The sequence below is a fragment of the Engraulis encrasicolus genome, chromosome 21 (genome assembly GCF_034702125.1).
Source record: "Engraulis encrasicolus isolate BLACKSEA-1 chromosome 21, IST_EnEncr_1.0, whole genome shotgun sequence".
Classification (NCBI taxonomy): Eukaryota; Metazoa; Chordata; class Actinopteri; order Clupeiformes; family Engraulidae; genus Engraulis; species Engraulis encrasicolus.
Window position 1 is genome coordinate 4,269,746 of NC_085877.1, and position 144,179 is coordinate 4,413,924.

Genomic DNA, 144,179 nt, shown 5'->3' on the forward strand with positions numbered 1-144,179 from the left:
CTCTTGAACAGATACATGTTAGTCTGCCACTCTATTCCAATAGGGTCACTTGTCTGTGTGTCTGCCACTCTATTCCATTAGGGTCACTTGTCTGTGATGTCATTATGGAGATGGTTCTAAAACCTCACCTGAGTATACAGACACTCATTTAGCAGCAGGACACTGAAGAGTACAGTTGGATCATTGTTTCCTCCTGGACATTTACACACGCCTCACATAGTATGGGACTCAGATGGACAGCAAAAGTCAGGGGTGCAGGCCAATCATCATACTGTAAGTACATGATCATATCAGTAAGCATAGGTTTTATAGCTCAACTTCAACATGAAGACACACACACACACACACACACAAACACAAACAGAGAGAGAGAGAGAGACAGACAGACAGAGACAGGGGGAGACAATGTTCCAGAGCTCCTACAACTTTCTACTACCCTACAAGTGGTATAAGCTCTGCAAAGGATTCAAACCAGATTCACTTTAGGATGATAGGCTCTTGAACAGATACATGTTAGTCTGCCACTCTATTCCAATAGGGTCACTTGTCTGTGATGTCTGCCACTCTATTCCATTAGGGTCACTTGTCTGTGATGTCATTATGGAGATGGTTCTAAAACCTCACCTGAGTATATAGACACTCATTTAGCAGCAGGACACTGAAGAGTACAGTTGGATTATTGATTCCTACTGGATATTTACACACACCTCACATGGTATGGGGGGACTCAGATGGACAGCAAAAGTCAGGGGTGCAGGCCAATCATCATACTGTAAGTACATGGACATCAACACAATACTATCATATCAGTAAGCATAGGTTTTATAGCTCAACTTCAAAATAAAGACACACACACACACACACACACACACACAGAGAGAGAGAGAGACAGAGAGAGAATGTTCCAGAGCTCCTACAACTTTCGGTAACACTTTACTTAAAGCCAACATTATAAGCGCATTTATAACAAATTATAACACACATTATAATTACTTACAACCAGGGCTCTAAATTAACTTTTTCCACCACCAGCCAATTTGGCTAGTAGACATTTTTTCTTACTAGCCAAATGGAAGGTCAACTAGCCATTTTTTTTCTCACCAAAATAAACCATGCGTTAATTATGTTGCTTTTAATTATTTTATTAAACTAGGCTATGTCCTCAACACAGATAAACAATATAAATATTATACTCAATATAATTCAGTCTATTCTATAATTATTTAGTAATTATATTTTTATTACCTGCATTTCATTATTTTTCATTGCATTTCCATATACTGCACAGACAGCCAAACACTAGCCTATTACCTCACACACCATCACCCAAACCTCATACAGTATAGGCCTACAACTCAATACAACACTAATGTCACACACATACCAGACTTTCAACATACACTAGCCAAACACACACACAACCAAACACTGCAAAACCTCTTATCCCCTACACAGCATTACTTTACACACAGTGGGCCAAATACCATGGACAATGCACAGAAGACAGACAGGTGAAGGGGAGAAGAGATGAAGGGAGGAGAAGGAGACGAGAGGAGAAGGACAGGAGACACCCGCGCGCACACACACACACACACACACACACACACACACACACACACACACACACACACACACACACACACACACACACACACACACAGTGCGTGAATGGTGTCTGCATTGTGTGTTTATGCTGCTGCTGCGTGACACCTTCAAGTTCCTCCAGGTCAAATTAATATTAGGTTTACTTACGATGCGCTTGGAATGACAATTACCGTTACGCTATGTCAACTAGATATCCAATAACACCACGGACACCACGCTTAGGCTACTTTGTTACGTTCGTCGCTAGTTTTTGTTATCTTTTTTTTCACTTACTCGTATATCCATGTCAAACGCGTGCAGGGTCTTTGCGATGGCGTGGGCGTTATTAGGAAACGACAACTCCATCGTTTGTAGTTGCGAGGACCTCGCAAATATCAGACGACTTCTGACGGCAACGACACTGTTTTGACAGACAGCTGTCCTGTCCCTTCACTCACCCACGCCGTTTTCGCTCCACCAATACTCTATTTCACCGTCACAACAGTTACGCTGCTATTACTTGCATTCATCGACACATAACCGTGCTTTAACCACTGCCACATTATTTTTCATCTGACAAACCTACAAAACCAAAGTAATCGGCGCTAGTCCGCTCATTGAACATATTTTATTAACACTAGTTCGAGCGGCGCGCGGGTATCAAACACGCAGCCAATGGATGTGAGGCTGCCTTATTGCGATTAACGGTCAGCCAATGGGTGTGGGCTACATCATGACGGTAGGACTAATGTTCATGGGTAATGTAGGCGACGTTTTAACGTTCATCAGACGGCAGCTACAGATCCGTGCGGGCAGCTGTTTAACGTTCAGTCGGCGCGCGCTACCGGCCAATTTGGCTAGTGGATGATTTTTTCTACCAGCCAAAATGATTTTTCACCCGCATTTGGCGTGTTGGCGTGCGTTAATTTAGAGCCCTGCTTACAACGTATTATGACTACACTCATAATGCTTCATGATGCTTTATATTAACAGTTATGAATAACTATGAATCTAGCTTATAATGCTTTATAAATCCAAGGGTGGCATGAGTGCTCATGACTGGCTATAAACAACAGGCTGCCTGATGGGGCTTATAGTACATTATGAGTACCTATACCCCTCTATGCACAGACCTGGATGATGAACTGTCATAAGGGCTCATACGATGCTATAATGTTTCATGTGAGATCATAAGTCGTCAATGTGTGCTCTAAGTAAAGTGAAGTTCATATGGATGCATCTATAATGCACTGTATAATGCACATGTATAATGCATCATAATGTACTGTAAGCCCCATCAGGCCGCCTGTAGTTTATATCCAGTCATGAGCACTCATAATACCCTTGGATTTATAACGTGTTATAAGCTAGATTCATGGTTATTCATTACTGTTAACATAAAGCATCATGAAACATCATCGGTGTAGTCGTAATGCGTTGTAAGTAATTATAATGTGCATTATAATTTGTTATAAATGCGCTCATAATGCGCTATAGATATGGGCTTCATAGAAAGTGTTACCCAACTTTCTACTACCCTACAAGTGGTATAAGCTCTGCAAAGGATTCAAACCAGATTCACCTTAAGATGATAGTCTCTTGAACAGATACGTGTTAGTCTGCCACTCTATTCCATTAAGGTCGCTTGTCTGTGATGAGTACAGTTGGATTATTGTTTCCTCCTGGACATTTACACACGCCTCACATAGCATGGGACTCAGATGGACAGCAAAAGTCAGGGGTGCAGGCCAATCATCATACTGTAAGTACATGAACATCAACACGGCACTATCACATCAGTAAGCATAGGTTTTATAGCTCAACTTCAACATGAAGACACACACACACACACACACACACACACACACACACACACACACACACACACACACACAAACACAAACACAAACACACACACACACATACAGAGAGAGAGACAGAGAGAGAATGTTCCAGAGCTCCTACAACTTTCTACTACCCTACAAATGGTATAAGCTCTGCAAAGGATTCAAAACAGATTCACCTTAGGATGATAGTCTCTTGAACAGATACGTGTTAGGGCTTCCGCACACCGGCTCCGACAAAGTGCTGAGCACTGCTCAGCTAAAATTTGATTCCATTGTTTTCAATAGAACCACACACACTGGCGCCGATGTCCGCGGACATTCTCCGATGTCGGATAGCAATTAGAGACGAGTTCTATTTTGTCGGCGCCGCCCATTGACTATCAATGCAATATTTGGGTGAAATTGGGTTTGGGGGTCCGAATTCTGTCGGAAGCAAAAGTGCGCCGCACTTTGTCGGAGCCGGTGTGCAGAGGCCCTTAGTCTGCCACTCTGTTCCAATAGGGTCACTTGTCTGTGTGTCTGCCCCTCTATTCCATTAGAGTCACTTGTCTGTGATGTCATTATGCAGATGGTTCTAAAACCTCACCTGAGTATACAGACACTCATTTAAAGGGACACTGTGTGAGATTTTTTGTTGTTTATTTCCAGAATTCATACTGCCCAATCAATAATGTTACCTTTTTCATGAATACTTACCACCACCATCAAATTCTAAGTATTCATTATGACTGGAAAAATAGCACTTTTCATACATGAAAAGGGGGATCTTCTCCATGGTCCACCATTTTGAATTTACGAAAATAGCCATTTTTAGCTGCAAAAATGACTCTACTTGGACCATACTAGAAAATATTTGCTTATTACTTAGTAAACGTTCATGTAAATATCAAATTTGGTGATAGCCAACCCAGTTTCAATGAGTGGAACAGTTGCAGTACCTTTTTTGACCATTTCCTGCACAGTGTCCCTTTAACAGCAGGACACTGAAGAGTACAGTTGGATCATTGTTTCGTCCTGGACATTTACACACGCCTCACATAGTAAGGGACTCAGATGGACAGCAACAGTCAGGGGTGCAGGCCAATCATCATACTGTAAGTACATGAACATCAACACAGCACTATAATATCAGTAAGCATAGGTTTTATATCTCAACTTCAACATGAAGACATTAGACACACACACACACACAAACACAAACAGAGAGAGAGAGACAGACAGACAGACAGACAGAGACAGGGGGAGACAATGTTCCAGAGCTCCTACAACTTTCTACTACCCTACAAGTGGTATAAGATCTGCAAAGGATTCAAAACAGATTCACCTTAGGATGATAGTCTCTTGAACAGATACATGTTAGTCTGCCACTCTATTCCAATAGGGTCACTTGTCTGTGATGTCTGCCACTCTATTCCATTAGAGTCACTTGTCTGTGATGTCATTATGGAGATGGTTCTAAAACCTCACCTGAGTATACAGACACTCATTTAGCAGCAGGACACTGAAGAGTACAGTTGGATCATTGTTTCCTCCTGGACATTTACACACGCCTCACATAGCATGGGACTCAGATGGACAGCAACAGTCAGGGGTGCAGGCCAATCATCATACTGTAAGTACATGAACATCAACACAGCACTATAATATCAGTAAGCATAGGTTTTATATCTCAACTTCAACATGAAGACACTACACACACACACACACACACACACACACACACAAACAGAGAGAGAGAGAGAAAGACAGACAGAGACAGAGACAGGGGGAGACAATGTTCCAGAGCTCCTACAACTTTCTACTACCCTACAAGTGGTATAAGCTCTGCAAAGGATTCAAACCAGATTCACCTTAAGATGATAGTCTCTTGAACAGATACGTGTTAGTCTGCCACTCTATTCCAATAGGGTCACTTGTCTGTGATGTCATTATGGAGATGGTTCTAAAGCCTCACCTGAGTATACAGACACTCATTTAGCAGCAGGACACTGACGAGTACAGTTGGATTATTGTTTCCTCCTGGACATTTACACATGCCTCACATAGCATGGAACTCAGATGGACAGCAACAGTCAGGGGTGCAGGCCAATCATCATACTGTAAGTACATGAACATCAACACAGCAGCACTATCATATCAGTAAGCATAGGTTTTATAGCTCAATTTCAACATGAAGACACACACACACACACAAACACAAACAGAGAGAGAGAGAGACAGACAGACAGAGACAGGGGGAGACAATGTTCCAGAGCTCCTACAACTTTCTACTACCCTACAAGTGGTATAAGCTCTGCAAAGGATTCAAACCAGATTCACCTTAGGATGATAGGCTCTTGAACAGATACATGTTAGTCTGCCACTCTATTCCAATAGGGTCACTTGTCTGTGATGTCATTATGGAGATGGTTCTAAAACCTCACCTGAGTATACAGACATTCATTTAGCAGCAGGACACTGTTGGATTATTGTTTGCTCCTGGACATTTACACACGCCTCACATAGCATGGGACTCAGATGGACAACAAAAGTCAGGGGTGCAGGCCAATCATCATACTATAAGTACATGAACATCAACACGGTACTATCATATCAGTAAGCATAGGTTTTATAGCTCAACTTCAACATGAAGACACACACACACACACACACACACACACACACACACACACACACACACACACACACACACACACACACACACACACACACACACACACAGACAATTTTCCAGAGCTCATACAACTTTCTACTACCATACAAATGGTATAAGCTCTGCAAAGGATTCAAAACAGATTCACCTTAGGATGATAGTCTCTTGAACAGATACGTGTAAGTCTGCCACTCTATTCCAATAGGGTCACTTGTCTGTGATGTTTGCCACCCTATCAGGGTCATTTGTCTGCAATGTCATTATGGAGATTGTTCTAAAACCTCACCTCACCTGAGTATATAGACACTCATTTAGCAGCAGGGCACCGAAGAGTACAGTTGGATTATTGTTTCCTCCTGGTCATTTACACACACCTCACATAGTATGGGACTCAGATGGACAGCAAAAGTCAAGGGTGCAGGCCAATCATCATACTGTAAGTACATGAATATCAACACAGTACTATTATATCAGTAAGCATAGGTTTTCTAGCTCAACTTCAACATGAAGGCACAGAGACAGAGAGAGAGAGAGAGAGAGAGAGAGAGAGAGAGAGACAATGTTCCAGAGCTCCTACAATGTTCTACTACCCTACAAGTGGTATAAGCTCTGCAAAGGATTCAAACCAGATTCACCTTAGGATGATAGTCCCTTGAACAGATACATGTTAGTCTGCCACTCTATTCCAATAGGGTCACTTGTCTGTGATGTCATCATGGAGATGGTTCTAAAACCTCACCTGAATAGCCTACGCTATTTAAATCCCCGAAACGCGGTGTGCCGGGGATGTAGTGGTTTTTCTTGCGCCGCCGCCGTGTTGCGTGGAGAAATGCTAGAACCATGCATTCAGAGAATTGCATATTCCCTATATATCATGCACATTACAAACCGTTGGCTATATTTCTCTAGTAGCCTACTGCTGATGGAGCGATGGAGGCTCGTGTCCGTCCTGAGGGCGACAGGCGACATAAAGCAGTAGCCTACTCATGACTCGTTTGGATTGAAGACATGGTGGATTTTTAACTGTGCTCACACCTGCCCACTGTCACCAGGTTTATTTTAGTGACAGTGTCATTGTTGACTGGATAAATGCTAGAATGTCTTGAAAAAAATAGTAAAACAGGCCTAATACACCAAGCAGGTAAATATTGTTTTTTGGCAAACCTAGGTCTGTAGCTTATCTGCACTACCCACGTCGTCAGCAAACAAATTGCACTGCCGATGTGCTAGCCTACCCACTAGAGGCAATGTCTTCTTGCGGAACAATGTCGGAGACGGGACATTTGAAACACACGCAGTGCGCACCTTGCCTTCAATCTGCGATGCGTGTCCAGCTGATTTATCTGTAGTATGTATGTAGCATGGGTGCATGTACCTTTAAGCACAGCCAGGTCAGGGTTGTCAGGTGGTCTGACGCACACTAATTGTCTGCACTTTTGTTTCCTTATAAAAGGCATTTTGCCGAGTACAGCAGGGCGGCACTTTTAATTCTTAGTGGCCATATTCGCCAGGTGTTGGTGTGGAGTCTGTGCATGTAGATCTGCACTCCACTGAATATGCCAGTTTGTGTGGGGTAATCTGTGACTGGGGCGCATCTCCTGGCTGTGAACCTGATTGAGTTGCTTACTGGCGTCTTGTGCCACATGGTGCTTGGGTATGTAGCACAATTTCTCGCTAAAGTAAATAATGTTGTAAAATACGTGCAGCATATCTCACTAGCTCATTACCTCGCCAGGTACCGTAATTGCGGTGTGCGTGTCCTTCCCTTCCTTGTTGCTGCTTGAGATGATGGTGCCACGCTTCCCTTGGTATGTTGCCACCCGTTTGTCCTATTATCTCCTGAATTATACAGCGACAAGTGTCTCATGTGTTTTCTGTACTTCTGCCTGTAGGTAGCCTGGCCATCTCCCGTACCCGCGGCTGTCAAGCCAGCTGGTTGCTGTTTTATTCAGGCTATTGACCGTGTGCGTAATTGTGGTTTGAGTGTGTGCGAGTGCAAGTGTGTGTGTTTGTGTGTGTTTTCGCATTTGTGTTTATCTGAGAAAGTGAGAGTTCTCTGTTTTGTTTTATTTTCTTGTGTGTGTATTTTTTTTGGTGTCAGTGCGCACCACACTTGTAAGTGGGCCAGTCCAACGCCTGCCACCTCATGCCCAGTAGTTTCATAGACGTTTGCTGTGTTACGGAGTCAGGGCCGCTGACAGGTTTGGCTGGGCCCGGGACCAAAAAAATATCAATGGGCCCCCCTTCCTCCTACCCCCCGCCCCCAACAACAAAAAAACACCAACAAAAAACAAACCTAACCACCACATTTTTTTCAAGACAGACCAGGCGCACCACTCTCACATGATATGCTATGTAATATTAGTCTTACCCATTATAAAAGAAATGACATTTCATAAGTGCGCTATCTGAAATTAGAATTCAGTAGCCTATGTATGCATACATCTTCGTTCTTGCTGGAGAACGGGCTTCTCGTGATCGTCCGCGCGGCGAAGCGATCATGAAAGTGCTTAACGGGGTCGCTGGACCACTGCACTCGAGAAGTCGTGAAAAGTGCTTTACGGGGTCGCTGGACCACTGCACTCGAGAAGTCGTGAAAAGTGCTTTACGGGGTCGCTGGACCACTGCACTTCGAGGAACATGAGTTAAAAGCGTATAGCAAAATTAGCGTGTTGGACAAGGTCGCTGGCCGTGGTGCTGAAATTACTGCCGAGCCCGAAACCAGATATAGATAAAATCTGATGCATGGGCTCGGGAGTATGGGGCTCCAACTGAGAGCTCGGACAATACCCACGCCCGCGAAATATGTGCGAGGTCTGAGCGGACACCCCCTGGCCGGTTATTGGGAGAGCGAACGGAACCGAGGAGGCGCGAGGGCGGACTCCCGGATAAAACGGTCGAGAAGATGGAGACGGGGGGGCGACAGGGGTGGATGGAGGGTACGAGCGAGAAGCGAGTTTCTGACTAGGAGCAGGTGAGTGGGGAATAAATACAGCGTTGATAATTGAGGGAATGAGATTCAGGTGGATAGGTAGGCGTGCCTGTACTAGCGCGCAAGGAACTGGACAAATAACAGACGAGCAGGAAATACAGAGAAGGTGTTAATTTAGACCTGTCAAATTTCATTATGCTTCTCCCGAACTTTCGTTTCGTAAACGGAACGACATTTCATAAGTGCGCTATCTGAAATTAGAATTCAGTAGCCTATGTATGCATACATCTTCGTTCTCGCTGGAGAACGGGCTTCTCGTGATCGTCCGCGCGGCGAAGCAATCATGAAAGTGCTTAACGGGGTCGCTGGACCACTGCACTCGAGAAGTTGTGAAAAGTGCTTTACGGGGTCGCTGGACCACTGCACTCGAGAAGTCGTGAAAAGTGCTTTACGGGGTCGCTGGACCACTGCACTTCGAGGAACATGAGTTAAAAGCGTATAGCAAAATTAGCGTGTTGGGCAAGGTCGCTGGCCGTGGTGCTGAAATTACTCCCGAGCCCGAAACCAGATATAGATAAAATCTGATGCGTGGGCTCGGGAGTATGGGGCTCCAACTGAGAGCTCGGACAATACCCGCGCCCGCGAAATATGTGCGAGGTCTGAGCGGACACCCCAAAAAAGCCAATTAATGAAAATAGAAAAGAGAGGAACTAAGCACCCCAAACACAGCAACCAAAGCCAGGACCCGGCGAGCGAATTCACGAGCAGAGCGCCATCTGAGCCTTTCTCAGCTCGGAGGGATGAGAACGGAAGTATAGCTGGTAGGCATCCGAGGACCAACGGCCAAGTGTCTTGATTGTCAGCTCCGGGAGGCCGTTGGAGGCGGCGGTAGTAGCGGCGCCTATGCGAAACGAGTGAGAGGAATAGCGGCCCGCAGGGATGCCCAACAGCGAGATGACGGACTTGAGGTAGATATCGAATAGATGTCCGGTAATCGGCCTCCCGTCGTCTGAAACGAACAGAGGGTCACGGGAGGCGGCGGAGGATGAACGATAAGCGATGTACCGGGACAGGATCTGATAGGGCTGGAGATGGGAAGCCACGTTGTAAATGAGAACAGCGTGGCCTTTACCCAGCTGGTCGGTTTTGCTAAATTTGACGATGTATCGGATAGAGTCGGCGTCAATAACGCGGAGGTCGCAGACTCGAGGATGGACGAGTGGGTTAAATGAGGCGCTGCCAGTGGTGAATTCGCTGCGTCTGAGTAGCCAAAAATACGCTAGGACGAACATGGCGGCCAAAGTGAAGTCCAGGTGAGGGGACAGAAAGCCGCGTCTCAGGACTGCCAGGCAGGCCGCGAGCAACCCGGCCGTGATGGGGAGCCGTTTGTCTGGGGCAGACGGTTCCGCCTTATGCATGCCCTTAAGCAAAAGGGCAATGTGCGGGTGTGAACATGACTCGCAGGGTAAGAGGTGCCGCCGGTCGGGGAGATCATCTCTGCCATAAACAGGCCCTTTACGGGAGAGTGATGTGGAGACTCAAGCAAGATTCGCAGGGCGGCCCAAAAGCAACCCATGGAAGGAAATGCGTTGATCGTGGAGCACCATCCGTCCGGATGGCGTTGGCGTGCGTAATGAAGATGGAAACAACTTGGGTGGAAAAGAGGGAATGGAGTGGCACAACTAGGATGAAGTATCCTGAAGCAGCACCTGACTGTCCGGAATGTAGCGTCCATAGCGCTACGGCGTCCAGAGTCATGCAGGGGCATGAGTCTGGAGGCAATGTGGCGGTTGAGTTAATGGAAATCGCATCTGAGGATGGAGCATCAGGCACGAATGTTATGCCACGGTGGCGACCATGAGCATGGGCTGCGGCGAGTGGGAACATTGGCCTGCGGCCATCCAGAATAAGCGGTGGAGGAATCGGGATAGGAGTGGTGCATTAGCTGCACTCCATGTCGAAGATGGTGGCCTTGATTCTTTACTTCGGTATCTGATGCCGTCTGGGCCCAAGTAGAGGTAATGAATGCATGGGCAGCAAGAGGCCATCCGAGGAGGGCAACGCAGAGATCAGCAGACGTAGGCAAGAGAAATGCAGCTGCAGGTTAAAAGGAGGCAGCGACATTGGGTGGACTGGAGAGAGCAGCAGCCGGCGAAGAGGCGGCAGTTGCGAGTGGGTTAGAGGGCGGCAGCAGTGAGTGTGGTGCGGCCGATGGTGGCACGTAGAGCAGGAGCACAAGCGGAGGCATGAAGAGCGAACAGTAGTATACAGCAGTAGCAGAGCATGAGCATGTAGAGCAGGCGGTGGCCTGTAGAGCAAGTGGTAGCAGAACCGCGCAGAGCGGGGGAGTGCATGGACCCACGGGGAGGAATCTCAGCGAGATGGAAGGCGGCGGTCAGAGCGGCCGGAACCGTGGGGCCGGCAGCCTCAGCGGTCAGGCGTAGGCGAACGGCTTTCACGGCCTGGCGGAACCCTGGGCACTCGAGTAGATCGAGGGCGGCGGCTGGGATCTGGAGAGTGTCCGGGTTGGTGCTGGCGCCTCGGCGGAGATGAGTGGAGATGAGAGGAGTGAGCCAGCAACCGTCGCCATCAACGCGGAGCAGGCTACCGAGGCAGTCTATCCCGCAGGGGAGAATCAAGTGGCAAAGAGAGTAGCAGCGGCGATTGAGGGGGTTTGCAGCTGCCTGCGGCATGCAGAGTGCTGGAGCTAGCAGCAGTGGACTGGAAGATCCAATGAAGGGGATGGCGGCGCCGGTAGTCGGACCACGGTCAATCGGAGGATCCATGGTCAGAGGTGCGGCAAACGTTGCAGGTGGGGGGACAGAAGATCAGGAAACCTCATCGTGTAGGGAGATCCAAGGCATCACTAGAAGAGCATTGGGTCCGGGTACGGACGAGGCGGAGCGTTCGGCTGAGAATGCTGGCGAGTGGCAATGCTGCTCGCTGGCGTGGTAGCCGTTGCCGCGGGAGCAAACTGCTTAAGTCAGGGAGAGGGAGAGGAGGCGTCGACTCTGCGCCTGTGAGGTGAGGAGCCAGCAGACAGATGGAGAGCAAGGAAAGGCACCCGAGGTATAGGCACATCGAACGCTGCCGTGGAAGTGGGAGGCAGAGGCCCGCCTCGCGCAATGAGCAGGAGGGGGGTGCGGCCAGCGTAGAGGCTCCCGGAGGCAGGGAGACCAGAGCAAATCCGACACGGCTTCTGAGGAGTGGAACAGCAGTGGCAGCGAAGAGGTTTACCTTCCTAGCAGCAGCCACCAGAGCTGACTGACGGCTTTGGCGGCGTAAGACCACAAGGCAGGGCAACGGGCAACCACGGGGAGTGGGGGAGCAGATATAAGAAGCAGGACAAAAACCCGCTCACTGTCATCGGCATGGTGCGATCAGCTGATGAATAAAGTTAAACCCTTTTGGGTTGTTAGCATGGTGCTAATCTGCAGATGAGGGAGACCATGAAAATTAAGTGGAGTCAAACCACGGAAATGGCGTAAGGCCACAAAATGTAGAAAATAACGAATACATGCAAATAAAGAAATAGCAAAGAGGGCATAAGTAACTAGCGGGCAAAAACCTTAACAAAGCACGCCAAATAAAATTAGCATAGCATGCCTCGGTAGCAAGGTGCTCCATCACGAATTTATAGATCGTTTCCGTGACGGCACTACGAATGGCGTGAGACAGAGTTGGCCGGAGAGGAAACCGCGTGCGGTGAGGAACCAATATAGGTGAAGCACCGGGTGCTGAATAAACAAGTAGCATGCTCAGGAAACAAGTTGTGAGCTGGCGAATACACTATGGAGGTGATGGGGAGACGAGTGGCTCCACTCGAATTCAGCTCCTGAACCAAAGGAGAAACATGCACGCCAGGAGGAGAGGCAGGCTGCGTGTCATGACAAGCGAAGACGACCAGCCGCCATGACGGTTGATGATACGCAAGTGAAGAAACAAGTTATCGAGACAAAACAGCAAATGTGCGTGAGCGAGCAGAGAAGCACGAGAAACGCCTGGTTCCAATTCCGAGTGAAAGCAGTAATGGCTCGGAGATAAAGGGGCTGGCGGCGCATGGAAAGTTAGGCTATGCTTCCAACGTAAACTTCAGAGAGAAGGTCGACGAAACAAAGGAGCAGACAGCCCATCTGGGGAAAAAGCAGCGCACGTCGGCGATTAAAGCGTTGACAGTAGGCGATATAGACAGGCAGAGGGGATATCCATCCAGCGAGAGAGAAGTGGAACATCGTTGACATTGGTGAGGCGGCCTGGCCAGAGGGCGCGTCAGAACAAGGCGGCAGAAACCGAGAGAGAAGTGTGGCGTCCTCCTTGCATGGAGAAGGTCCACGATCCGGCGTGGAACACTGGCGGTCTTCAAGCGATGGAGGCGGGCGACGGAGGAGGCACCGAAACGGAGTTGCTGCATGGAGCAGAAACCGGCGTCGGGCCCGCTCAACAGGTGGAGAACTGGAGAGGCGGAGGTCGTGAAGAGACGTCGGCTCTCGCTGAGAAGGCGAGAGGGAGAACCGCATAGGGAACCGACCGAGAGCTCGGGCAACGTCTGCGCCGGCAGAAATGCGCGAGGTCTGGGGTATGAAAGTCTTCCGTGGAAATGGCGACTAGGAGACCGGTTGGAAAGGAGGGATGCAGTGCTGGAGGTCGGAACCCGAAGCGTGGAGACCAACCTGGCGGCGGCTTTGGCGAGAGAAAGAAAATTCCTGTGAGCGAGAAGCGAGTTTCTGACTAGGAGCAGGTGAGTGGGGAAGAAATACAGCGTTGATCATTGAGGGAATGAGATTCAGGTGGATAGGTAGGCGTGCCTGTACTAGCGCGCAAGGAACTGGACAAAGAACAGACGAGCAGGAAATACAGAGAAGGTGTTAATTTAGACCTGTCAAATTTCATTACGCTTCTCCCGAACTTTCGTTTCGTAAACGGAACGACATTATTAACAAAGTAGCCTCACAATGATGCATATCCATAGTAGTAAATGATCTATCCATCCAATTACTACTATCCATGCATTCTTGCCAACATTTATTTAGAAATTAAACAAAATAAATAGGATTCACATTGTCATTAGTAACACAAGTGTAAGTGTAATTTACTTTGGCAATTTGAAGGCTTGCACATCAAAACGTGCCTGACTGAATCAGCTCCCGTTTGCTAAGCTGACTTCAAGTGACGTGTGATGACAGTGAACAAGTGAGCAGCACACCAAAGACGTCAGTGGAACACAGATCTTGTGCTGTGCTCCCTCATCAAAGTCTTCCCACACCAGGAATAACCAAACACAGGAACAAGTCAAGTTGCAGAAATGTATATGCAAAACGAATCTACACTGCATTTCTCCCCACAAAGTTAACAGGTTGATAATGTGTTAGCATTTGCACTAAGCCGGGATATATATTGTGGTGTCCCCCCTGGTTGCGTTAATGGAGGAACAAGTCAGAGAGGCTGGAAAACTGGGTCTAACGGCAATGGAATTGGGAAGGAATCCTTTAGGGACGTTGCCAGCTGGTCTTCGGTAGCCCCGAGTCGTGGCTGAAGGACAAATGACTGACCATGCTATCCTCATACCTCTACCAGAAGAACCTACTGGGCATCGTTGTCGATGAGGTTCGATGAGCCATGACCTAACGATAAATGGATGGTTGTTCTAGCTTTCCTGAAAGAACTCGGAAGTCAACGAGGAGCACGTCACGTTTAATGGTGAGTTTTACAGACTACCATACTGTTGATGTAGCCTACATAGGCCTACTGGTAAACATGATGCAAAACTTTCGCTGATAATTATATCACAAGTGCTTGCTTTACATCGTAAACAGTTGGCATTCTGGTTAGTTTACTCATCATAATCTTAGCACCGAGAGGGATCTGAATAAATGTCGCAATCTTGGTCAGATAATGTTATGTCCGTGTAGGTTAGCCTAATCAGTGTGTCTTGCCTGTGTGTGAGCTTCAACGCAACAGCTTTACAAAGGGCCTATCCTTGTCCTCCGGAATGACCATCAAGTTCAACAAGTAGTAGACCAAACGAATCTTACTTGAAAGATGACTCAGCAAACGTGTGAAATGCTTGATATCGTTTGCTGCCGTCTTTCATTGTGTTTCGTGGTGTGTGAAACTGACATCCAAAGGGTCTCACTATGCTACAAGCTAACCAGTAGAATGTGTTGACCGCTTTGTGTGAACTGCTTATGTTACACGGACTCATAACACGTTACAGCCCATGTCAATGATTTCATATGCACCTTTTTCAATATCTGCTGTATTGTTTAAACTAAGCTCTTCTCTGACCACCAGGAATGAAAGGCCTTCCTGCTCAGTTGGGAGAACAACTACAGCAAAGAAGGTGAGTCACTCTTGTAGTAGGCCTGCACCGATTGTCATTAGGAGGCAAGGTGTGGCTGTCTATTAGTATACCTGTTAACATCATGCACCATGTCTTTCAGACATGCATGTCATGGCTTAAAGGGACACTCCACCCATTTTGCATTAGCCTTTCCATTGATTGACACCCAGTCATACTTTTGAATGGTCTTTCAAAAATCTCTCAATTCCCCCTGAGATTGGAGAAATCCACATTCATCTCTTAACACTTCCTATGTCAATGATGTAAAAATGGTCATTTTGCATCATCGACATAGGAAGTGTAAGAGAGGTGGATTTCTGTTGAGACTACAAGCCTTTTTCCCACCTTTTCAACCCCGCCCATAGGGGGTTGGACCTAATGCTCTAACAGACCTATCACAGATCAGTGTCCCAGTGCTTTTGAAATCACTGGCATTGAGGCTCCAGTAAGCAGTGTTGCCAGATTGGGCTGTTTCCCACCCAATTGGGCTGCTTGGGATGGCCGTCTGCGGGTAAAAATGACATTTTACAGGAAAACTCGCCCAATCTTTCCCATCGACATCAATAGAATTGGGCGGGATTTAGTGCTTCCAGGCGGGTTTTGAGCATTTTTTGGGCTGGAAATCATCAGCCTCATCTGGCAACACTGCCAGTAAGTCACTGGCATAGCTGGAAAGGAGAAGCTGGAGCACACTGCAGCTTAGTTTTCAAGACTTTATTTTGTGCACACACCCGACCAACGTTTCGGTGTTGCTACACCTTCTTCAGAGTCAAATGATAGCAAGAGAGAGACACACATTTCAGGACTTGACATGCACAGGTGATCCCACTTGGTTTGGTTAAATTGGTCTCATCTCATTGCAGGTAATTGACCCCACCCCCCAACACCAGGACAAGATTGCAGACTCTTGCAGGACAAGATTGCAAATTCTTGAAAACTAAGCTGCAGTGTGCTCCAGCTTCTCCTTTCCAGTGATGTCTGTCCCACTGTGATGCACCTGCAAGCAGGGTTGCCAGATGAGGCTGATGATTTCCAGCCCAAAAAATGCTCAAAACCAGCCTAGAAGCTCAAAATCCCGCCCAATTCTATTGATTTCTATGGCTAAAATTGGGCGGGTTTTTCTGCTAAATGCCATTTTTACCCGCACACGACCATCCTAAGCAGCCCAAATGGGCGGGAAACAGCCCAATCTGGCAACACTGCCTGCAAGATGAGGGAGGGATGATGCATAGAGTCCCAAATAACTGGGTGTGGCCTGTGGAACTTGAGCATTGCAGTGCATTATGGGGATTGTTGTCACAAATCCACAAGCACTAAAAAGACATTTTCTGCCTTTTCTTGGCCAAGAAGGCACCAAATTAGAAATGTATGTTACTATTCTACTATACATATGACCCACTTTCAGTAACATATTCATGTCTCCACCGGTGGAATGCCCCTTTAAATGCCATCTGCAGTCACAGAAGATGGGACACAGAGAGCTGCTACATATGGAGAGAGTGCCATTCAACAGTCAGCCCACCCAACAGGACAGTTTGCACTAGGTTGGATCACAGCTTATTGAAGCAGCAGTGGAGCCCTAGTCCCTTTTATCTTTGATCTAACATATAGTACATAACCAACAACCTTCCTGTTTTCAAAGTGTTGCATGTGCAGGAAATCCCAGGTTATGTTGATTAAAAGGATGAGTAATTTTGACAGTGAAACACCACAGCGTAGTAGCTGGCAGTGCTTTGGCAGTGCTTGGCAGCAACCACGTACATGCTGTTGTACAAATGTGTATGAATGACTGTTTTTGTATAGAAGAACTGTAAATAAATTTACACATTTGAAAAAACTGTTGCCATGTTTTTTTTCTTTGAACAGCAATTATCAAAAAAATGTAAAGAAGGAAGAAATATTGTAGACTGTTTAGTGTTGAACGTACTGTTTAATTTACTTCAAGTGACACAACATACCTTAAGCTTTTTTTAAGCATTCACAGAAAGACAACAGAATCTTGTAAAAAGTTGCACTGGGTTATTTTATATACACTAGTTAAATTACACAATTAAATTATTTACATACATTATTACAGTACATGCATTTACTCCACCAATTTTATAATAGTCTTGGCGCTCTTTCAATTTAGCTTTGATCCTGCGCCACAGGTTACTGCTTTTGCAATTTATCAGAATGTCATGATTATAGGCCGGGAGCCACGTATACCCCTCAGGATGTTTTTTGCTTACTTTTTCTTACTATGATTTCCTGTTAGTCTATACCCTGGGCCATAACGGGTTGATAGGGTGCACTCCCAACTCGGCCTTGTTTGGTCTCAGGGCTCAAAAAAACATCTTTTAAGGAAAAGCTGCAGGCGAAATTATATACTTGTAAATAATAAGGTACTGTAACTGCAAAAATGGTCCTAGAATCCTGTAAATTGTCATGGGTCACCCTATCACATAGGGGAACCAACCTGAAAAAATGTCAGGGCTTGGGGCTTTTCTTCTGTCAAATATCATCTTCAACATACCCAAAAAGCCCCAAAAATACTTGTCCGCCTGACAAATGGCCTTCAAATTTGATCCTTTTCAAGTCTGCTATGATGTGCATTAGTCCCTGAAATGTAAATGAAAAACTACCCACGTTCATGAGCTTCAATTTAAGTCCAAGAGGACCTTTCTAGCTAGAGTACAACAGCTGCTATGTCCAAAGTTATTCACAATAGCCTATCCGAAAATAGTAGCCTACTGGCAGGCATTCAGTCACTTTCAGGCATTACCAATTTAGACTAGAAGCATTTCCAGAAAAAGGCCCTTTATAAGAGTGTTAGAAGCATTTTTTAGTAAAAGTTGGGAACCTTGCTTTCTAAGACAATTAAGTACCCTGATTTCAGCTAGCCAGGTTTCCAAGCTGAATTTTGAAATTTTGACCATGAAATGGGCAAAAAACAAAATGGCCGCCGAAATTCTTGATTTTGGGCAGAATATGTATTCCTGCACTTACACAAAGGTAAAATGTCATGGCAAAAAGATAAAAAAAACTATAATTATGCATTTTTAATAATGTGATATTCTCGTAAACTGGCATTCAATAGCAATAGTCTCTGTAAAAGCACATCATCATACACGATTGTCATTCAATAAGATTTGGAAAGAAGAAGAGAGAGAAAGAAGATAGTAACACTAAAAGACTAAATATTAGGATATGAATGTCCATCTCTATGGGAGCACACACTCAGCTGTACGATTAGCTGAAGACCTTTGCAATCACGCCAAAGGTCCAATCAACTGTGTCGTGGGCGGGATGTCCTCCACTTTGTCAAAACCGAATGGTTGCACGCGAATAAGCCACTTTGATGCCAAACCTCTCTTCAGCTGTCGGCAACAAGGATGTCTTGAGAGATGGCTCACTCATCTCCTTCAGAGAACCGGGGACATATTCATGTCCTAATGTTCTCTTTCAGTCGAACCGTTCGCATATATGGGAGAGTTACAATCACTCCCGATTGCAATTTGCTGGTCCAAACTAGGCAGAACTCCAAGAGCCTCCTGTCATGCCGCGATCACACCGCCGGCGTTGAAAGAGCTAAAATGCTGCTAACTCCTGCCTGGAAAGCACAGGTCAAGGGCGTTGAACGCGGCAAATGATTCAACCTGAAGCGTTCGGCCAGGAATCTTGATCAACCGAAGCTTGTGTTTAGAAAAATGTGAACATTCAGCTGCCGCCGAGCTCATTACATATTTTTAGATGAAGTTCAACTTTTGACGCCCTCTGCTTTTTACACTTTCAACGTCCTCGCCTCTAGAAACGCGCTTGCTGCTTTCCAAGCTTCTCCTGCCTCTTCTCCCATACTAAGTCTTTACTTCCGCATCTTTCCACACGTTCATCGCCCGCGGTGTGTTCGCACGGTAAGAATAGCATTCCCATCACCCTACAGACAATCAGTGGTCGTGCCCAGAACCCTATGTTCCCCTGGCAACGTGGTCACATCTAGCGGGTAGAACCGGACAAAGGTGGCGGGGTTGGCCCAACCAGCCGCTCTGCACACCGCGCTGGTAAAGTAAGCCCTAATCTGAGCCGGGGGTTGGTGACCCTTGGACATTGGCAATGGTTTGAACAAACCATTTGGAGACCTCTATTTCAAAACTGTGAGCTCTGTAGAGGGCTTGATGAAGCACACAACAGTGTTCCTAAAAGAGTGAGTCCTGTTCATGTAGATGCGTAAAGCGTGCACAGGGCACAAGTTGTGTTGTCACCTCTCTTCCACGGATCTGAAAGGTGGTGTGCAAAAGCAGTTTGTAGGGGCCCCCCTTGGAGGGGCTCAAAAGGGGCCCCACACATAGCCTCCAGTACTAGAGAGATATCCCAGGGGATAATCCTTTGACGTAGCACGGGCCGCAAGTATCTAGTGGATGGGAACCGAATCCTACATGGCACGATGAAATCGTTGTTAAGTAGACTTGAATGGTAAAGCCTTGTCTCCCCCCGATAAGTCTTGTAGAAAGGACAACAGCGTCGATGCTGAACACTGAAAAGTTGTCTTGTCGCATTGGTCACACTAGCATTCGAAGACGGACCACTTCAGTTTCATACAGTGTCCCAGTAGATTAGGCCCTGGCCCCTTGAATTGTCCTGATAACGTTATCCAGAAAACCGGTTAGGTTCAAACGTTCCCTTGCCAGACCCATAGGTTCAGGTGGCCCCTGGGCTGGGGGATGTCCTCCTCCTGGTCCGGAGCCAGACTCAAATCTACAGGCGGGGATAAAGTAGCAGGAGGAGGCGAAGCCCCTACGCTCTCAACTGAGGCCCCTGAGCCCCGTGGGCTAAGGGGGGACAAACCTTGAGAGATCTCGCCTCCTTGCAGGAGGAGAAAAAGGGAGGCGTCAGGCGAAGGCGCTCGTGGTCCATTATGCAGGACTTTTAGAGTCTACAAGCGCGCCGTGTGTGGTGACAGGGTGCGCTTTCGTGCCAAGCGCAGTGGCCTGTGGTTGCCCAAGGGGCTCTGAGGCAGCTGCTCAAGCTGAGGAAGCCACTAGGGTGGTGGTCAGTCCCTGCTGTATGAGATTATCTTTGGTGGCAGGGAGTTGGGATAACGAGTCGTTCATCGTAGGCGGGAGATCGGAGCACTTTGCCAGAGGGGAGTCAGAGTCTGACTCCACTGAAATGCGTTGCCAGCAGTCGACCGTAGTCAAGAGAACAAAGGGACAGAGCGGGCTAGAACTAGTCAAGCTTTCGTAACTCGTGTCGTTCAGGGTACTCGTGACTTCAGGAGACGTGAGTCCAAGGAACCGGGTACGCACAAATGTGTGTAAAGAACTTTTACTCCGTATTGTCTAATCTGCCGTGAGTAGATTCCGTCATTGTGAAGTTTCTTGCTACCATGGAGGACACTGTACATTCCAAATGTTTGATCTGCAATGTGTGATCTCAGGTTAAAAGAGAGTGTCCACCTACACAAAGCTGAGGCTGCCTTGGTGATCACAATGATGCTCTTTTATTGCCTGTGGCATTAACCCATTTCATAGCCTGATCAGAATCTACCTGGCTAAACTTGTGAGCCGATCTCTTGACCACAAAGTGGCCTTTTTGGAATTCAGACCCCATTGTGCATAATTAAGATGGTCATACCGCTTAAAGTAGGGCAACATCAGACTGAAAGAGTGAAAATGAAGATCACAGGTAGCTTCACATTGTGCTCTTGTGTATTGCAGCAGAACAGTAACCATATACTGCCATCAGTTCACATCATCCGATTGACTCTCAACAATATCATGTAGAAGATTTCTGTCCTTTTCCTGATCCTGGAATGAAATCAGTTCACTAATTGTCTGCGGATCATCACCATTAACCATCCTAGAAAGACAGGTAGAGAAGACTTGGCATGAGAAGACCCTAAAGGGATTGCAGAGTCAACTTGTGTGCCATGGATTTGTTGTATGCCTTTCCTGCCAGAACAAGTTCAACAGGGCCTTATCCAAGCAATCCACCATCCATACATTGGTCAGTCCAGAACCATTCATATGTTCTCCTATGGCCTTAGGAAAGTTCATTGGCACGTGAAGTCCACAGGCGAGGTATTCATTTGTTGTTCTATTCTGGAATTGCCCACTTTAACTCTTTAAGTCTGCAGTACAATGCTTGGTCAACTGTGATAACGCTGTTCCTGTCCAAAATGTGAAGATATGACAATGCATCTGTGTCCAAAGTATCAAAATCGTGTGCAGTAGCGAGGACTATTGGCAAATACCCCGCAGCAGTCTGTTGTTCCTTTGATGACAGTGACTGATTGAACACTAACCAAGAAGTCTTCATGTCTAAGTTTTGACGGTGCAAGAAGAAAGCTAGACCCGTAGCCTTTGCTTGTCTAGCATACTTGTGCTCCTTTACAGATTTGCCAAAGCATAATTCAGCAATGGGTGCTGAAAAAGTTGGTTTGAATGTCCTAGGAGTAATCCTAGCTCCATCAGGGCATTTGGCACATTTAATGTATGTCTAGTGGACAACTCTATATCTTTAACAGAATCATCAATTGGTTGGCCTCTCGTCCTCCTAATTGTGTTGCATGGGAAGTATTCTTCCCATCAAGTGTTTTATCCAGGATATCAATGTTATCACATGTGTAGTGGATGAATGTATCTGCCACAATGTTTGTTGGAATAATGGCACCACTGTCTTGGTTCAGTGTTTTTATAGTCCTCTCAGCTAAGGAGGTCCTGGACTTGGAGGACCTGGTCGTAACTCAGACAATAACCTGCCTGGTTGAATAGTCGTATTGGGTCTTTTACCCAATAGCTTGATAAGGAGTCCATTTTTTGCCATCACTGACACTATAAACAAGGGCTTCAGTCTCACTTAGAACTCTGCTTTGAGCAAATTTGTCCTTGCTACCAATTCCATCATCTTCAAGAGATGTCTGGCCACTAACAACCAGGCTGAGGAGCATGTATAGACTATCTGGAATGTATGCAATAGCATCTGATAGAATATTTAATTTATGTCTGAACACTTTTCAAAATGGCACAAAATAATAACTTGTGTTATATGTAACATTATGGTGTCATCTAGCGATTTCTGGACAGTTTTCAGAGAGCCAATACAAGTTCTAGTGATTTTTTGGAAACACTAAATACTTCACATTATGCTAAGTATTTCTAAAATACTTATGTAGCGGACGGGAGTTTACCGTCGCCTTTGTAGGGGTTAACTAACTCGTACCGTGGGGAGTATAGGACGGGACAGGATCTAGATCCCCCGCGCCCAATACTAATGGCCTCACTACTCCCAGACTGGCAGCAATGTTTGTCTTGGGTAGCTCCCTCGGGTTAGGTAGAGTGGGCTCCAGTAATGTCCGGTGCCTGCCTGAAGGTGTATGTGGTGGGGTGTGTCTCAGGCCACCCGTCACCACCCCACTACTATCCTAAACCAGCTACCCAAGTGAGGCGCCCCTACCCCCAGGATAGAGTAACTACTTATTATATAACACACACGTGACACTACTAATTAATAAGACCAGAAAACAGTAGTTATCATAACCAGCATGTAATAAAAATCATCACTCATCACATCCAACTCCCCTTCTCATAAATGGGATAACAGCCTAATGCCCGTCAGATAGGTAATGTTGAATCTGTTGAAATTATCAATTCCTATGAAGTTTCCCAAGCGATACAAAATCTATCAGCTAATAAAACCACAGGAATGGATCATATATCTGCTGAACATCTGAAATATGCCAGCTTTAGATTATACATACTCCTTGCCTTGTGCTTCACTGCTCTCATGTCCCATGGATTTCTTCCAGAATCCATGATGACAGTGCAGCTGGTTCCTGTGATCAAGGACAAAGCTGGAAAAGTGGGATCTTCTAATAACTACAGGCCCATTGCTCTAGCTAATATTTTATCTAAAGTAGTTGAGCAAATTATCCTGCAGAGAATTAATAACTTGATTAGCTCTACTGACCACCAATTTGGTTTTAAAGCTAAACATGGCACTGACATGTGCATATACATGTTAAAGGAACTGTTGAACAACTATAAAAGAAAGAATTCTTCAATTTTTATCTGTTTTTTAGATGCCTCCAAGGCTTTTGATCGATTAAATCATGATAAATTATTTAATAAACTTCGTACAGCTGGTGTCCCTAAGTACATAGTCAGAATACTGTCTTATTGGTATGCGCAGCAAACCATGCAGGTAAAATGGGACAACTGCTTGTCTGCTCCCTTTCATATAAGTAATGGGGTAAGACAGGGGAGTATTTTATCACCCATATTATTTAATTTTTACATGAACGACCTGTCTCATAAACTAAGATCATGTAAAACTGGCTGTATGGTGGGCAGTACAGTTATTAACCATCTTATGTATGCCGATGACTGTGTTATTTTTAGCCCTAGCTCAGCTGGTTTACAGCAGCTCCTCAATGAGTGTTCTATGTATGGGGAGCTGCAAGATATAAAATTCAATGAGCTTAAAAGTGTGATCATGATATGCAGGACTCTGGAAGACAAGCACATGACTTTCCCTGAATTCAGACTTTCAGGTAAGGTCCTAAACACCTGTAGGGAAGTGAAATATTTAGGACATGTTATCACTGACCAACTGACAGATGATGAAGATATTTATCGTCAGTGCCGTATGCTGTATGTGCAAGCAAACATATTGGCACGAAAATTTGGTAACTGCTCTGTAAATGTTAAGTTGACCCTCTTCAAGACATTCTGTTCTCCATTATACACTGCACATCTATGGTTAAACTATAAAAAAGCCAGCTTCCAGAGATTACAAGTGGCCTATAATGATGCTTTGAGGATACTTCTAAGAAGACCTAGATGGACTAGTGCAAGTGAGTTGTGTGTAAGCCATGGAGTCAATACACTGTCTGCATTATTGAGAAATATAATGTATAGATTCATCTGTAGGCTGAATGACTCTAAAAACCATAATGTTGTTGCAATGATAAACATTTCATACAGTGACACTCGCTGCACATCCCAGTTTTGGAAGCACTGGTATAAGTGTTTACTGTAAGAGAGTCAGTATGGTTGTTTTTTAAAGTTTATTTTTATATTGTTTGTATGCTCTTCTATATTTGTTATATGTCTGTATGTAGTCTTGTCCTGCTCTTGTATCTTATCTGTGTTCTTTGCCTGGATGGACCCAGAGTCTGTAATAAAGCAATCAATCAATCAATCAATCAATCAATAACTACTTCTCATCATAAACACTTCATGACCGATTGCCAGTGGTAAACAGTCCATTCACAGGTACACTCACATATTACCTTAAAACCTCTTATCACAAAAAAAAATAGCACACATCTGATCACAACATAACTCTTTCAGCGTTGGAAGTAAATACCGTGGCTGTGCAGTGTGTGTGTGTGTGTGTGTGTGTGTGTGTGTGTGTGTGTGTGTGTGTGTGTGTGTGTGTGTGTGTGTGTGTGTGTGTGTGTGTATCGCGGAGGCTTGCTCGGGGGCAGTGGTAGTCCAACAGTCTCTCCTCGTACCACCGAGTGTTTAGGTGTGTGTGTGTGTGTGTGTGTGTGTGTGTGAGTGTGCGCGCACGGGCTCAGCTCAAGTTCAGTTCAGTTCAGTTCAGTTCGATTAGCTGGCCGGCGTGTATGTTGGGTGATGTGTGTTATGGGGTGTAGTGCACCAAAGTTACCCACAACAACGTTACAACGTTGAGATCCCGTCAACGATGCTGAACTGGATGGCAGGGTAAAACACTGTTCACGCTCGAAAGGAAACCGGCTCTGCTCTTCACAGCTACTGGAGTACTTCTAGCTTTCAGAACGTTCATGGAAGAGGGAAGCGAAGCTAAAGATAGCTATCGATACCGCGAAGACAGTTTCACCAAAACAAAAATAACGACACTAAACGAGAAAGTATGGAATGGGTAAGTATAACGGGCCACACACCTTTACACGCTCCTGGTGTCACCGTGTTGTCCCTCGGAATACCACCGGTTTACATACACCCGTTCACTTTCAATTAGCCGGCATATAGTTGAGCTTCTTACTCAGGACCGTTACTCAACGAAATAACAAAACAAACGGATGTTAACAAAAGCGGCAATACACGACAGTAAAACTATTTCACATGTACTGCTCTTAAAACTCACTTTACTTCTAACAACATACGTCCGCGGTGCCCGGCCAAACTTCACTTCATCGTCTTCATCAACTTTACTTCATCTTCTTCCACTTCACATCTCTCCCGCGGCTCGCACACACCCCCTGGCTCGTGCCCCCCGCGCGTTCACGAGAGTCCCTGTCATTAAAGGCACAGGGCTACATCATCGCTACATCATCAATTTTCTTTACCATATAAACACACATAGGCTACAAATATCTTATTAGAAAAGCTAAATATTTGAAACGTTTTGGCTAACACCTACAATATTAGCATTATTAGCATTCTAGAAGCTATTTGATACTTTTTAAAATCCTCTATAGTAGATACATTCATCAAGAAACATTAATGGGACACAAAATGTTAGAAAAGAGCATTTATTTCCAAGTACAGCAATACTTGGTAAAAATGCCCTGTCAAAAATCGCATATTTTGGCAGCCATTTTGTTTTTCAAATTTAACTGTCAAAACCTCAAAATCCAGCTTGGGAACCAGTCTAGTTGAATTCAGCACACATAAATTATGTTAAGCACATAGGTTCCCAACTTTTACTAAAAAATGCTTCTAACATTCACAAATATGAAAAATGTGTCTAGACTAATTCGTATGGGACTTTGAACATCAATATTACATGAACCATATTATACAGTGTTTGGCCTAAAATGTGTAAAAATTCAATTTCTTTTCATTATTTCAAGTTTTTCTTTGTGCTTGTTCACCACTTGCTCTTCATTTCTTCAGTGAATTCTTCATCCTTCATTTCTTCAGTGAATTTGATTATTTTATTGGTTTGTTAGATGAAATAATACCCCAAATTAAAATTATTAACCCTTTAATGCCCTAGACTACAACCCGGAAAATGACTTAACTGTCAGAATGTGGGATAACGTTTGAAGTTAACGGCATAGAGCCACACATTAACACATTTCCCTATACAGTAATGACTCAATGAATGAGATTAAGTGTTGTTTTTTTTACACTTTTGACCACATTTAACCCTGTGAAACCTGAACCATGAAAGCAATGAGAGAAAATTCTAATTTTTTGGAATTTGCTTCAATATTGGTCCCTTATAAGAAATGTAAAAAAAAAATTCAAAATTTTGTTAAGGTCGCTGAGATATTTAATGCATCATATATGATGCATCAGGCTTTTAATGAATGAAAATTCCAATTTCATGACCATTGAAAAATGACTTTTAATGCATTTACAACTTTTTTTTAATTTAAAAAAGTTGTCAGACAATTTAATTTGAGGATTATCTTTAAATATTTAGTGAGATCCTGCCATTTTTTTAAGCCTATCCTTGTTTTAGCAGGACCATATTTTACATTTCCCACAGCCTGGTTGGGTAATTTTTTTAAAATCTATGTAAAAACATAGCTGATCGAATGCTCAACAACCTATTTATGAGTGTAATATAGATCATTATTCATTTTTGATGTGTAATTTGAATATATGGGTCCATTACTACAATTGGACCATTTCTCCATTCACTTCAATGCATTTTTTACGAGATCATAATTTCAACATTTTGCATTACATTTTCAAAATTGCAAGTAAAACCTGTTTCTTAAGGCAATATCTTTGTCTTGAAGTAAAACAAATTGTGTGTTTTGTTAAAGGATCGTCGTGATGTGTTTTGTAAGTTTCCCTATGGAGCAAATGCATTGATGGCTGACTTCCTGCCACCGCCGGATGGTGCTTATATGTCTCATCAGTTTTAGCACGATCTCTCTGCAACACGGTGTAAAAATATAAACTCTTCCTTGCTTAATTGCACAAAGCAAGTGTTCAAATTAAAGGATGTAGAGTTATATTTCGGAAATTTGTACACAAACCTTATGCAATTTGACGAAATCTCAGCGTTGGTCAGGGAAACCGCTTCTACCCCATTTTCCTGTTTTTCGCCGAGCTGTGGTCAACTTGTTGTCGACCGCTGCTCTCTTGTGGCGGTTTCCGCGTACTGCAGGACGTTTGGAAATGACACGCAGGATGTTTTTCAGATCGATTTTTTTTTGTGTCAGCGTGGAGAGGGCTTTGAATTTGATGAGACATATATGATGCATCCGGCGCGATAGGGTTAAACCACATTTCTGGACAAAATGCCTAATATGTCAAATCTTCTGTCTTTTCATTCTGTCAACTGTTGCTGTATTTTTTTCCCACCTCATTTTGCTGCTCATTTATCATTTACTGTATGAATTTTTAGTTATTATATTGGCATTAAGTGTAACCAAGTGGAACTTTAGATGTTAATTTTCCTAAAATAATAAATCATCAATATTGATAATTATAATTGCACGACTACGCCACTGGGGGAATTTCGCCACCCAGAGTAAACCTGGACTCCAATGATACCAAGGCACAACAGGTTCTGATAAACGTAGACAGAAATGTGTACTTCTTGTTTCAAAATAAAAATATTCTCTTTATTAACATATATTTAAAATAAGAAAATGAACATACATTAAAACTCCTGCACCGCCTAAAACAAAAAGGGGACGGGATTGTGCAGAGGGGGGAGGTCTGAGGTTCCTATGGTATAACTCAACCAGACGATCAGTGCAGGTAACCCGTGTCTACAATATTCCTATTTACACATATGCGCATAGGCATAGGCTACCACGGCAAGCAAGTGATTCAATCAGTAAGTCTTTCCACGTCAAGCAAGTGATTCAATCAGTAAGTCTTTCCACGTCAAGCAAGTGATTTAAACAACAAGTCTTTCCACTGCACGCAAGTGATTCAATCAGTAAGTCTTTACACAGCAAAGGTGATCTCAAACTGTGCACGTCACCCCTAAAGCTACAATAAGTGCGTAATGAGACACGGGGCCTGCACTGAAAGCGGTGGGAGAATAGAGCTTTAACAGGGTAAATATATTGCCTCGGTAGGCCTACGAACAGCAGCAATACTAGTCAGACCAGGAGAGGGGGGGGGGGGGGGGGGGGGGGAGGATAGGCGGCCGGGCGGAAATTAAACAAACAAAAACAAACATAACAGAAAAGCAAAACTAATTGGGCAGGGACAAAACAGCAGTAAGCAAGGTTGCCGACCCTCGACGGCACACTCTGAGGGGTGAGGCAAACAAACATTAGTGAGCGAAAGTCCATCATTAAATATATATATACATATAACAATGTTAACATGACACACCGGTACTCATACATACCTCAGCACAGGTGGACAGAGTGTGAGTTACCGATTGATACAGACAGGTCGCGCACCAAGGGAGAATCTCAGGCTCACCTAGAGATTAACACGGTAGTGAATACAGTGTTCTGAAGGTTTAGCAAACACAGATCACAAGTAGTTACATGAACACGTACCTCCACATTGACAAATATGTATTCACAACTGGGGCTGGTCATCCCAGGATCTGGCGCGCTCAGCCAGAGCGCAGCGTTCACCAGCACAAAAATCCCAAACACCGGGAGAGCTCCAGCTAAGCGCTCACTTTCAGCTGTTTTTATAAAACAATGGGCTAGCCGCCACTTACTGCGGAGCCACTCAGTAGCTAGCTGAGTCCATGACGTCAGACTAGTATGGGAGCTGGCAAGGGACAATGCTCACCTTGACCTTAAACAGGTCTACCCTGTTACATAAGCACCATCTCACTTTAGGCCTGACAACTCAAATAGAGTATGGAATGGCATTACTTTGATGTATACAAAAGGGGGCTTAGGCTACATATTTGTCTATACAACAGTGCTCAAGGTAATATTTGGCATCTGGACCATATAATAATAAAAATGGCAATAAAAGCTCATTTCCCCATTTAATTATTAAAGAATAGTAACCTATCTTGTAAAAGAAACACCACAAAAGTTTTGGAATGTTGGAATGTCAATTTTGGAATTTTGGCGCTGTGGCAGTTGGTGACCAACAGTTGTTACAAGCAGTGTTGCCCGATTGGGCGGGTGCCCGCCCACTTGGGCTACTTTTGACAAGCGTCTGCGGGTAAAAACGGGAAAAATTGGCCATTTGGCGTTTTTTTCTGCCGTTTTGGGCCCATAGAAGTCAATGTAATTTGTTGAATTTGGGCGGAATTTAGCGCATTTTGGCGGTTTTTGGGAGCATTTTGGGATTTGGTCAGACACATCTGGCAACACTGGATACAAGAAGAAATCTGACAGTTAGAACGTCTCTCTTTTGGGAAAAAGCAGTAAGTATTTGATTTGATATAATTACGTATTTGAAACTAAAATTATGATTACATTGGTGTTATGTATTTTACTCATACTTGAATTTAACTTTCAATTGGTTTTACTATACTATATAAGTTGTGAAGTTATTAGCAGCTTTGATGTTTCATAGCTAGCTTTTTTTTTCAGGCTCATTAAGCAGTTAACTAATGTGTATTATGAGGAAAAGTAAACATAACATGGCTAATGATTGTCTTACGATAGAGTTGGCTACCATCAAAACGTGGGAAATTAGATTGTTAACAGTTAACCTACAGTATGTCATGATTATGTAATGTAATACAAATGAGACAAGTGTCCATTTCATTCAGTCTAGTAATGCAGCTCTTTTTGGCGCATTACAGTTGCATATTTGAGAAAGGGGGAAAAAATCACCAAGCTGTTTTATCTTCTAGGGCAGTATGGAATCGGATATCGCCGATTGCCATGGTCTGAGGTGCTTCATCTGTGGTGGTTCTGGCACTGAGGTGCAAAAACTATCAATGGTCAGACAGAAAGGTTACGAGCAGCTATTATTCTATTGTAAGATCGTAGATGATGCAGTCTTGATTAACAGACTACATGAGGACTGGAGGAAGGGAGATGACCCAAATTAAGACGTTCAACAATGTAAATCATGTGTGCTTATAATGCAGATAAAGCCCGGAAGTTGTATCGTGCATGACAATCGCTTCCAGGGCATTTGTTGGAGACAGCTAAGAGACGAGGGGATGCCTGGGGAGTTGAAGTTGCTGGTCGCCTGTCCGGAATAATAGATTTGGTCGCTGAAGAGACATTGTATCATCTCAAGTGCCGGTCCTTGTTTGAGAACCCAGTAACCAACTCTGAGGTATTACTTTTCAAGACCATAACTCTCTGACTTTACAAAGGTACTGAACCAAATTATTTCAATTAAAAAATATTTTCCACCTTCAGGTTGGACGGCCCATCGATGAGGAGAGACAGCTGCTGTTTGAAAAAGTATGCACATGGTTGGATGAGGAAGTGGAGCATGGAGTAACAAGTCTCTCTGAAATCCACAAGAAGATGGAAGAGCTTGAAACCCACGGAGGACAAAAGTTTTACATATGTACGACAGTACTAAAAAAAAAAAGCTTCAGAGACATTATGAAGAATCACTCTGCTTCACATCAGATGAGAGAAGAGGGGACATTGTGTGGCTAAAAGACACTACCAAGCCAATACTACGAGATTACCGCCAACAGGTCATTGACCCCATGCAAACCACTGATGATGAAGCACTCAAAGAGGTCATCATTTCCACTGCCATTAACCTAATCTGTGGAGATTTGGCAAGAGTTCCACTGGATGAAAAGCAGTACCCATCAGTAAATAGCATGACCAATACACAGAGCCAACTGGAGTTGATTCCTGACAGCCTCAAACAGTTGTTGAAGGCAATTGTGAAAACTGATGAGAAGGTGGCAATCTGGGGACAGAACCTGCTGAAAGCATACCGCCCTCGATCTGGAGTGATGCCCTCCCAACTAGGACTCACAATTCAGCTTGACCACATGTTTGGATCCAAGTGGTTGATTGACCGTATTCATAACTTAGGATACTCTGAATCCTATGCTGAGCTTCATGATTACAAGTATTGTTACTTGAAAGTGAAAAATGGATGTGGTAGCTTTGATGAAGATACTATAATCACAGATGAGGATGGTAGGAATGCTGTGGAAGTTGAGGAAGCAGAGATGGATGCAGTCCTATCTACGGAACACTCAGAAGACCAAGAGGAGAGTGGTGAACAAACGCATGAGGAAAATCAGAAAACCCTCTCAGTCCCTGCAGAGAGCACTGTTCTTCAATTTGTTGGTGATAATATTGATCTCAACATTGCATCACTACAAGGAAACACATCATTCCATGCAATGGGATTCATCAGAGTAACATCTGCTCCAACAGTAAGACAACAAGAGCTTCACACAACCAAGGAGAAAAATGACAGTGCATGAAAAGGTGGCAGCTCTCAAAGTTACAGAGGTAAACATACAATCCTTTGTACCAAACAAGAAATCAGGATTGGCAGACATCCGGTTGATTCCCATCGCTGAACTCCACCAAGACCCTCCAGCACTGAAGTCTGGAGACATTACTTGGATGGCAGGATGGGCTATCCAGAACTGCAACACCACATTTGAACACCACAACTGGAATGGGACAAGACATGACAAGACTTGGAGGCTTTCATCTCCTAAGAAGTTTCCTCGGCTCCATTGGGGAAATCATGGCAGACACAGGACTGGAAGAGATGATACAGCTGGTCTACCCAGGCAGCAACACAGCAGAACACATTCTCTCAGGCAGGGCTTATGCCAAGTCCATCCAGTTTCACCTTCTTGCATCAGCAGCAATTGCCAAGTTTGTTCCGAAAGATGTTGCTTTCAGCGAGCAGGAGTATGAAGAAATGGAGAACTTCATCAGAACAGCAAAGGAGGTAATTTGCCCTTTCCATGATTATTCTTAGCGTTGCTAAAATTATTGAAATTATTATTCAATTTATTATTATAGTAATACAATGTAAACTCTCTACTACAGGTTCGATGGACAACCCAAGAATTGTGTCACTGTTCGAAGAGAGAATGGAAGAGAGATTGAAAACTCTGGCTGAGGGAGGAAGGACACCTGCACTCTGGGTCTGGTATTACGGCAGAGTGGACCTCATCAAGGTATTTATCAGCAGTGAGCATGCCCCAGACCACACAGGCCACCTCAACTGCATCATTGGGATGCTGAACACTTTTGCAGCAGCAGGGCACCATCTGTATGTAAAGGGAGTAAGGTTCTATGTTCAATTAATGCAGCAGCGACATGACAGCCCTGTGTTCCAGGAAACTCTATCGAAGTTCACTTTGTACGGCAATCATGTAGTCCGGTTCTCAGACCATGAATGGTCAGGTACATGGACTGACATAGCAATAGAAACCACACTCATGCGTGAGGCCAAATCCTCAGGTGGTTTAAGCAGAGGGCGTTTCCGCAACAAATCTGTGCACAAGTCTTGGATTCAGACCCTGGATCACTTCACCTACATTCACCAGGAGTTTGAAGAGATGATGAAGAAAAGTGGGGTACCTATCCACACAGATGTCACAAGAGCCCAGATGGAGAAGGACAATGATGCAGTTGATGCCATAGTTGGATGGTTAGAAGAAGTGAACCCCTTCGATTCCATAGGTGACAAGAACACCTTGGTATCTTTCTCGACAGGTTTCAGCAGCACTCGTATGGATTCAGTCAATGCTGACAATGCAGAGGAGGTTGGCAGAGCCATTCAAGCCAAGATGGATGCAAGATGCAAAACTCTTCTGGATACAATGAAAACCAAAGACAAGGTCAAGTCATTGGCAAGCCTCAGATCTGCACCCAAAATCAATGGAGAGAAGCTAATCACTGACTCACACACATTTTTCAACCGTCTCATCATCATTAGTGAGCGTGAAATCAAGACCAAAGAAGCATTGTGTTTTGAATTGACTCCAACACCATTGTCTCTATTTGACAAGCACCAGAAGTTGCAGAAGCCAGACAAGGCTGCCCTCGCAAGGTTCCTGAAGGAATGTGTGGAGCCTGTCAAGGCACCAATGTGCACAAGTCTGGTGGTTGATGGAGGTTGGCTCTTGCCAGTGTCAAATGGGAGACTAACCTCACGTTGATGGATATTGCAGAGAGTTACCTTCGGTTTGTGCTGTCAATGGGCAAACAGCACCTCCGGATTATTGTGGTCTTTGATGGTTACAACACCTCCACTAAAGATCATGACCATCTGAGAAGGATTTAAAAAAAGGCATGTTGTAATATTACGATTCGGAAAGGCCAAAAAAATCTGGTTCCACATGAAAAGTTCCTCGACAATCAGCAGAACAAAACACAGCTCATACTGCTCCTTGCTGAGACCTTTCAGCATGACAAAATACATGTTAAACAATGCTCAGGGGATGCTGACACGTCCATTGTTTCTATTGCTCTACATGAGGCAATAAGTTCCCCGGTTGAGGTCAGGTCTGAGGACACAGACATCATGGCTATGTTAGTTCATCATAAGTCAAACCACACAATTTTCCTCACAACTGCAAAATACACATCATACAGCATGGATGAGATGAGAAAAGCCCTTCCAGAGAGGTGTGTAAAGTACATAATATTTTTGCACAGCCTCTCTGGCTGTGACACAGTGTCCACCATTTCCGGCTTTAGTAAGCCAACTTTGCTAAAGAAGCTTTGCAAGAGCAATAAAACAGAAGAGGTCATGGATATTTTCCTTAACATCAGAGCCGAAAAAAAGGATATTATCAAAGCTGGCTGCGAACTGTTCGCATTCATTTTCTGCGGCAACATATCCAAAAATTTAGAAGACTTGCGTTTTGACATCTTCAGCAAGCGGGCTGCAGCCGGAAGGATCAGCCCAGAAAAACTGCCCCCAACAACTGGAGCTGCAGCCCAGCACTCACTCAGGGCATACCTTCAAACCCGAGACTGGTTAGTGCTGGAAAGTCCATCATTGGATGTCCTTAAATATGGATGGACAAAGGGGGAGCAAGGCTATGAGCCAGTAACGACCACTGACCCGATTGCACCACAGTATCTCCTGAAATTTGTAAGTTGCAGCTGTGCAGGGGAATGCGACACCCTCAGGTGCAGCTGCAAAAAGCAAGGGGTTAAGTGCTTTTCTGCATGTTCAAACTGTCATGGCACATCTTGCCAGAATATGAACCATCCTGACGTTAACAGCAGTGAGGGAGAGTTTAATGAGACTGGATGAGATGAGAACTGATGCTATGACAAACTGATTACAGATGTTCTATTTGTTATTTTTCAAAATAAACCCTCATCATCAAAAGTAAAAAATAAACACTTAATCTCATTCATTGCATCATTACTGGGAAATGTGTTAATGTGTGGCTGACGTTATCCCACATTCTGACAGTTAAGTCATTTTCCGGGTTGTAGTCTAGGGCATTAAAGGGTTAAAAATGTTAACTTTGGGGTATTATTTAATCTAACAACCCAGTAAAATAATCAAATTCACTGAAGAAATGAAGGAAGAAGAATTCAATGAAGAAATTAAGAGCAAGTTGTGAAAAAGCACAAAGAAAAACTTGAAATAATGAAAATAAATTTTACACATTTTAGGCCATTTTTTGATGTTTTTGACCAAAGAACACAGTTAAAATGTGGTCAAATGTCAAGAATAACCACTTATTTGTATTCACTGGGTCAGTGTTGTATGGGAAAATGTGTTAATTTGTCTCTGTATGCAGTTAACTTCAAAAGTTATGGCCCTTTCTGCATCCTTTCCCCCCAAACTGTCGGGTTCCAATTTTTACACAGGCCATCTGGGCACCTAAACTTTGATAGGAGATTCCCATGGGATTTGGCCGTGGATAAATTGTGTGGTGTCTCTAGACACCTGTAAGAATACATGGTAAAAAAATCTATTGGTAATAAATTAGTTCACAGATTTTCCAAAAAATCCATATCTTTCCCTAACTACATGGAGAAATACCAGAATGTTTTGAAAGAATACATAGACGTGTCAAGGTAGACGATCTCTTCTTGGTAAAGCCGTTTGTTTGTTTTTTTCTGGCTATGGCAATGGTGCATGGTAGGCTACAGTGCTGTGCCAATGTAGGCCTACTTGCCCCCTCATTGATTATTGTTTTTATTAGATGCGTCCCACGCATCTCTATAAGAGGCATTGGCGTCTGTCCGGTGGTCCGTCCGTCCGCCCGTGATGCGTTTCTGAATTGTGATTCACTTGTGTCCACAAGGTGGAAGAGTTCAGTTTTGGCCTGCAGCGCATGCATGCAAGCCAAAACATCTGTCATAATGGTTAGCAAACCGGCTAGGCTATGCTGCTGATTACACAAGTGCAGTGCAAGTGCAAGTGCAAGCACTGCACTCGGCCGCAGAAGCACAGAAGTCTGTATGCAGTCTCCTGAAAGTGTCAATATTCCCAGCGAGTCTGCAAACATTCTGCCGCTACATTTCAGTGAGTAGTCAGTGCTCAAACTAGTCAGTCCCACCAGGAAATCGCGGGCATTTTCTAAAAAAATCGTGGTCGGAATTGCCAGATGGTGCACGAGGATTTCCAGAAAATCGCAATAAAAGTTGCGGAGCTTCTTACTGTGTTGTTGCGATTTTGTTGCGGCATGAAGTAAAAGTTGCGATTTTTAATGTGTTTCCCCAGGCTTGAAAGTAAAGGACACTGCCACATTCCAGTCCTCTGGTGTTTTTATATTATTTCCATTTTTATATTATAATTTTGGTCCTTAAGCAAAGCAGGGAAGCGGCCAGGGCGAGTTTTTAGCCAGAATGTCGTCGTGAAAAGTTCCATCTCTTTCATGCTGCCATTACGACACCCTTCATTACAATGCTGTTTATGGCCGTTTGACTCTGTTTTAAATGTCATCACCGTTTCAAATTGTAAGCATACAAACTTCGTATCATATCGATATCCATTCCTTACTTAAACAGTGGATACATAATTAACTATAAGTAGGCGGGCGGAATTGGGCATGTCCACCCAGTTGAAGAGGGTGCGTGACATGAACTCTTGTGACTGAAATCCTGGTTAATGTGAGTCGTCTACACATAGCCTGCCTGTGTCGGCGTTTAATTTTCAAGCTTGTCAAAAGCAACACAAATAAAAGCAGAGGGAGTCGCTTTCGAAAGAAGGCATAGGCTTAGGTCTTTTTTTGTTGTTGTTCTCCCGCGCCGTCAGCCGGCTTTAAATTAACGGCTGATGATCATCATTCAATGTAACGAGGATGGAGTTCACAGATTTCCTGTTGTGAAGGGTGCTTGCTGAATAATGCTCAGAAATTATATTAATTTTGGTGCTCTTGTGAATATAAAAGACGACGAGATTGTTATCTATAAAACACCACGTCGCCTGCAGAACGGAGGTCTCAGCTGTCAATCAATACCGTCAATCGCGCAAGGAAGAGAGAAGGAGAGGGAGAGACAGAAAGTAGTTTTCCAACTTACTCCCACAGCTCCAACGTGTCTGTTCTGGTTTTATTCATGTTCAGTGTTCCTTGACCGTTTGACCGCGCCAGGTTAAACGAAAGTGATTTGACGACACGGTCACCACGGTCACCAGTGCTCGTATCCAGCCATAGCCCAATTTGCGCGAAAGAGATTACTATATCGGCCAGGCACGCACGCAGCATTCACGATGAAGGATGGAAATTACTCCTTTGTTGTGGACAAGGCATTTGCGCATCTCAATTCGGAGGGAAAATGTTGCCTTCTGTATGCGCACAAGTCAAACACCAAAGTGGTCCAGCAGGTGGACCGCTTTAGGACAAAAAAACACATCTTGTTGTAGGAGCCCTATACTTGGCGTAATGTAGATGACTGTCATGAAGTGTTAATTATATATTTATGTAGGCCTTTCCCTCCTGTGACCATGCAAGCAGACGCGCAATGAGAACATGGCGTTTCCTACATTCGTATTTATTAGTTTTTTCCCCCTCACCGACAACTTTGTACATGCATAGTAAAGTGCTGGGACTGATTGCTAGGTTACTTTTTTATTGTATTTTTTTTATTGTATTATCCTTTTTGAAAGGAAGTTTGTCGACGTCAGTGAAGTCAGCGCAACATGGATTGGTTCAAAGTGTTCAAAGTTGCGGGAAATCGCGGTGATTGGTTAAAGTTGCGCTCTCGCGCAGAATTCGCGGGAATTCATTGAAGTTGCGAAAAACGACGCGATCGCAACATCGCGATTTCCTGGAGGGACTGACTAGTACACAAAAGCGCCATTTGAGATGCATTCGCAATGAGAAACATCAACTTGCTCACATGAACCTCAACATATTATCAACAATTTATTGTGGTGGCTTATTTGAAGAAATTGTCATATTAATGGAGGGTCGTGCATTTACCCCCAGAATTAAAAGGGGGTCATTTACAAACACATTGCAAGGGAACGATCATTCATTTTCTGCAGCTGATTGCATTGTGAACGCGTGCAGCGCGAGTGCAATGCAGTGCTTGTACATTGAAGAAGAACCAGGATAATGCCCCGTGTACATCAAGCGCTACCAATGCCATCCAGGTAGCTGGGGTGGTTGAAGAAGTTTCGCCATAAATTCGTTTTATTCGCTCTGCACCAGGGCCGCGTTATCCTATGGTGCAACCGGTGCAGCAGCACCGGGCCCCGCCACTAGAGGGGGCCCCGGACGTCGTGAGATTGGAAAATATGAAACGATATTTTGAGACAATCAAATTGTATTTTTGATGCATTTCGCCATCCGTAGGCAAGCAGAGGCGCATATGCACATCTTGTCACCAGGCTAAACAGGCAGCTTGGCCCCCCCAAGACTGTAGCTGGGGAACAGAAGTGGCGATTTGTTACAAGTGTTCTTTCTTTTTAATTTTCACGTGGCCCCCCTACTGAGCCTAGAATCGCCTCTGCATGCACGCAGGAATCGGAGGTCTTCGGAATAATCACAGAGAGGGTTTATAGGTAGAAAGGCTATGATAATCATTTCAGTCAGATGCTTCTGGTTGTGTGCCACCAGTGAAAACAGTGGTCAATATTTTTTGAGTTTGATGATGGGATACTGTCTAAAAAAGATGTGAGAAACTCGGCGTCAGCACTTGCTTCAGATTGTACGGATAAACTTCAGCCCGGCATGGATTACCGCATTGAAGAGAAGGTTGGCAACGTTAGTCATTTTTGTAAGGTCAGTGTTATAATCGCTTTTTGTAATGGTTGCATAGCGATCATGGACTTGTGCAATCATGTAAGCTAAGCAAACAAGAGCACAGCACACCAACCTAACGGTGCCCATCCACTAGTCAGTTTTACGCAAGCCGTACCAACGCATTCAATTCATTTTCAATGAAATGCGGCATATCGTCGTTACCGGACTCGCAATGCATGTTGGGATTCCGGCACGGCGAGCGTGGCTCCGGTGGCACGTCAAAAAGTTGAGCTCTCCTGAAAGTTATGCAAATTAGCAGCGGCTGACGGACTGCGTTACCCAATGACTGTTGATTACATGAAGATGTCCCATGATACCTGTGGTCATCACGAAGGTGCATTTCCCTCGGTAAAAGCAGATTTTTGACATCTGTCGAACTTTTGGATGTACAAAATATAGACTACAAGCATGTATGTTGCATGTGCTTATGATGCCTGGGTTCAAATGATTATGTTCGATTTCGACCATAAGCATAACAACACGAGGCCAAGCTGTGTGTGAAAAAAACACATGTGCCGAGTTCGGTAAGAGCATTTTGAACTGTAATTTAGGGGCAGTTGGTTTGCTATATGGATAAAAACGGCTAGAAATGTAGATTGATATACTTCCTGTATATAACTCCCGGGCCACGCGAGCTGTAGTAGCAGTGCGTCGACACTGGGCCATCCAATACGTCGAGCTGAGATAACAAGACGCTATAATGGATCTCCGGCCTAACTTTATCTTATTCTATAGTCAAAACATGGGGAAATAAATCACGCACCCAACTGCGTTCGCGAAACTAAAGTCTTGCATGGCGCGGCGAGGATCACTTCTGAGGTGTTATTAAAAAAGTGTTCACAATAATGCTGCGTAAAGTGCACCAACCAGCACTCTTCTGACAGTCTGACAACAACAGGGCAAGCCAAGGATTTAGCAAACACTAAAATGATATAGTCGTATTTTCCAAAAGCACTGTTATGGCCATTTCCCTAAAGCACTGTAATAATGTCGATGCTCTGTCAGCGTAGCCTATCGTTGCGTTCGGGTTTGTGTTCAGTTAAAACATGCCTGGGTACCACTCGCAGATTGTTCAGTTAGCAAGTGGCTCTTATCTGGAAGAAAAAAAAACGTGTGTGATACATCCACATCTAAACATTACGAATTTGCACCGTAGTCTACTGTAATGATTGCATACAGTGTAATGCACCATCTAGATGAAAACCGCTTACTTCTTAATTGGTATATGGTAGACTACATTTTGAGGGGATTTCGTGACAGCTTCGCTTTGCAGTGGTTTGCTGCTAAGGGGATTCCCTCCTTGCGACAAGCGACACAGCTGAGTAGGCTAGGCTACTTTCCTTTGACAGTCAGTCAGTCTTTCCAAGGCCATTGGAGGTTAAATTATTTAACACGTGTTTACCACGACGGTTTCGATTCGACAAATTGGTCGGCAGCAACGTAGCAAAAATAAGAGACTTTTTGGTTGTGCTTCTGTTTGGAAGTTCTAGCTGAGCCGACAAACGGCAGTGCACAGAATCTCCTCCCTGTCAGCTGTCCATGCTTCCTGCGTTGTGACCAAAGAAATTCAAGAGAAAGAACAATCTCTTGGCGGGGAATGCATTGGCCACGGTGTAGTACGGGGGCGTTGCCTGAGGACACGAGTGGATGGAAAATGAACTCCCTTGCGCATGGTCATTGGTCAGTGGGTGCGATGGATGCCATTTTCGTACTCCCTTGCACATGGTCAGTGGGGGCGACACCATAATGGATAATTTGTGGCCAAGTAAAGGCAGCTGTTGGTCAGCAGTAATTGCTGGGGGTAATTAAGGACAGCTGACAGACATTCACGCTGTCCTATGACCTGTTCCACAGTGAATAACATTTCCGTACTCCCCTCGCCATCATTTCCTACTACGCTGTTATGACGTGAGTAAGCCCTCTTGTCTCAAGCCTCTTTGGTTGTGACTAGTGAACTCAGCAGGGGGTTCAGCGCACCCTTTTTTTGTGTTGGAGTACCGTGTAGCCTGCGTTTCATGCGTTTTGAATATGGCTCATTATAATGTGTTGTAGGGGCCCCGGATTGCGTCTGCACCGGGCCTCGGCGAGGGTTAACGCGGCCTGCTGCACTGACATGTTTGATTCAGCTAATCACATAACGGCTCTGTCTTGACAACCTGGGACATTCCTCGATATGAATGTTCCAATTGGTTTTCGCCGAACCGCGTTATAGCGAATTCGCTTAAGATTAGTGTAACAGGGCGCACTGTCTGTCCAGTAAGGTGTGTCCTTCAGCAGTTCCCATACCCCAATGACGTCACGGGACTCAGGTAGCCGCTCAGTGGCTAATCCGTAATTGGTGGCTATGCCATTGTTTTTATAAAACCAGATGAATTAGACCGGCTCATTGGAGCCTTCCCGGTGTGCGGGTATTCGCTGATGATGCCCGGTGCCTTTGCTACGGGTGCAGCAAGGTATGTGTGATCACAGTTTTGTCTAGATGACTGCAACCAGCTAGAGCTGTGTATTTAAACATACTGTTCATTCTCAGGAGCCAGAGTTTCCGTGGCGTCTAACCCCAGTGGCTTCCCCTCCCTCTCAGTGTTGTCGAGGTGAGCTTGTAAAGATCCTTTGTCCTATGCATAGCTCATGTTAAACATTTGTCAACTATTTGTATGTAACATGTACTGATCTGTGTGTATGTTCACCTAATTCCAGACACCTCAGAGTACGTCGAGGGTCTGTCTCTGTGGGCAGACTGCTTGCGGCAGCTGCTCACCGCTGTTTTGCCCTTACGAAATTGTTTAGCCTTTCTGTTTTGTTTGTTTGTTTCATTTTCTTTTGCCTGTCCGCCGCTTTAGCTTGTCACTTGTCATTGTACGGGGTTTGGCTGTCACAGTTCTAGGCCCATGTACGCTGCTCTAGTCGGGCGGCCATACAGTAGACTAGTAGTTTTGAGTGTGATTATACGGATTTACTCTGTGTGTAGTGGATATCCACACGTATTGTCATTTAATCACTTACATAGCGTAGTGAGCCTATGCGCGTGTGTGTGACTGGCGTTTACCATAGGCCCTTGGTTTTGTGCACGAGTGGTGAACTAATTTATTCTCAACTAGTAAGCCGGCCCGGCTGGCCTAGCTCGGTGAACCCCTTTTATCCTGTGGCAGCCAACCCCGTTCCAATGAACATTACTGTTTTTATCCCAGCGGCGCAGGTTTTTAACTATTGACTTTGTATTAATAAAGAAAATATTGTTATTCCTTTAAACAAAGGTACGTCTCTTGTGCATTCTATCCGAACCTGTTGTGCCTTATTGGTTGAAATCAAAATATATTCTGGGGTGGCAGTCCCCCAGTGGCGTAGTCGTGCAATTACAAGTATCAGTTTGATGGTTATTATTTTAGGAAAACTAACATCTAAAGGTCCACCTTGCTACATATAGCTTGAGTTTAATCGGCAAAATTCGCCCTGGTTGCTCAAGAAGCTTCGCTCCATGCCGAATTCGCTCTGGTAGCTTTATGCCCCGTGTACATCAAGCGCTACCAACGCGACCCAGGTAGCTGGTGTGGTTGAAGAAGTTTAGCCGTTAATTAGTTTTATTCGCTCTGGACGCTGCACTGACATGTTTGATTCAGCTAATCACATAACGGCTCTGTCTTGACAGCCTGGGACATTCCTCGATATGAACGTTCCAATTGGTTTTCGCCGAACCGCGTCATAGCAAATTCGCTTGAGTTTAATCGGCAAAATTCGCCCAGGTCGCTCAAGAAGCTTCGCTCCTGCCGAATTCGCTCTGGTAGCTTTATGCCCCGTGTACATCAAGCGCTACCAAATTCGAATACCGAATTCGCTCTGGTAGCTTTATTCGCCTTCCCTCCATAGAGAAACAATGACTTCCGCCGCGCAGGTCGCTTAGTTCGCCTTCGATGTACACGGGGCATTATTCGCCTTCCCTCCATAGAGAAACAATGACTTCCGCCGCGCAGGTCGCTTAGTTCGCCTTCGATGTACACGGGATATAATGCACCAGTTGCCCTGTAGCCAGGAGGGGGGCATTCCATTTTCTGCATTATTTTGCGCTTGGGCCGTGGGAGGATACTTATTTTCGTTTTCACCAACACCACTGTGAAGTGTGTGTCACTGTGTTCACAGTCTTTACCCCCTTATGAGACACTTCGTCCCAAGCATGTCAAACGTGAGGGGGTCTTCATCATTGTGTATGATAGTGTCACGTTGTGCTCAACTATTTCGTTTGTCAGAAACTTGCGGCAATGACACAGAAACATAGTGCTCCCACTACAAGTAGACAGGGCTCTAAATTAACACACGCCAAATGCGGGTGAAAATCCATTTTGGCTAGTAGAAAAAATAATCCACTTGCCAAATTGGCCGGTAGACTCTAGCGCGCGCCCGAACGTCAAACAGCTGCCAGCACAGATCTGTGGCTGACTGCCGTCTGATGAATGTAAAACGGTGCCTACATTACCCATGAACATTAGGCCTACCGTCATGATGTAGCCCACACCCATTGGCTGGCCGTTATTCACAATAACGCAGCTTCACATTCATTGGCTGCGTGTTAGATGCCCGCGCTGGAACTACTGTTGATCAAATATTTTCAATGACCGGACTAGCGCGGATTACTTCGGTTTTGTAGGTTTTGGACGGGTGAAAAAGAATGTGGCAGTGGTTAGAGCAAGGTTATGTGTCGGTGAATGCAACTTGCAACTGTAGTGACACTGAAATGGAGTGGTGGTGGTTGAGCGAAAACGGCATGAGTGGAGGAGCATGACAGCTGTCTGTCAAAACCGTGTAGCCCTGCTGTCAGAAGTCGTCTGATATTTGCGAGGTCCTCGCAACTACCTACGATGGAGTTGTCGTTTCCTAATAATGCCCACGCCATCGGAAAGACCATGCACGAGTTTGACATGGATGAACGAGTAAGTGAGAAAAAACAATGGTAACAAAAAACTAGCGACGCTATGAAAGTAGCAAAGTAAAAGCTGGTGGTGTAACGGTTGCAAGCATTATTTTATAAGTGTTTTTCATGCAAAGGTTTTAATATGTTTATATGATTTTTATTTGGTTATTTGTGTAATACTTACCTGTGTTTTAAGAGCAAACTTTTATTTTGATAACCTCAATCTGCGTGCGTGTGACGTAAGACCCCTAACGTTGCCAGCTAAACGGCAGAAAAAGACATTACCACTTCAAGAAGCAGCCACGAAGATCAGCGCTCTCGTTAAAGTTGTCAATAAGGACGTTTAACTCAACTTCACAACTGTCAAGGACAAGGACCTAAGTCACCAAGGACTTACTTTCTCTCTATTTAGGCACGCAGCCAACGAGGTTTGTTTTGTTTGTCATTTTGTTTATTCATTTATAACTGTCTGGTTGTGTAGCGTTTTAGCTGCCGCCATTCTAATGCTTTGTATTGTGTGTTTTAGTTTTCACGGTTTTGGGAGGCCTTACAAGATTGCCTGCAAGAAATAAAACCCGTTAAAAGAAATCCTGCGTCTCGCCGTGCTTTGAGAGGAGTTACAGTGAAAACTCGGGACTGTTCATCGGCGTCGGAGGTGAAGCTTTCCCAAGACGGGCGCGAAGCAAGACCACGCAGCCTGCTCGTGTCCAGTCACCAGTGTTCATCGCAGCCGTTGTTCTCAAGCTCGTCGATCACGCGCCCAGGTCGTGGGCATGGAACACTGCAGCGTTCGGGGACACGCAGATAAGTGAAACGCACACACGAACTCTCGAATAGACTGTCGAAAGGAAAGCCACGAACTGAATCAGAGACTGTTTCAAGGCGAAGCCACCAAGAAGGACACTAACAAGAGTGGACTTAAAGGGCACATGCAAGAAACGTCTTTTCAAGGATTCTTTTCAAAGGTTTAAGCTAAGTGATGCTGATTTCATGGTGTGTTGTGTTGCAATGATGCTATTCCTGTCTTGTTTACATTTGAGTCTGCATTTAAGGTTAAGCTTACTGAAGCTCATGATTGAAGTTAAGGTTAAATATGTACATATTTCTGTTTATGCTTTTGTTTTAAGTTTTGAAAGTATTTCATACGGAAGACCTCACCTGCCATTTTAAAAGGTATTTTTGGTAATTAACATTGAAGCTTATTTGCCTTCTGATTTTTAATTTAATGCTATATTGGGGTTTTATTTATGAAATATTGAGCCATTTTAGTGCATTAGTAGTCAGAAGAAGAGTGCAGAGCATTTTTAATTATTGAAGTATTTCAGCATACATTATTTTATTGCAGCTTAACGACGCAAGACACATCAGAGTAGGTGTTTACATTTACATACACTTTATTTACATTCACATAGTACAGCATACAGTGCGTATACATTCTTTATTTACACTAAGTATTTAAGTTGACAATTCAGGGTACATTCACTACAGGCTAGCTATGGCAGAGTTTAGTGAGTTAACACTTCAGGTAGGGCAAGCTGGTGATGGAAGTGAAGTCCCTGAACGTCTTCCAATGGATGATGCAAGGCCAGCAGAATCCCAGCCAGCAGAAGAAGAACAGCCGCAGAGACACAGCGAGCGTACCCGTACCCTGACAGAGAAGGGAAAAGCTATGCAAGAGGAGAAAATTAAAACACTCCAACAAAGATTCAATTACACTTACAACAAATGGCGAACAAATGTAAAACTCTCCAAGAAGGCACTATCAGAGACAATAGAAGCGTTTTCAGAGTGTCTACTGCAAGATATCCTTCATGATGTCAAGGGCCTTTCAGGAGATGTTCACCGTGTCTATGAAGACCTGCGCAGAGTCTCAACTCCAGACCAAGACACGCGTCGAAGAGTAGACATCTGCACACAAGTTTCAGATTTCATCGTTGCCAAGGTCACGGCTTACCTAGACGGGAAGCGCCCACATGAAGATGAGCCAGATTGGCCGGAAGCTGGCTCTCTTTGGAACTCCACTCTAAGTGAATTGGACTCTGTCACTTCCTTCCTGAAGGGTCCCTCAGAGCGCTCACATGCATCTTCCTTGAAGCACCAAGAAGCTGTCGCAGAGGCTGCCGCAAGCCAAGCCGTTCTGGAAGTGTTGGAAGAACAACAAAGAGAACAGTTGGAATTGCAGCATCTGGAGGCAGAAGCTAAGAGGAAGATAGCAGCTCAAGAGATAGAAGACATGAAGCGACGCCAACAGAAGGAACAGGAAGAAATTCAGTGGAGGATCAAAAGAGAGGAAGAGGCAGCTGAAATCAAAGCCAAGCTGGAAGAAAAGCGACTAAAAATTCTAAATCTAGAAACAGTCAAAGAGTTCAACGCTGCGCGAGCAAAATGTGAAGTGTACAAACAAGGGCTAAATATCCATGAAGAGTCACAAGATGTCCTGGTAGCAGTTCGTCAGCCATCACTTCCTGTGAGAGGTCCTCAGACGTCTACACCTCAAGCTTCAGTTCGTCAGCCATCGCTTCCTGTGAGAGGTCCTCAGGCATCTGCACCTCAAGCCTCGCAACCAACAGCTACGTCAGCTAATCCAAGCACACTAGAGCTCATCAAAATCCTGTCTGATGCAATGAGTGCAACTCGTATACCTGTTCCAGAACCAGCAATATTCTCGGGTGATCCGTTAAGGTACAGCGACTGGAAGTTGTCATTTGAAACGTTGATCGACCAGAAAAACATCAGAGAAAGGGAGAAAATATACTACCTCCGCAGGTATGTGAGCGGACAAGCCAGGAATGCACTCGATGGCTACTTCCTTCTTGGAACCGAGTCAGCATATGCTGCTGCATGGGAGCTGTTGGAGGAGAGGTATGGAAGCCCATTCACCATCGCTAAAGCATACCGAGATAAGCTTCACGCATGGCCCAGGATTGGAGACAAAGACAACACTGAGCTCAGAGACTTTGCCGACTTTCTTCGCAGTTGTGAAGCTGCCATGCTACATGTCAAGGCACTGGAGATCCTGAACGACTGCAATGAAAACAGGAAGCTTCTTACAAAGTTACCTGACTGGCTAACCGCTAGATGGAACCGGAAAGTCATGGACATGGAAGAAGAGAATGGCAAGTTCCCAAGCTTCAGTCAGTTTGTCAAGTTCCTCTCAAGAGAAGCAAAGATCGCCTGCAACCCAGTCACATCCCTGCATTCGCTCAAGCAAGATGAACCTGAAAGGGCAAGCAACAAGCAGAAGCAGCTGAACGTTGAAGCAAAGACTCTAACCACAAGTTCCAATGAGCAGGCCACCAAAACATGTCTGTTCTGCAAGAAAACCGGCCACGCCTTACATGTATGCAGGAAGCTCTTGGAGGAAGAAGTTGCAGACAGAATCAAGTTCATCCAAAGCGAGAAGCTGTGTTTCGGTTGTCTTGAAGTAGGCCATTACTCTAACACTTGCAGCAATAGGAGTGTCTGTAACACTTGCAAGAAGCGTCACCCTACATGCCTGCATGAAGAAAGAGACAGAGGAGAGCGAAAGACACAAGTCCAACAAAGTCAAGACAGTCAAGCTGAACAGGATGAAGAAACCATCACAGCCTCTACTTCACACAGAGTTATCCAACATGAACCTGGTGTGCAAACAGCTGCAATAGTTCCTGTGTGGCTCTCATCTGCGACTCATCCATCAGAAGAGGTGCTCGTTTACGCCCTGCTGGACTCACAGAGTGACACAACATTCGTACTCAGTGAAGTTGCAGCTGCTCTAGACACAGAGAAAGACCAAGTCAAGTTAAAGCTCTCCACTCTGACTTCGACCACAGTAATACAGTCTGAAAGAGTGAAGAACCTGCAGGTCCGAGGCTTTAAGTCGAACAAAAGCATAGCCTTACCGCCATCCTACACACGCAACTTCATTCCAGCCAACAGAGCCCACATCCCCACCAAACAAACTGCTGAGGCTTGGTCCCACCTAGAGCACCTGAGAGAACACATCGCACCTCTGCAGAGCTGTGAAGTCGGCCTTCTCATTGGCTACAACTGCTCACAAGCCTTACTCCCAAGAGAAGTCGTGGCTGGTGAAGCCAACCAGCCCTTCGCGCAACGTACTGACCTGGGGTGGAGTATCGTAGGCCATGGCAAGACCTGTTTGGAATTTGAAAACCCCGTCAGCATCAGTCACCGCATAGTCACCATGCGAGTCTCACCAGACACCGATTCTCCTGTCAACCTGAAGGCTGAAGTTCATTACACGAACAGATGCAAGATCAAAGAAATCTCTCCGTCAGACACCATCAAGATCCATCAGTCAGACTTACCAGAAAGAGCCGGAGAAGATGATCCCATTTCTCAAGATGACATCAAGCGCCTGTACATGAAACAAAACGGATCTCAAAGAGTGGCTGAGGACTCTCGAGGGATGACTGCAGAGCAGCTGAAGAGCAGCAAGCAATGCCAGCAAGAACTAGCGCACGGAGAAAGCATGGTGGGAGAAGTGAAAGATGGTGATCCTGAACTTCGCAAGGCTAAAGTGTTGAATCCAAGGGCAAAGGAAGACAGGAGATCGTTGCACCGCCAAGCAGTCGCCAGACTGAAGAGACCGATCCAACTACACGAAGGCGGGAAAGAAAGAAAAGAAGCACAACTTACCATCGTCAAACCAGTTCAAGAAGAAGAATTCTCTGTTGAGATGAAGGACCTGAAAGAAAAAGGAAATACAGAAGATAGAAAGAAGAACAAAGAAATTAGTCACTTACCTTCAGATCGAATGGAAACAGCTCCTCCATTCACCTACACCGGCAAGTTTACAACAAAGAGAGAAAAGAAGAAATCTGATGGTGGACGACATCGTGCTCCTACAAGATGATGAAGCCCCCTGAAGTGAGTGGAAGCTAGCCAGAGTCTACGAAGTCTTCCCATCATCAGACGGCAGGGTGAGAAAGGTCACTATTAGTTTGCAACACAACACATGACACTAAGGTAAACCTAAGGTCATCACACTACTTGAGACAGAGTAGAGTACGTAAATTTTACAGTTCATGGTTCACGGTTCACTTGCAACAGTTTTGTTGAGAAATTCAGAAATCCCACATTTAAGTATGGTGTGATTTGGTGGGAGTGTAACGGTTGCAAGCATTATTTTATAAGTGTTTTTCATGAAAAGGTTTTAATATGTTTATATGATTTTTATTTGGTTATTTGTGTAATACTTACCTGTGTTTTAAGAGCAAACTTTTATTTTGATAACCTCAATCTGCGTGCGTGTGACGTAAGACCCCTAACGTTGCCAGCTAAACGGCAGAAAAAGACATTACCACTTCAAGAAGCAGCCACGAAGATCAGCGCTCTCGTTAAAGTTGTCAATAAGGACGTTTAACTCAACTTCACAACTGTCAAGGACAAGGACCTAAGTCACCAAGGACTTTACTTTCTCTCTATTTAGGCACGCAGCCAACGAGGTTTGTTTTGTTTGTCATTTTGTTTATTCATTTATAACTGTCTGGTTGTGTAGCGTTTTAGCTGCCGCCATTCTAATGCTTTGTATTGTGTGTTTTTAGTTTTCACGGTTTTGGGAGGCCTTACAAGATTGCCTGCAAGAAATAAAACCCGTTAAAAGAAAACCTGCGTCTCGCCGTGCTTTGAGAGGAGTTACAGGTGGTCTCCGTGATGTTATTGGATGTCTACTAGTTTAGACATAGCGTAGCCTAATTATTGTCATTCCAAGCGCATAATGTGAAGCAAGTATTAATCCTGCAGGAACCTAAAGGTGTGAAGCAGCAGCAGCAGCATAAAGAAACACACAATGCAGACATCATACACATCGCACTGAGTTGGCTGTGTGTGTGTGTGTGTGTGTGTGTGTGTGTGTGTGTGTATGTGTGTGTCCTCTTCTTCTCCCCACCCCTCTCTTCTGTGCATTGTCCATGGCATTTTGCCTACTGTGTGTGAAGTTTAAATGATAGGCCTACTGTGTGGGGGATTGTTTTTGTAGTGTTCGGTTGTGTGTGTTTGGCTAGTGTATGTTGAAAGTCTGGTATGTGTGCAACATGTGTGTTGAAGGCATGCTGTTTTTGTGTGAGGTCTAGGCCTATACTGCATGTGAGGTTTAGGTGATGGTGTAATAGGCTTGTGTCTGGTATGTGAGAGTCATGTGTGATGCAATTCACTGTTTTCAGAGGAAATTGAATAAAAAATAATGAAAATGCAGGTAATAAAAATAATTACTAAATAATTATAGAATAAACTGAACAGTGAAATATGTTGAGTATTATGTTCATATTGTTTATCTGTGTTGAGGATATAGTTTAATGGAATAATTTAAAGGAACATTATTAACGCATGGTTTATTTTGGTGAGATTAAAAAAATGGCGAGTTGACCTTCCATTTGGCTAGTAAGAAAAAATGTCTACTAGCCAAATTGGCTGGAGGTGGAAAAAGTTAATTTAGAGCCCTGCAAGTAGACAAATGCACCATTTGACATAGGCTACAGCGTGTGACTACAGCGTTTGAAGCCCAAATCATGCGTCCTGCGAATTGACAGTTTGTCCTGCATAATCATGTGCAGTGCTTGAAGAAAAAAAAAAAGTCTCTCTAGTCCAGGGGTGTCAAACTCAGGCCCGGGGACCAAATCTGGCCCGCGGAGCCATTTTATTCAACCCGCGAGATCGTTTCAAATGTGTATTACAGTTGGGCTTGGCCCACATACACCATTAATGTATGCATGGTGTAAAAAGACTTGAACAAGAAATTTGGTGTGTCACATGATGTGCAGATACATCAGCTATCATATATGATGGGAAAGAGGGTGTGTGAAATTTAACTCTGAGTATAAAGCGCATGTACTCATAATTTAAGTCCAGATTTTAAAATAAATGTTGGGTTCGGCCCGCGACCTTGTTCCAGATTTTGATTTCGGCCCTCAGTCAATTTGAGTTTGACACCCCTGCTCTAGTCTATCCCTGAGACCTTGGCAGTCGCACAGGGCGTCCAAGACCCACCTGCATCAAAGAAAGTCAGTGGTGGAATATAACTTTGTTTCATGCCACTTTTTAACACCTTGCCCTAGCAGCAAACCGACCGATTCTTCCTTGATATGCGTTCTATGAAAGCTATACCACGAGTAGCGGCAGTTCTCAATACCGATGTGACCCGCACATCACAACGCGAGAGTAATGTAGGCCTATGTAGGCTGACTTTTTGTCCAGTTAGTCCAACAACACTGTGCCACCTTGGATCAATGTGAAAACCATGACTTTTGCAACAGAATGCATCAGTGAAGCAAGAATTCTGTTAAGTTGGTTTAGTGCTAAATGCAAGTGTAGCAGAGTGGATTTTAGTTGAATTAATTGAGTTGGAAATACTAATTTTAGTTGTTAATCCCGACTACGCCACCAGGGGGACACCCTGGAAAATGAGTTAAGCTCAATAATACTATTAAGGCAACACAGGTTCGGTCACTCTACAGGACAAAGACGTGAGATACAAAAATACAATTTATTTTCTGTACACATAGTTATTCAACATTTAAAACTGTACATTACATATTCATGGTCCATGAGCCTTGGACAGATCACCTTGCCAGGAGTAGCTAGGTGCAATGGGCATACAATTCATGCACTTTCCAAATGGGAACAAAACAAACAAAATATTAAAACAGCATGCACATTAAGCACGTCCAAAATGACCACACAATTTGATATTCGTAACACGGATCATAACATTAAATAAAAGCAAGTCATGCAAATGTAAGGGTTCTTCACACACAGCATGCAATCAAATGAAACAAAGGAAATGCAGTTCATGTACACGACCCACACACTGGCCTAAAAGAGGGAAGGTGTAGCGCACCGGCTTATTGACCATCCATACAATTAGCACTACAAGATGTCTCGCGCAGTGGGCTGACTGCGCGTCGTTGGGGAAAACCAGCAACCATCACCGTCGCTGGCTTGGATGCACGGAGAATGACGTACACCGGAACAACACAGGTGGACAAGACAGCAACCTGGCAGGGCCGCAGCCAAACAGCCACCTCACCGTGTGAACGGAATAGGCAAAGAGGAGAGCAGCAAGCAATCAACCACGGTCGTCCTTTGGGTTACCCAGACGCTCACGCACGCCGCTGCAGGACGGCCGTCAACGATGAGCACGCAACAGTTCCAACATTCACACTTTCATAACGCGCTTCAGCTCCTCGCGCACCGCGCCACCAAACCAAACAGGCACCCCGGAAGACAGCAATAACGCACCCATGGGACTGGTGACGTTAAATAGGAAGTGGCACAGCCAAATCCACCAATACGAGACGGCTCAGGGAAATAACTAGACGAGACAATTAGGCTACACCTGCTACACAAGCTTTTTCCCCTCACATAGAGGACTTGATATTTCAACTACACGGTGCCACCCATCAATTATGAACCCCCTGACATTTGAAACAGAATAAAGAAGAGCAGGAATTGACAGCAACGAATTGCTAAATCCAAATGTTGAAATGTTTCCCCCAAATGCTGTGATGTTGTAGCTTGCTAAAAGTAGGCTATTATTGTAAAATGTACAAGTCTTTAGAGGTGTACAAAGTAGCCTATGGTTCCTCATGAGCTACCAATTTGGCAAAACTGTACAGATGCACAAAGTGTTACTGGTCTTTTCAAGAAATTGAAATTATGTTCACTTATTGTTTCACATAGCCCTAGAGGTCTACTGACAATGTCTAAATTGTCTAAATAGTGTTGCCTATGTATTTATTGATTAATATATTTATTAGGGCTGTGGGGGTTAAGCACTGATTACATTTTAATGTGCAGTAGGCTATTTAGAAGGAAAAAACTACACATTGGTTGCATGATATTGTAATGGCCATATCCGCAATGTTTAGGTTAATAGGCCTACCTGTTACCTATCCATGCATATGGCACGTGGGTGGTGCGCGAGTGCGCGCACAACAGGTTCTGTCCCACATTGTCCCTCAGAAGCATACAAATCAAGTAGGTAGCAGGCTTCACTCAGGTTTCTTGATAACTTTTAAGGGTGCTGTCCCAAATAAAAACTTAGAATTAAAGAAAAGGGGGGTGCACCTTGCATCAATTTTTTCTTCTTTATTTTTTGTGCACAGACGCGTTTCGGCGTGTGCCTTCGAAGCACACGCCGAAACTCGTCTGTGCACAAAAAATAAAGGTGCGCCCCCCTTTTCTTTGACCCTCAGAAGCATACCCCTTGTCCCCCCTTGGACTTATTATCAGGTGGTCACCCTACGTGTGACTGATGTTCTCGGACATATTGCAAGGGAGGTTCCTTTGTTTTCTGCTGACGGCCGTGTGGACCGCACAAGCGCTTTCCGTTGCGCTCAGAGAGATTGCTTTGCAGTCGTTTGAATTTGGTAAACTCCGGAACTCTTACAATGAAGCTGACTGCTTTTTGCCTTGACGTTAAAAAGCTGCCATTGAACCATAGAGCGCATAATTCACCCAAACGGTTTTATTTAAGCTATTTATTATTTGTCGATGTTTACATTCTTTCCCACATGGACATGACGAAATGGCGTGCTAGGCCTACGCCTACTAAAGGTTGATAAATACTAACAATGTCTGGTCATTTGTAATGTACTTGATCTATTTGAAATTTGAAATCATATGGTAGGCCCTACTTTTCCAAATCCAAGCTTAGTTTATTATAGCCTAAATTGCAAAAAAAGACTTGTCTCGCTATTTCGTTGCTGCCACATTAGTCTATTTGGAATTTCCATGCGCAATATGACAATAAACAGAAAACACATCCTCAGGGGGGCGTTGACAGGTTATGAGGAGGCCAGGGGGCATTTGGGCATAAAAGTTTGGACCTGGCATAGAGGGACGCATCTGTTGTCCGCCTGTCGGACTTGTTTTTATTTATTTTGCTACTTTTTTTGCAAATTTGTCACTCGTAACCTTTTAAGATCCCCAAACAAATGTAAACATGTGTTTATTTATTTGTTGGATCCCCATGATAGCTGTGACAATACCGCAGCTATTCTTCCTGGGATCCACTTCACTTCTTTTTCTTCATTTGTGTTGAAAGACAGTATTGTTCATGTCGTGAAAAACAGTAATGACTGACGGTGCCCATCCACTAGTCAGTTTTACGCAAGCCGTACCAACGCATTCAATTCATTTTCAATGAAATGCGGCATATCGTCGTTACCGGACTCGCAATGCATGTTGGGATTCCGGCACGGCGAGCGTGGCTCCGGTGGCACGTCAAAAAGTTGAGCTCTCCTGAAAGTTATGCAAATTAGCAGCGGCTGACGGACTGCGTTACCCAATAACTGTTGATTACATGAAGATGTCCCATGATACCTGTGGTCATCACGAAGGTGCATTTCCCTCTGTATCTATCGAACTTTTGGATGTACAAAATATAGACTACAAGCATGTATGTTGCATGTGCTTATGATGCCTGGGTTCAAATGATTATGTTCGTTTTCGACCACAAGCATAACAACAGGAGGCCAAGCTGTGTGAAAAAAAACACATGTGCAGAGTTCGGTAAGAGCATTTTGAACTGTAATTTAGGGGTAGTTGGTTTGCTATATCGATAAAAACGGCTAGAAATGTAGATTGATGTACTTCCTGTATATAACTCCCGGGCCACGCGAGCTGTAGTAGCAGTGCGTCGACACTGGGCCATCCAGTACGTCGAGCTGCGATAACGTAACGCTATAATGGATCTCTAGCCTGAGACGGAGGGGATTGGTCTCTTTCCTGAAACGAAGCACAGGCCAAATCACAAGACCAGGTTTGGTGAATGGTTGGCCTTATTGCCAGAGAAGAAATGAAAATACATTTTTTTTTTTATTATGTTGCTGAGATCGGGGGCAGTTGTAACAGGGTATGGTTGCAACATCTATTTTTTTCTGCTATGATATCTAGAGAAGGGATTCCCAAACTTTACCATGACAAGGCCCCCCATATAGGCTACCAATAGATTCCGGCCAAGGCCCGCCTGACATGGGCCGTGACAGGCAATGTTTTCTCCACCAAACATGCAATAGATTATAACAGGCATAATGGAGCTCTTAGCTTATGCGGATATTGTTTATCATTATCATGAATGATGGGGATATTGTGATCATTTTGCTGTATTTAATTTATTTCATTCACTTTTTTATTTTGTTTAGCTATGGCCTACTTTTCCTGCCAACTTGTCATGGCCCCTCTAGCATTCCCTCTCGGCACCCCAGGGGTCCCCAGGCCCCCACTTTGAGCTGGCCTGCCTGCAGTACATGCTGAGTTGGGATCAGTGTTCACGCTAGAATTCTTACTGTCCGGACAAGTGGCCGGCTGTATTGCAGAATACCGGACATTTGAAATATCTAACGGACCTCCCCTCATATAGCCAAACACACACTCCCTAATGGGTCAAAGTGTAGTAAATTGGTAAGCAATTGGGGACAACGACGGTACGCAATATTGCGCACTGTTTATAACAAGTTCATTTACATAGGCTATTCACAAATATTTTTAGCTTTGTTCAGTTTCATATTAGGCCTACTGGTGTTTTGTAACATTAAGTATTTAAAATTAGCTAATATTATTTACTGACTAATTGTAGTCATTTTTTGTCGGACATTTTGTCCGGTCACATTTTATTTTGCCGGTCATTCATGCATGCAAACGGCCAATGTCCGGCCACAGCCGGCTAACGTGAACACTGGTTGGGATACTCCATCTTTGTACTGCCTCCTGTGCTGCTTAATATGGAGTTGACTGTTTGCCACCAGTGTGTAAATATGCAGCCTGGACATAGCCATCCATAAGCTTCAGCTTAAATACCAGCGTAGTAAATTCTTGTATATGAAGGTGACACACTAGGCCTGTTCAGCAAAATGCTATAGAAACATCGCAGCCCATTTGCCATGGCCTTTGTAGGTCATTGCTCACCTGAATAGAGCGTCAGAGCCAGTCTGGAGAGGCCGCAGGCACTGCACAGTTGGCATGGTGACACTGGACTGGAGCAGGAGACAGGAGAGTAGAGAGAGGGAGGTGCAGGAGAGGAGGAAGTGTGCCAGTCTGTGGACGGCATTGCAGTCCTGGGTGAGGTGTGGCTTTCAACGGGAGTCTGCAACCTTTGTAACACAGTAATGTAGGATGCTTAAACTGCCATGAAACGGCATAAACAGACATAGACAGGGAAATTGCAGTCCATGAGATGCAGTGCTTATGCTGCAACGAGATGGTGTCTATGCTGTCTTGTCCTCACTGTCTTCCCTCTGAGTGTCAACACGGACTGGAATGTTTAGCTAATGCCGTCTCCAGGACATCTCGTGCTGTGGTTCAAGATTTCCACATCTATGACATCATCGCACCTCTTCCACAGAGCTGAACATCTGCCACCTCTGCTGGACTGGACACACACGTGCGCACGCACGCACGCACGCACACACACACACGCGCGCGCGCGCGTGCACACACACACGCACGCACAAACACACACGCACGCGCGCACACACACACACACACACACACACAATTACGTGGGAGGGAGATTCAAATACAGCATATTCTAATATTAAAATAGACATAAACAAAATAAATGAAATAAAACACTTGTCCATCACAACACATGCATTCAATCAAAATACAATTTTCTAATAAAGCAACATAGACATTAAAGCTTTTTGAATTCGAATTGAATTTGCATTTAAACTAGAGACACATGATGACAAGAATCTTCTTCACATTTTTCACCTTTTTTAACCTCTTTTTTCAAGGAAGAGTTTTTTTTCTAAAATCATAGACAACGGACTCAAGGGTGATTGCAAATGCAAATTAGCCAGTGGACAAGTCTGGTAGAGGGCATTCAATGGCAACAGTTATCTGTCAAAATGTATGTACCCCAATTCATAAAAAATGAAATAAATGTATTGCTTATATTTATTGCTTATTGACCACCCAATCATGTTGTTCTGTTAAGTATAACATATTGAGACATCACAATTTTCTTTCAGTGCATTAAATTAAATTGCATCTATGTATCGTACTAGCCTGGTCCTGACCATCCCATAATGCTACCATTTCCATTTCGTATTCATGGTCTGGACTTTGTTTGATCTGACGCGATTGCAGGAAGCAGGAAGGACATTTTCGGAAAAATCAGGATTAAACTTATAAGTTGTTGAACAAACATGTCTGACGTCTATCTATGGCGATGTAGGACCGTTAAACAGACATGTCTGACGGAACATCCTACCGTAGGATAAAATTACAATGTAGAACCGTTTGTCAGAACACCGGCGAAAATCCTACCGGTCAACATCGCTCCACAGAAGACAGGTACCAGACGTAGTGCGGAGCCAAGTGTCTTGGCGGAAGTACGTAGGATGGCGCGCGAGGCTAGTATCGTACCATATAGCCTACTCACTCCCTTGACCGCTGGATGCCTTCAGTTTTCAGTTTCAGCCTGCAGGTGGCACACAAGGTCCTGATCATTCACACTGCAGGTCAAACTGTGGGCTTTTGGATTGGACCACAGGACAGACAGCACCGGAGGATGGAGCAAGATCATTGGCAGCGGCAGATTACTGCATGGGCCTACTGGGCCCAAGCCGAGGGAGCTTTCTTCTTGTCTGGCCCAGGTGCTCATGGAATCATAATCAGTCCCTGGTCATGGGGTTGTGTTTCTGTGTCAGTGTAAAATCAGAGTAATATAGGAATGTGTTGCAAAGACTAACACAATATTTTTTGTATGAAATGAGGCTTTTGGTTGAGAATAAATGGAGTTCCCTTGGCACTGGAGATGGCGGAAGCACACATCTTATGCAAGCCATCACCAAACGCCACAGAAAGAGAAGAAGAAGGAGGGGACAACGCCCCCTTAGGAGACTGAACTTGAGCACATTCCTTGGGTGGGCGGAGTTTGAATCCTCTTACTCTAATCTACTCTCTTTGCTCTCACTTTGCTCCTTATAGTGAAGAAAAAAGTAAAGATACCAACTTTGCATTGCATAGTGACAAGCATGTTAAATGACGATGGTTAAGTTTAGGGAAATGTTTATCTCTAAGTAACCTGAAGGAATGGAAACTTCTGGCATGGTTGCTTGCTTCTGGGTAGTGGATTAGAATTAAAAGAGAACAAAAATATAAGTCATAGATCTTGTATTACAACCTTCAGGCCACCACTGCCGATCTAGGACTGTCCTAAAAGACTAATTATTCAAAAAATGTGTTAGATTTTCTTACACTGACTCGCAATTTAAGACTACACATTACTGGAAGCTGAACTGTTTATTTGTTCTTTAAAATATAGGCTAGCATTGCAAATGGTGGATGAGTGTAAGAGTAGAGGGAAATTAAATGCTAGAATAGTGTTTCTCAACGGGGGTGGTACAGCCCCCCAGGGGGCATTGGAGAGCTCTAGGAGGGTGTCAAGAAGGACACTGCTGAGGGGGGCGGTGCTTAGTTGACATTGTGTGGCATTAGTCCATTTGATTTTTTAATACTAAGGGGGGCGTTGTTAGTCTGATGATGATGTCAAGGGGGCACTGGGAGGCTTGTGATGAGGCCAAGGGGACATTTCTTCAAAAAGGTTGAGAACCACTGTGTTAGAAGATGCTTTGAAGCTACACTAAAGGCAATAATACACAGGGCAACTTTTAAAGCTCTGCTGTTTCTGGACAACAATAGCCTACCATAAGATGTCATTTGGACTATCTATTACTACATCTCCATCAAGAGAATTTGGAACTTTTTTCATCATTTCATCAGGAAATCAAGTTGCTGCCCTGCAACATTGCTAAAAAACGTTGAGCCTGCAGTCAGGGAGGCTGACAGGAGTGGAGGGTGAGGGTCACTTGTCAAGGGATTCAGGCCTGGGCCCTTCATTCTTCATTCAATCTGGCATTTTGGGCCTACAGCATATGCAGCTGGAACTGACATCCGGACAAACCGAAACATATTCTAAATGTCCAACACAATAAATATAGCAAACAAAAAACAGACAATCAAATTGTCATACATCTGCTTTATCAGACACACACACACACACACACACACACACACACACACACACACACACACACACACACACACAGAAATATAATAGCCCCCAGTATTGAATCGGCGCTGAGTCATAGCGGGAGGATGCCAGAGTAATGCTGCGTATGCAAGGTGACTGGGTTCCTTTACCCCCTCCCCTCCTCTTCCTCTCTCCCCTCTTCCTTTTCCTCCTCCTCCCATCTCCTATTCTACTCTTCCTCTCGCTCTCTCTCCCTCCACCCATTCTCCCCCCTGCCCTCCCCTATTCTACCCTTTCTCTCTCTCTCTCTCTCTCCCCTCGTCTCATCACTAGTTCATTTTCAGCAAGACAGGCTCCCTGTATGTCACCAGAGTCAATACTTGTCCTCACTCAGCCTTAAAGAAATAGTCTCCATTTCACGCATGACTGCAGCACAACAACACTGACCCTAGTGAACCACTGGTTTGCTTAAGTGAAGTCAGTAAAGACAATGTTTCAGTACAGTCTATTGGGCCACTGTTCTCACCAGAGAGTAGTAGTAGGCCAAGATATACTAGCTGCAATATGATGTAAGTAAGATACGAGCCTGTGGCCAACTGAAGTGAAAACGGATGCAGGTCCTGCACCAGTCAGTATACTGCAGAAATTACCACTTCATAGATTCAGCAGCATGCAGGCTTAGAAATGAGATGCTGTGCATGGGCCAAGGTCTGCAGATGACAGGCGTTGGCATTTTAATGTGTCTTTAATCGCCAGCTTTACACCCATAAGCTTTCTCCCAATTCACAGACTGGCGAAACCGTACGTGTGTACTGCAAAAGAACAAGGGTGCCTGGGCAGCACTACAGGGCTCTGCTCTAATGCCCCTTGGGAGCCTCTCCAAAACTCGCCCACCTACGCCCTGTCTATCAATCCTTAAAAAGCTATTTGCAAAGACAGACATAGCCTAGGTCATCAATTAGGCCTATCAGAAGGATAAAGTCAATTCATTGTAATGACATGATGGTCATTGAAGTTTTAAATAATTAATGCTCTACTGGAAGAGCCATGAAACCAAAACGGACTAGTAAGAAACCAGTTTGGGTATATCTGATTCTGACCAACAAATGAGGAGGTACTCTGGATTCACTGGTATCAACTAGTTTCTGGAACTTTCATGTAGAGGTGGGAGGACTCCGACATGAAACAATTTCTTGTTTTGTATGCTTCATATTCATTATAAGGGGTGTTATAGATTTCTGTTCAAAGATTATATTTTGTGTGGAAAAAATATGATGTAATAGTGGTTAATGGGGGCATCGGCACCGATTTTTATTTAGGGAAGTAGCTCCACTTGGAGTAAAGCGCGCGTGTGGCTTTAAGAAGAGTTCATTGTGGCGCGCAAGATGATGCTGAGGCGCGCAGCTTTATTTCCCTCTCGGTATATAAAAGACGGCGGGTTTGTGTGGAGTGTCGCAGTTCTCCTGCTTGTGATCGGGCGAACATGAGTTACATTATGGATAACCTGTACGGGCCCGGTTATTACCGTAAGGGCCAAGTAGCCATGAGGACAAGGACAACTCCAGTGTCAAGTGGCTACCAGTCTGCCACCTCCAGGAGCTCAGTTTCCTCTGGTTACCGACGCACAGGTGGCCTGTCTGCCGACAGCCTCGAGTCCTACAACGGAGAGCCAAGATCCCGCAGCGAGAAAGAGGTTCTCCAGGCTCTTAATGACCGCTTCGCTGTCTACATCGACAAGGTGCGCAACCTGGAGCTGCAGAACAAGCACCTGGAAGCGGAGGCAGCTGCGCTGCGACAAAGTCAAGCCGGGCGCTCAGCCGTCGGCGAGCACTACGACCGCGAGCTCGGCGAACTGAGGGAGACCATCACTCAGCTGACCCAGGAGAAAGTGCAGTTCTTCCTGGAGCAGCAGCACGTCGAAGAGGACCTCCAGCACCTCAGGGCGAGACTTGAAGATGAGATGCGCGGCCGAGAGGAGGTGGAAGCCGCCATCCGCGCGGTGACCAAGTACATAGACGAGTCCGGACTCGCACGTCTGGAACTGGACAAGAAGATGGAGTCACTCCAGGACGAGTGCGCCTTCCTGAAGAAGAACCACGAGGACGAGGTGACTGACCTGGTTGCGCAGATCCAGGGCGCTCAGCTGACTGTGGACTCCCGGGACCAGATGAAGGCTGACTTGACCAATGCCCTCCGTGAAATCCGCGCAGAGCTGGACGCTCACGCGTCCATGAACTCGGCACAGGCTGAGGAATGGTTCAGAGGTGAGGACAGTTTCTATTGTCACAACAGAATGTCAACTGTTATGAACATTTCTGTTAAAAGTACCATGGTGCGTGTTAGTCTAATAGTCCATTAAACCTAAGCCTATTGAATGGATTGCTAACCTTGCCGTGCGTAATTAGTTGTAGCGTCGCTCTCCGAGGTGCTGAAAGTAAACGCGTCTCTTTTGACTCTAAATTGATTATACACATGCGCAAATTCGCAGCCCTATCTCTACATCAAATTAATGTCCTTAATTACCTACTCAAGTTAGCGAATTTTAGAAGAAGTGCTGCAGCAGTTTAACCCAAACAGTGGCTGATCAAAACGGTCGTTGTTGCGTATCTCCAGGCGCACTGCATGATGACCCGAGATTCCCTCTAGGCGTGAGTCAGCAATGCTGCTGCAGGCTATCGTGAGCGAGCGATATTGACACTTGCCAGCTCCTACAACATGGGGATGCTGCCGCATAAAGTACAACATTTTGCTCGCTCACACATAAGCGGTTTTTTCTTCGTATACCTTACTCATGTTACGGTTTCACTTGCGCATTCCCTATACATATGCATTATCCCGCTTTCCCTACTGGGCTTCGCGCCAGGGGGAGCGCACTGCACAGGACAGATCTGCAGCCTCAGCGCAGGGGTGAACTGAGGACAACGAGAAAGGGGGAATGAGGAGAGGAGATAATAGCCCGCTCTGTGGTAATCGAACACTACCCCACTAGACAGAGTTTAATCCTCACAAGCATAGAATTAATAGGCTACGTTATTAATAGCCTAGGGGAAATATCATGCCAAAGTACATTTGTGTGCGTATCAACCCTCTCCAGTCATGCTCATCGAGGTTTCTGTTCAACCGACACATTTCGCAATTTACATAATGTGCACTAAGTCCTACAGTAAGATAAATGTCTGCAGTGGTGTCACTTGAGATGTGTTGATTCCTAGTCCGAATGGATAAACTGTCCGATGCGGCCCAGTTCAACGACGACGCAATACGTGCTGCGCACGACGAGATGGCCGAGTACCGGAGGCAGCTGCAGAGCCGCATTGTGGAGCTCGAGACCCTCAAAGGCACCCGGGACTCACTGGAGAGACAGCGCTGCGAGACGGAGCACCAACACCAGGGAGACATGACATCTCTACAGGCAGGCCAAACATCACTAGCTAGACCACTCAACAGTCTATTATTTCATTGTGTTTTGCATTCGTGGTGTTGATTTCATATGTTAACCTCAAGTTCGAAGAAATTAGACCTTGTCAGTCACATCCTTTCATAACTGAGTTTCTGAGCTTCTTACAAAGATGAGTTGGCAGTTTAATGATAAGTTGCCAATTATCATCATTTTAAAAAATCACTGCTTTTTTTATTAAAAATGCTTTGTCCAAAGTTACCACACCCACCTTATACCAGTAGCAGAGCGTTCAATCTGCAAACTCTATCTCTGCGTTTACCTTGAGGAATAATGGTGAGATTTGCTGGTGTGTGTGTGTGTGTGTGTGTGTGTGTGTGTGTGTGTGTGTGTGTGTGTGTGTGTGTGTGTGTGTGTGTGTGTGTGTGTGTGTGTGTGTGTGTGTGTTTAATTGCACAGGAAACCATTCATCAGCTGGACAGTGAGCTGAGGGGCACAAAAATGGAAATGGCCAGTCAGCTTCGGGAATATCAGGACCTGCTGAACGTCAAGATGGCTTTAGATATCGAAATAGCTGCTTATAGGTGAGTTGACACATTGTGCACTTGGCCGTGCTAGCGTAATATCCTATATAAACTACTGAATAGCCACTGAATCTCCAGACAAAAAGAACGTAGCCAACAATAACTTCCACTACTACTCATTGCATCCTACTTAACTAGGATGTGCAGACTTTGTAAATTGTCAACTTTTTCTTTGGAACAGACACAAATATGTCACACTCTTATCCTCCAACCCCCTGTTAGAGTCTAATCGTGTGAGAATGTTGTGTGCATCTTGCAGGAAGTTGCTGGAGGGAGAGGAAACTCGCTTCGTGTCTGGTCTGAGTCCCTACTCCTACCTGGACAGCCGACTCACTGTTTTCACAAAGGAGGAAGAGGTCATCGAGGAGGAGGGTGACGCAGCAGATGAGGGAGAGGGAGGAGAAGAGGAAGAAGGAGGTGATGAAGGAGAGGAAGGAGAGAAGGAGGGAGAAGACGAGGGAGGAGAGGAGGGCGAGAAGGAGGAGGGGGAGGAAGAGAAGGAAGGAGGAGAAGAGGAAGAGGAGGCAGCTGAGGACGCAGAGGGAGAGACTAAAGCCGAAGAGGAGGAAGGAGGCGACGAAGAGAAAGAAGAGGAGGGAGAGGGTGAGGAGGGAGAGAAGGGAGAGGAGGAGGAGGAGGGAGGAGAGGAGGATGCTGCAGCAGAGGAGGAGGAGGAGTCCAAAGATGAAAAATCTTCACCGGGTTCCAAATCTCCGCAAGCTAAGACTCCCACTTCCAAGTCCCCTGAGAGCAAGTCTCCCAAAGCGAAGTCCCCAGTCTCCAAGTCTCCTAAAACCAAATCCCCTGAATCCAAGTCACCTGCCACCAAGTCACCACCCAAAACACCTCAGCCCAAGTCTCCACCCAAGTCACCTGCACCAGAGAAGGTCAAAGCCCCACCAGCCAAGTCTGCCGACACGAAAGCTCCAGCAAAGAAATCCCCCGAGGCCAAGTCTGAATCCAAAGAGGAGAAACCAAAGGGCAAGAGCACGCCAGCAGAAGCCGAGAAGAGTGCACCCAAGTCCAAAGATAAGGAGGAGGAGCAGGCACCCGAAGAGAAGCAGGAAGAGGAGGACGTGAAGGAGGAGGAGGCAGAGAAAGACGGACCCTCCAAGGGAGAAGACAAGAAGGACGAGGGCAAGTCTCCTTCTAAGGAACCATCTCAACCAGCGAAGAAAGAGGAAGACAAGCCAAAGACTGAAGATAAGGCCAAGGCGGAGACCAAGCCCGCTGCCAAACCAGCATCAGAGAAGAAATCACCCGAGAAGACAGAATCCAAGGACAAGAAGTCAGAGCCGTCCCAGGCGAAGGAAGCACCTGCAAAGGAGGCATCGAAAACGGAAAAAGCAGAGAAGTCTTCTAGTACAGACACAAAGCAAGCAAAGGCCACGGAAGAGAAGCCAAAGAAGTAAAGGAGATTAGTCACCGTGTATTATAGAGGAGGGTGAGTGGAGAAGACACCAAAGAGCCTTCAGCCACGGGAACGTTTTCACAACTCTTGTGAAAAAGACAAGCAATAGTTTCAATACTGCAAAGGAATGACAGCTTCAATGTATGATTGTAGTCAATGCAGAATGCTCTTAACAATTCAGTCAATGTGCCGACTGTCCTATCAAGTGCATTTAAAATGTCCAATTTGCTGGGAAAACCCATGACAAGAATACCGATCACACACACACAACTCATGATAGCACTATTTACCCTGTACATGCTGGTCAGGGCTCCTCTAAGAATGTGACATGTCAAAAATATTATATTTGTTGATATGCAAAAAAATATATTTAAATAATGAAAAAAAGAGTATATTTAACTAATTTACAAAGCAATGGAGAGAAAAAGCTACCTTAAAAAGCAATGTTTATCACACAGTTTGCGCACCGATTCATGAATGCAATGATGTACCACAACACACCACACAAGTTGAATGCATACAGTTAACTGCTGGGAATATTCACTGAAGTGAAGCATCAATAAAGGCTGAGCCAGAAACACAGCTACTCCCTCTCCTGTCCTCAGTGTTTTACTTCTCAACCACACTTGGGAGTGTAGGACCAAAATGAAATTGAACCGCCTAGTTGAATTCAGTTTTCTGTGCAAAGCCATTCACTCATCCGAGCCAGGTTCATGTTGCATGCGGACAGATGTGATGGAGCACAACAAATACTCAACTCAATGATATTATATTCAATGATAACTTAATGATGATATTTAGGTACTATTATCCTCGTGTCTACAGCAAGGACCCAGTTTCATGCAAATCACCATTCTACTGCAATCAGATGTAATGCTGTTGGATGCAACTAATAGTGCACTTTCTCTAAAATGACTAGTTGGAAGACTGTTGAGAACTGTTTTGTGAAGTATGAGGGGGTTGACGTTGGTGTTTCAGAGCTCTGCTATATAGCAGGCTGGATGGGCTGCTTAAAAACTCTGCTGCAATGCGGCTGAGGAGACAAGCACGCTCCCTTTCCAAAAAAAGAAAAAAGCTTTTAGGCCTCCCAAACGGCCCTCATGCATAATGGAGGAGGTACAGCTCAGCCCCTGCATGCCGGCTGGCACACACACACACCCACACGCACAAAGACTCTTCCAGAAGTCCCTTCCCGGCCCGTCCCCTGAGCTCTGCTTTGTTGTGGGTCTGTCAGGAGGCCCTGGCTTCTTCTAAATTTGTACCACTCCTTTCATCATCACTGTGTGCTATTATTGTCTGAAGCCAACAGCAGTGTGGTTTAATTCATTACATCATATTGCAGTGAGGATTTGTCTTGATCCAAAGCCTAAAGCATTTCACTTCTCAAGCCTTTCCAGCACTGGATGAAACACACACTTTTTTCTGCTCATGGCATAAGTGCTCACATTCAATTTTTGAATGAAATAGTCTTCTAACAAAACTAGGTGTTTAATTTTTCCTGTGCTTGTAAAATGAGCGCAAAAAGTGCAAAACAGATTAAAAGGGAAGACCAATGCTATTACTCAGCACAACGAACAGCACCACTAAATTATTCAGCACAACAACCTCACAGTTGCGTGACGTACAGCTAGTGATGAATTACCTGGCAACTTAAGACATTCACCACCTAATCATCTGATTCAGCGTGAGCCTTCAATCTGGTGAAGTTGCTTGGTAAAACTACCTGTATTAACTACACTAGTAGATCCAAATGATTTAAGACAATGGAGTGTATCTTTGCTTAGTGTAACAGCAATGAGGGTTAAAAGTCAGAACCCTCATCATGCCTGAGGGAGCATGGAGCATGGCACAGGCTTGTTATGAATCTCTGAGGGGTCTGAAGGTGATTGCCTACTCGACTGGCAAGTCTGGAGGTGACTCGGCAAAAATGACGAAAGCAAGGCAAGCGCACCAATCGGCTCAAGGCTCGTTCTATTTATAAACACCAGACTGAAATGAGTAAAACAGGAGGGATGGATGACAGATAACAGGAAGGAGCAGACGGTGACACCAAGAAGCAGAACAAACCAGATATTTTATACAAAAAAACTGGAGAACATTTATTTTTTTCAACCTTAACCTAAAAACCATAATTGTTTAGAGATGACAACTAAAAAATTCATTTAATACACTCTAAATAAAGTGTATGAGGACAGAGCTACTTCAGATAGACTTGTTGGGGATGTTCCGTTCAGCGGTGACTGAAGAAGCCTTGAGGGTGGTTGTACTTGAAAGGCTTCAGGCGATTTGGACCCCTGCAAGAAAAAACGAAGATGATCGCACATCAGTCACTCACAGGCAACCATGCCTTCCAAAAATGAAAACTTCATCATGACAAGCATGCCCATATACTGGTAGATTTCTTTATTTTAGCTTAATGTTCAATTTATTAATTGTGTTTTGCTATACTTTTCCTGCTAACGTGCCACAGCCCCCCTAGCATCCCTTCGTGGCCCCCCAGGGGTCCCCAGCCCCCACTTTGAAAACCACTGATCTAAGGCAGAGATGGAATACAAAGTCACATCCACTAATAAACAGCAATTAAAGCATAGTTTAACCAAATCTTTATTATGACCAAATCTCCATACCTACTTTCAACAGTAGAAATGGCAGATCCTGTACTCAACTTTCCCACCAATGTCCATTTCAAATGCATAAAGTCTATAGCTCAATTGTTCTTTAATCGTGGAGAGAGCAGGCATTTCTGAGCGATGTTCCTTAAACCATGGTAGGTCTGGAAGGAGGAACAGTGCCAAATGCAGAGCTAGTCGCTGCCAAAGTCAAATTATGCACGGTGTTCTGGTTACTCGCCAGCTAATTTGCTGCCTCACAGAACCCTGAAAGTGCTGACTAACAAAAATTGGGGACAGAAATGTTTTTCATGGAAAATGCTTGCTAATGAGACGTCATATACAGGAGACAGATCTTCACTACACACGCACAGGGGTGATCACTAGTATAGCCAGGGAAGCCGACAGGAGGAACAAAGGGGACAGTTGTCCCAGGCCCAGGGCCAGAGGGGCCCCAGAATTGGTTACTCATTACATTGTATTGGGTGAGGGGCCCTTTCAGATGACTTTGTCCCAGGCCCAGTCAAAGCAGTCAGCGGCCCCGAGTATAGCCATCATGGTTTACCACTGATGGTTCTTATTTATCAGTGCTTATGTACAGAGACATAAACTACTTACTATACAGATACTGAAAAGATGTCAAGATGGTAATTTTACGTTCTGGTAAAAAGTTAGAACACATTTTGCCTTTAACTTCCATAAAAAGCAGCTGAAGTGAAGAATTCTTCGTACTGGAATCGAGCAATTTATCCCGAAAAAGCAAAGTGCAGACCATACCAACTATTCGAAATCAGTTTAGAAAAAAGATCAATAATAATATGTTTCCCCTCCATTAGTATTATTAGAACATCAGCAAATTCATTGGAAAAGTCTGCATATAGTATAATATTATTCAACTCTCTATTGGGAATCCATTTCATTCGTTTTGTGTAGCTCGAGTGCCTTTGAACATTTGCATTTATCTATTTTCCCAAAGTTTATTTTGGTCGTCATGCACAGTTGACTTCATTATTGAAATCTGGCTCAAGTTCTTTAACCATTTCCCCCTCATATCAGTCACACATTGAACTCAAAATCCATCATTATTACTCAATGCCTTTGTGTGTGTGTGTGTGTGTGTGTGTGTGTGTGTGTGTGTGTCTGTGTGTGTGTGTGTGTGTGTGTGTGTGTATCTCACCTGGCCGTGCGTAGGCACATCTTCTCGCGGGGGAACTCTCGAGGCCCCTCCACCCCGTCACACACCTGGCTCTCTGTCTCCAGGTAGACGTCCAGACATACACACAGCCGCTGCAGCTGATTGGTCAAGAGCTGTTGGCCGGGACGCGGGCCCAGGAGTTCCGACCTGAACACGTTTACCTCACTCTCCATAGCCTGGCGGAAGGGGAAGACAAGAGCTCAAAGCTGGGAATAGTCTTCAAGAAAATCAAGTCACTTTGGTGCTGGTTGTATGTATGCATATCTTTTTAAATGCAGATATTCTTCATACTTTCTTTATTTCTTTCTTTATACTTTTATACTTTTATTCTTTAACGTGTAAACACCACATGTGGATAAAAAAAAAAAAAACTCCATTGTGACAGGTGCATTGAAGACCCCCCCACGGACAATTTTTTGATTGATTTTCTGATTGATAAACTATATTTATGTGTAAACGAGAGGCCAAAACATGCATATACGTGTGAACGGCTTCTTAGCCTCAATAATGTTGCACCAACAAGGCAAATGAGAGTCATCAATCCAACATGCTGACTGATTTCTCAGGAGGTGGGCTTCACCAATGTCTTATCACATGGCAGAGACGGCCTGCTTGGACAGACTGTGTTGTTGACAAAACTTTGTACAAGTGCAAGTCACTTGCTTACTGTGACTAAAAAGTTTACTGCAAAACATCTGGGTTATCTTTGCTCCGTCCTCACATAAAGTATTCAAAGTTAAGTTTAAATGGTATGAACTTCATTGTAAACCTAATTTAGCACTGAGTAACTGAATGTGAACACTGATATTCTTAGTTAAAGGGCAACTCCTGCGAATTTCAATGTGCTGTTGTATTGCTCACGCTACCCTTGACTTGTCAGTACCCGGTGACGCCGCATTTTTTGGCTCAGCCCTTTCCGAGATATGAGCTATTCTAATGGGGGCAACTTTTGTTTACATTTCAATAAAACATTTTTATTTATTCCCAAAAACACCCAAAAGGTTATGCAACATCAGCAGGCAGCTAGCAAACAGTGATACCTTTTGGGAAAATATTTGGAGTAGGCCTATGCTCATTTTTTCAAAAAATGTAAACAAAAGTTGCCCCCATTAGAATAGCTCATATCTCGGAAAGGGATGGGCCAAAAACTGTGGCGTCACCGGGTACTGACAAGTCAAGGTTAGCGTGAGCAATACAACAGCACATTGAAATTCGCAGGAGTTGCCCTTTAAGCGCTTTCCCTTACCCGCAAGTTGTCATCCGTGCGTCCTGTGCGTTCTCCCTTCCACAGTAGGCAGAGGGAGAAGAGAGGAGTGACGTCAGGGTAGCGAGGGTTCAGCACCACCACCGCTTGCAGACAGGCTGGAGGAGGGGGCCACAACCAAGGTACAAAGGCACATAAGAAAAAAATTGAAGACCTGTGTACTCCCACTTTTAAGTGTGACCTGGAAATTACCTAGTTCAATGAAAGGATTTTGGCATTTTACTGCCTGCTTATATTGCAATGTCTATGCTGCCAACACAATGCACGCTCAGAGTTCTGAGAGCATGTTTATGGTGATACTCCAATGGGTCCGGACACTACAATCTAGTGACCCATATTACCAATCACCTTGTTGTAGCTGTACACCAAATGCAACATGACATTAACAACAATAAACCCTATGTGTGGCTGAAAAAATCCACTTGAAACATGTAAATGAAAAAAGAGTATATATTTGGTGGTGTATTGCAGATGTGGTGTAAGTCGGCGCTCACCTGTTCCCCTCTCCACCTGGGCCATGAAGTAGAGGTCGGTGTCCTGGGCCAGACCTGCCTTCAGCACATGCTGCACCAGGGGCATCTCCTGCACAACCACACAACACAACACAACCATTACATTCCATTGATGTTTCTCAACTGGGGCTCTAGAGTATCCCCAGGGGGCCTTCAGGGAGCCCTAGGGGGGCATTGAGGAAAAATTTAAGCTAGCACCGCAAAATAGTATTTTAAATAGGGGTATTGTCAACGTTTTCAACAAAAGTTGGTGGAATTTAGCAACCTTACAATACCTCTCTTATGCAAACCATTTGCAAATAAGTGTATTGCTGGGTGTAAGTAGGCAGGTTCAGGCCGACAGAAAGCCACAATCCAGAAAGTTCAAACCACAATTCAGAACGTGTGGGAGCCAGAAAGTTGGTTTACAATGTGAACCGACAATAACAATGCTGACATCTGCATGTTCATCCAGGTAATGGTCACATACTGTAAAGTTCAGAGCTCAGAATGAATACGGGAGGTTTGCAGGTAGGCACTGTAACTCAGAACGTAACTAGTGTGGGATCGGGGACCGACACCGTTCTGGTCGGCAGTAATAGAGGTAAACAGTAAAAGAGGTCTGTGCTAGTTACCTCAAACTCCTGGTAGGTGATGGCACTCCAGCGAGTCAGTCGAGAGATGACTTTGGCAGGGAAGAGGTGTTGGCACTCTACAGTCACCGGCACAATGTTCTTCTCTACACGGGGCAGAGGGGAAAGAAGACAGGACTTCAAAACCAGCATGCATAAAGCCACACTTAAACTCTTCAATCCAAAAGAATTGGCATCTATTTCAGTCATTAAAGGCAAATAGAATCAACCATTGCATATTATTCATCAATTCAAATGTAAGGCCAAGCTAGGCATGAAAGGGTCCTGTGAGATGGAATAGTTGGAAATCCTAGTGTGTGTGTGTGTGTGTGTGTGTGTGTGTGTGTGTGTGTGTGTGTGTGTGTGTGTGTGTGTGTGTGCGCGTGTGTGTGTGTATGTGTGTTAGTCTGCTAGTTTATTGTGTGTGTGTGTGTGTGTGTGTGTGTGTGTGTGTGTGTGTGTGTGTGTGTGTGTGTGTGTGTGTGTGTGTGTGTGTGTGTGTGTGTAGTCTGCTCCATGTAATGTGTGCAAGTCCTCCTCACCCAGGGACATGAACTGCTTGTGCAGGGCGAGGCGTGCCTGCAGCCGGCTCCTCAGTAGCTTCATGGTGTGCTCCATGTGGCTGGCACTCAGCTTGCTGCCCGTCATCACACTCTGACAGCAGGAGACACAACACACAAGACATGAATGCCTACAACCCTCAATGCTACAGCACAGCGTGCACAACTTCCAGCTGGGAGCAGGCTTCACTCTTAAATGTTTCGACTGTGAGGTTGCTGGCCCCAAATGCTCAACTCAATATTTCAAGAAAGAGGCCACACTTGCATATCGTGTTTTTTATTGCACAATATGCAATTAAAAAAAGCACTACATGCAAGGTATGGCCTGTTTTGAAAAACAGCATAGTGGGTACAAATTAAACTGTATGGGAAGACCACAATCTTCTTATGAATTTGCGATAGACAATGCTCTATTTTACTTTTTTATTTACCGGAATGTGTGCACGTGTTTTTCGTCTGTGTGTGTACGTGTGTGTGTGGTCTGAAAGGAAAAGATACAGAAATCTCCACCACACGGCAGTACACACACACATAAACACATCATATCACACCTCTGTGGGACACAGCGAACCCAATTATCACCCACACTGTGTCCTCACCCCAACAGGCTGGGCCACATCATAGACTCTTTCTAATGACCAATACACTTCCATCCTTTACACACGCACACACACACACACACACACACACACACGCGCACATGCACACACGCACACACACACACTTTAAAGCTCTTCACAGTTTTGCACAAAACACAAACTGTAGGAGCCAAAGTGGGCTTTGTTTTGCCTCCAACCAAACTAAGCACTTCAACCAAAACAAAAAGGAAGAAATCAAATAAGTTTATGTTTAGGAAACGGAAAAATATGTACAGTTATCGCTAGCTTTGACATTTAGACACTCTGAATGAATTACTAATACAAATGATATGAATTACAAATCTTTTGTTAAATATGTGGGTGTTTATACATAAACATTACAGCTATTACCTCAGGGTTGTTGTCGCTGGGAAACTGCAGTCCTCCCAAGCTCTGCACCCAGAGGTAAGGATGGCCCTGATCAGCCACATAGTCAGCGAAGGACAGAATCCTGAAAGGAGAAACAGCTGTTAGGGAGCTGGCAAAACAACATGTCCCTGCAATGATAACCTGGCCAATGCCATTTGTCCTACATGAAGTTCTTCATGGTATGTTTCTAATTAACATTTCTTAAAGCGATGGTTCGGAGTAGAATCACTCTAATGCCATTTGAACCGTGACACCCATCCACCTTTACACCCGAAGTAGTTTCTGCCGCAGGCTTACATCAACAGAGTTGCCGTGTTATTCGATGTTTATTCCGGATAGCTTGACTCAAGCGCATATGGATACTGGGCACCGTCTCCAAACTTTCCCCACAAAAATAACATGTCATGACACCAAACTTCTACAGTATAACAAATGTGGTTTGTACTCACAAAAAGATGAATTTGAAACTTTGTACATAGTCTAGGAGTTTATTTGTAACAACACACGAGACGATTAGCTTTTCTGCTGCTAAACATCCGTCGACGTCACTTCCTCCAGCTGGGACTGTCCACAGCATGGCATAATATTGCCGGAAGCGATTGCCGACACATAGCCAGATAGCTAAGGACTGGACCATTTTTTGCTGCCATTAAAATACACAAGAATGGAAGAATACACTGCCAGCATGTACACATGCTGTGTCCGAAGAGGTTAAATTCTAGTTGTAGCGCAAACTGTCTTTTTGAGTTTTCCGCCTTCCGGACTCACGTGTATTTGTTTCCATCAATTAAGTCCCAGCTGGAGGAAGTGACGTCGACGGATGTTTAGCAGCAGAAAAGCTAATCGTCTCGTGTGTTGTTACTAATAAACTCCTGGACTATGTACAAAGTTTCAAATTCATCTTTTTGTGAGTACAAACCACATTTGTTATACTGTAGAAGTTTGGTGTCATGACATGTTATTTTTGTGGGGAAAGTTTGGAGACGGTGCCCAGGATCCATATGCGCTTGAGTCAAGCTATCCGGAATAAACATCGAATAACACGGTAACTCTGTTGATGTAAGCCTGCGGCAGAAAACACTTCGGGTGTAAAGGTGGATGGGTGTCACGGTTCAAATGACATTAGGGTGATTCTACTCCGAACCATCGCTTTAAATGAAGTAAACATCACAGTCTATATCACACATATAAACCTTACTTTTTGTTTGTGTTAGTTCAATCACAGACCAATAAATACACAACACAAATTAAGCACCTATGCCTACATGTCAGCCTCCATTCAAGCAAACCAAATATGCCATTAAGACCGGCTCATGATAGGCCAGGGCGCATGTCTTACCCGACTTTGTCAAACTGGTATCGGTTGGCAGGGTTGGGGGTTTCTTTGCCAGTGTCAGAGGTGTAGATGCAGTTCAAGAGGGTTTCAGAGTTCAGCAGCTCCCTATGAGAAAGGGGACAACACCAAGGAAATGTGAAAGAAAAGTGAAAGCCCATTGGGAAACTCCAACTCCCATTGTCATTGTGACACAGCACTCCACAGCACACAAGTGAACACTGCACACAACGAAATTTCATTTATGCCTCACCCGTGCAAGGGGGCAGCCCTCAGTGGCGCCCCATGGGGAGCAGTGCGGGGGGACGGTACCATGCTCAGGGTACCTCAGTCATGGAGGAGGATGGGGGAGAGCACTGGTTGATTACTCCCCCCACCAACCTGGCGGGTCGGGGGTCGAACCGGCGACCTCTGGGATGCAAGTCTGACGCCCTAACCGCTAACCCATGACTGCCCAACGGCGTCTCTACAAAGTGGAGCTGTACACTTGCACACTTGAAAACCATACGGCAGACAGACACAGCACCACCTCAGGCTCACCAACCAATCTAACATCACGCATCGACAAAACGTGTTCTCATTCAGTTCCTTTGTTCACCTTTTCAACATGGCATAAAAATGGCTAACAGTACAATCGGCATACTACACATGCAGGCACTACATGCTTACCCAGCACTGATGGCATGAGACTGGTGTACGGCGGTGGACACTCTGGCCTTCACAGTCAGGATGTTGAGGTTCATCAGATAGTAGAAGAAGAGCTGCAGTGTGTTGCCATCTGAGAGAAGGAGGGGTGATGGAGATAGACACAAGGACAGACGTCAAGTAGCATCGTTATTAGCCTACACAGACACTCTGATGCATAATGCACAGCACCTTAGAATCCTCCCAATTTCTTTGTTCATGTAAAAACAGAACCACAGATCTTGGACATCGCCACAGTGAGGTTTAACATTCAAATGCAAGTAAAAAAAAAAAAACACTGTTCATTCCAAACATTTAAAAACGAATCTCGCTCATGTTAGCAATGCTTATTGGAGGAAAGCCAACTTTTTGTCACAATAATAATCTAAAATAAAATGGATTACTATTTTGTATGATTTAAATAACAAGCATTGATAAATGAAACAGACCTTTGCACTTGAGGTCGAGGCAGAGAGAGAGGGGATGGCGTTTCAGCATCTCCTTGCGCTTGTCGTCCAGCTGTCCTCCCACGGTCGGCCTCCGCCGCTTCTGAAGGGGAAATGAAGATTACAGAAAAATATGAAGAGCAGGATTCCAGTCATTTCAACTGATCGAATAACAAGGCCAAATGTAATGCGAGAATTCCCTGACACAGACAGATGCTGTTTTCTGCTCTGCAACATTTCTGTTTATTTATTGTTGCTCTATAATACAGCATGTCCCAAACAGCAAAGCACTACTGTATTGCACAGCGTTAGGGCCCACTTATTTTGTCGGAATTGTAACAATACAAAAAAGCCTACTGCAACATGAGCTACATAACAGCACAATGGTAGCCGTTTTAATCAGGTTATTGGAGTTGGATTTTATGACTGACTTCTGGAGCCATCAGTACCATGCTGGGATCTGTGTCGCAGTGCAGTGCACTTCAGGGCTGTGGGTGCTACAGAGACTTAGTATACCGGTACTTGACACACATATGGAGTGGAAGGTGTGCCAATACACCTATTCCAAAGATAATATAACACCACGGATGGTCAACATTGGTAAATTTCTAAACAGACACAGAACTCAATTCTCACTCAGACCCATAATTTTGCAGCAGTACAAGGCAATTGAATCGATGTGAAACAGATCGAAGCGAGGGAGTTAGTCGAAGTTACTTTATTTTTAAGATATGTTTTATTACAGGAAAAGACTGTTACTTAACACTAACTGACAAATACGGAGCCTAATAAAAGGTTAAATAGTCTTAACGTACCGTGTTCTGTTCCTCCTCTGCATCTGAGTCACTCTCGTCATCTGCAAAATAGTAAATAAATTATGTGAACAGACATCCCGAGAGAGATGACAAAACAAATCTAAAACTCAGAGTTGCGCAAACACACAGACCTTGTGAATCCTCTGGCGGCTTGGAAAGGGCTCTGGCCTCATCCACATCACCACTGATGAGGACAGACAAGCTCTTGTCTGAAAAGAGAGGTGAAAAGACCCATTTATTTTAGACACATTAAGACTACAATCAATCAATTAACATTTTAAGTGCACCGTGTAATATTTTACATATACATATACAATATTTTATATATTTTTTCCAGAATGCATATAATACTGCCCATTCATAAATGTTACTTTTTTGAATATCCAGAAATAGACATCTTTAGCTGCAAAAACTACTACACTACTACTACGACTTTGGTCATACACTAGTAAATTTTAATTCAATATATAGTTATGAAAAAATCAGATTTGGCAATAGGCAGCACAGTTTCAATGAGCAGCATTGAGTAATGCCTATCTTGGCACCATCCTACACAGTGCATCTTTAATGAAAAGTCATTTGGTCAGAAGAGAAGAGCGCTTACCGCAGGCTTGTCCATAAGCGTTGGCCTGCACCAGCAGCACGTAGAGAGGAGGGGGCAGGTGACGAGCCACCTCAGCCTGCTTGGCAACCTGCTCAAAGGGCATGGACAGGTACTCCTGAAGGGGCAGGGAAGCCTGGCAAAGACAAGACATAGACATTTAAGTACAGTGCATGTTGCTGAGATGATGCCTTCATCACCTACAGTGAATGTAATATGTCAACATTTCCCCACTCTCAGTATCATGCATAATTTAGTACAGGACATGTCAGCTGGAAGAGTGCTGATTATTTAGGGGCTGCAAGAGGAACACGAGCTATTGGGTACATTCCATTATACAAACTCCAGTCCTGCCGTGTGCTTGTGGCCTTGCCGCCTTGTGATGGTGTTGCAAGACAAGACAAGACAAGACAAGACAAGACAAGACAAGACAAGGGCAATGACCAGGGGAGTAAATGGGTGCATTTCACCACCCAAGCCCCCCGTCTTGTCTTGTCTTGAAGTTCATCCCATGACTGCAAAACCAAACTCCATAACCATATTTTGATAAGGCTTCAACAACTACTATGCCAAACATTTCTACTCTACACACAACTCTTATGATTGTGTACACTAAAAATTCATTGTGTTTAAACAAAACCCTCCTCAAGTACATTATACTGATGAGTGTATCACCTGCATGATTGACTGCAGGCCTGGCCGTAGACTGCCCAGATACTCCTTCTTCACCTCAATCCCCTTCAGGATTTTCTCCTTGCTGGACAGGGAGGTCTTGTACTGTTCAGCCAACCTACAATGGACGTAACAACACATTAAAGTGAAATGCAAACTTTGTGTCAGCCTACTGTAAAACTATTAAAAGGCAATTTAGATAAGGTGCTATTATTGCTATTCACAATGGCACTTGCATCAAACAGAACAGTGTTTTATTTGTCTTCAAGCTGATTTTTTTTTTGCTGTTTATTTTGTTTTCATTATGCGTATACTGCTGACCACTTACGTTTATTAAGTTTCTTTACTCTACTATCGACTACCCAACAACCTTTTTCATATATTTTTTGTACATATGCATGCTCTACGAATTTACCAACACTACGTAACTAAAATAACAGAGAATAGCCTCAAAATGGCAATGGTAATGAAACATCAGACTAATCAAAATACATACACACAAAATCCTAAAAGGCTTAAAAATATGGTAGTCAGTCTCTGACCTCTTCCTCTGCTCCAGCTCCCAGTCCAGCCGGGACAGGGTGAGCTGGTGAGGGTCGTCCTTGGTGAGCTGCGGACGAGAGATTTCATCGGGAGCATCGTTGAAGAATTCTTCTGTGCTGACCAGGTCTATCTCCTCATGTTGAGACCTGTAAAATTACGTAAATACTATCACTACAAGTTCGTTTTGCATACCAGTGTTGAATATTACTCTACGTTGCTGGCAAGTCTACAAATATCCACTACAAGTCACACTGGCATCTGAAGTATTTGCACACGGAACAGAACCGTTTTCATATGATATTCACATCATATTGACATTATTAGAATTCCATAACATGGAAGAGACAAAAAGGCCAGCGTCCATGTATGAAACTGCCAAAAGATTTGAAAAGAATATTATATTTAGAACAAAAATGTACTCAGTCAACGGAAACAGTCTGACAAAACATGAAGGCAAACGATCCGACTCACTTGAACTCGAGGCACTTGCTGATCTCCTTCTGTAGGTGCATGACCTCATACAGGAGGTTCTGGAGCTGCAGATGGAGCACGTCCACCCTCTGCTTAGCCTGCACACAGCCACATCACATAACTTTATCACAATACATTACATGACATTATCACAATACCTTATATGATATCACAATACATTACATTTACTTGACATGACATCATCACAAAACATCACATTACGTTTGGCAGGTGCTTTTAACCACATCGCCTTACAACTAAGGAGATAAGCTAAACCAACAGCATGCAATGTGCTGGGAGTATACAGAATAAACAGAAACAATGTGCAAGGGCATGTTAAGAGGGTTAGTTCTGTTGTATACAATATTAGTGCTATTACTAATATTATTGATGTGAAGAAAGCCTTACATCTTGTGTCTGATCGCGAGATTTCTTCAGCCTCATGTGGGCCAGGCGATTGAGCTTCTTCAAGGTGATAAAGTGGATGCAGCACTCTCTCCGTCTCTCCTCCAGCTCTACTGACTGCAGAAGGTACAGAGGAGGGAGTTAGATTCGTGTGGAGTTACATTCATACGTCCGTTAACAAGGACACAGCAGAGACACCAAATTACATATAACTTAGAAATCCGTACACTGGTTTTTACTTGATCATTTAGCATAAGCATTTCCTTTATATCTACAGTCAGCGACATCTGGAGTGTTTCATGACAGATTTTATTTTGTTGAAGTATTCCTATTGATTGTGAGTATTCCTTTACTTCTATTGATTGTAAGTATTAGCAATTGCATGTTTTAGCCTTGCATGCTGCTCATGCATTGAGTACAATATATTGAGATTGCAAACAAATAATTATACACATACACCCTCTTTGGCTCCATTGGCTTTAAGTTCCTGAATTTCCCCCATGAGATTGGCGATGACCTCGCATTTGTCCTTATACTGGGCATAGTCTTGTTCAGGATTCCGACTATCCAGCACAGCCTCCTCATTGTACACACGCAAATCCTAGAGCACAGAAAAAATGCAAAATGAAATTCACATAGTGTTCAAGTGTTACCCTGAGAGACAGACAACAATCAATGTTGACAAGTAGCTACCAAGAGGGAGGCATGAAGAAAGAAGGGGGTATCTAAAGTTCCAGTTTTGGAGGGCACACAATGATATGCTGTGAGGTAACTCGGTACGTGGGTGGTTGACGTTTAAGGGCGTAACGCAAAAAAAAAAAAAGTTTTTCAAATTCCTGAAACAAATGATGGATAAAAATCGGAAAAAAAAATAGAAAAAAATAAAGCAATTAGTGGTCTGTGGAATTTCACCTTATTTTTGCCATTTTTGGGAAAATGTGTCCTGCATCAACACATTGCATAGGCATGTCACACCGCAGGAAAATGGAGTCATACCACTGGGAATTCACTGCATTATGGCCATTTTAATCCTTTTGTATACATGACTGGCATCTGAGCTCATGCTAACTTGATAATGATATTGTGTTTAATCTCAATATGTGTTTTCATTTATAAAAAACTTTTTTTCCTTCTATAAGAGCAGTCACACCACAGGACACCATAAAATGAACCTAAGCATTGCGTGACAGAAAGATTGCAATATGAAGACATATTAAGAGGTTAAGAGTCCCCTTAAACTTCCACAACACTCTCCAATAACTGAGGTACGGACTGGTTAGGAGCCAGTCTTTAAGACCCTTGTAGTTGGCCTTGCAGCTGCCCATTCACAAACATTGACATACATGTCACCCCACAGGACGCAATTTGTGTTACGAAATTGAACTTGTAGTTAATATTACTGTCTTGAGTTTTTTTTCACATTCACATATCTTAATATACAGTGAATATTTATGCAATCATGCCAAATGCTTCATACATTATTCAAAATGTTGTTGGTTAATTTATATATATATTATATTCCAGGTTTCATTAATGTTACAGTCACACCGCAGGATATTTGACATATAAACCTGTACATAAATCTTAACAAAAATGTTTCTTGTCATCTTATACTAATATGAAACATAATGTACCACATGGTCTTTCATTGACATATGTTTTTTAAAGGAAAAGAACAGTTTTGTAGGTTATAACCAATGTTACGAAAAAACAAGGCGTCACGTCTCCCACCCACTTATTGACATGAACTAAATCAAGGGAGCATGCAAGCTCCTGGCCTACACACTAATGCCAGTACGAACACTTCTATTGAGAAATTAGCTGTGTCTTCATTCTGTCAACAATGCCCTAATTCTATCATCAGGTTTAGCACATTTTGATGGAGATTTAAACGCACCGGATCTCCCTCTCCTCGGCTGCGTTTCAACTCGGGGGTCCCTGCCTCACTGCGGAGGACTTTGGTTTTGCGTTTCTTCAGTACTTCCGAAGACATGCTGAATGGGTGGATGAGTGGAGATCTGCAACAACAACAACAACAACAAACACACACACACACACACACACACACACACACACAGGTGATTAAATTAGGCAGGATCATTCTGGAGCTCAGCTCTCCCTCCTCACCTCTGCGATACAGCCAGCTGGAGCCGAGCTCCCTCTCCAACATTATACAGTATGTAAAAATATAGTATGAGAAACTGGCACTGTCGGGTGAGCGAAGAAGGCCTATTCCTCCTCATAAAATAAGGAGCAGGTGTTAAGCAACAACCAAATGAATGCAAAAAGTCCACGCAGTCTAGTGGAGGAGGACTACATTGGAGACTTTTAACAGGACGACGCTATTCAGTCACTATTCAACGTAATGTGTATAACAACAATAGTGGTAAAACAATTCGTTTGTCTCACCCTCTGAAATAACATTTGTTTAACAACTTATTTTTCACTCGCACGCATGCTAAGTTAGCTGGGCTAAGGTTTTGCACAGCCGGGACGAGAGGATAATAGACTTGAAAAACATACCTGGGATTTTAAATGAATCGATATTTTACAGACCACCAATCACTTCACTAATTCATTTATTATCGAAATTTAAAGTGTTTACATAATCTCATACAGACTAAATTCAGGTATCAAACACCAAACGAAAAGCACAGCCAAGGCGCCTGGAAGACAGACAGACTCGTTTTTTTCCGGGTCACATGCGCCCCTTGATTGTAAATTCAAGATAAGAGAATATTAATAGGTCCCTTAAAGATGTTTTGAGATTTTTTTATTTTAAAACACAGTAGATATCTTTTGTATTCATTTGCTCTTGCTATTTAGTACAATTATACAAGTATTATTTGATGCAAATCGGCATTTGAAAACTTTTATTTTAGTAGTTTACGTTTAACCCGGAAGTTAGTAATTTTCCTGCTGTGGTCAATGTTTTTCCTGGTTTCTCAACACAGCGAGAGAGCAAGCCGGTAGGTGGCGGTATGCGCAACTAAAGCGTAACCCGCCATTAACTCAATGAAGAAGAAGAAGAAGAAGCGAGAGAGCAAGATAACTGTATTGTCTATAGCTTATGTTTGAAATGGAAACGGTATACGGTTTCCCTCAGTACTTCAACCCTTAAAATGTGCAATAAGATAAAATGATCGACAGATCAGAGAAGATATTCCGTTGTTTATGGTGTAGCTGTGATCTTCACCTGCCCGCATGGTACAGTAACGACTAGACAATGACTTATGTGAAAACATATGGTATACATTGTTTCTATTGTAGGTGGAGTTTGTCTACGATCAGAAAGACGGTGCCTGCTATTTCCTCTACCATTAAACGCGTTGTTTTCCTTTCATGTTCTGTCATCATCTGTCATTTTCTGTCAGATGCAACAATAACTCGGGCTTGAGCTTTGTTTGCTACTGTGGCAGTCGCTCCACCCTCTCTTGTCAAACGAGTTCGACAGCCTTGTAGCTGGCTTAGAAGTGTTCAAAGTCTACTTTGCCATTTTACCTGACGTGTTTATAGATTAGCACTCAGCAGTGACTGATGTTGTTAAAACATGGACGAAACAACGCCGCAGCAAATACCGACGCCTTCTCCTCAACCAGGTTCACATGAATGACATGATGTAACCCATCTCGTCTTCGTTTTTTAATGTGTGTTCGACTTAACTTAACATGTCTGTGTTTGTTGTGTGCTCCGTGTAGAGAGCATGGGCAAGTGGACACCCATGAGCAATCTCCGGAGCTACCTGGAGCATCATCCGCCAGCGGTGATCTTCTACCTGTGTATGGTCGTGATGTCCATGACCTTCATCGGTTTTGGGTTCTACACGCAGACCAGTCGTGTAAAGAACCCAGACGTCGTGCCAGTAAGTTATCAGGATAGGCCATTTGCAGTGGAGAAATTAAATGTTGTCTATAATTTCTGTCAAATATTTTACAAGTTACAATACGTAGGCTATATGAAAAGTGCAACATGACTAAACATGACATGAAATTAGTGTACATTTGTGTTGTATTTCAAAAAGTTAATTCATCCCGTGGCTGCAGCGGAGATATTGACTTGTGATTTGTGAGTTCGACTTGAGTCCGCCTTGACCTCAGACTTGACAATATCAGGAATGACTTGGACTTGTACACTATTGAATCGAGACTTGACTAGGACTTGGACAATTTTAGCTTGCACTGACTTGCACTGTCATGACAGGTCTAATTGTAAAATTTTTGCATGTGAAAATATTGCATGAAAAAATGAAGATTTAAAGGTGACATATTAAACCCCTTCATTCACCAGTTAGAATTGGTCTATGGGTTACACAGATTAACCAGTACCAGTTAGGCCTACTATTTTTGTTTGAATGCAACTGGCAAAGGGGGACATGCATAGCAGTGTGGCAAAATGTAGTTGTCAAGATTGTGCGTAAAATACATGGCAACTTGTTAAGGACTTGGACTTGGATGGGACTTGGACTTGGCTTTGGTACGACATGGACTTGGCTTTGGAACGACTTGGACTTGGTCAAATGTGTCTTAAAGGGGTATACCACTATTTTGGGGCTTAATACAGTTAAAATCGTTGGCCAGGGTTTATAAAGGTGGTAAAGTGTCTTATTTTTCATGTAAGCCGTTGTCTTGCTTTAAGACAAGTTAAAAGAGGGAGCATGTCGCTAAGCTAGTGAAAGTCAATGGATCCGTGTAGTATGCTACATGCTACAGTGATCCATTGACTTTCACTAGCTTAGCGACATGCTCCCTCTTTTAACTTGTCTTAAAGCAAGACAATGCTTAACATGAAAAGTAAGACACTTTACCACCTTTATAAAATCTAGCCAACGATTTTAACTGTATTAAGCCCCAAATTAGTGGCATATCCCTTTAACTTTAGACTTGACTCTGACTTGGTTGAAAGGACTTGAGTCCATTTGTCACTTGCAAATTACTGACTTGGTCCCGCCTCTGGGCTGCAGTCTGTTTAATTTAAGAAAGTGTGTATATTTTGATAGCGCTTTGAGACCACTTTAGTTGTGATATTGCCCTATATAAATACAGGTTGTATTGTATTGTATTGTATTTTATTGTAATGTATGGTATTGTAAAGTGCCAAAGTGAATGTTCTCAATGTAGCTTTCATAAACCCACATTGACATACTGCTAATGAAAAAATGAAGACATTTAAGTGAATCCTTATTGCTGCAGGACTGGAATCAGCTTCTGGGGTCCATCGCTAGTCTGCGTTTCTGCCTGCCCTCTAATGGGAGTGGAAGTGGTGACGTGGAGAATGCCGCTGCGCCAAAGGAGAAGAGCAATGGACAGCCAGGCGATCCCAAGATTATCCAGCGCTCTCTGCTAGTGCCTTTAGTGTTCACGGGAAACCCGGACGCAACAAACAACATTTTCAGTGCCACGTTGTTTGGACACCAAGTGGGTGTCAAAGGTATGGTGTATTTTTAACACGGTGGTCAAACTCATTTCTATCCCCATATTCATACTGTAGATGATTGTCTGCGAGATGTCCAACTTGACACTGGCTTTGAATCAGGACTGGACTGGGGCTGAAAAATAGCCCGGGCATTTTTGGCCTAGACCAGCTCCTCACATGGCACCCTGATTCTCTAAGATATTATCATTTGCTCAGTCCAGTGTCTATATTAAAGATGGATCAACGGACCAACCCATCTAGCTAGAGTGCCAGTCTCTGTTGAATTTAATTTCTTTTGTGCCAGTGCACCATCCTCTGGAAAGACAACTAGTCAGATGTCCTTCAACGTTTTAACATTCATCGTGTTGCTCCTCCAGTTGTTACTTCTAGCCTTGTGCCTCGTTGTGTCTGCTGCTCTGTTTTGCTTTAATGCAGAACAGAGCAACTTTTTCAAAAAATATTATATGGGATAGTGCTTTTATTGGGGATGTGTCAATAAAGATTATGACAGGAAGATACTGGAAGAGAGAAATGGGGTAGTGTTGGGAGAATGACCCAGGCCGGGATCTAGCAAGGCCATTTGTGGTTGGGTGCCTTAACGCGCAGCGCCACAGCACCCCCTCGCAGATCATCTTTTTGTTGGCTTTTCCCCATTTAGTATCCTAATTACAAATGAGAGAGTAATTATGTTTTTGTAACACATTGAACAGGAACATTTTGTATTGAGCTGTCATCATCATGATTAGCAAGCCTCACGCCAAAAGATTGGACTCTGTAAAATAGGGACATGGGGAAGGGATTGATAAGCAGCCACAATGACCATTGCTGTGTTTTTGTGTTCAATTGCAGGTGAAGCTGGAAAGCAATTGTTCAACATGAGCTTGATCTCCTACCCTCAGACGCAAACGTCTAGTTCCAAACAAGACGGCTCCTCTGATAAACGACTGACCTGCCTTCAACTCAGAGCTCCAGAGTCCATGCTGCCCAAATCACCGTAATTGACTACTTTATATTGTATCCTGTTTTCAAAAGCAATACCAAAGGGGTCATTCCACGCCAAATCAACAAGAGCCCGCACACTTAGGTCTCAAATAATTCTGGAAATATTACCAAGTGTACCCATGGTACTTAAGAGAAGCACTGTAAATTTATTTGAATGTAAGCTGTATACTCTCCGTGTTACAGCCAATTTTACTGAGGGAGGGAGGTGCCCATTTTGTTCACACTCTTTTTTTTGTCAAAGTTCACAAGCCCGTAGCTCAACAACCAAACAATGTAGGAAGCTCAAATTTGGCATGCTGGTACATAGATAGGAATAGTTTGTTGCAAAACTGTCAGTTTTGGTCTGTATGATCCTGCATCGTCATGGCATTCCCTCAAAGATGATACAAATTGTACTGGAGTTTTTGGCTGTGCTCTGTTTAGGCCTTCAGAAGACATATTTGTGCCCAACATAGCCTCATGATTTTTCCCCCTTGTAGATACAAGTAGAAACACTCCCATAAAAATCTATAAATAGAAAGGAAACCCCATCAGTGTTTGACCAGAAGACCTCACAAGTCTGAAAAATCATTTTGGGTGTCATTTTCAGAGCTCCAGAACCCCTTGTGGGATTGTCCACAGATTTTTATTTTATTTTTTTCTTCATTCTCCATGAATTCTTCTTTTTAAAAATGCAAATGAGACTTGTCTTATGTGATGTTTTCTTTTGTAATTTCGAACCTGAACATGGCCAGCATGCACATTGAGGGCAATATGTTTTCTATGCGTTTCTTCCGCTGCCATCTGCTGGTCAAAAAAAGTAACAACATGACTCCTTGTGCCTGACCTACTGTATCTTTTGGTGTGCGAACCTGCTCCCACATTGAACGCTCCTGAAATCATTGAAATTGAAAGGGATACCTGCACCCCTGCACAGGGACTCTCGGGTGATCATGTCTGGGCAAAATTTGAATTTGATTATTTAGTCTTTACATATTAAATGTTATCGAAATCATGTTGCTCTCTTTTTGCATTTTGCCCATGTTCAGGGTGGAAATTACAAAAGAAAACATCACATAAGACAAGTCTCATTGGCATTTTTAAAAAGAAGACTTCATGGAGAATGAAGAAAAATATAAAATAAAAATCTGTGGACAATCCCACAAGGGGTTCTGGAGCTCTGAAAATGACACCCAAAATGATTTGTCAGACTTGTGAGGTCTTCTGGTCAAACACTGATGGGGTTTCCTTTCTATTTATAGATTTTTATGGGAGTGTTTCTACTTGTATCTACAAGGGGAAAAAATCATGAGGCTATGTTGGGCACAAATATGTCTTCTGAAGGCCTAAACAGAGCACAGCCAAAAACTCCAGTACAATTTGTATCATCTTTGAGGGGATGCTATGACGATGCAGGATCATACAGACCAAAACTGACAGTTTTGCAACAAACTATTCCTATCTATGTACCAGCATGCCAAATTTGAGCTTCCTACATGGTTTAGTTATTGAGCTACGGGCTTGTGAACTTTGACAAAAAAAAGAGTGTGAACAAAATGGACACCCCCCTCCCCCAGTAAAATTGGCTGTAACACGGAGAGTATACATCTTACATTCAAATAAATTTACAGTGCTTCTCTTAAGTACCATGGGTACACTTGGTAATATTTTCAGAATTTTTTGAGACCTAAGTGCGCAGGCTCTTGTTGATTTGGCATGGAATACCAAAGGCTGTAGTTGTGGACACATTACTGTTTTCCAAAAATAAATACCAAACGCTGTAGTTGTTTACATATTATACTGAATACACAACAAATTACCAGTACCTGAATCTGTACCTAAAACTGTACCTTAGAAGAGCAAAGCAATGTTGAAGTACCACAGCTACAGAAACCATATGGATTGGCTTCCCACAGGATTTAATGGTAGACCCATGAATTACCTCAACGTTTAGTTAAGGGTATGTCATTTGCAACAAAAGCAAGAGAGAAAATATATATGTCTAATAACATTTGATTTTGCTTTGTATTGTTTTGTGATTTTATTTCCCCAGGAGTCCAACGGATTGCCCATGGCGACAAGATGTGGCCAATGATCGTCTCAGCGTGAGGGCGGTGCCAATGGACAGGAGCAAGAATGTCCCATCGTCATTCCACTGCCTCACCTTAGAGTTCACTCCAGACGATGAGCTGACTCCCTTCCTGTCTCAGGTTTATATCCCATGTTACACATGACATTACATTGCATTGCATCACATAACATAACATCACATCACATTTAGCTTATGTTTTTTTTATCCACAGTGGATAAAGGACATAATTATCAATGTCCAATATGTGGAGGAAAAAATGAATATCACACACACAAAGTACAGTATACAGAAAAAGAGAGTTTAGTGCAGATCCAATGGTTGCAATGCAAGAAATGTGTGCACCTAAGAATAGCACTTATTTTAGAAATTTCAATACAGTAGTTGCTTGCTAATTAAAACTGAACGAAAAAAAAAAACATATATAAAAAAAATCTAAAGAAGTAAACAACTAGACCTGGAAGGTCTGTTGATGACTGAACATGACTTTGGACATTGACATTCTAAAAAGGATCTAAGTGTGCAGACATTTTGTGTTAAAATTTACTGTGATGGCAGTTACATACGGAGAGTATTCTTGATTCAAGCAGAATATCGCCAGTTTATTGTCATATTCCGTTTACATGTGTGGAAATAGCTGTGCTACGGGTATATGCGAAAAGTGCCACTCTATTCTTACTGTCTTCTTTTCAGGAGGAGAAGACCTTGGTGGGGCAACATTTGCTAATGGCCAGTGCTGCTCTGTTGGTCATCTGTGGTCTGCTCTGCTTCACTGCAAGTCTGCCCTGCTGTAGGTCCAGACGTTACCATGGAACTGATCTTGGTCTACAGAAGGTAAAAAAAAGAACAGTTTGTACAGATGTGGAAAATGCTGATTCATAAGTATCAGAGCCATAGAAGTAAGCGTTGGGCTAATCCCCTTGACCTGCATTTTCCATGTTTACACAAAGATGGCGGCTCATGGAGCCTTTGAAATGCAGATTGCCATTCACATAGTTCCAAAACACATGTAGTTCCAGGAATTGAGCATTGAACACAGAAAGTGCAGTGATGGTAAGCGTAATTCATTTAAATTCATGTTTACATCATCTTTGCCTGTTATCTAGTGGTTTTGTGTTTCTCTCGTGAAAAGAAAGCTGCTGCTTAGAATTATTTGCATATACATGAATCATGTCGCCAACTGACCCCAGTTGTAACAACTATGAATTCCATGGCTCTGATAAGCATTATGACAAGTGAATATTGTGAATGGTGGGCGTTTGAGTAAGCAAAGAGGAAATGACAGGCTGTAAAAATGTGTCGGTCGCTTAACGTTTTTGCATACTTGTCCATTGTGGTGTGTAGTAAAACGTTTGCCTTCTTGTGCACAGTTGGCTTCTGTTTTTGCTATGTATAAGGATGTTGTGTCAAACAACTATGATCTGACCCTTGATGTGATGGCAGACATGAAAGAAACTTGCGTTGCAATACTGATTTTACTGATGACAGTTTTGCCAGCGTATTCACATTTTTCAAACCTAACCACAAAAGTGGCTTACATGCTTTGTATGGACTTTGATCACCACACCACGTTTGGCCACAATCCGACCTAAAAACACCTGGTAAACTTATTGAAATGTATGTGCATGTACAACTGACTCGCATGAAAGCCCATGCATTGATGTGCTTATATTGTATTGTGGATTTGCACAAAGCGCCTGTAAACGAGTAGAACGTTATGTGCATGCGCATGTGCAAATGACCTGCATGACAGCACATGGCTTGATGGCAGTACCACATTTGGTCACAGTCCTAAAGCCCTGTAAACAAGTAGAACGTTATATGCATGTACCAATGACTCTCATGAAAGCTTGCATGAATATGGTGTGTTCACAGGATATGTAATATGGGTTTTAATCCCCAGGAGCCCCTTCTGGAGTCATGACTCTGCTTGCTTGGGATCCACAAATCTTCCAGAACTGAGGTCATTCCTTTTATATAAAAAAGGAGAGGGATGAGAAGATGTGTCTTTGCCATTCCATGGAATTTTTCAACATTGGACTGAGGGGGAGCAGAAAAGTTTGGACTGTGTGTACACAATGGACATCTCTCTTTGGACCAAACAAAGGAACATGACATGGGTCCAGCAGTGTGTAATGTTGTAAGGTGTTGGGGTCTGTTTATTCTGCTAAGAGACCTGACAGGCACCAAGTGTCAGGGCGAGTACTGTATCTTCACACATGCTATAGAGCTCCATGAAAAAGGACCTTAGCCATGAAGGCCAACGAAACCTCATCTGACCAGGACATTTTCCTCAAGGGGAAAAAAAAGATATTTGTGTGTGTTATAAATGTAATAATGTAATTATTGTTGCTGTCATGGATGTTTCTGTGGCAATGTCTGCTGCCTATTCCTGAATTGAACGAGTTGAGGGTTTTTTTTTTCATCTAATTTAATTTGTTAACAAATGAATTGGAGGCTGCTCACTAAATGTAACTGAAATGTAACTGTTACTCGTAAAAAGTGAATGGACCTTTCTTACCACAGACTTTTTTTTTTAATTAAAAGTTTAATTTAAATCATAAACCTTGTGGAGTTGGCCACAAAATGGACTTGTGCTTTAAAAGACAAGACAGGAAACACCTTTCATAGACACATTTGGTTCCTCTTGTTCGCTGTTGCGACCAGGGCTGAACATCATTCTAGTTCAGTGATTCTCTTCCCTCTCAGCTGTCACCTTCTCAGCGCCCCCCTAGGGCTTCATAACGCCCCATGGTGAGACTGTAGAGCCCCTATTGAGAAACACTACTCTGGTTCCTCTCCTGTAGCCTCCAGGAACACGAGAGGTTTCCCTGCTGTCGAGCTGCGCAGAGCAGCTTTTTGTGTCCCCAACCCCCTCCCTCCCTCCGTCAATATCCTGATTGCAAATGTGGACAACTTCTTCTGAAATCAGGTTTTTTTCCTCAAGATATTGAAAAGAAATGTTGATCATTGACATCAGGCCTCACATCACGAAGGTGGAGGGAAGGAGGCATTGACATGGGGAAAGGATCACTGGGTCTCAACCTTTTTTGAATAAACACCCCCTGGACCTCCCCTGGACCATCATACGTCTCCCAGCACTCCCTTTGCCTCATCATAGGCCAGCCAACGCCCGCCTTATTATTAATAATAAAATGGACTAATGTCCCCACTGGCAACTAAGTACCGCCCCCTCTCAGCTGTATCCTTCTCAACGCTCCCTGGGGGGGCTGTAGAGCCCTTGTTGAGGAACATCATACGGATAGACAGAGGGTAGACAGATAAGGCCTGAGGTTTCTGGGTGGGGTTCCAGGAAAAGGTTTTGTAACTTTCTCAGTGTTTGCTCGGTGCAAATGGTTGGAATACTCAAATGGTTATTGTTGTCGAGCCAAGTACCACAAGACTCTTCACTTAGGATGTTTAGTGTTCGTCCAGTGTGTGTTGACATATCTGGAGCCCCTCCCCTAGACCTTGTAGTAGGCTACTGTTCAAAATATTGGTGCAAAAAATACAGCCGTGGGAAAACTGGAAAGACCACCTCGAAATTACCAGTTTTTCTCGTTTTATTTCTTATAGGCATGTGTTTCAATGAAGCAAGAAAGGAAGAAAAGAGTACAGCAAAAGAAAATAAATGATTGAATAATTAATGTTGTACATCAACAAATAAAATAAATAAATAAGCTAAACCATATTATCTGTTGACATCTCTTAACATTAGTAGGCCTACTATTAGCATTATTTTATGTATTCCAATGGGGCACTAACATAGACTATTGTTGTGATAGAGGGTGCACAGATAACACAGGGGGGGCCTTGGGTCAAGTTTGGAACCCCTGGCTGGCCTTGAACTGTGATTTCATTCCACAAAGACACGACAACCACTTCATGTCAACGACGTAAGTATATTTTTCGGTTTATGGTTTTACAATTTTTGTGTGTGTGTTTTTTTTTTTTATTTAGTCTTTGCTCTTGAAAACTTTTCTTTTATGCTGTGACGTCACGTTCCAGCAGGTTCGCCACCACCTTGGATCACACCCGTGGCGTGCAACTGGAGAGGCACGCGAGCCCACCACGTCATTTCTCACTTCTGAGGCAGATTGATTGCCTATGCATAAACTACCAACCCTGGGTTTGTGTCAGTGCCATTCGTCTAAACTAAACAAAATTATTTATAATGACTGTGTTGACTTCAACAACTGGAGTCTACTGGACCATCTTACTTTGCTGTTTCAAATGTCTATGGTTTGTTGAATGGCACTTCAGAAACGCATTTCCCGTTTTCTCTTTGAATGGCATGACTGCTACCCAACCAAAATCGTCCTTGCTAGCTAGAACCAATCTGACTGGATGATGTTCTTTGGTCGGGGGCGGGCATTTGCTTCCTTCTCGTTCTCGTGTGTTTTGCGCAGGAGCACTTGCAAGGAATGAACAGCATTGAAGAATTTTCGCGGCCTTAGGAGGTATTATTGTTTCTTGAGAGTATAATTTAAACAGCGGTGTACGCTTTTTCACACAGCCATGTTTGTTCTGTGGATGGGACGATGCATATTTGTATCACCGTTTTGGTTTGACTGATGTGTCTTTACACAGGTGTTTGTCCAAATAGCAGGCTAACATGTTTACTGGATGGCTAGTTAGCTAACGTTAATGTAATGTGTCGGCTACAAATTCTGTGTTCACATCCTTGACTATGATCGACATTAGCTTTAGTGATTACCTAACGTTTTACAAGTGACGTTCTTTTCTTACTATGCGACCTCAGAGGACACCTTTTGGCTAACTGTGCAATATGCAAAGCAATGGAAATCAGATTTTGTTCTCCTGTTTGCAGTGGACTTCACACGCTGAACTTCTGGCCTTTGTGGATAGCTAGCTCTACAGCTTTGGGTCAGTGTTACCTGCATTCCCGAGTCATCAAAGGTCCCATTGGTGCTATGTGGAAATAGAACTGCTGATAAGGTGAAGCCGTGCTGTAGGTAAGCAGACTTTCCTTTTTGTGCTGCTGTTGTATGTCAACTTGGTCAGTGGAAACATAACATTCATTTGCAGAATTGGGCATGGCTCCCCAGTACAGTATTGCTGATTTTCAAAACAACAGCAAAGCAATTAGACCAAAACAAGAAACCATCAGATATTTTGAGGCTTTCCTAATAATAGTAGTGATCTTACTACTAAGCACGACTAGGGTTTTTGCATATCTGGAAATGTCAGTAAAACTATGGGCTAACTTTGGCAGTGGTGTACCTCTTCATGCATGACATCACCGACAGGGTGCAGCCTCAATTTTTACAATTACAGAGAGGTGAAATGATTGGGTTACTGCCATCATACAGAAATGATGATGGTGGTGATGATGCAACTTAGTGCATGAGCTACCTTAGTGATTCGGATGCCCAGATATTTACCTGAGGCTCTTGTATCACACAATTGGTGATTAAAGGTTGAAACGTTTCAGGAAATGATTCTGCCAACATTTTGACATTTGAATGTGCAGTTGATTGAGTAACATTGACTGAGGCACCCTGAGCATGGTATTGTCCTGCTACACTGCTCCCTTGGGGCGCCATTTGGCAAGGCATGAATGCAATTTTGTTGTGTACAGTGTGCTGTGTTACAATAATAGACACTTGACCCATAGAGTGATGCAGGAGGTATGTTGTCATTAGCTGGTGAATTATTTGTCTTCTATGGTACTGCTCGTAGTTAGACAAGCCCTTCTCACTGATGTGTGTTTGATATGAACAGAACAACGTTTGTCCTTACTTGGGATATCTAATGAGATGGTGTCTTCATTGCATAACTGAATCGACCAATAATTTTACATTGAATTTAAAGATGAATCCTGCAAGATCGGTCTTATTTTGTTGTAATATGAAGTGACACCTTGACATGTAAGTTCAGAAGGCATTGGAACTGTTATCAAGCAAAGTGTGGACATTCTCACCAGTTATTTTGATTCTCTTAGACATGGGTTTGTTTTGGTGTGATAGGTGGTTTGTTATTACATGAAAATGAAAGGTAATAAAATGCACACCATTCCAAGGGTGCATATGAAAGAACAAGTCTGATTCAAACAGGTCTTGTCATGCCATCTTCATTTATAGACACAGGTTGGTCTGAATTTCCACAGCATCAAATGAATCCTGTTCTTCTGTTTGCAGGTGTTCTCATGAACGTTCCCATGCGGCAGCTCTGACTGATGCTTTGCCTCTCCGAATGAGAGAACCTGAAGGACCAGCCGTCTAAGAGTGTTGCAGAGTAACCAACCAAAAACCATGGCATATTCCATTTATGGCAGCCTTAACCGCGCTCAGCTCACCTTCGAGTACCTGCACACTAACTCGTAAGTCACCATCTGTCCCCCGGCGCACACACACACAACCATACCTCCATGGCTTGACATAAAAAATGTGCTTACTGCTATGGATTTCCAATGAGTCACTAATCCTGTTTTTACTATGCACAGTTTTGTTGATCTTCTGTTCTTTTTTAAAATATATACATTGTATACTTGGGGGGGTTTAAACCTTTTGCGATAGGACGAGTGGGGAGAGAGAGATGGGGAAGGATCTGCAAATTACCCGGGCCAGAATCGAACCTGGGTCGCTGGATAGTAACCCAGTGCCCTACCGTTAGGCCACGGCAGGGCTGTTGTCTGCCGTTTTTAATATCATCAAATTGTACACAGCTCAGACGTTTAAGTCTGAAACGGGAAGATCAGTGCTGTTAACACTGACGCAAGCTATCTCCAGTGATAACTTAAGTTCCACAGCCCCCGCGGCCCACTAGGCCAAAACTGAAAGTGTTCTACGGACCTCAAGGCCATGAGCACAGCTGCAGCACTATGGTTATGAATACCTGGGCTACACTGATGTGGCATTAAGTAGCTTGTGACCCTGAAATTGTTACTTGCCACACACAGCCAAGTTTTCCAGCCTTTGGCCGGTTGGCTGGTGCCAATCTCAAGCTCTGCATAACACTATCATAGGGGTGCTGTTGTGCGCTGAGCTAATTCAACACACAGTCAAGTTGCCCATGGGAACTCATTCCAACCTGCTTGATTTCTTATCCAATCAAACTTTCCCATTCGTGTCTTGTCTGCTCTCCACTACTCCCATCAAATAACCGTGCAAATGACCAATGGGTAGGGCCGCACAATTAATCGAAATTAATCGAAAATTGCAATTTTGGACGTGACGATGAAAAATTGTGCCTGTGACAATTTAATCATGATTGCTCAGGGGGGAATATTGTGATCTGCCTTTGGGCGTCCTTGAAGCCTGAACATGTTGACCGCTGGTATTTCTGGCCAAAATCTGTAGGCGCACCTAAACTATATGCTGTAGCCTTTTACATCATTATTACAATTCAGTTTTATTTTGTTCATCCCTCATATACATTTTTGGTTGTATTTCATTTTGTGATGACACTCTGTATAAAACTCAGTTGTTAATTGTTGTTTAATAAACCTGATTTTAACCCACATAATCGTGATAATAATTTTTCGCATAATCGTGCAGCCCAACCAATAGGTCTACTTGAAAAGAAATGCCAGTATAACTTGCAGCAACACCGATTGGCTTACTCATTACTGTTGCTTATCTTCACACTGTGTGATAATCCTTATGTGCCCTTTATTGTTTCTTGTAGGTTTACTTTCAGTTTGCTCAACATTTTCAAGTTTGTACTAAGTGTAAGCGTATGTTCTGCTAAGGTGTTTCCAAGTGTTGCTTTACTGAAGTGCAAAGCAATCCACTTCTCTGCCACAAACCTGACTCAATGTAGACCATACAAGGTCCACTCTGTGACACCCTCTTGTGTCGTGAACTTTGCTTTATAGTACAGGCTATGTTTTACACAGCATATAAAGCATATGTTATCTAACGAAATAACAAAATAAACCGAGTAAACTCTGTGTTTGTTTTTACCCATCAGGACAACTCACGAGTTCCTTTTTGGAGCATTGGCTGAGCTTGTTGACAACTCAAGGTAAAGTAATCCGGGTCATCATGACCTTTCACTTTATTGTTGTGGTTTTTCAGCAGGGTACCATATTATCCCTGCATGTTGCAATGACTGTCATTGATGTTAAATGACATGTGCATCGTTTTGTGGGGTTAACATGTTAGTCTTGGCAGATCCTAGACAGGAAGCTGCCCATGCTATAAGGCGCACATTAACGAGAACAGAATTCCATCAGATTGCAGAAAAAAACATTGATGTTTGGAGCATGAAAGAATAGAAGGATTTATTGCAGCCATGTAATTGCAACATTTATGTTAACATTTATGTAATGTCTGATTTTGTAGTTGATTAATTCAATATTTCTTCAACTGTATAGGGATGCAAATGCCACAAGAATCGACATATACACAGGTAAATCTGACATTTTGATTCTGTATTTTGAGTATTTTGGCAGTGTAATTAAATAAGTAGACATATTAAGTCTTCTAGTGCTAGTAGGTTTCGTTATGGTGTTCTTAATCGCTTCCAGACTTATGCTTTTTCGGACTATGATTACTGTGTATGTGTGCGCACGCACACTTTCTCACCTGAGCCCCGGGCAGTTGGCACAGTACGACTAGCCTGATTATCATCGACGTTCAAATCTCTTCGAGACTTGGCCTGACCAAGATCATAACAATTTAACATTTCCCAAACGGCATGGTTGACCAACCTCCCTTGGTTTTGCTTACCGACAAAGTGGGAGGAGTTCCCGTATCCGTATTTTCGGGAACTCAGAAAGTTCTTGCATTGCTCTTGACCTGGAGGGCCAGCCTGGCTACTGTAGGACAGCCTCCAGAGCTGGTGTGTAAACGTAAATTTGAAAGCACTTTGAGTCAACTGTATAATATGTGTGATATTGTGTTATGTAAATGCACATTGTTATTGCAACTGGGAATGGGGGCAGTAGCAGGTGCACTGCCATTTGTTTGTTTGATTGGCGACTTGAATATGCAGGGTTCAATGTAGAGTTTTTCTTTTGCTGCATTTATTTGCAGCATCAGTGTGATAGCAGATTAAAAAAAGGAACACCTGACTCACCGTCTGTCCTTCGTCTTTCTCTCTTCCCTTTAGAGAAGAGGCCGGAGCTGAGAGGAGGCTTCATGCTCTGCTTCCTAGATGATGGAACAGGAATGGACCCAGGTGAGAACATGTCTCTCAGCAGTCCCAAAGCAGTATGATCTGCTTTTCTTTGTAATGAAGAGTGAAGAGTCAATTAATTAGCCTGCAGACCTCGTTTCAGATTCAGTAGGCTTTTTTTCTTTATTGCTCGTGCTGAGCAATTATCTTTTATTTCTCATGTTTAGCAATGTAAAAGATTCTTTCAGCTTTGATTAATTGATCCAGTGGCTGTTTCCAAAAGCAGGTTTGGCTACTTGTTTACGTTCACTCAGAGCAGTTAATCCACTTGGAGAAGCAACGTTATGACTGCCTTTACAGGAGGAGAATGAAACTGATTGACCACTTTAAATGGTTTACGACTCCTCAAAGTTGATGCACAATCTGTTGGGTAGTCTCTAAACTATCTGCCGTGGTCCTTGTCTTCGTGGTTGATAATGAGTGACCACGAAATTCTTGTCTCTCCCTCCTGTCAGGTGAAGCCACACACGTCATACAGTTTGGCAAATCCAGCAAGAGGTTTCCCGAGTCCACCCACATAGGCCAATACGGAAACGGTCTCAAATCGTAAGGAAACAAGAATTTTGAATGCTTTTATACACTTTTGGTGTTTTAATAGGATGTAGTCATAGTCATTTACATGGCCATTTTAACTGTTTACGCACAAAAAAAAACTTTTGTAGGACAGTTGTCAATGGACCAGTTCATTTTTTGCAATTCTCCTTACCCACCTAGCAGACAGAAAATGAATGTAAGTGTTTGAAAATTTAAAACAAATGCATACGTTTGACTTATTTTAAGAATATGAAATGCTTTAAAGTGGCTTCATTTTAAGACTGAGAACCTGTTTTGCCAATTGTGATGGCAGTAGTTGATGGCATTAGTAGTTGCAGAGTTTTAGGTGGGAATACTTTGTTGTGAAAAATATGTGTAAGAAATTAAACTGTAAAAATATCCCTGTCTGGTGATTTTCATGTTCACAAGGCATAGCTTGTTCATGGTTCAGTCAAACACTTGACAGGGTTGTTAGTTTTTGAGACATGATGTCCATATCTGTTTTTTTGCTGTGTGGGTGTCCACAAATAGCCTGGCCTTGCCAGGCATAAGCTGCAGTCCAAAAATGTTTCCTTAAGTTCCAAGTTACTTTTCTTCCGGGTATTCTCGGACAGCTTTAGTCTTTATCTTGAGAGATAACCGGCTAAACGTTGAACAGGAGAGCGATGAGGGAGGGGGAACACACATTTCAAACTTCAGGAGTTCACTCCTCCCACCACTAAGGATCATTTCATGTGAAAACACTTTGAATCCAGACTGACATAGATTTTCATAAAACTTAGTAGTTTTTAGCGGCAAGGACTGCATATGATGTTGTTTGAAAGCGCTGTTCTCGTTTCTCCCTTAATATTTGTTCTAGGTCCATGCAAATAGAGTTCAGTGGTTCTACCTTGCTACTAAAAATGTTTGATCAAAAAATTGTGTCTGACTTGATTGGAAGGACTTGAGATTTGATTGTGATTTGCAAATTAGTGACTTGGTCCCATCTGTGGTACGAGGGTATGATAACATCAGACTAGTTCAGGAAGGCAAGATCAAATAAAGTGTGCATGATTTACTCATAGGACTGTGTGTATGATTTTGTGTCATAAAGGGGCTCCATGCGTATGGGAAAGGATTTCATCCTCTTCACCAAGAAGGAGGGCAAACTCTCCTGCCTCTTTTTGTCCCGCACATTTCACGAAGAGGAAGGCTTGGATGAGGTAAGAACACCATGCATGCACACTCACTCGTCACTTTTTAGGTACACCTTGCCTGTACTTTTTTGTACCCCCTTTTACCTCTCTCTCCTCTGACCTCTGGCATCAACAAAGCATTTTCACCCACAGAACTTTTTCGGATCATTCTCTGTAGCTGCCTGCATTAGACAAGAATGTATCCAGTACGATAACATTCATACACTACACGTTATTGGTTATCCCTCTTAGGTCATTGTTCCGCTGCCAAGCTGGGATGCCCAAACTAAGCAGCCGCTTACTCAAGACCCCGAGAAGTTTGCCATCGAAACAGAGCTGATCTACAAATACTCCCCTTTCAAAACAGAAGAGCAACTCTTCAGCCAGTTCAAGAAGATTGAAGGGAAGAGTGGTAAGTTGGGGAATTCCTTCCTTTCAATGAAATGCTTGATGTGATTATAGCAGTGGATTTCAAAGTGCCTCTGGGCACCCCTGAGGGGCTGCAGGGAGGGGGTGGGGTGGGGTGTGGTGGGGGTGTGCACATTATACTATTATCATTATCCTATGTTCAGTGGGACAGGCCTACACTATGTGAAAGGGAGTGCATAGAAAAAATAGTATGGCATGATCCATATAAGGGGGGCAGGGCTCCAGACTAACTTTTTGCAATGGTTGCACTGGTGCGCCTAAAAAATTTTTTTAGGTGCACCAGCACAAAATTTAGGTGCACCCAAATGTTTTCACCACCCCATACACACACGCACCTCAGCTTTAAAAAAATATAATAAAAAATAACGATAGCAATAATAATAGCAAGAATAATAGTAATAATAATAATTATTATTATTCTATTATTGTTGCTATATTTTAAAAGACCTGGAGCCTTTCATGTGCTATAGGCTAGTCTTCCAAATGTGCTCCTTATAAAAGACATGACAGTAGGCTACCTAACTATCACATCTTGGCTACAAGCAGTTTGGCTGGTAGAAAAGACCAAATTAGTAGCCTTTTAGTGAGTATGTGTTTGACTAGTAAGATCAACATACCGGCCTTTTCTGCAATAAGGCTACGCACACGGCACAAGCACAGAGTTACAATATGAAGATAGTAGGGATGCACGATGTCAAAAATTTCGGCCGATACCGATATCCGATTGTGATATTGCGGTTTTGGCCGATGACCGATATTAACCGATACCGATGTTTTTCTTTCTTTTAAAAAAAAAAGAGATGACAATGATGCAAACAATCAGAATTTTTGAATGTCGTCTTATTTCCAAAAACACTTTTTAACTCCCTGTGATAATCAGATAAAAAATAGAGACAAAATAGAAGACAAACAGTGAAAGTCATCGTCAAGTCCATTCTTTTAGAACCGTAACATATAAAAAAAAAACATCGTCGTTAACATCGGCCCAGTTTTACCCATCAGACCGATGTCCGATGTGTTGAATATTGGCCGATATCGGCCGATACCGATACATCTGGCCGATACATCGTGCATCCCTAGAAGATAGATAGATGGATGGATGGATAGATGGATAGATTTTTTTTAACAAACCCTGCTAAAAATGTCATGATTTTTAAGATCATTAGACACAAATAGCCTAGCCTATGTTTACAGTGGAATCTGAGGTGAATTGGGTTTTGTCTATTTCCCCGTTTTTGAGCGCTCTCCCTCTGCATAATGATTGTGGTATCTTAGCAAGCGCTACGAACAGACACGACAGCACTAGTGCGCTTGCTCGCTCACTCTCTCTCTCCCTCTCTCTCCCTCTCTCGTGCTGTCTCGAGATGCATGAACGATGCCTTGCCGACTGATAGGCCGTATGTAGCCTGCCCTAGTCGCTATCAAAAAACTGTCACAGAAGTCCCGACAGACTAGCGCGTCACCTGTTTGGCCAGCTCTGCACGCGGCTGAAACGGGCAGTTATCCGCACCCGTCTGCGTTTTTGTGTGGCAATGTTTAATATCCGCTCAAGCCATTTAGTTTTTCCCCGTGATTGTGACTCTCTGGTGTATAAAATATCCTCAAGTCATTTTGCTGTTTTTACCGTGATTGTAACTCTCTCGTCCGTTGAGAACACAAAACTCGCTGGCACATGTGAACTCGGATAGTTGAGCGAAGTCGAACATTCTATTCTGAAACGTCGGGCTGCCTGTGAACGAGGAAGGGGGAGAAAGCTACCGGTAGTTCAGCGGAGTTGAAGGAATGACCGCATCGACAAGTTTTATTGTGTGATGATGGACCACTACTGTAGAATGACTATTAATTTTATGTCCATTAAAACGGTTGTTTGGTAATTGATTTTGTTCTACTGATGGCTGGTCGCACCGGTGCGCCTAAAAATATTTTTTAGGCGCACCATTGAAAAAAATGGGCGCATATGCGACCAAATTGGTCGCACTCTGGAGCCCTGAGGGGGCTTGGCTGGAATAAATATGGGGGGAGGGTTTGTCATGTTAAAGTTTGGGAACACCCTGGACTGTAGAACTGAGTGGAAGAGGTCAGAAACCAGAAGTCCTGCATTTTTGTTCAACCTAATCTGTTGTTGAAGAGTAAAATCCTCCACACAGCCCACACAGTCTTCATACAGTACATTGACAGTATTCTATCATAGCCAGCTATTTTAGATACTGTACATTCGCCCAGACTGAGCATTTGATCCTTCTATTTTATTTTTTGGCGAATCGTGCTTCAAGTATTTCTGTTGTTGGAACCACTCCGTAAAGCCTGCTGTCAACCACAACATTGTAATCATATAGTTGTTGTCGTGCTGTTTGTAGGATATGTACTAGTCAAATGTGATTTTGCTTCCAATGGTTTGAACTTGACTACCTCAAAATGAATTCCCTTCCATCAAGTTGCATTGTAGTGATTGGAGTGTTTGTCCTTTTCAGGCACGTTGGTTGTGATTTATAACTTGAAGCTGATGGACACCGGGGATACGGAGCTGGACGTCCAGACAGACCACCAGGACATCATCATGGCCGGAGTGCCCTCCGAGGGAGTGTAAGGCTGCATCCCAAACTCCCTACTGCCTTCCTATGTAGAACGTGCAAAATGGGGAACCGACTATGTAGTGCTTCCGAATGCCCTAGTAGACTTTCAACCAGGAGGCGAACGGTACACGGATGACTTCCTATACCCGGTCATATTTGCAGGAGGCAATTTTTAAAATTTTGGTACTACTTTGCCATCCCAGAGGTCTACGGTAGGTCGAAAATTGTTGATTGACTGCTTTATTGAGGTGAGCTACCAGTAGGCTGTTAAAAAGGCTACCTTAACCCTATGCTTGGCTACTGTTATGTTGGCTTAATGGCTTAATAACTCCGCTGGATGGGTGATGTATCACGGCACGACACTGGGTAAAGTCAAAGTAACTGGAGCCATTCAAGTCAAAGTAGTGTGTACCTCATCCATTTTGAAGAAAAGTTGCCATAGCGTAGATCAGTGGTTCCCAACCTTTTTCTTCAGGGACCCATGTTTTTACTATTGTAAGCTTTGGTGACCCAGCGCCCGCATGAGAGGAAGTCACTTGATACGCTCTGTCTCCTCTGAAAACTCATTTTAGTCATCATTTTATTCCTCAATTCGTCTTTGTTCAAAAACAGAATAAATGTTTAATGCACTTAAATTTTGTTGCTTCTATGCATTTGTCATTTATTCAAAATGGGCTATATGGTATTAAAACGAAACCCCTTAAAATCAAGAGGGCTCAGCGACCCCCTGTGGATCTTTGGCGACCCATAAGGGGGGTCCCGACCCATAGGTTGGGAACCACTGGTGTAGATGACGGTGACAGGATGTTGAGAGTTGAGCAGTACTTCTCCGCAATCTGCGTTTGGACACGTTCAGAGTTAGCTGTTGCGCAGCAATTGGTGTTTTTTTTTTTTTTGGAGTACTGCAATCGTTTCAGATGCTTACGTTGTATTGCATTGTATATGTATGCTTCTGCTGATGCTTGTGTTTGTTTGCGTGCGATCCTCCAGTAAGCCTGAGCGGCGGTCGTTCCGGGCGTATGCTGCCGTGCTGTACATTGACCCCCGCATGAGGATCTTCATACAGGGACACAAAGTCAGGACGAAGAGGCTCTCCTGTTGCCTCTACAACCCTAGGTACGCACGCACACACACACACACACACACACACACACACACACACACACACACACACACACACACACACACACACACACACACACACACACACACACACACACACACACACACAGTAAAATAACCTGCATGTCAGATGTTAAAACTGCTTATTTTTATAAAGACTGTTTGATGAAACGTAACTTTTCTGGTGTGTGTGTTTTTTGTATAATTTGTTTTTTGTTTTATTTGTTTATTTATTTGTTTTTGTTTATTTATTTTTGCACAGAGTGTACAAATACACATCAACGCGTTTCAAGACGCGTGCGGAGCAGGAGGTGAAGAAGGCTGATCATCTTGCGAAGATTGGTAGGTCCTTTTTCACGCTTCTTGTCTTCCACTGAGACCAATGTTACCGATGAAACCTAGACACTGCACAGAGACTGCACAGATGCGCTCCCCATTTCAGTGTTAAGATGAGAGGTGGGGAGCCTATGAGCCCTCGAGGCCGTTTTATCTGGCGTCCGATATATGTTATACAACTTCACATGAAATATGACACATTTTGTAAAGGAATCTTACAAATTAAATTTGTAATACAATTAAGTTATATTCAGGGGACCTAGAAAAGGCAGGGTCTGTTTTAAGGTAGGGTCTGTTTAAGGTGGCTGCCTTCAATATAGGCCTACGGTGCAAGGGGGAAATCCTGGTTTTTGTTCATAGTACACCGTTGGAGGAATTTAAAGTGGCCCCTTGAATGAAAAATGTTCCCCATCCCTGGTTTAGATGAATGCAGCCTTCATGTTGACGCTGATGTTGGATGCAATTGTTGAGCACTGAGTGTATGTTTAGCCACAAAGTGACATCCTGTGAGGGGTGTTAATATTTGTTTCTCGCGAGGTGCTGTCAGTTCAACATATGACCATGATGACATCATTTCACCACTTAATTATTATTACAAAATGGTGTTGATGAATATCAGCTTTAGACAACCACTGGTGTATCACTTAAAGCCGCCATATTAAGCAGGATATGAGTAGTAAATTATTGAGTTACTTATCTAATAAAATATATTAATCAGTACAATTGGTCAGTTACCATGAGTATATGGGTTCCGTAAATTATTTAAAACCCACTTTGAATGAAGAAAATAGTGGTTTTGAAAAAAAATAATTAACAGAAAGAATACTAATACTATAACAGAAAGTGGAGATGCAAGGTTTTCTGCTGGTTAGTGATGATATGCAATATCTGCTATCTGCTAGCGCAGTGGTTCCCAACCTTTTTCTTAAGGGACCCATGTTTTTACTATTGTAAGCTTTGGTGACCCAACCACTCGAGCGCCCGCACGAGACAGAGTCACAGGATGCCCTCTGTTTCCTGCGAAAACCTGCGTTATTTTATTCCCCAATTCGTCTTTGGTCAAATATAAAATAAATGTTTAATGTAGCACTTACAATGTGTTGCTTCTATGCATTTATTAGTTAAATGCTTTGTCTTTTATTCAAAATGGCCTATATATATTTAAAATGAAACCCCTTAAATTCAAGAGGGCTCCGCGACCCCCTGTGGATCTTTGGCGACCCATAAGGTGGGTCCCGACCCATAGGTTGGGAACCACTGTGCTAGCGCATCGACACGGCGTCTGAAATGTCAGTCGTCTTTGAACACAAGACCCCGTTCCCCGCAAACAAATATTCTCCTACTGGATCTGTGTGCCGCTGCTATAAGACCCTCGGCACTCTACTTCATTACAATCTCCCCGCCTTGTTTCCCTGCAGCTGAGGAGAAAGCCAGAGAAGCAGAGAGCAAAGCCAGGGCCTTGGAGGCCAAGCTGGGAAACGACCTGTCCAGAGAGGCCAGGGTAAGAACACCACAGAACAACCCACGTGCGTAACAAGAAGTAACACAAGGGTTGCTCAGGACAAAGGGCCTTTGTGTGTCTAGTAGCACATGTGAGAAAATTCACAAAGCTGACTTTGTAATTGATACATTACTGGCCCTGGTATTCAGTTACTATTATATAGAATCAATCCATCAATGACCCAGATTGCGGTTTCTACGCTTCTTCCATAATTTCTGTGTCTTCCATAATGGTTCACTTGTGGTTGTACAGTCAAACGTACTCACCAAATTCTGTGTTGTTTATTTAATTCTTGATGGGATAAGTTCTGCCGTAACCAATCACACCGAAACATGGTTTCTTATCATGTCACATTTTGTTGGATGCCACTTGTTTGAACTACCCTGAACTGAGTCAACGCAGTGTATGAATTGATTGATATATTGATAGATTGATAATATGGAACATGACTGTTAAATAATAAATCTAGGCAGTCAATTCATTGTTGTTGACTCCTTGTACAGTCAGAATATGTTTAAAACACCGGTCTTAAGTAATATCTTGTATTGGTGCAGAATGTGTTCCATACATACCGCATTGAGACTGGCAAGCAACTGTTTGCGTTGGGTCGTGATTTATGAACCCTATTGTCGTCATCTTCCTGCAGGCGTCTCTACGTAAAGCTCAGGACACGGCTGGAGCGGTCCGCGCGGACGCCAACACCAAGAGAGCCATCCACGCCTCGAAACAGAAGTAACCCACTAGCTATTGCACCTACCACCAGTGTGTTTCAGCAGCTCATGTTCTCAGTCTTGCACCACATTTGACTGATCAGGGAATGCTAACTTGGCCTGAAGGAAACTGCAGCATTTGTTTGTCTCTGTAAAAATGTGAGGCTGCCGTGGCCTAATGGTTAAGGAGGTGGGCTTTAGATCAGAGGGTTGCAGGTTCATATCCCACCCTTCTGCTTCCTATCACACTCCATGGCTGACGCATGCCCTTGACCGAGGCACCAAACACACTGTAAGCAATTGTAAGTCGCTTTGGATAAAAGCTAGAACGAAACAAAAAATCTGTGCTACTCGATAGTAAAAGGATCACTAGATCATCCTGTGGTGACATGGGACACAGTGGTCTATACATTCAGTTGCACATAATTGGCATGTGGATCTAAGAAAAAGAGTGTGCATAGTAACAGTGTGGCAGAAACTGCTTTATTACGGAGGCAGTTAAAATGTTCTGAAGAAGAGCTGCACTCAGCGACTGGAGAGAATGTCTTCAACTGACTCAACCTTTGTATGTTAGTCAAATGTGTTTTAAAGCCAAGCCAATGTTCCCCACTTTCATGTGCTCATCTTTCTAGACGCTCACAAATCTGTCAAATATGAATGGCTGCCCATTGTGCTTGTAGCGTACAGAGATCTATCAGCTATTGCTAAACAGCTGGCTAAGTTACCATGATCTGACTTTGGCATGGCGCCCCAGGGCATCTTGTGCAAGTTCCTGCTTTGGTATATGTCAGAAACAGACTTCCAGATTTTGCTGTAAAGCATATAGGTTTACCGGTACTCTCTACCTTGTAGTTATGCTGTCCCCAAACTAACTGATCCCACTGTTGTCTCTTCTCATTCCTGTCCTCTTTCTACTTAAGTTTCAGATATAGATAGCTGCTATTTTTTCCCCATAGAATATCATACATTCATGTTTTTTTATTTGAGTTTTTGTATATGTATATTTTAATGTATGTGTGCACATAACTGAGTTTTATATTTTTGGACCCCCTTGAAAAAGGAGATGATTTATCTCAAGGGGCTATCCTTAAAATTGAAGTAGAAATATTTTAATTGTTTTATTGCATAGAGCCCTGAAGGAGCCCAAAGAGCTGAACTTCATCTTCGGCGTGAACATCTCGCGGCGGGACCAGGACGGCATGTTTGTCTACAACTGCAGTCGGCTCATTAAGATGTACGAGAAGACGGGGCCGCAGCTCGAAGGAGGCATGTGAGTAACGGGGCCAGGGGGCCTGGGATATCCCATGCTGCTTTGCACAATCGTTCCGATCTGAAAGACGGCATGCCTTCTATCCCTCAGCGATAGGGAGCCAATGAAAGGGGTTGAGGGGTGGAAAGGCTTGAGAAATGGAAGCTTGCAATTTGTTTGAATAGATACAACTGACACGATTGGGTATGGACAAGGTATATGCCAAAGGATACATTCTTAGCGTTCAATGGGCAATCGCAAACAACCCACAAGAAATTGCATAGGTAGCCTCCAAACTATCTCACTTGTGAAAAGATCTGGTGTTGACCAGGCAAACGACCTGGGGGGAGCAACCTCCAGATTTAAAACACGAAATCACACGAGCAGACATGTGCACAACACATGACTCCCAGACTGCATGTCTGCCTGTCTGTCTGAACCCTCCCTCCCACTGAGAAGGAATGGGGTGGTATCATGTCCTCAGTTTCCCTATCTGGAAATGGGACACTGTAATAAAGATTAATGACACTGCTGCCTTCCGGCCAGCAGAGGGCACTGTGCTCAAGTTTCAGTTTGGGAGGCTAGCGCTTGGAGTTTTTCCCCATACTGAAATGATGTTGACAAAATTAGGTTGATCAGCAGTATTCAGGGTTTTTTTGTGTGTCCACACTGCATGCACTGCACTAATGTGTTTTTTTGTACTCCAGCACAAAATATATAATTGTTGGAATACTAGCTGACACTTTTTTGGTCAAGTTAAACTACTATACTATGTAACGTCCTTGCAGCAATGCTTGAAATGTGCATTTTGGACACAAGCTCATCAATAGCCATGAGATGGTTATTCGTCCATAGAGGCTTGAATCTGTAACCAAACGTTGCTTGGCTTCATGCAGGGCGTGTGGCGGTGTGGTTGGTGTCGTGGACGTGCCCTATCTAGTTTTGGAGCCCACTCACAACAAACAAGACTTTGCTGATGCGAAGGAGTACCGGCAGCTCTTGCGAGCCATGGGAGAGCATCTGGCTCAGTACTGGAAGGACATCGCTATTGGTGAGACCCGTTTTCCTTTTGCAGCACCATGTAGCAGAAACAGCTTTTAAATGAGTCATTATATTACTGCTCCTCATTATTCACCACACACACACACACACACACACACACACACACACACACACACACACACACACACACACACACACACACACACACACACACACACACACACACACACACACACACACACACACACACACACACACACACACACACACACACACACTGTATTTGATTTAAACTGATTTAATGACTGATTATACTATATTAGTGTAGCCATGTTATCAGCTCCTGAACAAGCCGTCCTACATTTCTTTGTGTTGATTTTAAATGTGTTATTTCCTTGCATCTGCACAGCTCAGAAAGGAATCGTGAAGTTCTGGGACGAGTTTGGCTACCTGTCGGCTAATTGGAACGCCCCTCCGGCCACCGACCAGCGGTACAAGAGGCGCCGGGCCATGGAGATCCCAGTCACCATCCAGTGCGGTGAGACACCTCCCCGCGTTACATTATTACATTACCTTACCTTTATTCAAAGAACCTCACAATTATTTTTAAGTGCAGGGTAATGGTTACAGTCCCTGGGGCAGTGTGGAGTTAGGTGCCTTTGCTCAAGGCCACCTCAGCCATGGAGTGAGAGATGGGCAGTGGAAGGATGGGGTTTGAACCTGCAACCCTCTGATCTAAAGCCTGTGTCGTTAACCACTAGGCCACAACTGCCCCACACCACTCTGAAGTCATAGAGATAACACTGTTATTCTTCACAACCCCTAAGTGTCAACTTTATTGCCAATTTTCTTCACTAGGCATAGAATTCAAAATCAATCAATCAAAAGTATTTGTTTAGCAGATTGTCATGCATGGTCATTCAATGCCCATTTCAAGCATTGTTGCAAGGACGTTACATAGTATAGTAGTTTAACTTAACCAAAAAAGTGTCAGCTAGTATTCCAACAATTATATATTTTTTCACTTCTGTGCACTTTTGAATCAATACTTGTCATTCAGTGTGCTAAAGGTAAAAGAAAGAGGAAAGGAAAGAAAACTGTATTGTGTTATAGATTGTGGTTAATTCTATCGCCAAAGGCAGATGAGACTAAGTATATTATTAATTTCTTTTTAAAACAAGATGGTGTTGGGGTAGTTCTAATTTGGACAGGAAGCTGGTTCCAGCATTTTGCAGATGACTAAATGCCATTTCACCCTATCTAGATTTGACCCTAGGCACAACCAGTTGAGGAGATTCTGAAGACCTAAGACATCTATTAGGATGATATTGCTAAAGCATATCTACAATATATTTAGGGCCTAAGCCATTTAGTGCTTATAAACTACCAGAAGAGTTTTAAACTTAATTCTAAATCTCACTGGTAGCCAGTGCAATGACTTAAGTACTGGCGTGATTTGGAAAAAATGATGTAGAAAGACATAAAAATTATCAAAATTCATCAAAATCATCACTGCCCCATGCACTATCAAATCCAGACCTCATGTAAGCACTTGTAATGTAATGTAAGCACTTGTGTTCTTGCTTATATTCTAAGTGTTATGAGTGAGATTTGGTGTAAAAAGTAGCAATTAATTGTTGTAAAATTGTAATTAAATCATCTATTAGGATGATATTGCTCTAGCATATCTACAATATACAGTATTTAGGGCCTAAGCCAAATGGCAAGTTGAATAGGATAACTGTATCGGAAATAAGCTTCATGAAATATGTACCGTAATACTGTGAAACGAGTGACGACTCTTGTCATTTGCAGACATGATCAAGTTGTCTACACATGGTGTAGGTTTGGACATTCTAGACTCAGTTGTGTGTGTGTTTTTGTTGTTTTTTTGTTACGTTTTTTTTGGGAGAACCTTTTCTATGTGGTCTTTGTGGTAATCTCTTATCAATTAACCATGTTATTTCTTGCTCTGCTCTTAGAATAAAAAGGCAACAGTTTTTTAATAAGGTCCCACCTTTAAAGGTTTTATACTTTTTTTGAGTGTATTAAGGTGAACACATTTATTTGATGTGTTTATTTATGTATTTCATTGTTGTTTTTTAATGTCAAGTAAAATGTATTATGTTTTTTGGCCACAGTTCCTTAACTGGCAATACATGTAAACAAACAAGTAGTAACCACAGATCAGTAATCCCGAATGCTGTGTGTGCGCTGTACAGACAAATGTCTGAAGTGGCGGACGCTGCCGTTCCAGATGGATGCGGTGGACAAGCGCTACCCCGACAGCTGGGTCTGTCTCATGAACCCAGACGGAACGCAAGACAGGTAAAGTCTCAACCAGCAGATTCTCACCTTCACTGAACCCAGTAAAGACTCTCCTTTCATGACTATTTACCGCACTGTTGTCTGAGCTGGCCCAGACCCGGGGTAGACTACACTCTAACGCATGTTTTGCGCTTGGTATGGGGGCGTGTGTGTGTGTGTGTGTGTGTATTAACCCCACTTTACTTTGTACCTATAGCTCTGTTTATGTCCTGTGCACTTTGTATCTGCAAGTGTTGTATGGTGTGATGATGTCCTCATTGTACGTTGCTTTGTATAAAGGCGTCTCCCAGATGTAATGTTAATGTAATGTAATGAAATCATTCATGCATGTTGGAATGGGAAGAGGATGGAAAGGCAGACTCTCCAGGTTTTGATGTTCCTATAAGCTTGCAATATTATTACACTGCTAACACATTTAGAGTACCCTTTTTCAAATTTAGTGACGAGTGAAGTTATTGCACCTCACTATGTGCTAACACTGTTAGGACATTTAAAGTACCCTTTTCGAATTTAGAGAAGAATGCTTATTGCTCTTCACATGTCTTTCTACATTTTGCTCCATATATTAGGTAGAATGTTTGCCTAACATGCAAGTTTGCAGACCTGGTCACGAACAAGAAATGTGTATGTTTTTGTTTTTAGTTTTGTGTGCTCCATTGTGTGTCATCTCCAGGTGTGACGCCCCTGAGCAGAAGCAGAATCTACCGGTGGGCATTCTGAGGAAAGACATCAAGACAGCTGAGGAGAAGCAGAAGGAGCTGACCGACAAAATCCGCCAACAGCAGGAGAAACTGGAGACCTTACAGGTGGCCCACCTTCTCTGGAGTTGTCTACATTTTTAGTAGAAATTTAAACTAATTCATATGAGTCTTCTGGGACATTTAAGGCCATCTCTACATCGGAGATGGCTCCGGATTATTTCATTTAACTGAATGCTTGTTACATAAATATGTTTTCCTTTAAGTGTGTGCACTTACAATGCTCCTGACATGAGTTGGAGGTGTTGTGGGTAAATTGTAATTTGAAGGAAGACGGTGTAGCTGTGCTGACTGGTCCGTGCCTTTTTCTTTTCACCTCTCCTTAGAAAACCTCCACAGTTAAGTCTGCTGCTGACGTGAGACAGCTCCCTCTGGAGGTCAGCATCAAGCCGGCAGAGGAGCGCAATGCACAGGTACATTGCAAACATCTACTGGTGGAGTAAGACACCCCAAAGCCAGCCTGTCCAATGCACAGGTAGATTACTGCACACAAACATCATCTAGTAGGGCAACATACCCCAAGCCCCACCCACTCAATGCACAGGTATTGCACACAAAAGATCTCCCAGTAGAGTAAGGGGAAATTATTTCATTTTCTTTTTTTTTTTTCATGTGATTTTTTTTACTGACTTCACATGTCATTTTAAACTAAAAATGTCAAGTCAACTCTTGAATAGGTCACAATTCAAGTCACAAGTCATTCCTAATATTCCCAAATCAGGTCTCAAGTCAAGTCATTTGTTACTCGAGTCCAAGTCACAAGTCCACATCTCTGCTGTATACTATGAAATAGTCACAGGGGTGGTGGTAGCCTGACTCCATCATTGTGTCCTTGAGCAAGATGCGTGGCAGCCACGGCCACCGGTGTGTGAATGTGAGTGTGAATGGGTGAATGTGAGGCATGCAATGTAAAGCGCTTTGAGTGCTCGAAGGAGTGGAAAGGCGCTATATAAATGCAGTCCATTTACCATTTACGATCATCTGCTTTACTGCTATGTTCTGGTGCTGTACTGTTTTGCACTGGTATTTGTTGACATCAGTTCTGTGTCCTCACACTCATTGCCGAACACAAATTGGAAGAGAACGGATGTGCGGAGGCCTTGAAGGTTGTAGGTTTTGACGTGATGTGAATGTCTTCTTCTCCAGGGTACCCGCTCGTCTCAGCGTACCGCCACCACCCGGCCTCGCTCTCCCCCGCTGCCTGCCGTGGTCCAAAGGGCTGCCGCCGCTGCTGCCTCCAAGTCGTCCCCTCCAGCCCGCTCCACGCGGGGGGCCCCCCCACCTCCTCCAGCCAGGTCGAAACCTCCGCCCCCGCCTCCTGCGCCGGCCAGGCCCTCACCCAGGGCGGCCGCCAGGTTGCCCCCCAAGCCGGCCCCCACCCCCACCCCCAGCCCGTCCTCCAGAGCCGCCGCTGCTCGGAGGACGAGTCGAGTAGCCGCTGTAAGTCAACCTAAAGGGTTCTGTGTTAAACTGACACCATCGTATTGTTGAGTATGTCCCCCTGTTGAAAGTCGCTTTGAATTAAAAATGTCTGCAGAATGTAATGTTATGAACATTGGCCTTCATGCATCAAAACAGGCAACCCGGACCAACAATTCTAGGATCGACATTGTTACAGAGAAAGCTTTTCCGATTAGGGGCGTCATCAACAGACCTCATATTTCAGTAATACATGGACAATAGAATACAGTGATTTTCGCTGTTATTTACAGTAACTAATGTGTTCATTGTTTTCCCACGCCCTCAGTCCTCGTCCAAGTCCCCCAGCAGAACCCCAGTAAGAACGGCACCGAAACGAGGAGCAGCCACAGCCACAGCCACCCCGAAGGGCCGAGGAAAACAGATGGATGATGAAGATGAGGAGGAAGAGGAATCAGAAGAAGAGGAGGAGGAAGAAGAAGAAGAAGAGGAGGAGGAGGAGGAGGAGGAAGATGAAGAAGAGGAGGAGGAGGAAGATGAGGAGGAGGAGGAGGAACCAGTACCCAAGAAAACCAAGATGGCCGCTCCAATGCAGAGGGGAGCCAAAGCTGTGGAGAAAGCCAAAGCACCGAACAAACAGGAGATGGAGGTAAACTATGGTACACACACATACAGTCACTATATTCCTGTGTCACAGTTTCTCATTAACTACTGGTCCCCATTAGTTTTGCTTTCAAACACTTGTTCTCAAGTCATTCATGCACATAAATGCAACATGAGACAGCTCAGCGTAGAACATAAGGAAACATTACTAAACAACCCTTCCCCATACCTCTAAAAAGATGCTATGCCAACCAGGTTTTAGACAAAAAGCATTAGACAAAAAAACACACATGCACACCAGGGCTTGATGTTGGGACACACCATCGTGCGTGCGTGAACGTCATGGTGTGCATCATCACTGAGGAGCCTTGTTGTTGAATCGGTCATGACTGCGGCCAAACCACATTAGCCAGAACAGCTAACACAGCTTTTCCCAGAGCCAAGAGCAGGCAATGACTTCCATGTTTTTTCCATAACTCATTATGTAAAAACATGCATTCAAGTTTTGATCAGCGTTATGATTATATTCAATCAACTTGCAATCTACAGCAAGGCATATAAGTGCATTTTACGTTTAACAAAGTATTTAACACAGCAAATACAATTATGAATAAAAGTAAAACATTTTCACAGTGTATTACACTGCATTATGTAATTTGTGCATTGATTACTTCCACTCTGGTTGAGCTGAATGTGAGTGGGTCATGCTGGTTGAAGAGCTGCTTTGTGCCCTGTAGGAAGTGTTGGTTGGTTGGTAGTGAATGAGTGGCTGTGTCCTTGATTTGTTCAGGTCAACAGCAGCAGTCTTGCTGATGAAGGCGTCAAGAGAAGCGTGAAGGATGCTCAGAAAGGTAGGAGGCTTCATCTTCATCCAAGATGGAGGGGGGAAAAACTCCCATCCCATCTTTTGTCTTGCTCGCATGCGACTCGTATCCACTTTGCTTTAGAGATTGATGTCAGTAGCTGGTAATGCCTCCATCAGCCTGAAAGAGTCCTTTGATGAGGCAGATATTGTATTCTGGTGTGTTTGTAAACCATGGGTGGGAAACTATGACGCGCTGGCCATTTACGGCACGTCGGGCTGTTTAATCTGGCCCCCAATATAATTATGCTATGCAGTTAGACATGAAACATGACGTGTTTTGTAAAGCAATCCTTGAAATTGCATTTAAAATGCAATGAAGTTATATAGTTTTCACAGGACTTGGTGAAGGGGTGTCTGTTGTAACGGTGGCCACCTTCAATATAGGCCTGAAGTGTGGGGGGGAAATGCTGATGTGTTGGAGGACTGGTTTGTGTTGAGGTGGCGCCTTGAAAAAGTTCCCCACCCCTGTTGTAAACACTGTGTGTGCGTGTGTGTGCGTGTGTGTGTGTGTGTGTGTGTGTGTGTGTGTGTGTGTGTGTGTGTGTGTGTGTGTGCGTGTGCGTGTGCGTGTGCGCGTGCGCGTGTGTGTGTGTGTTTTACAGATAAGGGCATGCTGGTGGAGGCCAAGGTGAATGGCGAGTGGTTCACTGGGAAGGTGGTCGGTGTGGAGACGAGCAAGGACACCGTACGCTGGAAGATCAAGTTTGACTACGTGCCCAGGAACACGCCCAAAGACCGATGGTAAGGAAGACACACACACACACACACACACACACACTGAAAGACTGATGGTAAGGAAAACACAAAGCAAAAGACTTATGGTAAGAACAATACAGCACACACACACACACACGCACGCACGCACGCGAGCACACACACACACACACACACACACGCACGCGAGCACACACACGCACGCACGCACGCGAGCACACAATGTGCAAGAAAAAGTTTCATTTTGGCAATGGGAGCTGTGTGTTTGCCCTTGGGTGTATTGTCATTGCTAAGGTAGTGCCCCTGGGTCTGCAGTGTAATCCCTTAATTTGTGCTGTCATCATCATTTGTGACACTAGCATCAAAGCAGTTGCCTGCCACTTTTGCAACACTGAGAGGTGGGCAAACCGGCTTGCGAAACTTCTGCTACTGTTTAAACTGTGTAATATTTTTAGAAATGTATTTCCAGAATTTATGCTGCCCATTCACAAATGTTACTTTTTTCTCAAATACTTACCACCACCACCAAATTCTAATCATTCATCATTACGACTGGGAAAAGTGCGTTTTTCATACTTTCATATTTTTTTCCATGTTCGCAATTTTGAATTTCCTGAGCGACATTTAGCTGCAAAACATACTGTACTTTGGTCATATTAGTAAATATTACCGTAGTTTATTATTTTGCAAATTTTGCCATTGGCAGCACAGTTTCAATGAGCAGCATAGTTGCAATACCTACTCTGGCCACAGCCCCACACAGTGCACCTTTTTAAGATCAACAGCGCTTGTAAATTTTCAAAGACAAATAGCTGTGGTGTAAAGAAAATATGTGCACACATACAGAATGTTTCATAGACATGACAACATACACAATTAAAATGTTCACTCAACCCTTAGGGAAGTAAACTAGACAAACCCGCCTTAGTGGCCAAGAGTAGTTTTGCCTTGCAAGTTGGTCCTTGTAAGAGTGCCATAACCAATCCCAACGCAACCTTTTTCCCCTCCTCGTTTTGAATCTTTTGGGCGGGCTTTGGCAGGACAGTGAAGACTGCAGTATAGCTACGGTTAACGAAAAGCAGTCGTTTGATTGGTCATGTACAATTGCACAAGGCAGTGCAGAGGGCATTTGAATCATAACGACAATGGTTTGGTCCCACCTACACTGCCCTACAAAAGCAACATGCAATAACTACATATTTTGAAAAAGTGAAAGTGAAAGTGAAAGCCCATTGGGAAACTCCAACTCCCATTGTCACTGTGACACAGCACTCCACAGCACACAAGTGAACACTGCACACTGCACACAACGAAATTGCATTTATGCCTCACCCGTGCAAGGGGGCAGCCCTCAGTGGCGCCCCATGGGGAGCAGTGCGGTGGGACGGTACCATGCTCAGGGTACCTCAGTCATGGAGGAGGATGGGGGAGAGCACTGGTTGATTACTCCCCCCACCAACCTGGCGGGTCGGGAGTTGAACCGGCAACCTCTGGGATGCAAGTCTGACGCCCTAACCGCTCACCCATGACTGACATGAGTTAGACCTTGATTTATGACAATAGAGTACGTCCCATTTTAGACAGATTGCTATTTCATATTTCCAGTAACTACACTTTCCAACCTAATACCAAGGCTTTGAAGGCATTTTTCTAAGTTTCAATGTTGGCCCTTGTTACTGCACTTTGCCTTTGTAGGGCAGTACAGTCCTCAGCTATCCGAACCAAGCGATTCCAGACTAATATTTCCCTGCTTTAGTGTGATGTGCCAGGCTACTGACTAGGGATGTAAACCGGTAGCCGTTTAACCGGTAGTTGACTGGATCAATGTTAACCGGTTAAAAAACAATCTGCCAGTTAACCACCCTGCCCCCGGTGCTGCTTTGCATGAAATGTCAACGTTGTGCGTAATGTGTGCCTGTGCGTCGGTGCGCTGGCAAAGCAATTGTTTTTCTCCCCAAAACAAAACCCTTGTTCCTCCACAAATAGGCTAGTGGGCAATGATTGGGTAAGATGTAGGCTATACAAAGGGCACGAACTAACATTGTGTGGCAGGAGCCTAAAGACTGGCGCTAGCCTCCTTCATACTTCACTCGCGCCGTCACGTGACCCAAAATGACTTCACACGCCGTGGCGCGAGCTGCCGTGGCGCGACGTCGTGCACCCCACATTTTTTGTAACTTGTCGTGCGCCACCAGCGACCATGCAGGTAGGCAGACAAAGCAGGAGTTGCGAAGAGAGGCTACAACTACTGTAGGCTACTACAGAATGGATCCTGCATCATTTTGAGGATAATAAAGTGTCCTAGAGAGTTATTTTATCTTCTCTCTTAAATGTTGTTCAGTGAAACAATTGTTTACTTTGTTCAGAAGCACATTGTGTTCGGCGATCTATTTATAAATTCTGCCGCCAGAACAATGCTCTCACATGGTCTTGGAATGATCTGGCAATGTAGGCTACAACAAAAAATATATGTTTCAATGTGGTAAGTCACAAGTCAGACGTTCAGTAGCCCTACAGCAGCCGTGTTTGGCTTTCTATTTTATACATCCGTAGAACTCACGCTGCGAGTTGCGAAAGATACTGCCGTTTCTCTCATGAACAGCAGAGGGCACTTCCGACAATGCGAGCAAGGCGCTTTTGAAGTATGAATAGTCTGTCGCAAGTGATGACGTCATTAATGGTTCTCGCGCCACTCGCGCCAAAGTGCGCACGTGAAGTATGCAGAGCCCTTAAAGGGGATTCATACTTGTCGTGACTGGCGCTACCCTCCTTCATACTTCACTCGCGACCTCACTCGCGCCGTCACGTGACCCAAAATGACGTCACACGCCGTGTCGTGAGCTGCCGTGGCGCGACGTCGTGCACCCCAGATATTTTGTAACTTGTCGTGCGCCACCAGCGACCATACAGGTAGGCAGACAAAGCAGGAGTTGCGAAGAGAGGCTACAACTACTGTAGGCTACTACAGAATGGATCATGCATCATTTTGAGGATAATAAAATGTCCTAGAGAGTTATTTTATCTTCTCTCTTAAATGTTGTTCAGTGAAACAATTGTTTACTTTGTTCAGAAGCACGTTGTGTTCGGCGATATATTTAAAAATTCTGCCGCCAGAACAATGCTCTCACATGGTCTTGGAATGATCTGGCAATGTAGGCTACAACAAAAAATATATGTTTCAATGTGGTAAGTCACAAGTCAGACGTTCAGTAGCCCTACAGCAGCCGTGTTTGGCTTTCTATTTTATACATCCGTAGAACTCACGCTGCGAGTTGCGAAATATACTGCCGTTTCTCTCATGAACAGCAGAGGGCACTTCCGACAATGCGAGCGAAAGCCTTCTGAAGTATGAATAGTCTGTCGCAAGTGATGACGTCATTAATGGTTCTCGCGCCACTCGCGACAAAATGCGCACGTGAAGTATGCAGAGCCCTTAACAGGGATTAAAGTTTTCCGTCGCTATGACGGATTTCCGTCAACTGGATTTTCGTTTGGACGGATTTCCGTCTTTATAATTCATGTCAATTAATTTACAATTTTTACTTTCCAACTGAACTCAAATCGAGAGCACTCCTGGTCATGAGAAGGGAAGGAGAGGTGTGTTTGGTGTACGGATTTAGTTACCGTATACACGCGCCATCACCGGTGGTGTCATACAACAGATTCACTCAGTAGTTTTGAGCCATCCCCTTTTCTTCCGTGTTCCAACAAAAAAAAAAAAAAAGTACACGAGCGGTCAGCAATGCGGTTGCGGCGCAGCGCGAGAGATTAAAAAAACAAATAGCCAACATTGTTGCTGATGGCAGAAAAGAAAATAAGTGTAATACTATGTTTAAAGTGCCATGAAATCATTAAATGAGTTGGACTGATATTCCAATATGGGCTAATAATGCATATGCATGGAATGCATAGCTTGAAGAAGGTAGGACACGTATGTTTCCATTATCATTGCACCTGCCGTGGCGGATAGTTAGAAAAAAATGAATAGTTTAGGCCGTACTTCGACTGCGCATGATGTCCTTTTCATGAAGGGGTTGCCTTTTAAGCATTGTGACTTTTACTAACATTATTCATAGCTCTAATGGGACGGCTATCATTGGCAGCTAGCTAGGATATGCCATGCGTAATACCATGCCTTTCATCCTCAAAGTTTAGCGCGTTTGACTGGCTACGTGTAGAACTAGCTCTAGTTGTCTTTCTGACAACGGATAATGTACAGTCTCATTTGTAATCATAGCATATTAACTTTGTTGTTGCCGATATATATTTAAGAAATAAGTTAAAAATGGGTTGCATTTTACAGGGGTCACGGAGGATATCCCTGGCAGAGCCAATATTTTATGCCACGTCTTGCTCTGGGAAACAGTGTTCTGATGGGTGGACTCATGGTCAATAAATGCCGTTTCGGTGTTTCTTTCACTTTCAAGGCTTGTTGTAGGCTACTGTGTGATGATATTTTTGCTAACTGGAGTAGTGTGCAGCAACAGTTGTGTGTGTGTGCTTGTTTTTGAGTGGCTAAACGTCTGTGCCCATCTTCTCGGACTATACGCTTCGTTTCAGTTCAGTTATTTGCGCACTCAGGACTGATGGGTGGGTGGTTTGTCTTGATTCGAGTGGAAAGTTGCGCGACAAGCTTGGGAAAGTGTGTTACTTTTGTTAAACGATAGACGTATGTCTGTGACTGTGTCGTGTCCGCTTGTAGGAGAGAACACGAGTGCGTGTAGGAATCGGGGACGTTTTTTAAATCAATGGTAAGCGTGTGCCTGGCACCGCACATCGAGAAGCAAAAAAGTACCGGTAGCCATAGGTTTTCAAAACGGTAGAACACAAGAGGTAGACTACAGGATGAATAGTGAAAAACATACAAAATAACCAACAACTAGTTTTCTCCCTCTGATTGCTATGACCAGTGCATTATTTTTTTAAATGTCAGAAATACTGCAAGCAATGCGCACCAGTGCTTTCACCAGAACAGTGTTTGCCCATTCTGATGGGAAAGAAAAATATAGCCTACTACTAAAAAAAACCCATAATGGGATCACTGTATCAACGCATTGCAATTCCAACTCAATAATTCTATGATATCAGCTAGACCATTTTGAAGCAACACTCATTGTGAATCCATTCTGCATAATGTTGTGAACAATTCATAAATAATGGGTAGATATAAGAGGAAATAACCAAAACATGAACCAAATTGCAGTTCAATGTTTGCAGTCTGATATAGTATCCATTATCCCTCCATTCTCGGCCATTTCTAGTCAATCTGGTGGCCTAGGCCTGCCCCTTTCCCTCTTTCCTTTTTCTTGTATTTAGAAATTGGCAACTGTAAACATAGCAATTGTAGGCCTACATCTGATTGAGCACATCTGATCTAGTACCTACAGGTACATTCATACTGAGTGTGTATATAGGCCTACTGAGTGTATAATGAATATTCATTGTTAATGTGAAGTGTAAAGTTTTATGTTGGTTGAAGTTCTGATTTTGTGGCACTTTTTGGTTTTACTGGCGCCCTCAAGACATAGGCCTATTCTGCTCTAGGCGACTGCCCTGTCTGCCTATGCCTAGTGTTGGCTCTGGCACCGTTCCTTGAATAAAACCAGTGTATGTTTCGTTATGAGGGCAGAGCCTGGCTACATTGGTTTTCGTTGGGTTACGGAGTGATACTCGATCGGGTGCCTAACCGGTAAAAAAAAGTTCAGTCAGATGACTTTTTTTTGCTTTAATCCCTGCCTAACCATTCCAAAATGGGGGCATAACTTATTTCAGTGGCAGAGAAAGACGTGCGACAGGACAGGGTATCGTAAATGGCAGTTATAGAATTTTCGGTAAACTGGTTAGCCACCGGTTAATGATGCTCGGTAGTCGGTTAAGATTTTTTAAAATTTTCGCATCCCTACTACTGACCCAGAGATGTTCTAACATGAGACCAAACAATTAAGAAAGCATCCATAGAAATAGCTGCCCCCAGGCGTCGCCAAGAGGACCACCAAGTGGAGGGAGTTACTAGAGAACGGCTTTGGTGATGCGTGTTATATGTTTTGTTTGTGCCTCAGGGTTTTTAAAGGGGGCGATGACGTGCGTCTCATGCGGCCCGCCTCCCCGGAGTCTCGCAGTCCGGACACCAATCAGACGCCAGTGCGCTCTGTGACTCCTCCCACGGCGGCCGAGCCAGACACCACACAGAGTGGCCCGAGCAAGGAGACCACTGACGGTCTCGTCAACATGACTAGGTGGGTACACACACTTGAGTCTGTGGACACATCTGTGAAGATTCTTTTTGTCATGTTATCCAAAAAGTTAAGTAAGCAACTGGAACTTGATAGATGAATGTTGTTTGAAGAGGAGATGACGTCATCTTGTTGCTTACAATTACAAACTCTCTGGTTACACACACATACACACACCACTTCTCCTCTAATTCCAAGAACATGGTTAAGTGATAAACCTGGTTAGTATGTTTGTTATGTGTTTAGAATCTATTTCAGATGTAACTCTAGTCTATGTGAACTCTAACTGACGATTGTCTTGTTGCACAGATCACTGCTACGGTATTTTTTCCCTCCTGATTTCCGAATCGCTAAGGAGTCTCTGAACAATATGACCGCCGAAGACCTAGTGGCTTTCCCCACTGTAAGTATGACTGTAACACACACACACACACACACACACACACACACACACACACACACACACACACACACACACACACACACACACACACACACACACACACATACACACACACCTCCCATTTTGACACACACCTTCACAAACAACCTTACATTTTGCTGACACCCATGGCTATATTCATTCACAGTGTCCTCTCACACACTCAGGTGTACATAGACACACAGTGAGGGGGCAAACTTGATTGAGAATCTGTAATCCTAGCAGCCTGGCTATGGTGACTGCAAAAAAAATTCCGATCTTTTAATCTGGTCAACCTATCATATCAACTGACTCATAGACGGGCTTAGCTAACATCAGTATTAAATGCTTCTGTATTCAACTGGTAGAAACTGCAACCAATCTTCCTTCTGACTGTATCATTGGACCTTACTCGAAAATAAACTTTTACCGCAGCCAGTCGCTAGCACGGAAAGAGGCAGTCGTTGCCTGTTATTCTACGTCAGTCCCGCAGTGGGAATGCTCCATCGGTAAAGATGGCAAAGATGTTGGACAACTTCACAGAAAGTATGAATGTGAGAAAGTATGAGTCCTGCACACACACCCAGCACTAAGTTGTGATTTGAAGTGCCTGTTTTGTTTGGGTTTCCTTCCTGGCCATCAGACGGAGTATTTCCAGCAGTATGAGGTGGGCCTGCAGAAGCTGTGCAACTCTTACCAGAGCCGCGCAGAGTCCCGGGCCAAAGCCAACGAGGAGAAGAGCAGCAGCGCCGAGGTTAAACTGGCCGAGGCGGAGGAGAAACTTCGCAAGCTGCGCACCAACATCGTGGCCCTGCTCCAGAAAGTCCAGGAGGTGGGTAGTTGCACTGTCAGGCTGATTATTATGTCACAGTAATGGAACTACCAACATCGTCACTGGGGATGTATTACTATCATCAGGCTAATGCTGTTATCCAGCCATGTTTTTTGGAGATCACTGTAAATGTGGTGTTTAATGACTGCATGTACAAGATGTGCGCTATCGCCATCCACTGCACTAAGGGAACTCTATTTTATTCTCAACCTAAAGTCTCCAAAGGTCTCCTAAAGGGACGTCACATGGATCTTGGAAAAGTATGGGTACTTGTTGTATCTTACTGTACTGACGATTCTTTAATTGGGCTAATTACGGGTGGCTCTTAAATATTCATGTGGAGGCGGGATCACATGTTATTGGCTAAATATTAGCGATAGGTTAAAATCCGATCATAAGATTTCAAACTTCAACTGAGCTCAACCCTCCCACCTGTAATCTGTGTCCATTTGGGCCGCTGGTGAGAGCAGGCAGCAGTAGCACAGGAAGTAGGTCATTTTGGGACTCCACATCTAACATTACAGCCTCCGCTTCTCAACATGAGGAAACTGGAAACCTGTCCGAGTAATAAGGGGAGTGCTAGCCACTGTCAGTCAAAGGCCTACTCCTGTGCAGCGTGCTCTCCTTGTCACGTGTCCTAGCTCATCTGTACAATTTGGTTGTCTCGGAGCTGTGGTAAGTTCAGGGAGGGACCCGAGGGACCTGTTTTTAAAGGCATTTTGTTTTTTATTGGCAAAGGCTAAAGTGCTACAATAGAACCTGACCCCCTCCCCTTGTCTTTTTCTTCCACAGGACATTGAGATCAGCAGCGATGATGAGTTGGATGCGTACATCGAGGATCTTGTCACCAAAGGGGAGTGAGGAGGCTTGATCTCAGACCTACACCTGTTTTCCGCATTCCCATTCATCTTCGTTTTTGTAAATTCCATACGTTCAGAAGTCGTCTTTTTTTTGTCCTTTAGCCTTTCTTTTATCCCTAGTTAAAGACGGTGAGTGGGGATGGGAACTCTGGTATATATTTTTTTTTCTTCTACTGAAAATGTATTCACCTTTATAGTACCTTAAAAAAACATTCTTCCACGGAGCACTAACGCAAGAGACTGTAAACTCTGTCAGAAGATTGATCTCCTGGTGATTTTGACCCTGCTAAAGGCACATAATATGACAAAGTTCTAAGTCTGTTTTATATTTTTACGGTTTGTTCTTAAAACATGTATCATATGGCTTATATGGGATTCACAATAAATCCTTTAATCTGTGAAATGATGTTTATACCAGTTCTCTTGAAACGTTTAATTAAAGCCACAACTACAGTACAACAGGAGTCTGCCTCAAAAAAAATAAAAGTCTCCAGCAATATCCTCATATCTATGAAATTATTCAGATGTTTTGAATGATTCTCCATTTCTTAAATATTTTTGGGGCTTTTTACCTTTGTTAAGATGGACAGGAAACAAGTGGAGAGAGAGAGATGGGTGAGGAAGGATCGGGATAGACCACTGGTCAGATTCAAACCCTTGGTCCCAGACCAGTTTAATACTGTAGTACGGCTCCTTAGCCCAGTGTGACACACACACACACACACACACACACACACACACACACACACACACACACTTTTTCTAACAAGGGTCCGATAGGTTAATATCAATGCATAGTCTGTCACTTTTATAATGGGTCTATGACTTTCCCCCATAGTTTTGTAGTTGGATTTTCAGTAGGCTGTGGCCAAGGCGGGACATGAGATGGGATGTCCAGTAGATGGTGAAACTGCAGGCTTTCTTAGGGAGGGCTGGTAAGGGGTGTGGGAGTAACACCAGGAAGTCTGCTGGGGGAAAGCTGACACCTGGTTGATGCTAGTAGGTGCGAATTTGTAAATCTCCAGATAGACTTAGCTGTGAACAGCCACTGATATGCTAATATGGGAGCAAGAGCACTAAGAGGAGGCAACAAAAGGAGCAAATTCAATGGAATTGACAAAGTGAAAATGAGAATGCAGTGGAGTAGGGAAAAGTTAAGATGTCCATGCAATGACGTAACAGAATGGGAAATGCATTGCAATGTAATTTCAAAAGAAGAAAGAGAAAATGCAATGAATTTAAAAAGTGAAGATGTATATACAAACAGGCTAAACCACAACTGTGAACACACAAAACAAGTATGAAAGTAAGCTATTCGAGTCTGTCTGGCTGCTCCATCGCACTGAGAGCTGTTTAATCAGACTTGTTTTCTCGTGTAGCAGTGTCTGGTGTACATGGATGGGTGTAGATGGGTTTAGTGGATTATAACAGGCGTTGGGGCATGGGGTCTTCTCCTTAACACTAGTAGGACACACAGGAGTGACGTGAAACTGAATGAGTTCATGGCAGGATTTACTGTATATGTCAAGCAAAAGGCTCTACATTAAATTAAGTTTTGGGTGGCATGAATTCTGGAAAAAAACACAGTGCAACTTTAAGAAAATGACAGCATTTTGTTTTTATAAGCAAAATTCCAAGCATTCCAACTTTTTTGGTGTCAGGTTTGTACTGTTAATGGCTGAGAGGCTGACTGGGGGCACTGTTAAATATGTCCTGTAATGGTGCTTTTCACCTCCCAATGGCATCGTTTCCTACAACCATGGTGCAAATAGCCGTCTCATATTAAGGTGTGAAAATCACCATCCATCCCTGAATGAACTGAGATGTAAATCCTTTGAAGTTGGCTCTTCTGTCCTCTCTCGTCTGGTTGGTTGATTCAAAGTTTGCATGCTGATGTCTAGGCATCGTTTTCATAGCTGTGATTAATTGAGACATTGCCTAAACTGTGTATGTGACCTCTGAACATGATACCAGACCCTGATATGATGATTCACTTTGCTTTTGAATATTGAATAAGGCCAGAGCACAAAAAACATTACTTTCATAAGCATAAGCAAAGTGGAATGCTGATGTTATGTTCTTACACATGTCACTATGCTGGAGACATTCAACAGTCACCTTTTCCAAACAGTCTGGAAAATAGTTCACAGTAAATGGCTAGAAATCATTATTATGACCGCTTCTTCAATGCTGCAACTGCCAGTAATTCAGGATCAGATTTATGAACAACTAGATCCAACAGACTAGATCCAACAACAGAGCTGTACAAAGTCAACATCCAAAGACACTAGATACTTGATGGTGTGTGCAGACGATGTATGGCGTGTGTTGTACTGAATGGCGTGTGCAGGTGTGAGCTCCAGTGAGGAAGGAAGGGAGTAAAGTAACCGTTGCCCTTCTTTACACACTTCGCTCAGGTATCTGTGAGCAGATCAACGTTAAAAGTCTTGCACCCTGGATTTGTGTTGTTCTCTCCTATGCTTCCACGAGGCAACAGCTGGTCGGCTCAGCTCGACCACACATGGGTGGAACCACATTCATCTGGCTAGAGACATGTTCAAGAGCAGGGCCTAAAAGCACACGAAACATTTTCTTTCCATTTTCCCCCCCTCGAGATATCAAAACAAAAGTTGGGGCTACAATGTCAGTATCTGGAGCAGATATCAGCTTTAAGGCAGCGAATGGGCGGCATTAGGCCCTGATGAGGAAGGACAGAGTGTTTTAGAAAGCGCTCCAGTGGAGAGCCAGAGGAGCTCTGATCTCATTAGGAGGCTCAGGAAGGTCTCAGCCCTACAGCAGCTCTACCTGACAAAACACCCGGGCTATATTTGCAATTGGATCACAAGCTTCTCAATCAGCAGCACACGCTAGGGGAGCCATGCATGCCCTGCCCCATGCTGTTTCTGACGGATTGAGAGATAGATAGATAGATAGATAGATAGATAGATAGATAGATAGATAGATAGATAGATTTACTGACTGGTAAATTGAATAAATGACTGGGGAATTGGTTAATTAGTTGGGGCATGATTGTAGTCATTTTACAGCACTAGTTAAGGTGGGCTGGGACATATGTGTTGTTAAGATTGCCATCTAACAGTGAACACTGATGTGATCTCAAGACACACTCAGCAGCAACATGACTATTCATTGTTTTTAAGCCATAACTACCGTGTTGTTTAGCTCTCAGAGTAAACCATCACCAAGATCAGGGAAATGGAACCATGTGCACATGGGTTCCTTTGACCCAGCTCACATGCAGTGCCGTGGGTAAATGAGGGGACTGATCTCCTCAAAGAAGTTTATTGTCTCCAAAATGTGTTTGGAATCAAAAGCAATAGTGCACATTCTTCATGAACAGCCACAGAATTGAAAACAGCTGACGGCGAGGTAAAAACAATATATTATGCAGAAACGCCCATTTACACACAGCTCATTTGGGGTAAATTCAACTTTACTGTTGAGTCCCAGTAGTGCCCAAGGGTGTTCATAAACGGTTTCCCTGTTTATGTTCAATGCTGGCAACATTAACCCTTTCTCACAGAGCTTCTATTATAACATTGTTTTTATGCAACATTAACCCTTTCATGCCAAACCTGGGTTATACGCTTATTGTTAACCTAATAGATAATGGCTTAGTCTTAATCAGTTACTCATGTGTTGACTCTCTGGGCTCTAAATTAACACCCGAAACTGGCCAAATTCGCAAAGGCAAATTCCGTTTGGCTGGTAGCAAAGAAAACGTACCACTTCAGCCACTTTTGACCACTTTAGCCACTTGTGACTGGTAGTGAGTGTGTGTGGCTAGTAAGATTAAAACTTCTACCAGCTAGTGATGAAGAAGTTAATGGATGTGATCAATGTTGTTTTGATGTACATAGTTGGGTTTTTTCAGCAAACAGTAAGTCGGATCACCTGAGAACCTTTGTGCACCAGTTAGTCAGTTAGTGCCTTTTCAAATGTTACAAACTCATCCTTTAATATTGTTGCAAAATAGCAGAGGGTGTTGTCCTGTGGCACAGGGCACTCTGATTGGAACAGTCTTGAGAGCCACAGTTTTGCAGACATTGTGTTGTGACCCATTTTTTTTGTTACACTTGTAACATTCATTCCAATTATCAAATATATAACCATGCATTTTATTACATATGCAACATATACAGTTGTGTATGATCTTTTGCCATTCATGCTGATATACAGTACAACATGACAATCAACTATTGGAGACCATTATCAACAATGTTTCACCCTCTCTTCGACATGCCAGTCATTTAGTAATTAATAAAAGGGGGAATTAATACATTTTTACACCACATCTCCGCAACCCACCCAGGATCCCCACCACAAGCCACTTTTGGGTCCCGACCCACCAGTTTAGAAACACTCATATGAAGAGTTCAGATGCAAAACCCCCTAACTCCATTTCTGAAGACCTGCACTTCTATATTTTTAGAGAACCCTGTTGTTGGTTTGGTTTCATGTTCATTTACTTGATAATACATATGAATAGTTATATTACATAAATAAAATTAAAAAATATGCAATTTTGATAGCTTTGTATTAAATAAAAACAAATTAAGATAATTTTCTGAAAAGGCACTTAGGGGGTTTTGCATCTGAACTCTTCATATGGAGGCTACGTAGGTTCACATCCATGCTGGGTCATGTCCCAACCCTTCTCCATCCTTCTCACCCTCTCTTTTCATGTCTCCATCTTCGCTGGCCTGTCTGCATTAGGGCTAAAAGGCCTCCAAACAAATACAAAGAAGTTACCGGTAAGTAGGTGGACACTGGGCACATAACAAAATCAATAAAACTTAAGGGTGACCCTTGACCTTCTATCTGCAAATTGTATATTTCTCCTGGGCACATATAATAATATGTTTAACACTTCAGTGTAGAAGTGCTGTAACTACTCCAACATAGAAACTGAAGAAAAAATGCTTTCAAAAGCCTTGGTATTGGTTGGATGTTGTAGTGTAGTTCCTGCAAATATGACATAGCAATATCTCTAAAACGGGACACGTTTGGACCACAAGGCTTTATCATAAGGTCAAGGAGGTGTTTGACGGAATATGTAGTTACTACTGCACGTTGCCTTTGTAGGGCAGTAGAGTAGAGCAGAGTACCCTAAGAAATGTCTGAGTGAAATGAAGGTGTCCAGCAGCAAACATAGCAAATGCAAATCACACAAGCCCAACATAGTGTCATGACTGACACATCTGTATATGCATACACATACTGCATATTACATGCATATAAAAATCTTTATACATCATAATAATACACAAAAAAGTATACAATATTACGACGCTGCCCTTGTTTTTCTGTAATCTTCTTTCTCAGCAAAGGTGGGTTTTCAAAGCACAGATGCTTTCAAGAAGGTAACCACAAAGAGACCCATTTCTTTGTGCTACCAATTAAGAACATTTTGTTCTGAACGCTGCTACTGTTGTGTAGCTGTTGTGAAAGAGAAAAAAACACTGATGATGGTTCTGCGCCATACAGAGCTTCCTGTTTTCGAGCGTCCATCCCTATCGTTACTTCATCACCACAGATTTTACGTACATAAATATACTGTATGTGTAACTGTATTTGTATGAAGGCCTGTATTAAGTATTTGTATATATCCAGTAACAATGGCTTAATTGAGTACCATACTAACTCAGTCTTTGCTTTTTTCATTTCATTGTAAATGAGTGTTTACTCCATATGTAAATGCTTACTGCCACTCTCAGACTTTTAAAATGAGTTGTTTGTAATTCAGACCAACCCAAATAATACTCACTTGTCACATTACATTTCATTTAACAGACATTTTCATCCAAGAGGACACACATTGCAAATACAGAGTGCAGCAAAGTACAGAGCAAAACAAAGTGAGGCAATATCTGTATATGCATTGTGGGGGACCTACAGAGTATGGAAGCAGAAGAAAGTTAGTGCAAGGGGTAATATAAGGTTAAAGATGAGTAGAGTTAGTTATGTTATGCAGGAAAGCTCTCAGAAGAGATGAGTCTTCACAAGCTTCTTGAACATCGAGAGGGATGACCCCACTGAGAGTGAACCTGATGAAGCAACAGCGAAATGCGTTGCTCACCAAATGAACTGCCAGCGGGGAGTGCCAGTGTGCAGTGATTCATCCTTTATTTACAGGGATGACCCTACCCTTTGTAGCATCTGGTAGCTTATGTGACTGAGTTGATCTGTGCTAGTGCACCTCTCAGGGCCCGAACACTCAAGTGGAACCCGCCACCTACCAGTCAACGCTCCAATTCGGGTATGGGAGGAACAGCACGATACCACTGACTTAAAGGTCCAGAGTCCTGACCCAGGGAAGTCAACAGGGGGGGGCAACGGGGTCACTTGTCCCGGGCCCAGGGAGAGAGGGGCCCCAGAATTGGATACTTGTTACATTGTATTGAGTCATGAGTGGATTTGGGGCCCTTTCAGGTGTTTTTATCCCAGGCCCAGCCAAAGCTGTCAGCAGCCCTGTCCATTCCTATACAGGTAACTCAGCGCTACCGATGCTGTATGAGGTGGTGGTAGGAAGGTTTACTAACATTCTATACCAAACTCTGCTAGTTGGCATCCGTTACACATATTGCACCATTGAGGGACAATGACAGAAAACCGTTTGGACTGAGACGGCCTTGTGTGAGTGAGGGAAAGACTAAAAACAGTCCATTACATTAGCCTCCATTTACTGAGGTGCTCTCGACTGTCTCAAAACACAACCCTTCAGTGTCTGTCCAGACGCCGGCCTGATTTCTTCACAGTAAGCATTTTCATCTCTTTCAGTGTTGGAGTCCATGTCCATGACCAAGTGTTCCCAAGTCCATTTTTGTTATCATTGTGTACCTGTGCAGTATGTTCCCTGTGTGAATCTCTATAGCTAGTAGAAAAGGAGTGGGTAATTATTTTGGCCCAAGGGCCACATTTTGCGGAGAATATGGACCGGTTATGGTCCAGATTTCACAAGCGACATGCCTGTGCAATAATAAGAAATACTGTAAAAAGATCAGATACGCCTTTGTCCTACACCTGGCCTCAGCGAGGTGGGATGTGCATACACTTACTTGAATAGTTAGATGTGACCTTTATTAGTCTAACACTTGCAAGACCCCTAGTTTTTTAAAGAATGTTAGGTGTGAGTATGGCACTTTGGATTTGAAAGTTGTCTTGTGAAGGCTCTTCGGGCCAGATGAAATGGCTCTGCGGGCCGCATGTGGGCCTGAGTTTGCACACCTCTGCAGTATTCTGTAACAACTATGGCATCGTTTTTGTTATATGTTGGTTTTTGAGTCAGGACAGTCAAAGGAAACGAATGGGAGAGAGACACAGGGGAGGACCGCAAAGTGACACTGGGCTGGAATCTATCCCAGGTCCTTGGTGCACAAGCCCATGGAACCAAGTCGCCCCCGTCGTAACCCTTAAGTTTGTTGTCCATGGTCACTCTACGCAGGGGTGGGGTCCTTTTTTCATTCGAGGGGCCACTTCAAACATAGAAAGTCCTTCAAGGGCCGTACTATGAACACAAACCAGGATTTCGCCCTACACTTTAGCCCTATATTGAAGACTCACTGTGTCCCCTGAAAATATAAATTCATTGTACTGCAAATTAAAATTTTAAGGCTGCTTTACAAAACATGTCATATGTCATGTGAAACTGCATAACATTAAAATCACATCGGGGGCCGGATAAGACGGCCTCATGGGCCATGAACGGCCCGCGATCCACAGGTTCCCCACCCCTGCTCTAGAGGCCGCGATCCACAGGTTCCCCACCCTTGCTCTAGAGGCCTGCCACAGGCCGCCGCCACAGCTTGTCAGGTGGAGTCATCAGTTGGGAATATTACTTGTGTTGACCATATTGTTTCGTCCAGGGGATTGGCAGCATGCAAGACTGGTGACTTTGGATAACTTCTGATGACTTTTGAGCCCAGCTTGTCTATCACTGCAGCCTGATCTCCAAAAATTCCGTGCTCCTGGACACTGATGTTAAGGACACGAAATCCGTGTCCAGGAGCACAGATTTTGCCAAAACATTCCCTAACCTTAACCTGTCATTTAAGATGTATTTTTGAGAAATACCTTTTCCAGTTGGTTGCTAGGCTATCAAATTCATATAATGAATGAAAGAAAACTAGCTGTGCCCAGACCAAAACAATCCCTAACCCTAACCTGTCAGTAAGAAAAAAAAATTTGTGAAAAAATATTTGAAATTAGAAAAATCCTGAGAAAACACAAGACTGTGGAAACATAGAGCTGTGGGAGTATAGAGAGAGTACTTCTGTGTGTCCATCACGGAAAATAATTTATAATTTTGGCAAAATCCGTGCTCTGGACACGGATTTCGTGTCCTTAACATCCGTGTCCAGGAGCACAGAATATTTGGAGATCAGGCTGCAGTGATAGACAAGCTGGGCTCAAAAGTAATCAGAAGTTATCCAAAGTCACCAGTCTGATCATTGATCACTGATTATAGATTCACTAAAGGACACGAATCCACACAAACCCAAAGAACCAAAATCTTGTTCACTCATTCATTGATTCATTCATTCATTTGCTGTAAGGCACTTGAAAGATGTCGGTGTCAGGAGCAGGGTTCTTACAACCCAGTCTTATTAGGGTTTTTGTGTGACACCAGAACAGAATGTCAAAATGTGTATGCTTTTGATGTTGTATCATCCAAGCGCAAATTGAAATACAGTATGTAGGCCTATCTAGGCCATGCTAAAGGTGAACACCATCACTCAAATGACTCATTCTGAAAGGTGAAAAAATGGACAGAGTAGAGCTGGTTAGATCTCCTTCATGTGACAGTGGTTTTGTGAAAAGAACTTGATGAACATGTTTTTATAGCCCATATAGCCTACTATCGTATCTATGCCAGGAGTGAGCAAAGTAGTCTGTTTGTGGGTCACATACTACAGGTAAAAATGGCCATAAACAGAGCAGATGGCCGCATTTACCCCCTGGACTTCTTTCGACCACTACTGATGTGTTGTGTACTAACTTGAAAGGTGTGAAATATGACGGACAGAGGAACACCTTGTCATCAAGTAGGCTACTATGTACACTATTTCATCCACAAAAGGGCATCACAACTGTACATCAGGGCTTGACATTAAACAACAGAATATAGGCTGCTATGATGCGTATGTCATACCAAGGAATAAGCTGCCAGCCAAATTGGCTAGTGACACTGAAAGTATTACTAGCCACAGCCAAGTTTTACCAGCATTTGGACGGTTGGCAGGTGCCAGTGTCAAGCCCTGCTGTACATGCCCATATACAGTACTGTACTATATATTTTTTATTGCAAAATCAAAGTCAAAAGGAACTGTGCAGCACTGGTGTTTTGATGTAGAATAAAGCATCAGCTGTGGCTAAAAATCTTTTCCAATACCACTGGGACAGTAAAAAAGTAGAGGGCTGGAGGGCTGCGGCGTTCAAGTGGTAAAACTGGTGGTGGTTTGAAGGTGCTCTTTGGCCAAGACGTAGAAAATATCAAAAAAAGGCAGGACGCCAAGGCACTCTTCTAAGATAAAACCGCTTTATTAACAAGGCTAGTTCATGTTTGAACTTAAATAATTAAAAATACTGCCACTGCCAACATGTTTCGGCCGCTACAGGGCCTTCATCAGGGCACCACTGGGACAGTAATTCTATAACAGAATTTTCAAGTCCTTTTGCATCTTGCAGGCCTATCCTCATCCCACTTGATCTTGTTGCATCTTCACTGTGATGGCACATTTACTTTCTACGCTGCAGCAGGCAGAATGATGGTACAGACACTCCTATACAGATTGCGCATTAGATATGCTGCTCTTTCATCTGTCCCTTCTATTGTCTGCCATGCATAAGTTCCTGTTCCCTCTGACAGCAGTGTATTTACATACATTACTGTAAAAAGAAGACCAGGTAGATTGAATTTGCTTTTTAAGAAGTTCCACAAAGAGATCGTTCAAGTTCACATTGTTTTATTTTTGTATTTTAAGGCAAAGCAAAAGAGAATGTTGAGAAGTTGTAAATTTAGACATGATAAATATTATGTAATTTCTTTGCGCGCGCTGTTCAGTTGGCCTCTGGTGCTCCACGGGAGCGTGCGTCACAGCTTGTAGTGAGAGAGCGACGGTACGCAATACTACCACAACAGTGGTTTGAAAATACAGCCGTTTTTGGCGGATTCTGAATTCGAGCAGTGTTGCTGAATTCATTGGAGAGAAGGTATGTGAAACTTTCTTTGGCGCTTTGCGATTTTTGTGCTGTGTTGTTGACATTTCTTTTTTTGTAAGCTTTATTTCGTCGAATGAGAACGGCGTAATGGCGCGCGACAAGAGAGAGCGCTGCTGCATCACCAATACACGGGATTAGAGTTTGTTTACTAATCCATTCCCTCCATGCTCATGAGTTCATAGGGTTTATAGCTTCCTAAAATAAAAAAGGAAGACGTGACACTACGAGATACCATCGCCGTGAACAAAAACCGGGCTTTTCATTTGTATTGTTGGTGCGTTTTACTTGCAATGTTTGTTGATATTAGTTGAGCAATTATCCTGAGGTAGCCTGTCAGTTAATTCGAACCTGCAGCAGTGGCTGCTTTATAAATTACTCCGTAATTTAATCTTCGTTAGACCTATCACAATGCTATTAAAATTGCAAACAGGCTTAAACGCGCCATTCAATTCGACTCTAAGGACTCAAACTCAAAAGAACAACAATGATTTTAGGATGGCGCAAATTGCGATATCTGGTCGAAACTTTTTGTAGCCCCTTTTTGTAGGTAGTTGCTTGTCACAGGGACGGCAGGTTTTATTGGAAATAAAATAACATGGAGGGTTATGGCGGTTTAATGTTTTGATTGATGTCTAGAGTTGTCGCTGGATGCCTAGATTCGCTCTTGCAGCGTGGCGGTGAGTAGGGAGCACTCCCACCTTTGTTCGAGAATGGCTGCCTCGCCTCCCTGTCTGCCTGCACGCGGGGAATGCCCTGTTTCGATGCAAGCCTAAATCGCGATTTAAAAGTTTGATTTTGGATGGGTTTTAGTTGTCGTTTGTTTGTTTGATGGTTGTTTACGTGTTCGATACAAGGTCACTCCTCTAGTTTCGCTAAAATAGCCTCTGGCGAGGGGTAGTACAGGTAATGAGAAAAAAAACATTTGCAACGATTCTAAAATTTCCCAGACTAGTTTGACCAAATGCGGGGTCGTTTTTCTTTACTGTGGCGTAACCTTAGTTGAAATCACAAGTATTTGTGATATGCACAAGTTAAGCGCCCTTCCTGGTTTGAATAGAGATGTTTAACCACAACTATGACTTCGCATGAGGATTTTAGTTGGTCGCTCGTCCCAATCGATTTGTTCTAGCTTTATCAGTCCTGTTTTTAAGCAACTTGTGTTTTCAATAGATTTGTTCGATGTCAACCATACGACTGTGCAACTCTTTTGCTCGAACTTTTTTGCCAGCGCGATTTATTTTGAGTTGAACATTGTGTACTTTGTGCGTGCAGTGCACGATGATCTGTGAAAGGGAACCGCGATCCTTATGGAGCAATAGGGGCAATTAAGATGTTCAGTTAATTAGTGGTCCGTAGATCTTTAGTAGCCTTGTGGAGTCACGGTTCCTTGCGAAATTAACACAAACTTCATGAAGTATAAACGCCGTACACGTGTGTAAACCTCATTTACTTCGAGATAACTTGTGATGGAACATGGTGTACTTTATTGTATTGTGCAGCTTCTTGTGGAGTTTGGGGTACTTTGTAGGCATTGGGCGTGAATCAAACCTATTTACAAACAAATCATGTGTAATCTGTTGTGTTGTTGCCGCATGTGAAGTTGAATTAAGCTGTCTACCTTATGGCTTCAGCTGTTGCGCCTAAAGTCCATGCAAGAGTAAAGTCGCCTGCTGCTTTTTGCTGCGCAAACTTCGCGGAGTGCAATCCCCCAAAGTGCACAATCAGCAAAATATTAAATATATAAATAATCCCCTTCACAGTGCGAGGATTTAAAAGTAAGCTCTCCCCCCTTTTGTGAACGCTTCGACGCCTGTTAACTATAGCAGAGGGTTTTTAATATTTGATGAAATGAAGCAAACTGTAGCTCCCATATAGAATCTGCTGCGTCCTCCTGGTACAGTCTGGTGCTGGAGTTCATGTATTTGCTGTGTAATTTTGCACAGCGCTCTGGTATCCAGCTCGCCATGCCCTGCAGGGGTTGAGGGAGGGGGAGTGGTTGCTCGCTCGGATTTCCAGCGAGCGCACACAGAAGAACGCGCACAAACAATCACGCACACAAACACCCCCTCTTCTACCTCATAAAACACAAAGTTGGCTTTCTGCTTGAATGCCTCCACCCTTCTAAAACAGAGGCGTTGACTGAAAAGGTGTTAATAGCCAAAGGTGTGGAGTAGCTCATTATAAACCAAGCAAGCTGTACCACGACATGCAAGAACGCAGGACACCACGAAGGCGCGCACAGCGGCCTACGTGACAAGTCACTTAACTTTTTTTTAGCCTCTTGGACCTCTATCACGCGCACACTGACTATGGCCATTGAACGACCCTATAGTTAAATTTCATTGTCTATCAAATCTCCAGGGTCTCTTCTACTGGTTTTTTAAAATAGACACTGAAGTTCGTGTGGGGCCATTGCGTGGATTTCGCCCTGGGAAATCGAAGTCATGTTTGTTTGCGTGTTGAACTCAAAGACTTCTGCCTGCTAGGGTAGTATGGCCCCTCCCATGTCCATACATTCTCTGAGCAGGAATGTTTAACCCTATACTTCCTGCGCTGCCTTATATGGGGCGTGTCTTTTGTAACGTATAGCCCGCGCGTTTCTGCTAAGAAAGAATGCAAGTCTGTATACATTTTGGGGGTGGGGCAAAGGGTGTGTTCCTGTTTCAAACGGTTCTTAAGACTATTCATGCGTGATTTGTTTGTTTATCTCCTGACTTTTCAACATTTTAGAACATATAGGGCCTAAGAGTTTGTGTAGGGTCCGTTTCTGGTAGGATGTGGCACTTGCTGGGCCAGTTGATGGGATCTAATAGTTTGTTGGTGTCTGTTTTCTCCCTTCAAATCAGCCAATGGTTTTGAATAGATCCAAATTGATTGGATTGGGTGAGCTACAGTAGACCTGGCCTGTGTTTTCAACCAGTTTTGCGAGCGGTCGCTTGTAGAAAAGCAACTTGCCTCAGCTCTGGGGAAACCAACTCTGTTGTGCAGACACACCCACTTCATGGCACTCATGCCAGCATGCCACAGCTCAGCATCTTGTGCGCAACAAAATGTGCGCACTATCAAAAAGCTGCACATACTGTTTGCAGACAAAGACATGAGACAGTAAGACAAATGAGATGCAGCATACTGTGATTTAACATCTGCTCTTACATGTATTGAGAGACCGCGGCGCTTGCTAAAATCACCCCTGCAGATCATGGTCTGAACCATGACAAATGCGCGCGGGCCGGAGAGGGAGGGAGTTCCAGTATGTGTGGAGGCTCTGTGTGGGTTGTGTTGAGAATGTGGTGGGGTGCACTGGCACAGTTCCAGTTGAGAAGAAAACCCCAAACACTGGGGCCGGGGGACGCTGAATGGGGCCCCGTGCGGCACGGAACAGCGTAGTGGTTCATTTGGGTTTTATTGTTTCCTGATAAAGTTGCTCTCAGCCCAGCCTGCACATATTATGGTGGGCTTGTATACAGAAATATACACTTGTTAAAGCCAAACTTACATGACCCATGAAGTGAGAAGTTTAAATTAAAAACAGCAACAAGTCAAGTGGTGTGCGATTGTATGTAGCCCACCATCAGCAGCTGTTTGGGTATGTGAGAGAGGGAAGCAATTGCTGCTGCAACATTATCTGACCCTCACATGAAGTGCAGAAACATATGCCGCAGCAACAGTCCAGTCCATAGGCATAAGGCATATCCAAGATATACGGCGCCGCGGGGATGTCCGTAAACAATTATGACTAGGGGCAATGACGCTGCATTTGGCTGTTCAAAAATGACAAGATTTACAATGCAAGCATAAGAAAGCATGTCACAGCGTATTCTCCTGGGTAGTTGTTTCAAAATGGACTTGGCAGTCACATTATTGTGCATAATCATTGTAGGAAATCTTTAGTCCCCAATGCAATTCACACACGCACACGTACACAGCCTTCAATCAGATAACATTTTCTAGGATGGTAAGGCAACTTGTTAGACAATAAAATCTTGATATCTGGAAAGAACACTGAATGAGGGTTCATTTATATTTTAAGGGTGCTAAACAGCCCTTTAATGTCTTGCCAGATATAATCATTTAAAAAGCTGGTGTAGGTTGTGTTGGTCAATCCAAACCTCTATTTGTTGTAGCCTACTGCTGATCTATTTAAGAAGCCAATGCAATCACGTCTGTTGGGAAAAGGGAGTAGACAGGGTCCTATCGACTAGGAAGTTGGTCTGTTATCTTCAATGCAAACAAACTGTTGTACAAGAAGAGGAACTGTCATGTCCTGATAATATAAGTGGGGAAATGCATGTGCCCACATGGCCACGACCATCATAGCTGTTCTTTGGATTTGTCTTGAGTATATTTTTATTTTAATGTACATATCTGCCTTGTGTTGTCTTTTTTATAAGGGACTATTAGTTTGACAATAATGGCAAGTAATCACACACAAACGGTGATCCTGACAAATCAAGAGAGAAGTAAACGTGTTGACATGCTTGTTTCACTGGCTAATGATGAAGCCAGAACAGAAATATTAGAACTAAAATTATGCCGCTCATATACAGTAGGAGTCAGATTGTTTTGATTTTGTGTTTTGCTCATTAGGCAACCTCTTAAAGAGGAACAGCATTTGTGAATACAGTAGCCTATTTCATTTGATTGTAATACCAGTTTTGACCTCAGGCCTACATTTTTAGCGTGTCATGTTTTGGAGGGAAATGCGCGATGAACTCCATAGTCTTATTTTTCTTGATTAAGTATTTATCAAGTATTTATGCCTCTTGACATCTTTGTGTCTTGATCAGTGGGTTATTGCTTTTTATACATAGACATAATGGTGTTTATCGTTTGCCCCATTGTCATGCCACTGCAACACTTTGCAACTGTTGAGTTTGTGTTCATATTTTTAACTTAACTTACTTATTTTTTTCTTCTTTTCTCCTCTAACAGGGATGGCGTTCCCTGTGGATATCCTAACCACAGTGGACTATGAATCCCTGGAGCAGAGTTCGAAGGACTACATGTCCAAACTCCTTTATCGAAAGGCAGATTCACCTGAATACCTTCAACTGTCCGATTCCAAAAAGGTAATGATCATACATATTCATATCTTTGCCTATTTAGACACTGGTCCGATGTGGAATAACTAGTATCTCGTGTTCCAAGCATAAGCATCTCTCAATCTTTATGCATCCCTGTATTGCTCACAACTTCTGGGAGTATTCAGACAACTCGTACGCTAACACGAAACATGCCCGTATTTTGTCGCTGCGAAGTCACAACAAGCCTCCTCATCTATCTAACATTATATCTTTTTTTTCTTCTGCATAGGTTGAAATAGGTCTCTGCAATGTGAGTTTTGTTCCTATCCATGGAACTGATGTAACACACAAAATCCTTGCTCTGTTCACACTTGAAGACCCATTCACAGGTAAAAAATAACATCATTACATCAATAGCAATAATATAGTTTTTAAATAATAAATGATGGACGAACTAATGGAGAGTGCACTGCCTGCGGTGCATGTCTTGTTTTTTATGCTGTTAACCGTTTGTATTTGTCTCCCTTGTGTGATGTGGTGCTAGCTGTGGGCCTGTACCTTCAGGAGAAGTGGTGGCCTGTGGAGGATGTCCTGAAAACCTCAGATGCTGACCGTGAAGGGATCCTTGAGGTACGAAGCGTTATTTTCAATTTCCCTTAATTGGAAACATTCTGCTGTTAAGCCAAGCATTGTTTTCACTCTAGAAATCAAAACATGAACTTGTAACAGAGTTTGTATAAGTCTTAATACATTATCTTCAATTTAGGTGTGAGAACAATTTTATGGTAAATAATGATCATATATTTTCAATCTAATTGCTCTTTCATATATCCCAGCAAGAACATGTGCAGGTTTAATCGTACATGCATGAAATGATCATTAAAGCCCACTGCAAATCAAAGTTTCTTATGTTTAATATAGTGTATTTCTGATTACATCGAATAGTATTTTTTATAGATATTTCATATAAGGGTGATAAAGTACTTGTTATTCTCCCTCAGGTTCGAACGCTTGGAGAGAGGGTGGTCCTCTATGTTCTCAACCGAATAGTCTACAGAGCAACAGAGAAAAGCAAGAATGAGGTGCCATTCCTCTGTCACAGTGAGGATGACTTTGCCAAAATTCTTTGGAAAAACGGAGAGGCCATTGGCTTCTACTCAGTCAAGCCAGAGGGTACTTCTTATCAGTTGTCATGACATTTTATATTGCAATTTGTTTCATACTGTTGTTGCAATCCTATAGCATTTGGAATCACTCTCTCCCATATGTTTACTCCATAGGCAGTTTATGTAACAGCTTCCTGACCCAGCGTTATCAGCTTCCTGTCTTGGATTCCATGTTTGTGCGAAAATGCCATCGTGGTAATGGCCATGGGCTTCAGATTCTGGAAGACTTTGTGGACTCCTTCAAGAGTGATTGCTTAGGCATCAAATATCCCCTTTCAGACGCAATGTATAAAGGTAACAAACAACTCCTTCCAAAAGACACACCAACAAAAACTATTAAATGACGTCCATATATTTTAACAAAAGCTTCAAAAAATATTTGTCTTCAATGACCTGTTGTTTCATCTCCTGTTTTAGTTTGTGGCAAATATCTCAGCACTTACCCAGCAGACACAGAGTTGTTGTGGGAAGTGGAGAACTTCGGAAGCCCTTTTCAGAGAACTCGGATCTCCAATAAGGTCCTTGACAGGAGTCTTAGGGAGCAGGCCGATGTTAGCCATGATGTCTCCATGGAGAAGGCAATGACAACCATGCAGGAGACCATGGAATACACTGTAGAGGTTGTGGTAGGTGGTGTCATATCATAATTTCTTTTTTTGTGCTGTAGATATTTTGTATTGTTTCTCTGTATCCTTTTTCTGTGGAAAAGCAGTACTCTCAATTGTAGTTCTTGTGTTTTATTTAAGTGGGGTAGCATGACAGACAGATGTTTCGGTCTTGAGAGTGCGGCTTTTCTAAATAAAAAGAGTACATATCCGTTTGCTCAGACATGAAGACCTTTGAAAAAAACAGGTTGGAGTTGAGTGCACTTTTTGAAAAAAGTCTGTGTATCCAACAGTAATCCAGTCTTGACATTTCATCACGACAAGTGGTGGTTTTGGACACTGCCAGTTAGGCCAATTAATTCTGGGAATGTCATTGTGAATTGTCTGTGCATTTGCTAATGGATTCAACCAACTAATGTATTGTTGTAAAAGACTCAAACTACTGAATACAAATACATTCTCCTTTTGCCATCTTTGTTGTAGAAAGTCACTTTTTTTGGTTGTCTCTCAAAATCCAATCCATGTGTTTCATGCAGGAAAAGGTTGTGCAGATTGACAGACATGTTTGCTCATGCAAAGGTAAGTTACCAAAACCTCCAGAGCTACATTTGAAATCAATATGAACCCGGAGATAAAAGTGGATTAAATGACGTGATAGACAATTGAACGTTTTTGTTTTTCTGTTTTTTAGATGTGGAAGAAACACCTGTGGTGGCACACAGCAGGAGCAGCAAGCTAAGACGCAAAAGGCTGAGAGAAGAGGGCAGTGAGGCAACGGAGGAAAACGTCTCAGAGAAAATCATAAGGTTGAGGATACTTTTCCAGAATCCTTTTTTGTTCCCCACATAAAATGTACATGCGTAGTAAGAAATTGACTCATCACTATATGCTTTGTATGTGCACAGGGTTGAAAAAATTAAAGCGGGAACTGACACTCCAGTCGAAGAGCCAGTGGTTGAAGATCAGCCTAAAGACCAAGATGATGAGGTTTTGGATGCTGAGTCTTCTGTGATGGAGACAAAACTGGACACCGAAGACAATGAGGTAATAAAGGTGACTTACTCTTTTCAGACAGTTGTTCATTGAATGTTTACCGTGTTTCATTTTGGATTTACAAGCCTGTATGATACTTCCTTTATTTTCTCTATGTATAGCCTGGCCCTTCATAATGGCCTGTTTTTTTAAGTAACCTGGTCTAAAACATTTTTAAAATAAAAACCTGCATATTTTAGAAGCATATGTCACAACGGGTGTCTCTGTGGCAAGTATGGCTGTTTTTGGTTTGTTTTTTTGAATTGACAATCCTAACAGAAGCCTCTTTCAAATAGAAACTTGCACTTACACACCCCAACTAGGTATATTGTGTAGCAGCAAAATGCTGTCATTTTCAAAGCATCAGATTCTTACATTAGGTGAAGAATATTACAAAGAAAACATATCCGCCCACAAACCTGAGCAAAAGTTGGGATGGGGCAATAAAAGGCAGCAAATGTTGACGACTAAAGACAACACAAAGAAGGTCACTCAACCGTTAATTACATTAGCTGATGAGATGATTTCAATAAAAACAGTGTTCTTTTCTTGTCTCGGGCATCATTTCAACAGCTCAAATGGCAGGTTTAATCTTTGTCATGTTTTCCTTTCTGTAGTGCTTACTGTATCTTGACCACAAGCAGACCATTCTATCACCGGGTTGCCCTTATGATGGAGCTAACCTGTTGGATCACAGAAAACCCAACATGCCCTTATTATGTGATAATCTTTAAAGGCTCCCCTTCAAAATATAATGCCTGAGCCTTATGGGCCTCTTATGCTGTTTAAAACCCACGTATCATTCAGCACAGTGTTAACTCTACAGATGAGTAAGAAGAGCTTAACAGAGACACTACTGCACCCCCATGCCATCATACAGCGGTCTCCAAAAGAGTTGTCGCCTATCCATCTGTTTGGAATAACAGCTAATAACCTGACTTTCAATTAATCACTTGGCTTCAGAAGTCACTCATATGAAAGCTACAACCCTCTCGAATGAAAATGTATGTACAAAAATACATTTTATGCACCAAAGAAAGATTGACCCTTTAATGAACAGAGACAGGGCAGATTTTCACAAGACAAAAGTTTTGTCGCCTATTGAACATAATGTGAAAATGAGCAGATAAGTCACTTCAAAACACTTCAGATACGCAGATCGGGTGTCATACTTAATCACTGAATCACTGTCACCTCTCCAGAAAACCAACTTTGGCCTTAGGTGTATGTTTAGGGTCATTGTAATCATGGAAAGCAACACAATGAAACACAATGATCAATGACAGATGGTGACATATTCGCTATTTCGTAGAACAATACACTTTTAACTTCATGATGTAATCAATGATAAAAGCCCTCACACACCAGCAGCATGCATGCAGCTCCACATAAGAGCTGTATCCGCACCATGTTTCACTTTAGGCACCATTTCTCTTTTTTCATATTCCTCATCTCCAACACCATACAGTTATGTTGCCATCAGTTCTAATATGGTTGATCTTGGGATCTTGACTTCAGAGTATGAGTCCCATTAGCCTTCATTTTTGTCAGAATTAGGCCTGACATACTCTTGGCTGACTTTTTTGAGACAGGACAGTGGGAGAGACTTCCTTGTGTTGTTTTAGCTTATTCTGAGGTTTCTTTTATTTCATTTGTCCTCTCCCAACTTGTTTGAGACATGTTGCATTTATCGAATTAGAAATGAGCACGTGGCCCCCAAAATAATTATTTTTCATGGTTTTGACAGTTAATGTTATCGCTCACTATTCTCCATTGATTGTATGGATTGAATGTTTTGAAAACACTTTTGGTTTATCATAGTAATATAATTACTGTTTGAGATATATGAAAGCGAAAGTGAAAGCCCATTGGGAAACTCCAACTCCCATTGTCATTGTAAAACAGCACTCCACAGCACACAAGTGAACACTGCACACAACGAAATTGCATTTATGCCTCACCCGTGCAAGGGGGCAGCCCTCAGTGGCGCCCCATGGGGTGCGGTGGGACGGTACCATGCTCAGGGTACCTCAGTCATGGAGGAGGATGGGGGAGAACACTGGTTGATTACTCCCCCCACCAACCTGGCGGGTCGGGAGTCGAACCGGCAACCTCTGGGATGCAAGTCTGACGCCCTAACCGCTCACCCATGACTGCCCCATGTTATATATTGCTCTGTTCTCTGGCTCTAACAAACAAAAAACATTGTAGTCAATATTTCAGATGTAAATGTTAATCCATTGTGTGTTTTTTATTTTCTTGGTACAGGCTTCAGATGTAACCACCAAAGTGATCGACAAAGATGGTGATGAGGTCATTGAGTCTTCAATGGAACTTGCAGAGCAGCCGAAGGACTTGCCAGAACAAGTGTCAGCTGTAGATGTAGAGGATGTGCAGATGGAAGATGAGGGTGAAGACAGGTCGCAGGTAGTTACCACTCTCACAGCAGAGGCGTTAGAGCCCTCCGTTGATTTACCACAAACGGAAGAAGACGAAACGCCAAAAGAGAAAACTGATGCTGGCTTAACCACACCAACAACTGGTGAAAATGTTGAAGATGTGTATGATCAACAGAGCTCACAAGATGAAATAGGAACAACAACGCAAGAGTCCTCAGCTCATGAAATGGGAACTGATGAAGCAGAAGGAAGCCCAACAGTTGAAAAACGAGTCCTTAGGAGGAGAACAGCAGCAAGCCGAGAAACATCCCGGCGCAAATCTCAAAGGGTAAGCAAATCAGCAGTGGCAGAAAGCAAAGCAGCTCCCCCTGCTGAGGAAACAAAAGAACAGAAGAAAGAGGAGAAGGAGACTGCTGAGGAAAGCTCGGGGGATGAAGCTCCTCAGAGAGTCCTCAGAGGAAGAACAGCAGTAGTCAAGGCCACACCCAAACGCAAGTCCAACAGAAGAAGCAGGAAAGTGGCCCAGACCAGCAGCCAACAAACAACTGAGGGAGAAGAAGAAGCTGAGAAAGCAGCAGAAGATGATCAAATCAAAGCAGATGATGTTGAGGTGCAGCCGGAAATCGCTACTCTTGTTGAAGAAAAGGACACTGCAGAAGAACCTTCTCAACCCAGTGATGCACCTGAAGCGTCAAAGGAAATCCCTACACAGAACACAGAGTCACAGAGTCAAGAGACAGAAAAGGAGTTTACTGAAGACAAAGATGATTCGCAAGAGGATTCGCAAGTCTCTCAGGATGAGAATGAAGCTCCACAGACCTCTCAGAGAGTCCTCAGAGGTAGAACTGCAGCAGTCAAGGCCACTCCTAAACGCAAATCCAACAGAAGAAGCAGGAAAGTGGCCCAAACCGACAGCCAACAAACAACTGAGGGAGAGGAAGAAGCTGAGAAAGCAGAAGATGATCAACAAGTCAAAGCAGATGATGTTGAAATGCAGACTGAATCTACAACTGTTGTAGAGGAAAAAGACACCACAGAAGAACCTTCTAATGCTGCAGTAGATCAGACGGAGGAAAAAGAGGCAGTGTCTGAAGAGTCTCCAGTTGTTGCAGCGAATGAAGATACTGCCAAAGATGAGGAAAGTCAAGAAATGCAGTCTCATGAAGAGGCCCAAGAAACTGAAACCACTGAAAAGCAGATTGAAGACTCAACTACAGACACAGTTCCAGAAGCAACGGAGCAAGATACTAATGAAAAGGTGGACAAACCAGAAGAACAATCAGTAGAGGAGGCAGAGAGTAACGAAAAAACAGCTGTTGATGAACCAATGGAAGAAGCTGTAGCTGTGGAGGAAAAGGAACCTGAAAATATAGTGACTACAGAAGAACTTCCCGTTGAACAAGAGCATACAGTAGAGACGGGAGTGAAACTACAGAAAGCAAGTGTTGTCTTAGTTGATGTAAATAAAGTGTCATCCGAGCCCGAAGTTGAGGCAGAAGGTTCATTAGCTGATGACGAAGATGCATCTGGTAAACCAGACAAAGAGGCTGAAGATTCTCAAGTCTCTCAGGATGAAGATTCCCAAGTGTCTCAAGATGAAACGGAAGGAAAGGAGTCATCAGGTCATGATAAGGACACAGATGAACCAGAGGAAACCCCAATGGTTGAAAAGAGAGTTCTAAGGGGAAGAACGGCAGTGTCCAAAGCAACACCCAAACGCAAATCTCAAAGGGTCAGCAAGAAAGCCGTGGAAGAAAGCACAGCACCACCACCCTCTGAGGAAGCTGAACCAGCAAATGAACAGAAAGAGACTGCTGAGGAAAGCTCAGAGGATGACGCTCCACAGACCGCTCAGAGAGTCCTCAGAGGTAGAACTGCAGCAGTCAAGGCCACTCCTAAACGCAAGTCCAAAAGAAGAAGCAGGAAAGTGGCCCAAACCGACAGCCAACAAACAACTGAGGGAGAGGAAGAAGCTGAGAAAGCAGCTGATGATGTTGAAATGCAGACAGAATCTACAACTGTTGTTGAGGAAATGCAGACAGAATCTACAACTGTTGTAGAGGAAAAAGACACCACAGAAGAGCCTACTAATGCACCTGAAGCTTCAGAGGAAATGCCTGCTGTAGATCAGACGGAGGAAAAACAGGTAGTGTCTGAAGTGTCTCCAGTTGTTGCAGCGGACGAAGAGACTGCAAAAGATGAAGGAAATCAAGAAATGCAGTCTGATGAAGCAGCAAAAGAAACTGAAACCACAGAAAAAGAGATTGAAGAGACAACCACAGACACAGTTCCAGAAGCAATGGAGCAAGATACTAATGAAAATGTGGACAAACCAGAAGAAGTAATAACAGTGGAGGAGGCGGAGGGTGGTGAAAAAACAGATGCAGATGAACAGATGGAAGAAGCTGTAGCTATGGAAGGAAAGGAATCTGAAAATCAAGTGACAACAGAAGAACCTACAGTTGAAGAGCAGACAATAGAGACAAGTGTGAAACTGCAGAAAGCAACTGTTGTCTTAGTTGATGTAAATAAAGTGACCTCCGAGCCCGAAGTTGACGCAGAAGGTCCATTAGCTGATGACGAAGATGTATCTGGTGAACCAGACAAAGAGGCTGAAGATTCTCAAGTCTCTCAGGATGAAGATTCCCAAGTGTCTCAAGATGAAACAGAAGGAAAGGAGTCATCAGGTCATGAGAAGGACACAGATGAACCAGAGGAAACCCCATCGGTTGAAAAGAGAGTTCTAAGGGGAAGAACGGCAGTGTCCAAAGCAACACCCAAACGCAAATCTCAAAGGGTCAGCAAGAAAGCCGTGGAAGAAAGCACAGCACCACCACCCTCTGAGGAAGCTGAACCAGCAGAAGAACAGAAAGAGACTGCTGTGGAAAGCTCAGAGGATGACGCTCCACAGACCTCTCAGAGAGTCCTCAGAGGTAGAACTGCAGCAGTCAAGGCCACTCCTAAACGCAAATCCAAAAGAAGAAGCAGGAAAGTGGCCCAAACCGACAGC

General features: G+C 43.6%; 5 protein-coding genes and 2 long non-coding RNA genes across 12 annotated transcripts in view; 6 read left to right on the top strand and 1 right to left on the bottom strand.

The window, feature by feature from the left end:
- Positions 1–14,303: 14,303 nt before the first annotated feature.
- On the top strand, positions 14,304–15,480 carry LOC134437474 (uncharacterized). Its single transcript, XR_010032383.1, has 3 exons — positions 14,304–14,713; positions 15,308–15,356; positions 15,457–15,480. It is a non-coding gene; the product is annotated as an uncharacterized LOC134437474 (long non-coding RNA).
- Positions 15,481–40,702: 25,222 nt separating this feature from the next.
- Positions 40,703–41,802, top strand: LOC134437475 (uncharacterized). The gene is made up of 3 exons (XR_010032384.1): positions 40,703–40,861; positions 40,939–40,999; positions 41,106–41,802. It is a non-coding gene; the product is annotated as an uncharacterized LOC134437475 (long non-coding RNA).
- A 17,946-nt stretch (positions 41,803–59,748) lies between these two features.
- On the top strand, positions 59,749–64,263 carry LOC134437739 (neurofilament medium polypeptide-like). The gene is made up of 4 exons (XM_063187261.1): positions 59,749–60,555; positions 61,504–61,703; positions 62,148–62,272; positions 62,532–64,263. Exons 1-4 carry the CDS (start codon positions 59,775–59,777, stop codon positions 63,682–63,684), a joined length of 2,259 nt encoding a protein of 752 aa, XP_063043331.1. The 5' UTR covers positions 59,749–59,774; the 3' UTR covers positions 63,685–64,263.
- A 1,475-nt stretch (positions 64,264–65,738) lies between these two features.
- Positions 65,739–80,100, bottom strand: thoc5 (THO complex 5). The gene is made up of 20 exons (XM_063187255.1): positions 79,935–80,100; positions 79,309–79,429; positions 77,869–78,012; positions 77,415–77,528; positions 77,007–77,104; positions 76,535–76,681; positions 75,996–76,110; positions 75,324–75,456; positions 74,851–74,928; positions 74,720–74,760; positions 73,908–74,007; positions 73,444–73,552; positions 72,781–72,882; positions 71,424–71,523; positions 70,417–70,528; positions 69,878–69,981; positions 69,246–69,333; positions 68,734–68,849; positions 67,470–67,663; positions 65,739–65,977 (listed from the first exon to the last, which is right to left on the bottom strand). Exons 2-20 carry the CDS (start codon positions 79,402–79,404, stop codon positions 65,914–65,916), a joined length of 2,055 nt encoding a protein of 684 aa, XP_063043325.1. The 5' UTR covers positions 79,405–79,429; positions 79,935–80,100; the 3' UTR covers positions 65,739–65,913.
- A 351-nt stretch (positions 80,101–80,451) lies between these two features.
- zgc:158398 (uncharacterized protein LOC568894 homolog) lies at positions 80,452–88,919 on the top strand. Of its 4 annotated transcripts, none has more exons than XM_063187258.1 (7): positions 80,452–80,618; positions 81,110–81,273; positions 82,601–82,838; positions 83,673–83,817; positions 85,858–86,014; positions 86,587–86,727; positions 87,797–88,916. In XM_063187258.1, the coding sequence occupies exons 2-7, from the start codon at positions 81,115–81,117 to the stop codon at positions 87,815–87,817; spliced, it is 861 nt and encodes a 286-aa protein (XP_063043328.1). In that variant the 5' UTR covers positions 80,452–80,618; positions 81,110–81,114; the 3' UTR covers positions 87,818–88,916. The 4 variants fall into 4 exon arrangements, with proteins under 4 accessions (XP_063043328.1, XP_063043329.1, XP_063043327.1 ...); XM_063187259.1 differs by having other exon boundaries at positions 80,483–80,499; XM_063187257.1 differs by lacking the exon at positions 80,452–80,618 and adding an exon at positions 80,637–81,010 and having other exon boundaries at positions 87,769–88,919.
- Positions 88,920–90,269: 1,350 nt separating this feature from the next.
- morc2 (MORC family CW-type zinc finger 2) lies at positions 90,270–121,200 on the top strand. Its single transcript, XM_063187254.1, has 28 exons — positions 90,270–90,353; positions 90,725–90,869; positions 92,055–92,236; positions 93,829–93,882; positions 94,235–94,269; positions 94,972–95,040; positions 95,493–95,583; positions 96,665–96,773; positions 96,999–97,158; positions 99,647–99,758; positions 100,739–100,864; positions 101,133–101,212; positions 102,625–102,707; positions 103,354–103,439; positions 104,547–104,687; positions 105,563–105,717; positions 106,078–106,206; positions 107,891–107,996; positions 108,670–108,802; positions 109,081–109,167; positions 109,901–110,194; positions 110,502–110,822; positions 111,567–111,627; positions 112,244–112,382; positions 118,415–118,591; positions 118,898–118,991; positions 119,653–119,841; positions 120,634–121,200. Exons 3-28 carry the CDS (start codon positions 92,169–92,171, stop codon positions 120,700–120,702), a joined length of 3,168 nt encoding a protein of 1,055 aa, XP_063043324.1. The 5' UTR covers positions 90,270–90,353; positions 90,725–90,869; positions 92,055–92,168; the 3' UTR covers positions 120,703–121,200.
- Positions 121,201–130,764: 9,564 nt separating this feature from the next.
- Positions 130,765–144,179, top strand: part of LOC134437740 (titin-like) — a 21,042-nt gene continuing 7,627 nt past the window's right edge. Inside the window, exons 1-11 of one of the 3 annotated variants that reach the window (XM_063187264.1) lie at positions 130,765–130,934; positions 135,876–136,012; positions 136,257–136,356; positions 136,512–136,597; positions 136,969–137,140; positions 137,248–137,427; positions 137,551–137,759; positions 138,275–138,317; positions 138,430–138,544; positions 138,644–138,791; positions 141,039–144,179. The exon at positions 141,039–144,179 is cut by the window's right edge and continues 3,982 nt beyond it. In XM_063187264.1, the coding sequence (XP_063043334.1) occupies positions 135,878–136,012; positions 136,257–136,356; positions 136,512–136,597; positions 136,969–137,140; positions 137,248–137,427; positions 137,551–137,759; positions 138,275–138,317; positions 138,430–138,544; positions 138,644–138,791; positions 141,039–144,179 (4,329 nt within the window). In that variant the 5' untranslated portion in view covers positions 130,765–130,934; positions 135,876–135,877. The remainder of the gene's footprint in view (positions 130,935–135,875; positions 136,013–136,256; positions 136,357–136,511; positions 136,598–136,968; positions 137,141–137,247; positions 137,428–137,550; positions 137,760–138,274; positions 138,318–138,429; positions 138,545–138,643; positions 138,792–141,038) is intronic. The other 2 variants (XM_063187262.1, XM_063187263.1) reach the window with 2 other exon arrangements.

What these genes read in the sequence shown, in the direction of transcription:
- LOC134437739 (XM_063187261.1), top strand. Translation starts at nt 59,775, where the DNA reads ATGAGTTACATTATGGATAACCTGTACGGGCCCGGTTATTACCGTAAG. An exon ending in GAGACATGACATCTCTACAG is followed by an intron (nt 61,704 to 62,147) that starts GCAGGCCAAACA and finishes TTAATTGCACAG; the next exon opens with GAAACCATTCATCAGCTGGA. An exon ending in ATCGAAATAGCTGCTTATAG is followed by an intron (nt 62,273 to 62,531) that starts GTGAGTTGACAC and finishes TGCATCTTGCAG; the next exon opens with GAAGTTGCTGGAGGGAGAGG.
- morc2 (XM_063187254.1), top strand. Translation starts at nt 92,169, where the DNA reads ATGGCATATTCCATTTATGGCAGCCTTAACCGCGCTCAGCTCACCTTC. An exon ending in CAGAGGAGCGCAATGCACAG is followed by an intron (nt 109,168 to 109,900) that starts GTACATTGCAAA and finishes CTTCTTCTCCAG; the next exon opens with GGTACCCGCTCGTCTCAGCG. An exon ending in CGAACAAACAGGAGATGGAG is followed by an intron (nt 110,823 to 111,566) that starts GTAAACTATGGT and finishes TGATTTGTTCAG; the next exon opens with GTCAACAGCAGCAGTCTTGC.
- zgc:158398 (XM_063187256.1), top strand. Translation starts at nt 80,962, where the DNA reads ATGGACGAAACAACGCCGCAGCAAATACCGACGCCTTCTCCTCAACCA. An exon ending in GACGCCTTCTCCTCAACCAG is followed by an intron (nt 81,011 to 81,109) that starts GTTCACATGAAT and finishes TGCTCCGTGTAG; the next exon opens with AGAGCATGGGCAAGTGGACA. An exon ending in AGAACCCAGACGTCGTGCCA is followed by an intron (nt 81,274 to 82,600) that starts GTAAGTTATCAG and finishes TTATTGCTGCAG; the next exon opens with GACTGGAATCAGCTTCTGGG.
- thoc5 (XM_063187255.1), bottom strand. Translation starts at nt 79,404, where the DNA reads ATGTCTTCGGAAGTACTGAAGAAACGCAAAACCAAAGTCCTCCGCAGT. An exon ending in CTCGCGATCAGACACAAGAT is followed by an intron (nt 77,105 to 77,414) that starts GTAAGGCTTTCT and finishes GGCTGTGTGCAG; the next exon opens with GCTAAGCAGAGGGTGGACGT. An exon ending in GAGCTGGAGCAGAGGAAGAG is followed by an intron (nt 76,111 to 76,534) that starts GTCAGAGACTGA and finishes CGTCCATTGTAG; the next exon opens with GTTGGCTGAACAGTACAAGA.